The sequence below is a fragment of the Trachurus trachurus genome, assembly GCF_905171665.1.
Source record: "Trachurus trachurus genome assembly, chromosome: 12".
NCBI lineage: Eukaryota > Metazoa > Chordata > Actinopteri > Carangiformes > Carangidae > Trachurus > Trachurus trachurus.
Genome location: NC_139908.1, coordinates 18,112,182 through 18,216,078, shown reverse-complemented (window position 1 = coordinate 18,216,078; position 103,897 = coordinate 18,112,182). Strand labels below are relative to the sequence as shown.

Sequence of the window (103,897 nt, the reverse complement as noted above, 5' to 3'; positions counted from 1 at the left end):
GGGGCAAAAAGGGGGCAAGGGGGGTGGGGGTGCAGGCAAGGTTGTTGAAAGTTTAAATGGAGAAAAATTACAAGCTGGAGTGTGAGACAGAGGGCAGGAGAGCCACTTCTCTTGGTGATGATAGGTAAGAATTGGAAAATGTGGGGAAAGGGTGAGAGCGGATATGGAGCAACTGCAAATGAGAGTGTGTCAGAGAAATTGATGAAAACCTACAAGGAGAGGATGACAGAAAGATGTAAATGGGCTTCCACGAGGACACTGTGGGCCACTAACATGTGTAATTTGTGTCAGTGTTGTGTATTGTTCTTTAACCAACAGTTAATTCATCTGAACAGACAATTTTACAAGGTTTCTTTTAAAGCTGGTGGACACATAAATATTGAGTGACAGCATTTTCTTTTTAAATGGGGTCTGTATGTTTCTGCTATAATAATAAGACTTATTCCAGTCTCTCCCTTCCCCCTAATTGACCACAGATACACTGACCTACTTAGGATTTCTCTCCCAATTGCAGCGTTAACTTTTCCTCATTTTGATGAGTTGGTTTCGTAGTGGATCCCCAGGAGGAATCACCTGTGATTTCAGTGGCTGTTTCATAACTGCAGTCCCTTATTGTGACCCTCAGTCACGTAACTCCTTTAATTATGCTGTGTTCAAGAGTTAATGAGGGTAAATCAAATCAAAGATATTTTTCTTTCTGTTTGGTTGGATGATTTGATGCATTTCTGACGACCGCAGTATCCGTCATTATCACATTAGATTAATTGCTGTCCTTGGGAGGAATGTTTCCCTACTGTCAGTGGCAGATGATAAATGTGTACACAAATCGGCATTACATCTGCAGCAAAAACACTGTAATGTGTATTCATAACAAAAAAAATTCAGCCAACCTTTTTCAAACAAACACTTGCACTAAAATTATGCAATATATATATGAGGCAGTTCGTCTGTGTAATAATTAGCCTAGATGTTTTTTAATACATTCTGTATCTGAACCTACCAGATGAGGGCAGTAGAGGACTGCACAATAGGCCAGTTCCTTGGTTGACTGTTTTCAGACACCTGATATGAAAACATAAAGGGAAACAAATAATCTTAAGTCATTTTGTCATCTTGCCATTCATGTTATCTCACTCTCTGGATATTAGTTTTGCTAGAAAATGAAGCAACAACAACAACATTCACCAAGCAAACAAACATAATCATCAATGTCAGTGTAATGGGATACCTGGAAACACTGCCAGAAGTTATTAAAACATCTTTTGAGAAGTTGAGTTGCTGAAATAATAGCATTATTATTATTGCCAAATGTCAGTTATATAAAGTAGTACGTTTTTCTTTTCTTTTAGGAATTCAATTTTCTCAGACCAGTACAATTTCCTTGAAGCCTCCCACACTGCCCACCATCAGTCTCACTGGCAATCTGATATCAAAGAGCTACTGCTGCTACAATTTAACACACAAGTTCAATGACTTACAAGTTATTGTACCTTACTGGTGCAAGTCCAACAGTAGCCTACTGCTTCATGCTATATTAGAGTTCACTATGGTAGTTTTCCCAAGAATTGAAAAAGGCTTCACTCACAGTGCTGTGCAGGTCTGCTGACAACACGTCACGGCTGCTGTGCATGTGCTCTATAAAAAAATAAAATAAAATAATAATAATAATAATAATTCAGTGTTTACACTGAGTGAGTGTTTCCAATGTGTCAGAGAGTTTGACTATACAGGACAGTTGGTGTATTTTGCTGTAAGCGGCCCACCAGCCACTGTCACAGGTGTCCACTCTGCAGGGGTTTGCTCTGGTTTTGAATATTTTAGCCGCTCTGTGGGTCCTACAGAATGATTGATTGGTTCCTCCTGGCCCACATTAAGTCTCTGCTGGTGACGGCTGGTGCAAGGGCCTTCAGGTGTTCACATTGGCTGGATGAGAGTGTCCTAATACGCCCTAATAGACCTGCACACTGCATACAGACTACATCTAAAGTTGTCTGTTAAATTACAATTTAAATGGAATTTGGTAATGCACACTATATTAAACATCGACAATATCCGTATCTGCAATGAGACTGACACACACACACACACCTAGACTCACACATTGGTACCTCAACTAATCACGTCCATGCAAGGGCAGCCTGACCTGTTTTATCAGGACACACTGTGTGTAATGAATTTTAACAATGGTCAAGTATGCTAATGATAATTCAAGGACAACTAGGCCTGTGAAGGACATGACCCCAGTCACAGATAGAAAGTTTACATTTTATAATAATGTGTTCAATAATGTCCTAAATGTCTACAGGTTTACAGTTTATAGAATGAAAGGCGTTTCTGTGTGTGTGCTATGTGGGGACATTTATCTGTTTACATACATTGTGGGGACTCACGCGGCCTCTGGGGACGAAAGGACTATAATGTTTCATAGTGCTTTGACATCTAGCATCTACTTTTTTTTTTTTAATTTACTGCCCACACTACATTTCTATATTCCATATATCTTTGTTAGTCCCCATTATATAGCATTTTGAGCTCTCTACCATGTATACTATGTTTACTATGAAAAAAACTTTACATCCGTGACTGTGGGCTGAAGCGAGCTGTCTTCTGCAAGGTCAGCCATCACTTAGCTAACACCACGTGATGTGGCATTGTGCCCTGCTCATCTCTCCAGCTGAACATCAGGACACATATACTATCTCCTTGGTGGAAAAAGGTGCACAGCTGAATGGTAGCCAACCTTTTCATGAAGTTAGAGAAAATCTTGCCATGCACCTGAACCACCTTTTTAGACCACCTTGGACTGGCAAGAAACTGCAAGACACAGTGAATACAAACACAAAGTGGAACATGCTTTGTGAGGCTATTCTCATCATAAATGAATATATCAGTTAAAAAAAATAGAATGAATAAAGCTGGATATATGACAAATAAAACTGCTGTCAGTTATTATTATCTCAAAAATAGCACCTGGTGTACGCAAACTTACACAACCACAGAGCTATTTACATGTAAAGCACACCCTGTTTGCTTTGAATGCATTAATGAGTCACGTTCGTCCAGTTTCCTGTTGGATAATAAATGAGAACAGTGAGCTTTTGAAACTTGTGTCGTTGTTTTAGCTGGGCTGGACTGAGGACCTTCGGGGGCATTTGACAGTCATCACCTGATAAAGTGTGTCAGTTTGTTCACCAGAGAAAGGCCAGACTGACGGTCCGCAGAGATCAGGAGCGTCTCATCTCTCATCACTTACCTTAGATGTTGCCGGTTCATTTTGCATGTGTGTCATAACAACATCGGCTAGAGTATTCACTCAGCTCTCCTCTTCATCGTTACTGTGGCTGAATAATGATGACACCACGGACGTTGGGTGCAAGTCAAAAACAAAACTTTAAAACCTCATAATGACCTGTGCTTTCTGACAGTGTTACTTGCAGATTTTGAGGCATTTCTTGCTATCTGTGCTTTGACTTCCCTCGTGTCATTTCTATTTTTTGCTGCACCAGTCCACACGTTTCATCAAGTTGAAGTCTCTCATGTCTTGTACTGTCACTGGACTTTGGGGCTCGAAGTCGATACCTCCGCTCAAACCTTTGGGCTGCATAGAAACGAGCCGGCGCACCCTTCCTTCCTGCCATATCCCCTTGTGTGGGCAAGAGTTGAATATGACCTTTTTTGTGGAATGTGACGGCAGAGAGCTGCCAGAGACCTGTCGGAGAAGTCTGCCAGCTCTCCCACCATGAGAGCTTCAAGCAGCTCCGTCTGCTGCGGACCGACCCCCTCCCCCTCCAACAAAGGACCGGACTCTTGACAGCATCGCTTTTCCACAGTGCAGCGTAGGCCCACTGTGTGCGTGGACACTCACAATTACATACACAAAGTGTTTAACAGAGCACTCCACAGGTCAGTTCTCCTGCACTGGCTCTCTGCTTCGTATTTCATCATACCGTGGGGGCTTCCACGTTTGTGAGCTTGACATCTGTCAGCCAGAGTGGGGCCTCACAAGTTAGACAGAGAGTGTCAAAACTTTTCCTCAGTCTGCACTGGGTTCCTATATGATTTTTAAAAAAAATCTACCTGTTAGTAGCCTATCTTTTCTACAGATGTCAGCCATAGCAGTCCAAATGTCTTCACATCCATCTGTCGGTGCACCTATCTGTCTTTCAATTCTTTCTCTGTTTTTTTCTCTCTGTATACTCCCCTCCTCTATCATCATCTGAGCTGTATCGGTGGTTCTGCAGTTTCTTTCTTCGTGAAGCTCTTATGAAAACCACCAGAATAAAAGCAAGACATTTCATTTCTAATTCAGTGTTTGCATGTGTTAATTTGTCAGAAAGTGCGATGAAGCTGTTGGCCTTGAAACATGAAAGAATCACTGTTCAGAGGCCTCAGGAGGCACACAAGTCTTAACTTTCATGCAAACCCGGCAGGCTGGAGACAGTTGTGAGACATCAGCACCGATCAATGTATTAATTAAATACAGCAAGAGAAGAACTACTGATATACCGCTGATAAAAATGAAAGGACTTTCGAAAAAGCCTTTCCACAACCCTCATTACACTTTCCTCATCGAATAACATCAGCGTAAACACTGTTAAAGTTTTAATTATGGAATTAGCTTATTTAAAACATAAGCTGAAGTAAGATCAGTGGTCGAACTGCTGAAAAGTGACCCGTCTTGCTGCGTTTGCCCCCGGGAGCAGGTGCTCTCCCGGTGGCCGCCGAGTCACACCAGTTAATTAACACCACTCAAGTGTGTCAAGAGGAGGGAAGAAAAATTGCTGCTCTTAGTGGTGTCACACCCCGACCTGCACGGCGTGACAAAGGAGGAGCTGCTGAAGGAATAACAATGAATTCACATTAAACTTATGTGGAATTAAAAAAAAGCATTATGAAAATCATAACAGATGTACAACCTATTACAACAAAACACAATGGAAGTTGTGTATGTGCGTGAAATCTTGGAATAGAATGAACCCGCAGAATAGGAACCGCACTCGTAAATAGAATAATAAACAAGTGTGATCTGCCTCAAAAGTGTGAGTGTGTGAGTGGTGACATGGTTTGCATTCCTGATGAACAGCGGTGACCGTTACAAGAGAAAACATGCTTTAAGAACATCAGAGAGTTGGAGAACATCTCCCAGTTGGTGTCTGCAAGCTGTCATGTTACCTTCATCCGTCTTCAAGCCCGGGCTCCTTTTCAGTGACACTAAATAATTACACACTCACAGCTGCAAGACGGAGCATTCAATAATCTGTTCTGAGGTGAGTTCACGTGACCACACTGGGCCGACAAAGTGGTTCAGATTCTTTTATTTTTTTACAAAAATATTTTACATTAGAAAACACAGCTTGAAATATACACAGTCCTCTTGGTTTTGCAGGAACCATGGAACATCTCGACTCAAATATATCTGTGTGTCTATACTTAAACTGTAGGTAAATATATCAGCAAGAATAAATCCGGTTGCTATCTCGTGAGGTCGGCGAAGGACATCACCAATAGGAGCTTGGATCGATGAAGAAAAGGCTCAGTGAACTATAATCTGATCAAAGCAATATGGAATCACAATCTATCCATATTTAATACAAAAAATACAACAAAAACCAATACTGTCTCTGATAAAGACAGGGAATGCCTCTGTACCGGGGAGGGTGAAAGTGATGCAATTTGTGGAGATACATGAGCAGCAGCTCCTCGAGAAGCGTGGGGAACACAGGTAAGAGGTTTAAGCGAGGATAATGACGTTAAGCGACGTTAAGAAGGTCTGGGGTCTTAACTTTCTGTCTAACAGGAAATCATTCATTTGTCTAACTTCCCACATCCCAGCATGCCCTTTTCTCCACGTAGCTGTACTTAATGCTATTCAACTGTCTACCTGTATGAAACCATGGGCGGCATTCATCGACCTGTCAGCATCCCAGCATGCCATTCATGTGTCATCCCCATGGGGCCGTTTGTCTGTAAGACTAACTACCTATCTACACTAAATCCCAGGGTGCTTTTCACCTGTCTGCCTTGATACATGGCCGGGTGTCATTCACCTGTCTAACGATAGTATCTGTATTTCCCAGTGTCATCCTTCGCCCTGGTTTCAGTCTTTCAGGCTGCTCCACCTGTCAGACTGAGTTTAAATCCTGTCTCTGTCTCTGGGATTGGTGGAACCAAACCCCAACCATGACCATAACCTTAATACTCACTGAAACCAACTGATTTCATTGGTGGAGAATGCTGGGATGCAGTAAGCAGGTTAGTAGAAAGTTCTGCTTGCCAGGCACTATTTAAAGCAATAGTTTGACATGTTGGGGAAAATGCTTATTTAATGTTCCTGCTGGAAGTTATAAGAATATAGGAGCTTAGCTTAGCTTACCATAAATCCTGGAAACAGGGGGAGGCAGTTAGCACATGTCATTTTACACTTTTGTTTTTGTGTCGGCTAAGGAAACAAGATAAAATGTGATCATTAGCTTAAGAGGTGATGGTGTATGGAGTGAGCTCCTATATATCCAAACAAAGCCAGACTACAGCAACAGCTGTTTGTAGTCTTTATGCTAAGATAAGCTAACCAGTGATACTAATTGTATTCATCATCTCATCTGCGCAAAGTCTTTCCCCAAAATGTGAAACTATTCCTTTAAGGTAAAAAAACATACCTTTTCTGTTTCTTTAAATCAATGTCTATCTGCTTACATCCCACAATGCCATTCATTATTGCTGTAAACTTGAACATGAGCAAAAGTAATCATAACTGCTGTGCAGGATACTGTGGTATATGATGTCAACATATTTCTGATCGGTCCCACCCGTTCCTTTTCATTTAAGACGCTAAAGGATAGAAGTGGTGATTCTCTGTAACTCAACTTGTAAAGTACGGTACTAGCACTGTCAGTGGATTGATGGCTACTAGGGATACCCTAGTGTCATAACATGATATAACTGTATGCACTACCCATACTGCAAGGCGCTTTATATGACCAGTGACCACCAAATGGCATGTGAAATAAATAACAGCAAAATAATAGCAAAAAACATACCAATTGATATTTATATGAACCAAATGTTTAAGTCTGTGTTTAGCATCCACTGGCCCTCCACTAGTGAGTCTCTCTCTTGCATCCAAGCTTGAGAACTTTGTCCCATGCTTTGGCATCATAGCAGTTCAGAGTGGAGGGCCAGCGAGAGCGTCCAGAGTGGTGGCAGCAGCCAGAGGGGAGATGGGGAAAGGCGGACGCCCAAAGGCGAGGCGGTGTCAGAGGTGCAGGAACACACCTCGTATCCGTTCTCTGCGTGGTCCGGGTGATGGTGCACGTTGACTCTCGTCTCCGTGCTTTTGGGCTCTGTGTCCGGAGAGTCCGACTGCATCTCGGTGCACAGCAGCCAGTCCTTAGCGATGAGGCGGGGGAATCCCGGCTCCACCTCCATGTCGCTGCCGGGCACTCGCCAATACTCTTTCCCCTTGAAGAAATAGGACGAGCCTTTGGAGGGAGGGCAGGAAGAGAGAGAGGGTGGTAATTAGGGCGTGTTAAGAGATAGCGACAGAACAACAGGGATCAGAAAACGATTTAATGTAAAACTCCAACTTTCACTCTGTTGTCTTTGCCCTGAAGGCAGACAAAAGCACAACAATGATGCATATTAAGTATTAAAGTACAGCAAATAGAGCTACATGAGCAGGCTTATCCACAGGGACACGTGTATAACTAACATTAAGGATGCTCTTTTGCTCCTTCTTCTAACTTATTCATGCTCTCCTTGCAGCACTGTTCTTATCAAGTCAGTCATTTCCTCTCATCACTTTTCTTATCCATCTCTTAAACCTGCAGGTTTTTTTGTCTGTGGCTTCTGTCTCTCCTCTGACACACTGTTCAACACCAGTTGTCACCTCATCGCCTGCACCTCTCTTTCTCTTTCCATCTCCATCTCACTGTTTTCTCTTCATCCTATAGGCTTAAGGCAACAGCCTGAAAGCACAAAAAGGCTTTGATGTTGCTCCAGTTCCCTGGTCCAAAGGTGCGCATATATGTGAATATGCGTGTTGTCTTGTTTATATGCATTTATTGTGACTTTTAACAAAAATGGGGATTTTTGTTTGTCCTGTACCCCTCTTTGTGGATTTGTCTTGCTCCCACTCACGTGTACACACACACACACACACACACACACACACATCAAAGAGCTTGGAGCAGAACCTGTGAAGCTGGCGAAAGCTCAGACACAACAGACCTCTAAACACCCAACAGGGGGAAAAGAGCCTCCGTGCATACAGCTGGAAGTTGCCGCAGGGGAGAGAGGTGATGTTGCTTGCTCCTGTTGAGAGTGGGCCCCAAACAAGGACCTCCTGCTAATTAGTTGTTTTTGTGCCATTTTTCAACATCTACAAGTGTTTTTTTTTTTTTTTTTTTTTAAATCAAAGCTTAATCTGGAAAACTGGAGGGAGCATTCCTTAAAGGGGATTTGCTTGGTACAGGCAGCCAAAACAATGCAAGCTAAAGTAAACATGAATAATCCCTATGGGAAGAACGTCCTTAGCATTTGACCTATTGTAATAGCTAAGGAACAGCAGGCAACCTTTCTATAGCGCCTGGGGGCCGACTGCAGATCAGAGGCTCTTATCTAGTCAAAGGAAATGGCAGGACCGTGCTGATACGAAGTTTTAAGTGTCATTTTCTTCAGCAAAATCAGCACAATAAATGATTATATCTGAGGAAATGTTCAGCCATAAAATTTAATTAACACATCAACTCTTAAACTTGAGACCCTTATTTATACAGTATTTACAATGTATTGCACATTTTCTTTTTGATGTTCATTATTGTATTCAAAATTTGTGGAAACGTTGAAGTTGACCTTGAATTATTTTGTGTCAACTATGACAGCTCATTACAGAATAGTAACACAACTAATCATACTATTACCTGGAAATAACAAAGCAAAATTGGATGAATTGCAACAAGAAAATGATGTTTACAAACCACATCACTGACCTTTCAGACCTCAAAGGGTCAAGAGTCAACGCACTGACTATGAGAAGGTTTACTATAACACTGTCGGCTGTTTAATTAACTCTTTATGTCCCCTTCCTCGTTAATTAGAATGGGGAGCAAGCTGATGTTCACGTGCACTTGACGCTTGGATTATCATCAAAACATGCAACAGTAGGTCACAATCGAGCATGACAACTCGCGTTAGCTTTGAGCACCAGAGCTATTGATTTGTTGACTGTCAGAGATACAACATTTGGTCTGTGTGCGAGTCTCATTTATAAAGTGGAACTAATGCTGGTGTTCTGCTGTGACTGAGAGGATTACACTGGATTTATAAAGACCATATGCAAAAAAAGAGAGGATTTAGATGTTTAATTATCCACTTTTAAAGTTATAACCTGTACCTTTTTCACATTAAAAGTCTTAACATGACAAGACATGTTATATATTTTGTTAAGCTGTGTACTTTATCTCTGTTTTTTTTACCCGAAGCTTTCAAGCCTAGATAAATCCATAATTTTAATCAGGCTAACAGTCTGTGTCATTTCCTGTCAATAGCTTCGCCTCTGTTTTTCAGCGTTGTCTGCCAGAGGCGGTGAAAACTGACTTTTTATCCAGTTTCAAGCCACATTTATGATCATATTTTTTTTCACTCTCGGTCGATGTTACATGACTATTTTAACTGGATGAATGATATTAGTCATAGTTGTCTGGAGTTCAATTCAGCAGAGATAAAAGACGGAGAGCAAAATGTCCACCTCGATTCCCAGCCTCTCAGAGACGTCCCTGCATCTGACAAATAGTTGGTCAAACAGCTGTTTGTCACTTTTTACTGGTTAAAATAATGCGATTATTCAACTCGAAGTAAAAACAAAACCTCTGAACAACTGACTAGTAAAAGCTGAAGACCATGGTGGTGAAGAAACTCCCAAAGTATTTCACAAGGTCACCAAACACCACCTACATAGTGTTACTGTTTCGGTTGAAAGACCCTCCTCTTGTCATAGATGTTACACCTTGTGTGTTCAACAGACTATTGTACAGACAAGAACGGAGTAAACATAAAAACTTTGGCCTGTTTGAACAAGGTAGTTCACCAAAATCAATTTAACCTGATAAGATGATTTTTCTTCTTGTTCAGAGCATTGAAAAATAAAATATGTCCTTGCTGTGGAAATGTCCTTCATTACTTTTAATATCATTTTCAGAGACCATGATAATAGCTGCCTTCTTAATTTATTTTATATTTTGGGGCTAATTAAGTCTTCTACTATTGTCCTCCACATCCTTCTATACAGCACAGTAATTAAATGAAGTTCTAAAACAGACTCTCAGTTTCAACCTATTTAGTCAAAGAGTCGAAATCTCAGTGAGTTCATTAATTAACTTTTCGAGTTCTAACAGTTAGAGAAAAATCAAATCAAATTGACTGCAGACAAAAATTTACATATTATGCATACGGTCACAATAAACTTAGAGGACAAAAGATCTCAACCCCCTGTGTTCATACAGTTTAGTTCTAAGTGGCACCATGCAATGAATTTTTCTTATCATTGCGATTTATTTTCTGGAACACCCTAATAATGAGTGCTCATAATGGCTAATGTCATGCTAATGCCACACATAATTACACAAGGCCAGCTGTGAGCTCACACGCACTCACACATACATTTTCACACATTTTCATATATGAGTGTGGGTTTTATAGAAGGTACTAGACATTTTATAGAAGCTAAAAGAGCAGAATATTTTACAAGCAAGCACAGATGCACAGTCTGTCATAAAGATTACTGACATGGCGGATTCAGGCGTGACGTGCCCCCGTAATGATCACATTACCTCACCTGCACCTATAAAGCTATAAAGCCACATTCAGAGAACGAAGAGGAGGGAAAACGGTGAGGGAGGTTGGGTTTAAAGTGAGGTGAAGGAGAGAGAAAGGAGGAAAGGGAAAATACACACAAACACACACAACTATAGGAATAGTCTAGTGTAAGATAAATATGCATTACATTGGTTTATCAATTGCTCATTAAAACGGTGGTGTGTAGATATCCCCCTGGGTATTTCTTAAATGAACTGTCCAATTTATATTGACTAAACTATTTCACTCAGTTGGACACCGTGGTAAATATCTGACAGCATCGTTTGCACAAGGAGGAAATTAAAAAAGCAATATGCTAAATGTCAGGTTACCGATTTTTTCACGATGAAACAAAAGGTGTGTTCAGTACTTCAGCTCCTGTGAATGTCGTTAATTAGAAATATTTAACAAAGACAGGTGAAACATTTGTCAAAGCTCTCGTTTGGCTGTCGTCTGTTTTACAATGTACAGAAGGAAATCTATTCAGATCTGTTACAGTTGTAGCAACTTGTAGCGCGTCCAATAAATGGATCTTTCGTTTGCTGGAGTAGACATGCGCTTGCGGCATGCAGAACCACTTGATTACCGATTAAAGATTATAACTGACTGATTTATGTTTAAAGAAGGTCACTAGTGACTTCTTCAAGTTACTGACAATTGCTGTTTAGTGGTCGACCATATGTCACGAAAAGTACGAGCCAATTTGAGGTCGTTAGCAGAGAACAAGACTTGTGTCGTCCATCTGGCACTGACACTTCTTTCCCTGATGTGTTTCAGAAATGACACAGACTCTAATTATATTTCGGAAGCTGTTTAATTATATAGGAACAGAAGGTAGTGCCCATGCGAGCCACAGTGACACGCCACAAATGCCTAGTTTGCGAAGCTGAAATATCTGGAATGGAAGGTCATGACTGACTCGAGCTGGCCTCATTTCTAACGCATCCGCCATTCTTTGATCGACACTGTCATTTGTGCATGTGGAAGCTCCGCGCCACAAATGCAAAAAACTCTTGGCGGCTGATGGCTGCGAGGAAAGTTACTGATGCTGAGGCAGATAGAGTGAATGCGTATGCCAGAGTGCAATCTGTCAAAGGGGGTGAGAATTGGCATTTTCTTTTATGCTCTGGTACCGTTCAGGTCTTTCATGGAAGACAACTGGAAGCTGACCGACAGGAAGCTGACCGACTGTTCAAATGACAAAACTTCGCCTCCGTCTTGGAGCGAGGCTGTATCAGAAGATGGATCTGTGGAACCGGATCAGGATCGACTGGCGAGACATTGATTGGGCTGTAGTTAATGCAAGGAGGAACATTCCAGCGCTTCAGCGATTTTGTCCTGCCATCGTAGTGTTTCTTTTTTTTAAAATGCTGTGCTCATGGTCGATCTGACCGACTCTGCTGAGCTCTCTTCGCTGTGGCAACATAGAGTAATAAGGGGAGGTCGTGTGAGGATTTATAACACCCAACATGGCTCTCTGCTGTGTTTGCAGTGTAAAGGTCAGGCCTGTTGTTGGCAAGCTGTGATGCCAGTCTTACGACCTCTCCCTGGTAGACTGGCTCAGTGACTGTAATCCAAAAAGTTTGTTGTCTGGAAACTTGAACAGCTTGTATCCAAAAGGTCCCTAAAGGCAAACACACTGCAGTTCCATTTGTTTCCCATAAACACATCTCACTTTCCATGGGTCACTGATTATTAATTATTGTATATGGGCTATGTGTACATTTGATTTGGAGAGAGCCTGTAAATGCGTTTTTGCCCGGATGCAGTGTGTTAGAGTGTTCATTTGCATGATAAAATACTTCAGTGATGCTGTTATTTGATAAACGAAACGGCTTGTTTATGAATGTGTTTCCATATAAAAGTTGTTGTCTCCATCTCTGACTTAATATAACCTCAGTGATGCAATTTTTCCAGAATTTTCACAGTTCCCGTCAGAACCACATAAGACTTTATGAATCTGTCCTCAGATATTTTTTATTACTTTCCCAATGATGAGGAGATTTCTGTTCACGGCTCTGATTCAATTTTGGTTTAATTTAACACTCATGTTGCTCTGTAAGATGCAGAGAACATGAAGTAAAACAAAAGGTTAGATAAAAAAAACTAGGTAACTCTTTATTTGACGCATATCTCTATAATGCATTATAACCATACTTGCCATGAGTTAACAGTTATAGCACTGTATAACTGTAAACACTCATAAATGTTAATAATGCTTTAAAACAATAATCATAACACACTAATCATTTTATCATGAATTATAAGGTCAGGTATTATAACATGTTATAATGGTTAGTAACTTGCTGACAATGCCCACATAGATAATGCATTATTGTATAGTTATAATGTGTTATAATTGTCTTATAAACATGTATAACTCTCATTATAAACAGTCATAAATTATCATAAGGAATATTAGCATTTTATAATGGCTTATTATAAGATCAAGTATTATATAAGAGTTATAATGCTCTATAATGTGTTATGCTTATTGTTATAAAGCCTTACAATAATTTATGAGTGTTTATAATGATAGTTATACACGTTTATAAGCCACACACATTATAACTATATTTATAAGGCATTATCGATGTGGGCATTGTCAGCAAGTTACTAACAATTATAACGTATTATATAATACCTGACCTTATAAGTCATGATAAAATGCTTTATAATGTGTTATGATTATTTATGAACATTTATGAGTGTTTATAACTACAGTTATAACATGGTCTGGGTGAATCCTCGATTCTGATTGGCTGTGGGGTGTCCATTAAAAAGTGATAATGGACACCCATAAAGATGTTCCGGTAAAATTGCCTGATTACGTTCTAAATATTACTGCGCTGGCTCAAACGCTTGTTGGTAACCACGGCAACGGACACTCGGACCAAAACAACTTTTTTTCAGCGCATCACGGCACTGGAGTCTGTAAACACACAAGCGGTAAGAAGTGCACTGGACCTCTGAAAAACTTTGTGTCACGTAACATTTAAGCCATCACCTCACCTCCCTTCACTGATCAACTACCAGGCTGTGGCAGAGTCACTGGCTGTAACGTTACGCTGCGGTCACAGCGGGTCCCTCTTTTTTTTTTCTTTTATCGCCGACGAGTGTTATTAAATAGTCCGCTCGGCTCAGCCGCTTAAAGACGTATGATTTTAACGGTAAAAACAACATTAAATTATAAGTAATTGATTTAATATGTATTTATCTCGTAGGTGACCATGGTATAAGCGGGATAATGCCCTTCGAGGTGTCCGATTATCAGAGATTAATGGACTTCGCGGAAGGACGGTTCACGCCTCCGCGTCGCGTCAGACGGTTCACGCCTCCGCGTCGTCCATTCATTTCTGATAATGGACACCTCGTCGGGCATTATCCCTTACTTATACAGTGCTATAACTGCATTATATAACTCATTATAAGTATGGTTATAATGCATTATAGAGATAGGCGTCAAATAAAGTGTTACCAAAAACGAAAATAAATAAGGTTGAAGGATTCATTTCTGAGGCTACTTACCGTCAGACCACCTCATGGCGTCGTCCAGCTGTGGCGGCAGCCCCTTCCAGAGCGTGCTGTCTTTAGGGTAGCCCAGGTCCATACGCCTCACATGGTCATCATAGCGCCAGTAGTGGTTGTCCTTGAAGAAGTAGGTTTTGTCATTGTGGAGCCAAACAAAAGCTGCGTCTATGCCTTCTGAGGGTAGGCCAAAGTCACTGATTGGACGAGGGTAACCTTCCTCCACGTTATTGTCTTTAAACACCCAGTACTTTAGACCTGAGAGATAAACACATATCCAGGGAAAACTAATAAATAACCTTCAAATAAACCACACAATTACAAAAACAGTGAAGCTTTACACCAAATAGAGACATTACCTTTAAAAAAGACTATTTTGTGGTCCCCTGGTCTCTCATACACAGCATCAACACTATCCAGATTGGGTGGTAGACCCCTCCAAAACCGATGGATCTGAGCTGGACGAAGAGACACCAGGTGCTTCTCTCGAGTCAGTCTCCAGAAGTACTTCCCTGTGACAGACAGGAGCATGTTAGAGCTTTCGACTTGGTCACAATACGCGTGATGTATCCTACCACTCCCCCATGTTGACCAGGCTCCAGAAAAAAATATACATTTAAATGTTTATTTTCTGTGGATGTGTGCTCAGGAGGAGAGAGGGAAATTTATTTACCAAGAAGGAGAATCTCAGCCGATACGCTGATCATGTAAGGATATGTTATTAAATTATTTTCAATATAACCTTATTAAATATGATGGTTCTCTAACTTTCATAAACACACTGCCCAGACTCGCCAATGAGCCGCGAAGATCAATTTCAAGCTGAGCAGAAAATATGTCCAAACGCTAAAGGAACGTTTTATTTAGGCTGCAGAATATGCGGTGGTGTGTGAGCCTGAAGAGCCACACTTGAGTTGGCTTTCTATCGATGGTTGGAGCCACGGCTCTGTCTTGTGCCCGGGCCCCTGTCCCTTACTCTTTTTCACTTTATCTCCTCTCCATTCACCACCACCCTTTTCCCCCTTCCGTCTCAATGTCACTCTTGATCTATCTGTCCGTCTGTCTCTCGTGTTCACTCCTTCCCTTTTAGGCCTGAATACCTTTGAAAAAGAAGGCCTCCCCTCGTATTTGGGCCACGGCATCAAAGTGACTAGTGCATCTGTCTGGGGCATCTCGCGCCAGCCTGAGAGAGGAAATTAGGAGGAAGGAGAGAAAAGTAAGAGATTAGAATGGAGAAAGAGGAAGGAAAAGAGGCATTGCATTCAAGTTCATATCCTGAACATTGAGTGCCTGAGGTTGAATACATAGTGCACACTATTTTTATTTTTCATAAAAACAATAAAACAACATTGCTTATTATAAGGGTAGATCATGGAAAAACAGCAAACCTGGTTAAAGCCATTTCCACACAAATAAAAGTAAAACAAGTATGTGATAATTGCACTCTCCTGCATTGACAAAGTACTCAGACCTTTTCACTTTTTTCTCATTTGGTTATTGCAGCTTCATGCAAAAGACTTTTAAATTTACTTCAAAAATCAATAATGACAAAGTAAAAACAGAATTTTAGAAATACTTGGCAAATTTATTAACACACATTTATAACACAGAAATATGACATTGACAACAGACATTTGAAATTTGGACATTTGGATTGGAAAGACACACAGCAGTCTATAGTAAGGTCTCACAGCTGACAGTGCATATCAAGAACAAAGACCAACCCATAAAGGAACCAACCTCAGAGCTCTGAGACGAGATTGTCCTGGGGGACCGGTCTGTGGAAGGCTACAGAAAGAAACTCTGCTGCATTGAAGGTTCCCGAGAGCACAGCGGCCTCCATAAGTTCTTAACTGAAAAAATGTTGAACCACTAGGACTGCTCCTGACCCCCCGGGCCAAAGGAGGTAATCTGTTGCAATGGCCACTCGTGATGGAAGAAACTTCCAGAAGAACAACTTCTCACTGCAGAACTCTACTGATCTGGGATGTATGGAAGGGTGGCCAGATGGAAACATCTGTTCAGAGAAGGTTTCCAAAAAAAGTCCTTAAGGACTCTCACACAGGGAGAAACAAGATTCTCTGGTCTGATGAAACCAAGGTCAAACTGTCTCTGACTTTCAATCCTAAATATCATGTCTGGTGGAATCCAGGCATGATCACTCGTCACCTGCCCACTAAGAACCTGACAGTTGAGCATAATGGTGGACTCTGAGCTCACATCCAAGACAACACAGGAGTGGCTTAGACAGAGACATCTCGGAAAGTCCCAACAGAGCCCTGACCTGAGCCCAATCAAACATCTCTGAAGAATCCTGTAATTGGTAGTAAATGTTTCTAAAATTCTGGGTTACTGAATGTAGAGTGATGAGGAACAAAATGCATTTATGTATTTCAAGCAGGAGGCTGCGACAAAGCACAATGTGAACAAAGCAAAGGGGTTCCAGTATTTCCTGAATGCTTTGTATTGAAATAGTCCGATTGTGTGTTTACATGTGCATGTGTTTCCTTCAATTAAACAGGCTAAACAGTAGGTGAAATGCTGTCAAGCTGACACACTGAGGTCCCCCCAGTGCATTTATCCCCAGGCGCTAATAAGTGATTTAAAGCACTGACGTGGTCGGCCTGCCAATGATGAAGCCATTAGCACCACAGGGCTGCCACTGTGAGTGGGAGGCTGCCAGCCCTTGTATTATCAACAAAGATCTCCATTCAGAGCTCTATTAACATGACACCGCTGCCTAGTGATCAGCATTTGTGACCCTTGTCAAGCGCAATCCAGCTTTTCCACGCATCATGTCCTGACGGAGGTGGTAAAAAATGAGTAATGAGGGCACTAAAAAGCCAAAACTACTGCGGGTAAGTGGGTTTTACACGCCTCCTTAGTTTTGGGACTGCTGCACAGTTGGGAATGTTAGTGCGGGTGAATGCACAGAGGTCGGTAAGCAATAGGCGTTGTAGTCGGCGTAGTTTAAGCTGTTTGAACAGAACAATTTGATCACACCTGTGCAAGCTGCCCTCTGTTGGGAGTACAGTTGACTAACGTTTAGAATAACAAGTCTTCGCTTTTTTAATGTATAAGATTAGCTCTGTGGTAAATTAACAAAGAATACAAAGGATGCTTTACTGTTTATAAAACAGAAACAACAATATGAGAATGTTCAGACCCTCACAGGCCATAGCCCCAGCAATATAAAGACACAAATAACACATTTTCTTAGTACTCCTATTGTGAAAAATGATGTGAAATTGCAGCAAAAAGAGTCCTGAATACAAGTCATTACTAACAATTCCCTTATGGTTCATGTTGCGAGGCATGTAGAAAGGCTCTGTTGGACAGTTCAATTCTTGGGACCAGAGTGAGAAATCTTTGAAGCTATTGAACATTATGTGTCAATATTCAAGGTTCTTAGAGTCCTTAGTAGGTCCAAGATGGCGACATGCAGCAGTTCAGCGACTTCCAGCTCTCTGACATGGTGCTTTTTCTTCGAGAGGCACCTATTGAAGATCATTTGAAGTTTTGTTGCTTTATACAATGACAATGGAGTCTATTCTATTCTTTTTATATCTATTATGTCTTCAAAAAAGGCCACCTTCATGTGAAATTATCAATGGGACCATATTTGAATGGTCCATGGAGGATGAACCCGTGCTGTCTCTTCCTCTCTGCAGCCATAATATCCACCTATTCATAGCCACTCGTCCTGTTCGTGCTCTAAAGCCTATTTTTGATCATTTCGACTCTTACATTTTCTCTCCTCTAATGACCACCTGCGGCTCAATGATAAATTAATGCCTAGATGGTCATGAAATTTTTAGTCGTAGTGACCAGGGGATAAAACCTAGTTATTGTGGTGATCCGTCTGCTTTCAGCACCAGGACACTGACATGACACTGAGCACACTCATGCTCCTGAGGCAAAGAGCTTTTGAATTTGGCAATTTCATCACCCCCATGTGTGTTTGTGTGTGTGTGTGTGTGTGTGTGTGTGTGTAAACCTCATAAAACCAATCTTATATTATATTTTTTTGTGCTCCTAACGCTTTGACTGCAAAATGGCTGACTGACTGGTACTTTTATAAAAGAAACTGTTGATGCCATGAGGGTATGGGGAGATATGGAGATTATGGTGTAAAAATGAAAATATGGTAATGAAAATTTTAAAACCTGATAGCTGAATAATGTCAATTTTAAAACCAGTTCAGATGAACACACTGGAATATGACGGTTGTGTGCATCAGTTTGACTGGCAGGGCCGTGGGGGTTCGCCAAAAACAAAAAAGGTTCAGAAGATCAGATAGAGGGTGTTAGAAAGCAGTGAACCATGAGTGTGTATGCTTGAGGAAACCACAACAGAAGAGAAAGAAATAAAAAAAAAAACTACAGGATACAGAAAAATGGATTAAGAGGCTGAATGTGTTTATGTGTACTATCAGAATATTTGTACATCTTTGACTTACAAGAGAGTGGACCTGTTTTCAGGAAGGTCCAGCAGGACGGGAGGTTCAGCCGTCTGGGAGGGGTTGACTGGTCGATTGGTGTGGGACACAGAGTCTCTGACACCTATGGAGATATGTGATTAAGGATGAAATGAACATACAAAAGACAAGACAATTATATGTATAAAAGTTCCAAAAACACAGTGCCTGATTCTAGTTTCTCAAATGTGAACTTGTTACCTTTCAAGGAGCTGGCGAACTTTGCTGGGGAGGGGAATGCCTGGACTACATGAGTTGGCAGAATGGATGGAGCTCAGTCACACCCTCTTTGGCGACATATATCCTAATATCCATTTATTTTACTGTACCACAGTACAGCCATTCTGTTTCTGTGTCTATGTCTATGTTTAATTCAGTTCAGCTCCTCCTTAGCCGTCCTGTCCTTCAGCGTTTTTTCCTGCATTTCATTCCTGCGTCTGTGATCATTAGTCTCTCCCCTGCACACTGCTTCTCTCTATAGCAGGCAATGGTGTGATAAGGTCATATGCCATAAAGAGGTCCAATTAACTCCACCCGTGTTTTCATTAATCAATAAACTTGCTCTACAGAGCTCATCAATTCTCTTTCTCTCACTGTCCCCCACACACACACACACACACACAGAGTGGAGGATGGATGTTACTTCATACCGTAGAGCTGCCAGACGCGGACCTTGTCTTCATAGGGTAGGTCGTATTTCAGAGGGTCTCCCACTGGACCCTGGTAGTACGGCCTCATGATGGACTCCATAGCTGAGGTGTGGACCAGGCCGATGGCGTGACCGAACTCATGGACTGCAACTGCAAACAGGTCCATGCCGTGGGAATCTGAAAGACAGAGATAGCTCATCATCAAGCTTTTTAAAAGACCAGTTTGTAGCATTAACTGGCATTTAATGGTTGTGAAGCTGCAGAGTGCGACCAACTGAATATCTCCCCACCCTTTCCAGCATCTAGGAGAACCTACGTATGTTGGCCTTCAGGTACTGAGAAGATGTGAAATGTAAAAGGCCAGTGTGTGGTATAGCAGGCTGCTTACATACAGTATATCATTATATTCCATTTCTGCCAATAACCCCCCTTAAATCCTGGTCCTGGTCCTTTAACACCATGCTTTTATATACCACATTTTGTTTGAGGAGACAGATGCAAACTGAAACCATATCAAAGGAACAAAGAAATAGTGCATTTTTGTTGGGGATTTATCACATTATTGTTACATTAAAGTTGAAGAATTCTTTAGTAATACTTACTAGTAATACTTTGTCTATATCAAATACTGGCCACTGTATTAACCAATGTCTTTGAAAAAAAAATTACATTTAAAAATAAATGAAGAATTCCTTGGACTTGGAAATGGAATAAAACAAGAAAAACACACACCCTACATTTTGAGTAATATATACAGTCAGGTAGAGAGGGAGAGAGCAGTCAGGTAGGTTTTAGAAGGAGACACGCAATACTGCATCATTCTCTTGTCCAGCATTGTCAGAAATGTTTTCATTCAAAATCACAAACACATCTCCTCTGAAACTGCTTTGAGAGATTTTCTCTACACAATTTTCATGGCCAAAAGAGTAAACATTAACAGTTTTAGTGTAATATGCAGAAAAAAAGATATAGTTATCATGAATATACTGTAGAGGCGTAGTGTAACTTCACCTTGACAGAGATCGCCTCGCTACTTGTGACTTGTGTAGGACCCAAATGCCCCATGTTTTAATACTGATCTCTTTTATGAGTAAACTCTCTATGTTGTACGTTAACAGGGATGTCAGCTGACAGCTCTGGTGTCTGTGACTGCTGTTAGGTGTGAGGTGTAGTGAGAAATCTCTGCTAATACTGCTGTGTCCCATGGCTGCCAATCACAGCCTGAGTGCGGAAAGACACCTAAAGAGTCTACTCACTATTAAAGCACATTCCCCTTGATGTTCAACTAAAAAGAGAAGGCAAAGCCTCCCAAAACTCCTTGTCTGGCTCTGCTAAGCAAGACAAAACCGACGGCTTGGAGATTTAGATTTGCAAAAATGTGAGTGGTAGCGTGTCGGGGCCAAGCTAGCTTAGAGTTCCTTGGTGGCTGGGCTCAAGCCTGCGTTCAGTTAACCTTATGTTGGGAACATATCGGTGCTGGGCTCTGTATAAAGACAAAGGACAATTGGAGAGACATGCACTTGTGCTTACAACACCTGGGGTATTCAGAGGCAAAGTGCCAGCTCTAATCTCCAGGAGCACAAGGTGCCAAGAGGAAGAGTGGATCAAAGGAAGGATCAAGGGGGAGAGAGAAAGAATTCGGAGCAAGGTAGTAGCACTATCTTCATATTTACAGTCCAACTGAGGTGGACAGAGACAATCTCAAGGCCTGGAGACAAAGTCAGTGCTGATAGATTTGGGTAGATAAATGAGATTGATTGAGTGAGACACCCATGGCAGGAAAGTGAGTGGGAGAGAGAGAGGGAGGGACCTAAAAAAAATGCTTTAGTGTTAGCAGACAGGAGCAAGATGATGTTAGGGATTCATATACAACTAACAGACCTGTTTCCAGGATGTCAGAAGCTTTTGTATAAAAAAAATTGAATTACTTCAAAACACAGTAAATACAAAGCATTAAATTAAATGGTACCTCTAACTTGAATATAGCGTCATGTATCCTGGATGCTACAAACATAGCCTGTAGCAATTGGTTGAAAGTTTAATAAGGAGGGTGTAACACAAGGTAGATGGAAAGAAGCAGGAGCACAACTAGCCGAGGGCTATTCTTTTCATTTGATGTGAATATCTGTAACCTTGTGACCTTGTATTACCTACTGCTGTAATGACCATGGTACCATATTTTTGTCAGAATTTTTCAGGTTCATATTTTTTTTTAAACTATTGAAAAAACAGGTAAAACCATGTTCCATGTTAAAAGTGCTGGGATGAGGCAACATGATGATAGAACAGCCCTACCTCTCCCTGTTTATATCACAGGTCTGGAAATATGTCGGATTACACTGTTCAAAAGCCGGAACAAAGCTTAATATAAGTAAAGCTGCTCGCAAAGTCGCAGCCATTAAAGTGAAATGTTATGTATTTTGTAGTGACATGAGATGGTAGGTTAAACTGACAATGTTTTGGAAATCGTTTAATCTGAGAAAAATTGATTTGAAGACTTTACCATAGAGCAAATGGCCAAGGATAAACATTAAAGGGGCTTAATTTTTATGGAAGAACTGTTCAAGCAGCAGAACCTATGTATTGATTGAGCTTTTTTCTTGTGAGGCTGAAATTATTTAATGAACTCCTTAAAAATCAATTCTGGTGATATCTGCACCCACGACTGACCTACATATTTTGTGCCTGCTCTTTTTTTCCCCCTTTCTTTTAAAGCGTGAGGATGCCATCACCCATATACACTAGACTAGAAAGTACAGTTATGCTTTAATTTTATTCCATGCTCCTCCACAGCTCACACCCTTTGAAAAATTTAAATGATGCAGCAAGAGTGGCAGAAAGTTTTCCTAGCCGGTAAGTTTTTGCAATGTTTTTTTCTCTTTTTTTTGGTCGATTGGTGTCTTATTGTTTTGTCTGACAATGGAGAATATACTGGACGTGAGGGAGGACCTTCTTGCTTTGAAGCATTTGGAGATAAACATCCCATACTACTGACTGTTAGAAATGTGTTGTATGCAAAAGTCAAAGAGGCTTACAGTGCTCGTCCAACAGAACTTGGTAGATCAGATCATTTTTAGGCCACCTGCACTCCCTGTGTACTGAGGCAGGCTGCAACCACCCACTCATCCAGAAACACAAATGCAGTCATACAAACTGCCTCCATCGTAACAAATCTAAGACTAAAGACGGATGGTCATTGACTTTTGGACTTTCTGGGTCCACTCTTCAGCCAGTGATTATTTGAGCGAAGGACACTGAGGTGGTGCAGTTTTATAAATACCTCGGTGGTATTTTACCTGGACAATAAACTGGAATGGGCCCTAGAAAATGGATACCATTTACCAGAAGGGGCAGACCTGGCTCTTTTTCCTCAGGAGGCTCAGTTACTTTAATGTCTGCTAGGAAATACTGCTCATGTTTATCACTCAGTGGAGGCCAGTGTCCTTTTCTACGCAGCAGCATGTCCGGCATGAACACGAGGAGAATGGACAAGCTGATGAAAAAAGGCTGGGGCTGTGCTTGGCAGCAGTCTGGACTCGCTCAGGACTGTTGTTGAGAGACGCACGCAATATAAAATGCAGCCATCTTGGATGATCCCAGCCACCGTGTCCTCAACATTCTGGCAGGTCAGAGAAGCGGCTACAGCAGCTGCTCTCATCTCACTGCTCATCAGGACTGAGAGGTCCTTTTTCCCCACTGCCATCATCGCTTCCATTTTCTCTATAGCCAACCAGCCAAAGGAAGAATATTGAACCAATACTGTACGTCAATAGCTTGACAGCTGAATTACACATACAGTATAATCCCAACCATCCATCATTAATTTTCCTGAGGAGAAATTGACTTTTTTCACCAAGAAAATATGTGGGAAAAATGTGTCCAGAGAAAGCCAACTGAAACCTCTGAAATATTTATCACAGTTCACTGAACTCCATGAAGGCTCCAAGTAGTGAAACTCAACCTGAAATCAGACTGCTGACATTATGGGCTTAACATCCCTTAAATCTGTAAAGAATGGTCAAATGGCCAAAATGTGATTTAGGCAGGATATTTTTTTAGTTTAAAAATGAACTTGCTCTGAGGGGCTCTCTGTTGGACAAATTATGTAATGGCGACAAAATTGAGTCAATTTTGTTGCCAGTGTTGTCATCACATTTGGAGTCTCTGTGTTGCAATTTCTTGTTACTTATCCTCAGACATGCAGGCAGAAAATTGCCAGATTATATCCTTGCTGCCAGTGTGTTCGTCAGGCTCTGTTAAATTAAATGGAACTTTCCCCTTTAACCTGTTTTGTATGTGTTTGGAGACAACTCCCCTGTCTGTGATTTTGGCTTAGTGGATACAAAGACCTATTATGTCGTGTTGGAAATTAATTGAAAAGAATGGAAGTCTGGACCAGCTCCTTTTGTGAATATTTAGTTTGTTAAATCAGGCAAGCTGGCAGCTCTAGAAATATTGTCCTTCAAGCAACTGAGCAAGCTGAATGGCTGCTTCACAAATCAGGAGGTGTGGGACATTCACATCTATGGTAGAAAAATGTAATTATTATATTTTCAGTTGGCAACAATAAGAAACAATGAACATACAGACTCATCTGGCTCTAAACTATCAAAGGGCAAAGACGAATGAAAAAAATGCAGCCTGTTGTTTTCCCACAAACACCACACTCTGGAAACATGCCTGTAAGGTACAGCATGTTGTGATGTACAGAAATGCTGTAGCCAACACACAACGAAGACAGAATAATGATTTTTTTTTGTGTGGAATAAAACATGTTTCTATGAATTTTCAGTTTTCAGGATGATTGTTCTTCATGGATCAGTGTTGTAAAAGTTACCAGTATACACAAGAATCGTTTTCAATCTTCTTTTAAAGCTGCTATAATCAATATTCTGCTATTACCAATGGATCATATGGCTACTTTGATATGGAAGAGGTGATTCATAGTGATGAACCCACAGTGAATTTTCACCTGAGCTTCAGCTACGCCAACAGCTTGACGTCTCTCAGCATCATTTTCAGCCTCAGTGAGCCATTTTCAGTGAGAGGCTCTAAAAATTCATTGTGCACTACTACAGTACCTGTCCAACACCACACAGCACCCAGACAAACCTGGTGAGCAGAGGGGAATTTCAATTCTTTTGTAAATTTTTGCTATTGCTTCATGTTCAGCATTACAGCATTAACAGCCATTTACCATTGTTTGCAAGACCCTCAGCGGACACAATGTTACAGTGATTCGGTATCAGAAAGTGATAGAGATGATTTGACCAGGCGGTTAGCATGGTAACCAGTGCAAGAAAAGTGATGATGGAAATAGAAGCAAAACAAGAGGGATGGTTTCCCTAATGGAGGCTGTAATTGAAGCGCAAAGAGCTCAAAGTTGATGCTTAACTTGCAATGTTTCCTGCAGACTGGCAAGTAAACAACTGCTTTTAAAAGAGCCACTTTAACCAGAAAAAAAACAGACAGAGTTGGTAGAGACGTGGATCAGCTTTAATGTGTTAAGCTAGTTCTGTGTTTAGAGCTTATTTCTGAGCTGACGAAAAGTAATCTTTGCAAGTTCAAGAAACAGGAAAAGAAAAACTTAGGCTGTTATGAAAGTGTGAAAGACTACACAAATTGCAGCTTGAAGAAAGTCACATATTTCTTTTACAACTATATTTTTAGTTAGAAATGACTGAAATGTCAAATTTGAAATATTTAAATACCATGATGTTTAATTAATAGTGCCACAGTTAATTGCTATTTTTCTTTTCAGAAGAAGTTGAAAGGCCAGCACTCACAAAATGTCCTTTACGTAGCTTTAATGGAACAGGTGGCGAGGTACAAACGTTACGTTAGTCTTCTTCAGTGTATCATCAGAAAAACAGAACATTTAAAATTCTGCCTCATTGGCCTAAAGGTAAGGCCCAAATTGCTAAAGGCTTTAGACTGGACAAAACAAAAGTTTGTGAGGGCATTATGCAAAACTTGCAAGGAGAAGATCAATACCTTGTTTTCAGTATGTAGAGATATTGTTGTCTCTACCATAATATCTGTATCTAAAATCACATAAAAAACCTAATTTTGTGATAAAAGAATGGTACAAAAATCAAAGGTAGCAGTAAACAACATAGGGCTGTTTTTATTGCCATTGATTGGCCTGAGAAACAGGCTCCGGTGCCTTTGCAGACTGCAGATGAGGAAGATGAAAGATGAGAAAGTTTGATGTGTTTTATTTGGTGTACATTTCACCCCTCATCGAGGTGAGGGGAAGAAGTAGCCTTGAAAGCAGAAACTTCTAACAAGGCAAGATGATTGACAGAGAGCGTCCTTTCATTCTCTCTCAAAGTGCCTTGTTTTTAAACCACGGTGGCTTCATCAGACTGTCACCACTGTTCAGTTTCTTTTATTTCTCACTTTAAATCAACATTTCTCCATGTAGCAATTATGTTGTTTGAAGAGAGAAATACGTTGGCATCCTCAAAGTAAGAAAACACCCCTGACCCTTCTCTCTCTCTCTCTCTCTCTCGGTGCCACTGCGGCATCGCGCCATCGTGCCAGGCCACCGCTGCGGCCTGCTGGGACATCTAATTGGAGCAGATTGAGCTGCTGTAACATATGGTCCACGCAGCTTTAACAGCGCAAGAGCAAAGAATGGAAATGAATGCAGGTCGTGGTTGTATCACAGAGTCACCAGCTGGTACAGTCAGCGTCACACACACCCCTACAGGCTTTAAGATCCAGCTGTAGAAGGAGGACCTCACGGTGAGCGGGGTCTGTGTTTATCATATGTTTCTGTTTGTTTCCAGCTACAATCTGCTTGAGAGTTGTATAAATCCTCATCTAACGCTTGGCAAGATACCAAACGTCTTAATATGCCTGACGTTACCTTTTTTGTAAAGGTCTGGTATTACTATACTGTAGCAATGTGTTAAATTCCTCCATTACTCAATATAAAAATTGAGCATGAGCAGCCAAATATGTGTATTGAAGGTTAAAATATTTATGCAGAATTATATCATATTATGCTGGTGGGTTATTTTTTTAATGACTCATCAATGTGTTAGCATGTGTTTGATGTTGTAGCTGTTTGAGGTGAAGCTCATTGAACCATTTCATGGTTTAATCTGAACCATACGATGTAATTTAAATGATGTTTTATGTAAACACTAGGAGCACCCAGTAAGTACAGCTGAGATAGACAGCAGTATGTGTCTCTAAAATGAAGTGGGGTGAAAAGTAAAAAGCAGTACATAATTGAAAATAATCAAGTTGAACACAGGTACTTTAAAATTGCACTTGAGTAAAGTACTTGACTAAATGATTTTCCAACGCTATTTACTATAAAGAGCAGCTATTTCTGCACAAAAACAGTGGCTTCGCAACGCTGCGAATCAAATCACGATGTCATTGTGTCCAAATCTCTCTTTTATCGATTGTCATTAGAGCAGCTGTGAGTTGACATCACAGATTACAGTTGCTGCTTCGAGGTCTTGTCGAGACATTTTCCTTTCATTGCCATAAATTAAAGGAAACATTTTGCTTTAATCACTCAAAAACATTGTCCTCATCTCTTTGATTCTCCCCCCATTCTGTCACTATTAAGAAGATTACAAGACTGAACACCTTTTGGCATGATTTAACAATCAGGTGAAATCAACACAAGTCAGCACTACAACCCCATGTCTTTTGTTCATTTCTAAAGAGACAAGACTTCATGTGTATCAGTGGCACATTAGAGTGGATTACTTGTTTATGGCAGTTGAAGCAAATGAAAGGATGCCTTCTTTGCCTCCTAATAAGCTTGTGATAACAATTACCACTGCTTTAGTCACTACGCTGAGTCCTGTATCTGAAACCATGTTATATTGATAGTTCTAACGCATAAAATATTAATTACAGAATCTGGAACATGAACAAAGGGTAGAAGCACAGCTTGGCTTCAAAATACAGTCAGCTTTCTCATTTTGGATATAGAAACCTCGCCGAGCATGGCAATTCAAAACAGCGTTTGGGCTCTTTTTCATTTTCTAGATGCTGACTGTTTAAATCTCCTCAGCTTATACTGCCCTGAGAGTCTCCAAGAAATGTTTTGGTGACAAGTTTCCCAGAATATCACCTCACATCCCCGCTCCCCCTCATCACCCTACCTCCCTGTCTTTATCTAATTAATGCACAACCACGAGCATCCGCGCAGCACTTGACATTTACAACAGAAGTGGCTCACCTGGTGATCTGAAGGTCCACGCCTCGTCATCATCAAAGTGCGTATCCCCGGCTGTGAACCTCTCTCCGGGGAAAAACGCGTGTGCCACCGTGCCCCCCGGCCCGTCAAAGGGATATCCATCATCGTGGTCGGCCTTAGTGAAGTCGATTTGAATGTCCGCGTCGCTGCCGGCCACCTCGTGGAAGTTAAGCGGTGCGATGTCGCTCCAGACCTTCAAGGCGTAGTACATCAGGGCTCGAACCGTGTCCCTGCCCAGTAAGGCCGAATCCTTCGGAAAGGTCCTCACTCTGAGAGATGGAGAGGAGAGGAAAGAAGTGAGGTTTATTAGGTTGTAGATTTCATTCTCAGTTGTATCAGACAGCAGTTTGCATAAATCCCCCTCAAAATCTTTTCACATGTAGTTTTTATGTGTATCCTGAGGATAGAAATTCAAAAAAAGAAACTTCCTCTGTACTTAAAAATTGCCTGAATTTAACTCGCAAAATACAGTGTTATACATAAAAACATCTGAAATCCACACACTTCATCTCCAAACTGCTACTACCCAGCAACATTTTGATTACTTTGAGGCTCTGGGGTCCTTTGTAAGGCTGTACAGAGTTAAAAATAACCTGTTTTTTTGCTACGAGTAGAGGTGACTCTCTCCATCAGGTATTTCATCCAGCTTTTGACGTAGCTGATAACAACAAATTGCCTGAAAAACTGACTCTGGCTCACTGATGGAGCCTTTGGCTAGAAAAAAAAAATAGTTCCCTTCTGAGAAGACCTCTCTCCTTTGAAAGACAAAGGGACGAGTGTAACACGTTTGTCAGAGCCAAGGAGACGCAGTAATATCACCCAGGAAGATTCAAAGATATTCTCCCACCCTGAAATACGGCAGTGACAGCTTTTTTTTACACCCTGCTTCACTCATTTATTTATCAGGGACAACATACATTAATTAACATTTTGATAAGATTTAGCCAGAAGGCCAATTCTCATCTGCAGTCCCTGAACAGGTTATATATTTCATCTCACTTTGGATTTTTCCTCAAAAACTCTGATCTAGATAAGACAAAATGAGAAAATGTACATTCACAGCAGATTATTATTCATAATACACTATGGGATGTAGCAGCTGGTCCTCGATGAACCCAAAAGGACACCAGTCACTCCCCTGTTTACTGACCTGCACTCTTTACCCAGGGCTGCCTGACTCCAATTCTAGTTACTAATGCTGCCTTCAGAGTCACAGTCAGAGTACGTCTACTTAAACTCAATCATACAAACATATGCTCCCTCTCAGCCACTTCCTCCAAGGAAGGTTGTCTGACATTGCCATCCATGCACACTCTCGGTCTCAGTCCAGCTATTAGAGCAGGGGCGTCCCTCTCTGTCTTTAAGGATAAGGACTCATCTCCTCAGAGAGCTGCACCTCCTCCTCTCACACCCCTGACACCTTAGCATATACCTAAGAAGCACTTACTATGCTGCTCTTTAGCTGATCTCTATGCACTTTGTGTTACTGAACAGATTTAGTAGTTGGTGCACTGCTTACATCAAGGTCCACAACTGCACTGGAGCTTCGGCGCTGCCCCTCACTTGTAAGTGGTTTAAGATAAAAGTGCCTACTAAATGAGTAATTGTAAATGGGAACACAGATTAGAAAAATGACTCGTAAAATAAATAACTCATTCATTTGTGTCAGAGCCAAGGAAGAAACTCAAAGATCCCTCAGGTCTTTCAATAGCTTCAACAGAAACACTCATTTGTTGGCATCCATTCATAGGAGATGAGAGTTTATAAGTACTTAAGTTTTTCCACATAATGATACTTTCAGTTAAGATGAACATGTACCCTTAATTACATCCCATTATTTATTTCCCATCTTGGATAGATATAACTCAGAGGATCAAAACTTTACATTGCAAACATTGGAGAACATTATACACATAAAGCAGGACTATATAGATGTGAGGTCACTGGTGTAACTGCAATACTGTATGCTGAAAACAAATGTAACTTTAAGCAAACGCAAATACAGGGCATTTAAATCTCTTTAAATATGTATTGGTCACTTCAGGCTGATACCTGCTGTTGATCTAATATCAATATATATGGGATACTTCCTGGTGAATTGGACAAGTGTATTATGTTTATTAATGTATAAATTGTTTAAGATGATCTCCCACTCAACCAAGTAAAACAATACAATAATCAATAGAATGTAGCATGCGATCAGAGAAGGACTTTGATGCAATGATCAGGGGACCAGTCTGTTTTTATAGGAGTCCATTTACTTGTGATACTGCAAGTATTTATTGGAAAGTAGAAGTATAGTTTGAAGAGATTTAAAGATTAAAAGGTTTTAGCCACCACCACAATACAAGGAACAAGAAAGTGAGTTATTTCATGTCCAAACAAAGTGGGTCATTTCATTCTGATACATCGTAGTTAATACTGTATGTGTCACTGACAACCTTTGCCATCCTGAATACGTGCCGGTTTATTTCTACTACCAACAAAGATATCAAAGTGTTTGACTGATAACTTGAGTCCCAGCGACTTTTGCTACCAGCTACATTTCAGACCTTTTCATCCCCACATGAGTAGAAGTTGTTTTAAAGACTCGGCCTGTAGCTCAGGGTGACCTGACCTTCACTGTCAAAGTCAAACATCTGAGCACCTGCCAGAGGAGCTCAGACCAGCCGGCTCTTTAATCTTTGAAATCACTTCTCAGGGTTGCCACTTGTACTGGTAAGTACGTTGTCTCGTACCGCTGTTTCAGTATTGCTTTATTTTTTTTAATCATATGTTTCCATTTATCTTATTTGTTTTGAATTTGTTATGCAGTGCAGTTTTAATTAAGCTCCACATGATGAATATACAGATAGATAGATGACTCATATCACTCTGCTTCTTTCTCTCACTCAACCTCTTCTTTTTTCTTTATTATTCTTCTTTCCTCCCTCTTATATGTTTTCCTTTCAATCATTTTATTTACCCCTGCCGCCTTTTTAGTAATTCCCTTCTTAATTTCCTTGTTTCATCATGTGAGGCGTAAGATGTGTGTACATCATTTGATTTATTTTCATTCATTGGCCTGAGAACGATGAGCATTGCCTTCTAATATAATAAATATAATGCACCGGTGTTGTACTGCCGGGGCAAAAGAACCACCACAATGTTGACATTTTTTAAAGTATATTTTTGGGGCTTTTTGCCTTTAATCAATAGTGCAGTAGTAGAGAGAGACAGGAAATAGGGAGGCAGAGAGATGGGGAATGACATGCAGCAAAGGGCCGCCCGAGTTGGGGTTCAATACGGCGAGGACTGTAGCCTCTGCACATGGGCGCCTGCTCTACCAACGGAGCTAAATGACGCCCCACTAAGTTGACCTTTTGACCCATAACCTGGTCCCAACAGTGACAATACATCACTCGTGGATCCCTTACTGCTCTAATGCAAACAGAGTTTGAAACCTGACAGGACCTGAAGGTTGCATGTGGTCAAAGTTCGTCCCTTTTTGCACAAAGAGCTCCTCCTCAGAGATGATGGGTCCCTCCACAACCAAATATACCAATCTTTTTGAATTTCATTCATAACCTGCTCTTACTGTTTTGTTTTATAGGCCGTACTCCAAAGAGCCACCAATGAGCTCTCACTTTTATTCCTACTACTGCTGCACAAATTAAATCTAATCCTGTGAAGACCTTTTCAACAAAACTATCACTCCTGCTCACATCACTTCTTCACAGTAAAATCCTATCCAGATTATCTCAGCAGCTTTCCTTACATCCACAGTTTTAGCCTACATTCACTGATATTCTTGCTCCTCACTGCACTCGACACTCAAGCAGTCTTTCCTCTGTTGTCACAATGTCTTTAACACAGGCAGCGATGCGGACGACTTGATTAGCGCAGCTAATTAATGGATTAATTAGCAAATATGTCTATGTCAACATGTTGTCACAAAACACATGGACAGCATTAGCAAACGTTATCTTAAAGCAATGAGGAGGCAGCAGTTTGAGAATGGGATTTTCCTCATTAATATGCAAATTTATGCCACAATACATAATCAGATCACCTATTCCGAGGGGAGACCGGTGGTGTAGAGAAAGTGTGACTTTTTTCAAGTGTTAATTTGCTAACAAAGATGTGCTTATACGGAGTCCACTTACTCATACTGCCTGAACGCATGACCCTCAGTGCTAACCACAGTTAGCCAAGGTCACTGCAAATAGATCAACCTCCACAGACAATTCACCTGCTTATTAGTCCTAATTCAGACAGACGAGGGTGGCCGATTGTGTATATCTGGCCATTTGCGCGTGAGTGTGAGGATGTTACTGAGAGAAAGATGGAGCGGTAGAGTGCATGGTTTTGTCAGTGTGTAAGTGTGTGCATCCAAATGAGTGTTTCAGTTTGTGAGAGTGTGTGTGTGTGTGTAATTGTAGGTAAGTCCACCAAGGTCACAGCATTCCTGCCTGGCATTTCATATGAACTGAGCAGTCCCAGGGAACTGCTGGTATTTACACAAGGAGAGAATAAGTGCTTGGAAAATGAAGCAGGTGTCATTTCTCTGTGGCGCTTCCTATAAATTTCATTAACTTTACATACGGTGGCAGGGGTCTTGTCAGTTTGTCAATCTAATGCCTTGATATAACAACCTTATTGATTATATTTTAATCAAGAAGCCACTGTGGTCAGATCTTATGTTAATTAAACTGCTCGTCCTCATCAATCAAGGCCATTGTAGTGTCTTGTCTTGTTTTGATGATCTATTTCATTTTATACACTATACAGTATGCTGGGCATTGGTTCAATATTGCATCTAATAAAAACCAGAGTAGACCAGTTCATAAGCCATATCATGTTGTTTTCTTCTCATGATTTATCTTTAACCTGTAATAATGTGAACTTGTGAAAGATACAGCACAATAACATGTCTAAAACAAACCCCAGCGTCGCATTTCTATGTATCCCAGAGGTGAGCAGAGAAAATATATTTAACTTTTATAAACCTGCAAGTTGTGTTTTTCCTCACAGAACTGTGGGGAGACAAACTGCAAATACAATACTGACACTGTTGGAACACTGGTGCCCTGTTGGTTTCAAATCTAATTTACAAAAATGTGATAAATTCTCATGTCAATAGATGTATTTAATTGTTACACACAGTACAGCTGAACTCCTCGTACCTGTTTTCATATTTGTGGAACTTAGACTGAAAATCTTCAAGATGTTTTTCTGTTATTGTTTATGGTCAATGCTATTTAGAAGCTCATTCATGTCAGCTGCTGTGCGGTCAGCATACAGAGAGGAAAAGTTAAATCTCTTCTACAGAAAGTCAATAAGGTTTGTCCTAAAAGTCCCTCGATCTTTGGAAAGGTGCTTTTTTGAAATCGAACACTAATGAGTTAGGGAAAGTTGATTAATCTAGTGACGAAGGTGCTTATTTGGCATTACTGCTCGTTCTGGTTCATATCATTTTGAAAGAGTAACGACCAATGGGGTAAATCCAACACATGGCCGGCCAACCAATTGTGTAACCTTATCATTCAGCTGGCTGACCATAAGTCTAACTTAATCATTCAGTCATTCAGTGATTCAGTCAGCGACATTTACATTTCTAGGCCTGGCCCTGCGGCAGTCCAGCCAAAAAAAGGGTTGTGCACAGTAAGTAATTTGAAGTAATGCGGGTCACAAACCATAGATAAGGAACTGACAGCAGTCAAGTTCCAGTAGTGGCGCAAGGAGAGCTTGCATTTACAAACTGATCAGCAGTCTTAAATAAAAACTGATGTTGATGGGCAGAGATAAATTCGGGAGAGGTATTTTTCTTTACCATATTACTGCAGTGGAGTCGTAACTCTTTCATAACCTCATAATGCACTCGGAGACCTGATTGCTTCCACTCTGCAATCCTCCACTGACTCACAGCTATGAGAATTCTAAGCCTTTATCCAAGGCTGCTTTCTTTGTGCAGGCATTGACCTTACTTTCAGAGGAGACTATGAACACAGCATTAAAACAGTCAGTCAATTCATTGGCACGCTAATGTTCAGACCAATGTGGGCTATGATAATTAAGAAATATACAGAACCTTCAGACACTTTATTCATTGGAAATACAAGGACACATACTGGACCGTGTTAAAGCTCTAAATCACGTATTTATGGTTGATTGCATAGTGAGAACTCTCACACCTTGGTAAAATAATCATTAAATTCTACTAAAAGATTTCAGAGGTGATAAATTAAAACAAAAGATGAACATTTTGGGACGAACATCAAAGGTAGTAAATTAATGACATTGTGTTTCTACAGGTGCTCACAAGGCCACCATCTTTGTCATTGTTCCTGGGTTTGCCAAAACAGTCATAGTGTGGAGGCGCCGGCGGACACAGTTAAACAAGGTAACGAACATCAACTTCTAAGTTGGCAAATAAAGTAGCCTACAACCATTTAAAATAAAAGTTTTACAAGTGAAAGATCTCACATTGAAAAGGTAGCTGGGCTGGCAGCCATAAATTATGAGAAGCAGTGGTACAAATTAGGAAGTGAAGTTGCATTTGTTAAATCTAGTGGTGCTTGTTGAGGATGGAATAAAATTAGCACTAAAGTTGGTGGACTGAGGAGAAAGAAAAAGAAGAGGAGGTTTCAAAGGGGTATGATTCGGATGTAAAGAGTTTGTCACATGAGTGAGACAACACCATGTGCTGTATGTTAGCAGAAGTCAGTTTTCCAACACCTGACAAGCCAACTGCAGCCAAGTATGAAGGCTATGTGTTTGTTAAATCAACCAACACCAAAATCTGAATGGGACCTGAGATTTTTTTTTTTTTTTTAAAAGAGAGACTTTTCTGCAAACCTTTAGGAATGAAATCTGATTTGTTGGGCTCCCATGTGGAGTATCACTCTTCTTACAGTGGACAGGTGTGACGACTGAAAACCTTGGAGCTTTTTAGGAAGCCAGAGGCTGTGACAACGGGGAGACAGTGGTGAGTGCAAGAAATACACTGGACTGTGGAATCACCAACTACGGGTGTTGAAGAGGGGAGGAGTGAGGAGTGCTTTTTTTTTTTTGCACAATTTGAGAGTTTCATGTCTCCATTAGTCATATTTAAAGGAGACATACAGTATTATGCCCCTTTTCCACAAATTAAAATAGTTCCCAGGTGTCTTGAAGACATGTCTGTGATCAAACATCACAGCACTAATTTCATCCACTCAAAATAGCCCTGGTTTCAGTGCCTGTCCCTTTAAATGCAAATTAACCACTGCTTGCCCCGTCCCACCCCATTTACCGGTACCGGTAGGGGTGGTGTTATGCAAATTTGAAAACTAATTACATAATTGTCAGACAACTGAGGGAACAGCTCGTAAAACCACATGAATTCCAACCTAGGAAGCCTGCACATTACAGATTTTTTTGTGAATTCTCACATTTTGGGGGCCGGAAGGCAAGTCAAACACCCAAATATATGTTAAAGAGCCTTCAAAAAGTGATATTTCCATATGTCCCCTTAAGGTATGCAATTCAAACTGTTCTATTAGCAGGTTGGTGGGGAAGCACCTAAAGTAAGAGCATACAAATAATTTGTTGTTGTGGGCAGCAACACAGTCGTGGTCATACTTGCATGTTTTTCTCGGCTCAGCTAAATGATCAAAGTCAATGTTTATTTTCTAGAAATTTCATGACTGTGACTGATGAGCAGTTAGAGAGTGATAAGCACAAGGAGCCAGAAGAGTTTGGAGGAGAAAAAAAAGTGCAGATGTAAGTGTTTTTGGCTGCAGCTTAAAGCAGGAGTCATCAACGGTTCAGCGGCTGAGGGGCTGTTTAGCAGCAACACAGCTCCTGAGTGTGCATCATTGACTCACAAATAAATATCTGAGAACAGAGTGTACTGTCAGACGTTTCCACATCAATCAAATATAATACCTACATAAAGAAGTGCTTACATCAAAGAACACCCTGACACTACTGAGCAGGCAATCCTGGACAGACTCTCTATCTCTCTCCGTGATGCTTAACTGACAAACAGAGGATGGAGGAAGCAAAAATAGCGTGGGGTAAGAAAGAGAGGGAAGAGAAAGGGGCATTGTTACAGGCTGATGGGAGTTATAAATGTAGGCGGCGGAGACAGTAAGCACAAAAAGAGATGAAATATGCAATGTCACAGTGGTCCTTGTGCTTCTACTCTTATTTCTACCTTGATTCATTTTTTTTCTCTCGACTATCAAAAACAGACAAAAACAATTCTTAGTAATATAATTAAAAGTTAAAGGGACAATGAGGAGTTTTGGAAAGGGGAATGTTTTCACACTACATTTCCCATGAGCCTCCACACGCACGGTGAAATTCTTGGACTGGCGCAAGACGGACGAAAGCGAATACATTTGCAAAGATTGTTTTCATTGATCAAGAATGGAAGTCGGAGGTTCGAAGACGATCAGATACCGTCGTAGTTCCGACCATAAATGGCGATTCGGCTGCGTTATTACCATGACCCGCCGGGCAGCGTCCACGAAACCAAAATGCTGGGCGAGCTGACCACTAAATAATAACAACAATATAACGATAAAGATAAGACAAAACAATATATTTATTGAAAATAGACCCATTAACAAGGGTAGATTAATGTAGCCCAATAATGAAGATTCATCCACATTAATATGAGACTCTTTTATAATAAAAAAAAACTCCTCAGGGTAAGAGTAAAAAAATAATAATCTCTGTCAGATACAATTTTTCCCTAATTCAGTTGATTTAGTTGTCAATTTTTCTCTGTTCTCTTCCATCTGGGCTAATCAGAGTGTAGTTAATGACTTTTAATTTAAAAGTAACAAATTACTTGGCCTCTTCTGAAGCAGGTAATGCCCGTCTCTGAGAAATTGGATTTGTTAAAGGTTTTGGTCTCTTAATTTTCCCCTGTCTACAAACCACTATGTTTTGAGAAAAGAGAATCTGTTAATTGTACATAAACACCACATGGAGGCGGCTCAAATCTGTTTGCCTTTAAATCAATAAGAGGAGGGCAACGTTTGGCAATGCATTTTATGTGTGTAATGCATTATTTGGGCAAATTAATGTCTGTCCACCGTAGCCAGGACTACACCCACAAGGAAATTCATGATGCTGAGGTACCAGTTCATGAGGGGGCAGGAATAATGTTAGATAAAGCCCTGTATAATACACAGTAAACTCTTTAATTAGGCTGCATTACTACTGCGCTGCAACAAAGGGACATGAATTTCCCGGGAGTCCGGATAATGACGGAAAAATAACTATTGCAAGTTAATGTAATGAACCTTCCAGTTATCATGCAAATCAAACGGCTGAAGGGAGTTCGGATGCTTTTCGCAGTTGTGGAGAAGCTGTGAGCTTAAGTTTTGCATCTTGTCTTACAGATGTAAAACTTCCTTTTATGAAAATCTCTGTGAAATCCAAGCTTTGCAAGGTCTCTAACCAGTCGAAGTTATACATTTATAATGAGGAGGGGAAATTAGTTTTACTATTACAGACTCCATTATGCAATATGATCTCACAATAATCCTGGTTGCTGTAAACAGTCCAATTACAACACCTAGTCTATGTATACAGAGGTAAGTTCTACCGTTAGTAGGTAACATAAGCACCTTTGAGTTCCTGTAAGCTTTACCCGTTGCAGATGAATATAAATATTCTTTGAGTGGCATCGGCAATACAGGGACCTTGGAGCTGAATAAAGGTGCACAAGACAATATAGCAAAAGGTATAGATATAGTTGCTGTATAAGTGATGATTTTCTACCTCAGAAATCAGTGAAGCACTAACAAAGATACAAGCAAGGAGTAAGCCAGTAACCATGCATTTGCAAATATCACACCCAAACTCTCATGAGGCAGAAGGTTTGTATACTTCTCTTCTTGAATGTTAACAGTCATTTCTGTGTTGTTATATTGATAAACCACACCAGATGGAAACCTCGCAAAATACGACTGAATGAAATCAACAAATAACCCACAAGTATTCAAAAATAATAAAAAAGACGCAACAGATTTACCATCTGTCGGCTCAAGGCAGAAAAACTCTACACAGGGTTCGTAAATCTCAATTTCCACTGAATCTTGGCTGCTTTGCGCCGTTACACAAAAGTGAGAGCCGGCTGGAAGAAAGGTGGCTCGACTGGGCTGAATAGACAGGCTGCCTTGTTTCACAAAACTGAGTGGGGGCCCGGGCTGAATGCAGCATAAGGCAGTAATGATTGGCAGCGGTAGGCTGGCAATAGTAGGATGGGAGGCAGGGAGAGAGGAAGAGAGAGCGCGAGTGATGAGAAAAAGCAAAATTTTCCAGTCATAAAACAGCAGGTCCTCACAGCAGAGCGCATGCTGGTGCCCCGAAGCAGATGTTGACTCTGTACAACAGTTTCTGTGCAGTGTGATGTTGGATTGCTGCCATCTTGTACTCCAGGTCAGCTGACACCATATAAGAGCCTCCGTGCAATCACACCCTGCCCCCCCCCTCCTCCTCCCACCTGCACCACCCCAAAAAAGCTCTGTATCTCTCACTGGAAGCCTCCAAGTCGGTGGAGATGTGAGGGTTATTGGAACAAGGCAATGCCACAGGGACACAAGTCCCCGGGTAATTTGTTATCACAAAGCCATAACCACCCTGACCCCGGTGACAAGTGATTCATCCCTCTGAACTCCTCTCTCTTGCAGTTGGAGTTGTTACTTCTGCGGCTGCGAACCAGCGCAGAGCAGAAAACTCTCTCTAATCCCTTTGCTGAAGGAGCTTACTCTTTCCTGTTAATCCTGACTGGATGAACCAGCCCAGCAGTCTCTGGATATTAAGTTTATATTGGACGATTCTGCACCTCCTGATTTACGTTTGATGATAACGTTCAATGCTAATAGAGGAAGTAATGTGGCATTTTTGTTGCCAAGGCCCAAAGCTGTGGAGGCCAGGTTGGTTTTCATGACTTTTGGCCCTTTTCCACTGGCGCGACTCGGCTCGACTCTACTCCTTTGTTTTGATTTTCCACTAGGGATAGTACCTGCTACCTGGTACTTTTTTTGGTAATGCCCCAGCTGAGGTTCCAAGTGAGCCGGGCCGAAGCTAAAACATGACGTCGAACAACTGTGTCGGCATAGGAAGGGTCACTTTGACTTGTTACTGTAGCCACAAAATTCCCCAAACAATAAGCAAGCGATCAAACAAGTATAAGAAATACTTATTTTCTATAACCAACTTTCCAACTTTGAGTGTTGCAGTTGCCAGGTATAAAATATTGTAGAAATAAGTAAATAAACAACACTGCCAGTGTACAAGATCCTGCAGCAATGCTAGCCATGCTTCTGTGAGGCTGTAACTCAGGCACAGTAAAGCCGAGGGTGATGGGTAAACCATTTGTTTAGTTGGCATTTGGTTACATGACATGAACATGACCACTGGACACAAATTTCATGGCGATTCATTCAATGGTTAAAACTGCAAATTTCAGCATCAAGCCGCCCAGAAAAATCTGATGGCAGCAGACGTCAGTAGATGTAAAAAAAAATGTTTTGTACCAAACTGAATGGCAATGCATCTAATAGTTTACAGGGAATTTGAGTCAAGATGGACCAACTGACAGCAACGCTAAAGCCATGCTACAGATGGCTTTAGTGTATTCTCAGTTTAATGATATAATTTGTTCTCCTTCGTCACAGGTTTGCGACAAAGAGCTCTTCATTACGAGTGAATAACGATGACACATCTAGTGACTACAGCAGTACTTTTACAGCGTGTTTGTCATTGAACTGTGCTTTTCTTCCTGGACCTGGATTCTCAGTCTGAGCTCCACTTCATTCTCTGTTCTGCTTTTACAGTAACTACTGCAGCCCCCTCACTCCCTGTTGCTCCGGCAGCGTTCATCAGCGGAGAGTTCCTGCTTATCGACCTGTTTTTCTTCAATTCTCCAGTGCCCTGATGTCCTGCTTTCCCTTGGCTTCTTGCTTCATTTTGCCTTCCTTCTGTCCTAGCTTAGATCTATTAACCTCCTCGGTTCATCACTCTTGATGCTCCGGCCTATCTGGCCTGTCTGCCCCACTCTCCTGGCTGTTATGAAACAATGTAAGACTTTCCTCAGGTCCGTAAAAACTTGTTGAACCAAATAAAATAAAAAATGTACTAATGCAGATTCAGTAAGATGACTCACTGTGGAGAAGCTCTCAATTACAAGCTGTCAAACCCACCTCATCTCATTTAGCTTTTTATCTTCTTCCACAGCTTTATGACATAAGTGTCTGAAAATTAGGGCTGGAAATCAGAGTGACTCACAATAAGCTGTCCATGATAATGATACAGAGATTCTGCAATACTAAATACGTTGTAAGTCAATCATATACAATGCATTAAATTATCTGTGTTAGTGAAGAAGAAAAATACTGACAAAACAAGTAAGAGCAGGACTTTGACGACTGAGATGAAGTAATGTACAAGAAAGTGCATAGAGTCTAAGGTTAGTCCTCATTTAACACACACACACACACACACACACACATACTCTGACTGCGCCTTGTGTTCAATTGTTCCAATGTAAAACAGCAATAAACTGTCAAGAGGCTAAACTGGCAGGAGGTGGAACAGTTCTGTAGTTAAAGTATTCAAAATAAATTGAAAGAAAAATACAAATTTCTCTCTCATCTCAGAATCCAAACTTGGAGTCAGCAGTCCCTGTCTCAGTTACCTGCCAGCTACAATTCACATGATGGAATAAAACGCCTGGTGCGTAGGTGTTTGTGTGTGTATCTCTGTGTACTTTCAGTCTCATTAGCAGAAACACTGCTGACCGGTCCACTCCTCGTCATGAAGCCAGGGTGTGTTTATGCCCGAGTGTGTGTCGGTATGTGTGTGTGAGAGAGAGTGGAAGACCTGCTCCCTCCGTCTGAAGAAATAGTGCCTGGCTGCTGACAGAGTGCTGAGTAGTTAAAGTGTATGCGTGTGTGTGTGTGTGTGTGTGTGTGTGTAGGTGTGTGTGTGTGTGTGTGTGTGTGTGTGTGTGTGTGTGTGTGTGTGTGTGTGTGTGTGTGTGTGTGTGTGTCTCAGCGTGCAGGACAGCGCCTCCGGTCTGACAATGTGTGTGTGTGTGTGGGTGTTGATGTTGCACAGTCTTTATTGATTTTAATTGTGCCATGAGCGTTGTAAAAGTCAAAGTCGGACCAGAATTTCAGCTTGAAAGATGACAGTATGCCTGTGATTTCTGTTCTCCTGCTGCTAGCACATTCCCATTCTAAGTTTATTCTTTCTCCTTCACAAGTTTTCCCTCATTTATTAGATGAGCACCACCATTAGCAGTCATGAAGTAGTGACCCTGGTGAATCAAATTAGGGGAATTGTCGATGGCATCTGCATGTTTTATTAAAAATATCAATATTTTGTTAAAGAAAATGAGGATGTGATTTTTTTTAAATTAGCAAGGACAACTAAACTGGTCAAGTGGATAAAGGGGATGACCTTCCTTCTATCTCCATGTGGAAATCTCTGATCTCAGAGGTCGTGTCTCTGGACAAACTTGGACACTTTTTTCTGCGGAAATGGAGGAAGCCAATGAATCTTTTGGGAAGTGACTATAATCTGGATTTAAAAAGATAATATTATATTTAAGGGTGACCCCGAATAGTCGCTGATTTGTTGATTCGATTCAAAGTCTGATTCGACCGCCAACCCCACCATCGACTTGTTGCAATATGTGGTTATGAAGAAAACATTGCACCATTCTGACTACTGTATCTGGGGTGCTCACTGCTGCTCTTACATAGATTTTCTTTGTTTTCTTATAATTCATGACAAATAGGCTAGCAGATTTTGATACAAACATTAACAGTGCTTAATCTGTCCTAAAGTCCTGGTACGGGAAGGAACCTCATTTCATGTTGTTTCCCTTGAATGGTGGGAAAACTGAATTGAGGATGAAAGTTTTATTTACAAGAGAAAACTGAGTGACGTGTTCTCTGTCTATCGATCCTGCAGCACACAAACACACATATACACACAAAAAAACAGCGCTGTCCATGGTGCTGTGACACTGACCCCCTGAACCAGCTGTACAGGCACTGATGCGCATATCATGCCCACACAATGGTGGGACTTATACAAGTCTTGTTGATTCACAACACAAACTCTATACTCAAATTGCTACACCGTCCTCAAAAAGCAATGAGTGAGATCAGGAAAAGGATGGATGAAGAATGTCCTGTTATTGTGATCTTATGCCAACTGAAGAATTAAATCTGTTTATTTGGTTATTTTAGCTCTTTTCTCCAGAGCGAAAAGACGCGAATGAGATCATAAATCAATGAGGGAAAAAACAACATGATTTGACGATTAGTTGATTAAAGGCTATGATCTGACTATGAAAATTCTTAATTGGGGAGACACCTATTTATATTATTATCTTGACTGGGAACAAAGCAAATGGCTCTAATTCATATAATATATGTTGTCACTGCATCATTAATATCACAACCCTCTTCACTATCTGAATCAGTCTTGTAGCATTCTTGCAGTATTGCTGTTGTTTATTCGGTAGTGTTTTCACATTTGTTCATTGTAAACTGAATAAAAAGAATTTACAAATAACTATCTAAATGAATAACATGAATACATAAATAAATAAATACATAACAATTTTTATTTGAAGTTGTAACTTATTCCCAGAGGAAGTATCACAATAATTAAAAAAGGTCATTTTGTCTTTGTAAACCAAACACCTTCACCACACAGGCTTGTCAGCCTGTATGTCTACAGCATCAGCATCCTTTTCACTCCGAGTTGAAACCAATTGAAAACCAGACTCTCTTGACTTCCTCACTTTCTCAACGTCACGTCTTCGAGCATGGCCAGGATTTTCAGAGTCTACCTGTCTGTTGCGGTGCATTCCTGCTGTCAGGTAAACACTGCAGCTTGTGGCAAAGCAACAGCCCGTTAAACTGGGGTACTGTGCTGCTGCTGACCTGTCAGATGTAAACACCCCGCTCCTCATGAACTCAAGCTATTTACCCACTCACGCTTGTGAGAAAAAGATAAAAGATCTAAATCAGAAATATGGCAGTATATTCCTGCTGTGTAGGACAAGAGAGACACAGACCAACTTCTTGTTTACATTCTGCAACTACAAGTCCTCGGGTATCTGGCAGCTTTACATTTTCATACTTTAATTTAAAATGTGCAGCCCAAAACTGCATGTGTCTGAACAATAAGCACAGGGTGATGGAACAAACTATGAAAGAGCAACTAAACAACTGTCAAGATGTGCACAGGCAGTTCTGGTGGAAAATGCTCATCTTAGTTGAGTGTGCTGCTATCGTGCTACAATTTGGCTAATTAGCCATAAACACAAAATACAGCTGAGGCAGCCGCACACAACAGTGCAACTGAAAGTGTCAGCAAGGCAGTGGCTGTACAATACAGTAATCTTTCAGATTGGTAATATCATAATTGGTCATTAAGCACCTACGTACAATACAACTTGGGCAGCTCACCGAGGAAATGTGGGGTTCAGTACCTTGCCCAACTTACTTACTTACTGCCCTTTATGCCGGTTGGCATGTAGGGCAGCAACAAAGGATTTCCACTCCTGGCCAGCGTCTTTATGGAACCCCAGGTGTGATGCAGGGCATTCAGCTCTCCCGACAGTCCTACGCCAGGTGTTCTTGGGTCGGCCTCTTTTTCGTTTACAGTCTGGTGTCCAGTGAAGAGCATTCCAGGGGATGTTATCCTGTTCTTTACGTGTGACATGCCCAATCCATTTCCAGGGCCTTCTCATAAAGATGGCGGCCATATCTTCTTGTTTACACAGGTTAAGGAGGTGTTGGTTTGATATTGTTTTGGGACAGAATATTCTCTGGATTTACCGTAGGCTTTTGGTGTGAAAGGCTGACGATTTGTGGAGATCAGGTTCTGTTGTTCTCAGCTCTGGTACATTTTTCTCCATAGACCTTGCCCAAAGACACTTAGAAATCAGAGGCGGTGGCTGGTCTTTCAGAGGGGAAGCTCATTTTCGTTCTCATCCATCATTGTCCATGTATTTATGAAAATCTGCAGTTGGACCAAACTCGACAATCCTCGGGTCCTGGTGTATGTTTCAAAAAGCTGCTAATCAAAGGGAATTCAGCTTTTAGACCGGTGATATCAAACTGATTTTAGTTCAGGGACAGTGCAATTTGATCTCAAGTGGGCCGGACTAGTAAAATAATAGCATAATAACGTCTAATATCGATTCCCTTTGTTTTAGTGAAAGGAAGAAAAAAAGTACATAATTAAGATGTTTACAGTTAATGAACTAACCTTTTTACAAAATATTAAGAGCAACATGAAATTTCTTGTGCAATTTCAACAATATTTTTGCTTTTCTGTCCTCTACTTGGCAAATCCATGCCATAGGCCGGATTGGACACTCTGACAGGTGGTTTTTGGCCCACAGGCCACATGTTTGACAACCCTGCTTTAGACAGATCCTTCACTGCAGTGAAGAAAAACGATTTATGCTGCCCCACTGAAGTCCATGGCCGCTGAGCTTCAACAGGTTTAATGCATTGAGACGCTCCAGGAATGTATAAAAGAAACGTTGCCCGCAATGAGTAGCTGACTCTGAACAAACTCGTCTTAGAATTGAACATGTTCTAAAACATTTTTAGTCAATGAAATGTACACAAGCAGAGTTTCCCTTGCAGTCTTGAAGCCTGGTGGTCTCAGGGATCGAACCATCAACCTCCTCAATTTACAGAAATCCCCACTCTACCTCCCCAGCCACATCAAAAGTTGCAATGGCTTGTGTCTGCCTGAGAACCACTGACACTTTAAACCCCATCGTTCATCGGCTGGGACAGAGGCAACACAAAGAGAAATACAGGCGAGAAAGCGGAGGGGTACTATATCAATGTATAGATTGTTGTCTTTTGCTGTCTAGGTGTTAACAACTCGCACAAATTACAGACAACAACACACCAGCTTTGGATCATCTTCTTGATGAATCACCCCCGGTACTGTGTGTGTGTGGATCAGCACAGGCCAACCATATGTTTCACTGCCTCCTCCTCTGCTGTGTAGCTCTAAGCTGTATCCCTGACAGATGGTTTGCCTGCACTTAACATGACCATATTATTCTATCATGTTCTGTTTAAACTGCAGAATGGCTCTGTAATAAAGCCTTTGCTCGTTGGGAGGCACACAGATGTCTGAGTAGGACTGAGTGGACCAAGTGATGCAAAAACCTCTTTATTCCACTCGGTGCTCTGTCTGGAAGAGTTTTAATAAATATACATTTTATACACAACAACAGGAATTTGTTTCGCTGTGTATTGGCTGAGAGCAGGGGAGCGCTCGCTGTCTCTCTGCATGCCGCTGGTCTCTCTAACCAGCGTGTCACTTTAGCACAATGCTTTCCCACTGAGCCACAATTGATTCAGAAACCAAAGGTATTCAGTCTTGAGGAAGAATCACCTAACATAATCTAACAAGGGATGCACAGAGGGAGAAAAAGTCATGTAAAAATACAGTATAATAGTTATATCTTCTAGTACCCTATAGGTGCACCGGTGTGATGCACCGATCCGAACTGGTGCACCATAGTGCATATTTGTACAGTTTCATAATTCATAGTTATCCTGAGTTGTTTTGCACCCTCCAGCCTTGATGTTCAAAGGGCCATCTGGACACATTTTTATGCACTACAGGAGCCTTTAAAAATATAGAATAGTAATATATGTAGAAAGTTGATTACAATCAGGGTACATGCTTTGTGTAGACTTTAAAGTTCCAATTTGCAAATGCGGTAAAGATGATTATTACTATTTCATATGCCCCTGGATCGCTTCATCTGTAATCACATGTCATAATTTATTCATGATTAGACTTTGTAACACAGATGATGAGTTGATTTGTTCTCGGAGCGAATCCAATACGTATTGTGAATAATAATCTGTCCATATGAAACAGATGGGACTGCTGTGAATGTAAACAAATCAGGGCTGTCAATCGAGTAAAATATTTCATCCCGATTAATCGCATGATTTCCAGAGTTAGCTTGCGATTAACCGCTAATTAATGGCCCATTATTAATCTGTTCTAAATGTACCATAGGAGGGATATTTTCTAAGTGTTTAATACTCTGACCAACATGAGAGGGGACAATTACAGTATGTTTGCTTTATGCAAATGCATGTTTATTGCAACAATCCAAAACAAGGACTAATACTGTCCAGAATATTCTCCAGATTAATTTCTGACATGGATTTGTTGTACAGTTGTCCATTTGTCTCCGTTGCAAACTGTTCAGCGTGGTCTGCTTTTGGCGATGGGGAGGAGGGCTCTCTGCATCAGCTGTGTGCTTGGCCAGCATGAAGTATTAGACCTGACAGTGGTAACTGGGTGTTTTCACACATACTGGTTGTGGACCAAAGCTGCGCACCAGATGCAAAAATGACACATTGCTTCATGTTTCAGCTCGTACAGTTTGCGTTCACACACGTTTGTTTTCATTCTGGTCCAAAAGCTGCACCACTGGCAGAGTGTCATGTTTCCATGATGAATGACCAGAAAAAGACGAGTGATACGCATGATGAATTAATCGGTGGAACGTCATGTTTCATGCGTTAACGCAAGACTCTAATCACGCGATAAGAAAATTATTGCACGTTAATCTATTCACATTTTAGTAGTGTGCATCACTGTCACTTAAACAGGAACTAAGTTAAAACAGAGTTGAACAGATTTCCAGCACCATATCCTCTCAGTGGCTTCACTGCTCCATCTGTCTGTTGTCAGTTTCAGTCAGTACAGCGGAGGACTCAGCACCGTGTGGAGAGGAGTGAGACAGGAGAGACGTCAACTCCCTGCGTTATGTGTAATAAAAGTAAAAAATGCGGTTTGAAAAAGTAGTGGAAACGTAATGTCCAGTCATCCTGACAGTGTAGGGGGTGGGGCGCACTGCTGTCACACTGCTGCTACGGCGAACTATGGAGTAGAGATCAGGGGCTGAGTTAGTAATTGATCTATTTATTTTTTATTTTTTACCTAATTATTATTCTTTTTAAAATAATGGTTAAAAACACCACACACAATGTTTAACAACTGTATTCTAAACTTCCACTTTCTCGAAGATAAATCGAGTTCAAATAAAATGCAGCATATAAAAACGTCTTGAGCTGACGCATCTTGATTGACGGCGGCAATCACGTGCATTCACGATCATGGGGTTACTAGAAATTTGTGATGACAAAATGGGGTCACGACGAGCCAAAAAAGGTGTGAGCAAGTTATGAATTTCACTTTGTTATTTTAGTGCGTATGTATCCCTGGCCAAATTACGCCGTGGGGGCAAGTGTGAAATTCGTTAAGGTAACAAATTATTTGAATGTCTTCGGCAAAATTCAAATCTAGCATACAGTACTACAGGATTGCAGTGAGATTTGAAACTGAACTTGTAGTTCAAAAGACAAGTTTCTTTCTTGCTATCTGCACGTTGGTGCAGTGTCACTTCCATGGATGTATTATTGTGTGTGCATTAATCGCGCGTCCAAAAAATTTGTAGTACACAAAAAAGAAAAGGCGGAACAGTTGCTGTTGCTGTGAGGAAATAAAGCTTTAAAACCTCTTAAAAAATAAACAAATACAAAAAGTATTTTACAGGTCTTGCCTTATTTTCGATTACCTAAAATAACTATTTTTGAAGTGCCTCAAAACAGCACTTGAGAGCAGTACTTGAGTAAATTTACCTACTTTCCAACATTAGTCATGGCTAACATGCACAGCACATAACAGTGACTAATAGCTCATAGTGTGGTTGCCAACTCGCCTTTCACTGCCCAAAACACACCAATGTGATGGGGATAAAAACTCACTCTGAGTCCATTGACTCAATGGTCTCTTCGACATGAAGCACCCTTCAGCATTCAGCATTACTACAGATGTAAATGGTGAATGATTTTCATTCATTGCGGTTCACTGCTCTTCACAATGTCAAACACAACTCTGTATATATTGCTCATTTTCCTCTCCTGCGGTGTTACTACAGTTTATCGTAGTCTAGCACTTGATTGTTCCCTACCTCCATGACAGATGCCTCTTATTCCATTTGTTCTGAGGGTTCAAGCCTCGTTTCCTGCGGCCAATCGTCACCTCCGCCTCAGACACATCTGGCAGAGAGCATCTGGGTGTTTTCATTAAACCCAGTGTGGCTTGGTCTAAAGAAGAGAGGAGAGGAAAAGAGGTTACTGTGATGCTAAATGATTCAATTCGATTCAACATTTCATACAACTAATATTAACATCATGAGAGAGTATTTGACTGTATTTAAGACAGCTGTAAAACACAAGTACCACATAAGACAGAAGTTTAATATCTGTGTATGTTCGATATAAAATAAACGTGGAAAACGTCTGAAGCACCACCATGGTTCAACATGAGTTTGAAAATGGCTGCTGCGGTGGCTGTAACTCACATTATATTGTCCTCATATGCATATATATGTGCATGTTCTGTGGCTCATGAGAGGCCATTCGGATCATAAATCATAAATGCTCCCTGAGATACCCTCTTACATGCACAATCACACTCTAACACACATCACTGTTCAGGCTATAAATTATACGTGCTTACACACACACCACTGCATTGTTTTAAAAATCAATCACACACAGTATCATGGTTCCTATCCTCTATGGTCCTGTATGTGTTCGAGCAGTGGTAAGGAATGATGCCGTTTGTAGATGTGCGAGTGAGGCCGGCGATACCTAAGCGCGAGAAACGATTTCTACAGTGTATGAGGGGGAAAAGAAACAGTAGAGGGTACTGTAAACTAATCAATACACTGTTATTTTATATTACACACACCACTATTATCAGTCACATAGTATGCAGTGCTGTCGTTTCACTCTGTTACAACAAGTATGATTTATGTTCCTAATGTGCATCTAGGTAGACATGTTTGCAATCTATTGCTATCCAATAAAAAAGAAGTGAGATACATAGGACCTTAATGATATTCAGTGTTGGGTCAGAGTGAAATTAATTCAACTCGGTGCTACTACTTTCTAAAGCCAGACTTTGTGCTGACTGGACTGCATAATGTTGTAGAGTATAGCTTATTCAGTATAGTACACTCCCACACACAGTGATTCCAAAGCCAACGCTTCCATGACAAAACACAGTTATGTACCAAAGACTCCGGTCTCTTTGAGCCCTCCAAACTTCTGCATGGCTTTGATGGCCTTGGTCAGGGCCTCCTTGGTCTGGAGCTGGCCAGTCACTGGGTCGGGGGGCGGGAGGTAGCCGAACCTGCTCAGCCAGTCCTGGAGAGGAAACAGTAGACACAGAGTTCAAGAGTCACACCACCAGGCATTTCAGTGACTCCAAGCATCCCAAAAGCTGCTGAGAAGGTCTGACACCTGCTCATGTTTACTGTCTGTGGATTCTGTGTGTGTGTGCGTGAGAGAGAGATTTTGCCGTGTGACATTTTACAGCAGCACTTAAATGGAACACAGCCATAATTAATGTTATTAGTAGCATCTGTGCTTTTCCTGTTGTGACAAGGTAAAACACATCTGTTATAAAAAGGTCTATTATGCAGCCCTTAAAGTAAAGCAGCTATGGATTGAAGCAATTGGCCACTGTATTACTTAAACATGTGCTTTTGCTACTGGAATACGCCAAAACGCATTAAAGGAAAATGTCTATTCATCTGTTTAATCCCATTACTGTGTTTAGAGTTGGCTTGGTTGTGTTTACCTTTTCAGCTTGCACACTGGTCAGCGTGCAATCGATGAAATAAAGAAGACAAGATATTTTGGGGGAAATTAGCATAAAGCCATTATAAGTCTTTTTTGTGGTTGCTTATGTGGAGGATCATATTTATCATATCAAGTGACAACTGTTAGTTTCCCGAAAGATTCATTTTCATCTGCAGTCAGTTATCATCTGGTGGAATTACAGCCAAATCCGCTCCCTTTCTTCTGATAATTGATTCTGACTGTGTCTCTTTGTAGTGCTCCTTCTCTCTTGCCGTTTCTTTTCATTCTTTCTTTTTTTTTGCTGTCTCTTGGTTTCTCTGTCCTCCATCTATCTCGGTTCCACCTCTCAAGGATCCGATAGCCAGTGTGTTTTTTTAATAGGTTTTTGATTTGCGCTCATTGGAGATGACTGACGCTGATCGATAGCGAGGCGACCATTCTCTATTGACAACCCTGAGAAAATTCCATTAACTAAATAATTGACTTTAGTCCGTACAAAGATGTATGTGGGCTGTAATCTGCCCCCTCATCCTTGGCTTTGCTTAACAAACATGGAAAGTTAACAGAATACAGATGACCCCAAGTATCAAGAGGACAGGCATGATGGGAAAGAAAAGTGATCCGGACAGACATTTGACTCAAAATGTCAGTTTGAAAAACAACTTAGACAATAAGATGGGTAATTATTTAAGTTTCTTTTCTAATGAATTAAAACTGTGTGATCTACATGTACAAAAAAAACACTTTTGTTTTTGCTCTCTTTTATTTGAAGCCGCACAAAAAAAGGCAGAAAGGTTCTTTTTGCATCAGAAAACACAATAAATGGAAAGGATTAAACTCACGGGCTATCCAAAAATAAATACAGGTTGACAAAGAACATAAATGACAAGCCTTTACCAAACCTGGTAGGTAATCGGTGTGTACATCTTTATGAGTGTAAACATGTGCATGTCCCAAAAGCTGTGTTTTAATTTCAGTGTGTGTACACAGTAAAGTGGGGCACACTGTAAAGCACAGAGTGGGAACACTGAATTATATCTCTGATGGCCACAAGATAATAACTCCCTGTGTTTATGCGCACTATCTTATATTTTAATGTCTCAATAAATGTCAGAGAGATGAGCCACTTTTACTTACTAATAAACCTGAAGTAAGTGTCTATGTGATGATGTGCTTTTAGTGTCTGTGCCCATGCCAGGTGGGCGAAATCTGGCTCGGATATAAAAAAGTTGGACGAGGGCAGGTTTATGATTGAGCCGCTCTGTAAATACATCACCAAAGATCAGGCGGTGAAAAGGTTAGAAAGCTGAAGAAGAAGAAGAAGAAAGAAAAGGCAGTGGTTGTTAGAAAACTGGAAAGATAAAGACAGAAAAGAAACAAAATTCTGCACAGCATCAGTGTGAGAGAGAGATGATGCGTCTGAATGTGGTCCGGGTCAAAAGCGCAGGGATTCTGGGTCACATTGTGCTGAGCTGGAGGTTCTACAGTAGCTAAGCACTGGAAGGTTCAAAAGCACCCGGCTGACTTTTCAGTGACTGAATAATGTGTCAGCACACCCAGCACTGTGGAAAATTAAACAATACGAATCAATATGGCTCAATACAGTATCATTATTTTTTGTCTCTGTACATTTCTGCCAGTCAGATTTTCTCCATTCACAAGGCAGTCACAGAAAAACACTGCTGCAGTCTGTATAGATTCAGCTTTTTGCTCAAAAACCAGCTAGTGAATACCTGAACATGGGCCTTTTAATAAAATGATGCGATTGCCTTTCCTTTTGTTGCTTTAAATCCAACAAAGGCAGCACTTTGGATTGATGCTCTCTTAGTGATTCCAGCACCGGCTCGTGTGCAGAAATTGCGCAGTTTGTAGTCAAAGTGTCTGTTAATGCATTAACCACAGACTGTAAATAAAGATGCACATTGCATCTGTGGCTTTAGCTATCAGGTTTCTGAAGAAGGGCTTTGAAGTTCAAAGCGGGCTGTTCCACCGTTGTCATCTCAGCGTTACCTGACCGTCGACCTGCCAGATGATACAAAAATGGGGAAGGAGTTGGGGGACAGGTGGAGCCGAGACTTTTGTGCATACGTACATGTACTGGCTTTTCCATGCAATTCCATGCGCTTTAAACAAGGCATTAGAAATGCATTAGAGCATTTACAGACATAGTGAGTAAGAATCCAATCAGTTAACAGTAAGTTCATCAATCAATTAGAAACAAGGTGATACAAAGCCAGTACAGTACCAATAATTACTACATTACAATAATTATTAGGTTTTCAAATAACATTGTGAAAGCTTACTGCAGGCAGGTTTGGTATTGATATATTTGTCACCAATGTAGACAGTGGTACTGGTAGCCAATCTAGATTTGGGATGAAAGTTAACTTTGAAACCGATAACCAATAACTTTCTGCTTCCAAAGGCCGATACCGATAATCGATAACCAATAACCAATAACCAATAACCAATAACCAATAACCAATAACCAATAACATACCTGGAGATAAGAACGACTAGTGAGCAAAATCTTTTTTTCCAGTGAAGGTTGCTTTTGGTTATAAAATAATCTACATTACCCATACTTGTTTATGTGTCAATTTTCAATAAATATATAGTTTTATCTTGGTAGTTATTTTGATATTATTATTTAGTAGTCGACTTGCCCAGCATTTCCTCGGAAAGACAGAGTGCTGCAACCGACAACGCGCAAGCGCCTACAGAGACTAGCAGTCTCTCTCACACTCCGTGGCGGGCTTACCAAGACTCGGTTCTCCTCTGCCCGACTCTCCTCTCTCCTCACCCACACTTGAGCATCCATCCTGGGCTATAAAGTCAGCCTGCTCCGGTACCCTGCTGTCCTGCTAGAGGCTGTTCTTAAGGATTTTAAATATATTTCCAAAGTAAGAAAAAAGTCAGTCTGGAGCCCTGACGCGCAAGCCAGATAAGCATCTTTACGACAAGAGCTCATGGGAAATGCAGTCTTCATTCCGGCAAAACATGTAAGTTCCTCGAAGGGGCTTTAACATACACTGTATATATTATGCAACAATAATCAGCAGCATAACTCCTGCGAGTTTCTTTGTTCAGAGATCAAGTGTTCGACACTGTGAGACTCTGCTGGTGCTCTGGTGCCTCGCAACAAATAACTCAGTGGTAATAAAACAGGTTCACCAAATGCCACATTTGTTTACATTAGACTCCAAAAGAAACAGAAGAAAAGAGAAAGGTGGTGTGAAGAGAGGGCAAAGACGTCACTCGAACGCAGGCGGCAGAAGCTGTACATGATGAAAGGACTGAAGTTGCCCTTAGAAGTTCATTCTCTCTAAATCTGTGATTAACTGCAGCACGAGGGGGCTGACGCAGATGGCTGAGGCTCCAGTCTTCTTTAATCATCCATTATTAAGACACACAGACACACAAAAACAGCAGCACAAAATGATGCCTAGCACTCCAGCAGCATTCTAATAGTCTTGTATCTCAAATGAGAAACATATTCAGATAAACAAACACGGCTGTGCCAGCTGCCACTCTGGTGAGATCCTTGTGTTAACAGTGAAACATCTCTCTCCGTTAGCAGGCCGTTGTGTTTCAGGGCTTCTGCTGTGGTCGGCATAAAACTGCACATTCTTTACATTTCTGGTTAAAGAGCTGTGGAGCCGGAAAAGAACTGAACCGACAAACAACTCGCTCGAAAACTTTAATGCACTTAGTCAAAAGGCTATATGAGGTACTCATCAGCGAGTACAAGAAACCACATCTTCTATTTCTTGTTTGCTAAATCAAGCAGAAGAAAAGATTGTTAGGGAACACGTTGTTTAAGACGGAAACATGATTCACGATTTGTTTGATATGGTTTCCTGTATTTATCAGCCTCACCGTCTTCCAGCTGCCCCTCACAGCGGAGGTGCACGTTCTCATTACTTCAACAAAAGTGTCTCTTTGCATACACCATGGGTATCGTCACGGATCAGCTGTTGCTAATAAATGAATGTATGTTGGTCTAAATTCCCTCTGTGTTTTTTTCTAACTCCTCCTCTCGTCTTTGGAAAACCTCTCCTGATTAATTTAACAGTTGAATAACAGCCACGCTATCAGCGCTGTCTTGCTGTAATGTGTTGTGTAGTGGAAGCTTCAAAAATGACGACCGTGGCGTGTCTCATTCATCACCGAACATTTACTGCTCAATATAACAGATTTACAAGGAAGAGCACTGCAACAAAAAAAGGAACTGAACAAGCCCAAGCACCTAGGGACTTCAAAACAAAATACTAGTGGAGGACTCATGTTCTTCAAAATAAAAGCATTTATTTTTCCATTATTTTTAACCATAGCTTCAAAAGAATAATTCACAACCTACTGAAGATTTGTCCACAAAACATAAAAGATCATTATATTTATGTACAACAAGAATCCAATTTTCTACTCTGTTGTTGGTTAGTTAGACAAGTTTAAAGGTACATTGTGTAGGAATTACTCCCATCTAGCGTTGTGGTTGTATATCACAAGCAACTCAGTCGTATTTTTCATGCTGCATTCACGTGAAATCGGTTAGATGGCAGAAGGACAACAGCCGCTGCACGTAACGGCATAAACAAGCCTCTATGTAAACAAGTGGTCCGTCAGCACGAGGCAAAACAATACACGTGACAATATGTTGTCATGGCGATGTTGTATTGTTTACCTGACCCACGTTTTACCGGCTTTCTCTGGACTTCTGTGACTAAAATGACATCTGGTTTGTTACCGATGGCCGTCTGCCCGACTGCAGGTGAATGCAGCATCAGTGTAACGCTCCATTCCTCCTCACTGCGTTACCACCTAACTTTTCACAGACGCCACCTCGACCTGAGCCGACAGCTCCGGTGTTGCCGGTGAGTTTCCGTGGTTTCCTACCGTCACGCTGCCACTGAACGTAAAAACATGGTGACACGACATGGCAGCCACCACCGAGCTTGCCCGCTCGATGTAGATATGAATGATATGAACGGCTCATTCAAACTTCAGTTTATTGATGGAGGTGATTAATTAATGAGGTGGTGATTAATGAAAAACATACTTGAGAACGAAATAATAGATTTTCGTGAATAGATAATAGGGTTGTGAACGATAAACCGATGCGACCGGATATTCGGTTTAACAAGTGAGAGATTCGGCTGTATCGGTAGCAGCCTCCTGAATCGATACAAATTAGCAATGAATTCCTAGATGAATCGGTTGTAGAGTCATGAACCGGTTATCGCTATGGGCTAGAGTGCTTTGCCGTTAGCGGTGTCTTTAATAGCTCATAAATCAATCAACGGGCCATGTATAAACAATTTTTTTTCTGCGAATATCTTTGTTACAACACGATTCGCTAACTGGAGTAGTTTCATGTTGTGTCCAATAACGGAGGGGACGGGGGGTTTAACAGATGACGTCCTGACGTTAGCTTTGCTGCTGCTGTTAGCACACTCCCCATCCAGGAGCTGCTCCTGTCTCTGCTGCCTGCTACAGGTAGACAACCTGGTCCGACCTGCGGGTGTTGAACACCGGACCCGACGTGGAAGCATAGACTAGGCTTTTAATTAGCGATAACTCTAAACCTGGCTGAAAAAAAGCAGCCGTCTTCGACGTATATGTTTTGATATGAGCGTTAGCTGCTGTTAGCCACTGCCTGTAGCTCAGCTAGTTAGCTTCATCGATAAACAAACGTAATACGTAGCGGTCTTGTTGCTAAGGTAACTCCGCTGCCAGCCCCAGCTCTGACCCAGCAAGGAGTTGGTGCTGAAACAAGAACTGGTGCTGAGCAGGCACTGTCTCCGAACCAGCACCGGAACCAGCTCGGTGGAAAAGGGCTAATTACAAAAACGTTCTCACAGATATTGGTCCATGTCAAAGAATAAATACATTGACATGTGATTTTGTTTTTATTCTCTTTTTCTTCTTTCTTTTTTTTTGCCAGTGCTTTAAAGCAACAATGCTTGGGGATATTTGAAAAGAAAATATTGTAGTACTACTGTAAGATAGGCTAGTCACTTTCATAGAATTCTTTGTTTTATAAAATATCTAGCCTACAACAAATATTAACCGTAGAATCGAATCGTCCTACACTGTATCGAATCGGATCGAATCGGTCTGTAATAAAAGGATATCGTTTTTGAATCGAATCGTAATCTGTGTATCTAGATTCATATCGAATCGTTTATCACAGAGAGATGTGCAACCCTAATAGATAACAGTAGAAGCTACACAATGTCCCTTTAAATAGTAACTAGGCTACACTGCATTTCATCAACAGCTCACTGCCCCAGTACATTACCTTTAAACTTAATATAACTGAACATAATCTTCATCTAGTGCGAACATTCAGTACTAATGCCTGAACCGGGGCGACCTTTATTTAACGAGGCAAGAAAGTACCAAGAGCGTGGAGGTCGTGACACAAAACGGCAAACACTGAATGTTAAAGACTTCATTTTAATAATCTCAAGTTTTTGTAGAATTACTCAAAGTCGATGTCCTGTTTGGGACCGGGACCATTTATTAGGAAGTGGTCGGTCATTGTGTCATGTGTTTGTGGACGCAAACAACAACAAGGTCGTCGCTCCGCTTCTTCTGCGAGAACCCCTAAACTCCATCATCAGTCTAACCATCGCTGCTGCCTGCTGTTCAGAAAGGTGACTGTCAGCATGGAGTGTTGCTGAGTGTGTGAAGGCAAACTAAAGTCAGAAAGTATGAATACCCCCCCCCAGAAATACACTTCTCAAGAATATTAAAACACATGAAACAAAAAGGCTTAGGGTGAGTGGGGTGATTAGTGACAGGGAAGATGGAGACAGATATTGAGGTAGATCGAGGGGGTCTTCTGATGAGAAGGTTTTCTTGAGTCTTAAGATCTACTCATCCTCTGGGGAGCCTTCTGTTGTACAGCCTTGTAAACATCAAACCAAACCACTGGCTATGATTTCACACACACCACAAGAAAGAGGGGGGCAGTGAGTCATGCATGAGCTGCATGAAAAACATAGGCTGGGGAGGAAAAAAAAACAAAAACATGGGGAAGAAGAAGAAACAGATGCCCTTGCACAAACACAAGCGGCATCCCATGCTTCCTACTGGCCTCATTCCAGCTGACCTGCCTACAAATGGATGGTTCTTCAGTGCAAGGTAGGACAACAGGTCAGTGTGAGACGCCTATCTGCAGCCCCCTCGTGCAGTTTAATACCATCTGTGAGTGTTTAGTCCATAAAAGTGGACTGTTTTAGAGTCTATGGCCAGACTTTTATACGTTCCTGTGGGCACTTTGCAACTTTTTTTCCATTGTAAAAGTATGTTTCCTATTTAACTGACAACTGACAACGGGATTCAAGCTGACCGCTGCTGTTTTCTATAAAGGATAAAACTGCCAACTTCTTAACAGCCACTTTCCAGGACAACAACTGGAGAGTACTTGTACTGAAAATAATGTTTTCAGGTTTTATTCCAAAAATGTAGACATAAACATAAACTATAAAAAGATCAATGTGGAATTTATTAAGGAGAATTAAATGAAAATGAAATCAATTTTGACTTTTGAGAAGGCCTTTCTATAGTTTTAGGTTTTTCTCATATTTCTAGAGACTGACAACCACAAGAAAGTCATTTGTACCAATTAGAGAGCTGAATGATAAAGTGATGGTGGGGGTATTGATCAGTAAAGTTGCAGCTTTAACACTGACGGTACCTACATTACACCCGTTGCTTCAAGGAGAGAAAAGAGTCTAACTGTAAGTAACGCATGACTGAGGGTGTGCTGCTTTGCACTGACATTTCAGCTCCACATGTGCCCTGCCTGCCCATTTTTGGATTAACCACAACCACGAGTCAGGCACTAGATAGCGACAGCGGTGTAGCCCACTCAGATCTTCAAAACCACTCAGAAATCACTGGGTGACATCACATAGAGGCTATGTCCATCTTATAAATACAGCTTATGGGGGACACCAATCATTTTAACAGCGTTGTTTCAATCAAGTGATGGACTGATTCCATGACACGATGACCTAGCATCTATATTGCTAGGATCCTCCATAACCTATCTGTTGGTCCACCACTACTGGTCCATATCTACCTAGTTAATGAGGACTGCCACGAGTTAGGTTTGATGTAAACTGTAAGCTGGGGTATGAAAGATAATGGGGCGTGAGTTTGTGTTTGTGAGTTAAATGTATTCATTCATTTAACTGCCATGAAATGCCATGAATGTGCATTGGTTTTCCCTTCAGATTTATCTGCAATAACTTTACCGATTTCTCCATATTCAGCCATGGTCAGTTCAAAATGATTAATTGTGCAGTGCGTCATTTCACAAATTTCAGCTGCACTGCCATGATATTCTGCTGTTTTTGGCTAATTAACAAATGTTAATATGTTAAATGTTGTGTCTGCTTAGCATCAGTATGCTAGCATTGTCATTATTTGCATTTGGTTGAAAACTGCATGCCGCTGTGCCTAATTACAGCCTCACAGAGATGTTCAGGCTGTAGACTCTAAGTCTAATTAACACCTGTGTGAGACTGCTAATTTGGCACAACAGATGTATGCAGTCCTACCTTTGCAGTATGAACTTCACACAGATTTAAATACAGATGTGGAGAAGTGGGGGATGGGAAGTGGAAAATGAACACAATACTTGATATTTTTGTTGGGTTTTTGTTAAATGTTACGGATGAAAAAAGCTCAAAAATAACACCGTCTAAGTCAATAAAATGGCTGGGAATTAGAAAAAAAAATCATTCAGATTATCAGTATGCATGTAGGTGGGTGGATCACTCCAAAGACCAATCATTTATATTAGTTTGGATAGAATGTTTTGCACAGAGCACATACAACATTGCACTTCTCGACATATAATTTGCATCAGCCGACACTCAGTGGAAAAGCAACTGCCCATAAAAGGCTGTTTGATTAACTTAACCCTTTACAAAGGAAGAGAGAAAAGAAGAAACCTCATTAAGATGTCAACATGAAGTGTGAAAAGTCACACATTAAGACCAGTGGGTTTTAGGGGAGAAAGATTAGGCAGTGTTGTTTGTAGCTCCATAATTGGCAAATGTTGTGTTAGTATATGTGTGTAATTTAATCATCTTGTTATTTACTTATGTCATTATTTCTTCTTTCAAGCCATTTTTAAATGTCACTGTTTTTTTTGTTGTTTTCCGGACATTGGTTTTTGTCTTATGTCTCTCGAGACTTACACCTCTACCTCCACCTCCACACTGACCCAGTGGATATTTTAACATGACATCAAGGAACATGAAAATGTGAGATAACCGAACATGATTTGAATCGGTCTCCTACGAAACAGAGACAGAGGACAAAGAGAAAAGGACAGAGTGGAAAGCGGGGAAGGTTGACGAGTAAAGAGCAGACAGGAACTTAAAGAGGATTTTGTCAGCTGCTCCTCCTTATCGCTTACCGGTCAAAGAGCCAGATGGACAAAAGGGGCGAGTAGATCTTAGGAACAAAGAGAGTGGGTGAGTGTCAGACAGACGGAGGTGGTAGGGATGGATGTGATGTGGTTCGATGTAAAGATAGCAGACCAAAAGAGGAGAGGAAACAGTGTACATCTTGAAGTGGATTGAGGGATTACCTGCACAGTTGGAGCATTTGTGAAAATTGGTTGGATTTAGACCACATCAAACACAAGAAATCAAAACTCTACCGACATTTATCGTACAATGTGTTTGGAATGTGTTTTTCTGACATTTAGCTGCCTTTTGTGGGATTTGTGTCGGCCTCTTAATGAGCCGCTCTGATCCTCTGCAGTTTTAATTTACAAAACGATGCAGTATAGAAGAACTTCAGCAACAGCACGGTAAAGATAAAAGAGAGAGGAACACATAAATGCATCAATGTATTAAACAGAAATGTTCTGAAATTCAACTTCTTCAAAAAGAAACATCTTTTAATTCTAACATAAGAGAGATGTTTTTTTCCCCAGGTGTCACCATGCATTATCTGTTCCTTAATGTCTCCTCTTACAGTTCACTAACTTCTCTTATACAGTAGCTCTTTCCACATTTCCTATTTGCATGCATCATTATATTTGGCAGTTTATGTGCTACTGCCTGCAACACATCAAGCCACTAAGTTCTCAGATTAGCAAAGCAGTTATGCAATGATACACAGAATGCAAAGGGATTAGTAAAAGCAGTGAAAGCAAACAGCTAGAGTGAAAAATGTTGTAAAGTGTACACTGATGATGATGACGATGACGATGATGATGATGATGTTGATGGTGACGATGATAGTGATTATGTAATATCATAATATTTCCCATCCCTGGGAATTCTGCCTCTAAAAGATGCACTGCTTTTCAACCATAAATCACCATCTTGCAGTTGTACACTCTTGTACACTCTACAGCAGGGAGCTACGTATATACTGAGCACTAGACTGCAACACTGGAGACACCATACTGTAGATATACCTGAGCACACAGCTACACAAATGCAAAGGCGCTGACAGTTAAAGTCATGGCCATACACCATGTAATTGCTTGTTTGTAATTCTCTGAGCAAATGTGTTGTTAAGAGGATAGCTAACTGCATCCTTAGTATGGGCACAGTGTCATCCACAAAAACAGCAGGTGGCCGTATACAGATACACAGCGTACTGGCCAAGGATTGGTCCAACAGAAACAAACACATTTTGTCATGTCTCTCATATCAATGTACTGTATATCCAGAACTGTACAAATGTTTTATGTGCTTTTATTATTTCCATTCGTATCCATCACCCAGGTGGATCAGGGAAACATCTGATACGTCTCATATTCATACTGCAGCCCGAAGCTGACCCTAAACATATAGTCAGAGTCCATTACCTTCAAAGACAGAGAAAACAAGGAACCCTATACTGTAGATGGTAAGGGAAACAATATGAACCTGTTTCAGTCTTGGAAAACATAAAGAGACATAAGAGATGCTGAAACAGCTTAAATGACTTTAGAACAACTGTGCCATGTAATCCAAGAAGTTTGGGACCAACTACCTGCAAAGTGGCTTGAACAACTGTGCATAAGTGCACTATGAAGAATCAGTGACGTTTTAAAAGGCTTGTCACGGCAAATGTTGATTTAATATAGGTTTTAGGCAGGGATGGGACAGCAACCCTATGTAACATTTATTGCACATGTGTCCGTGACTGACTGGGTGATCATGATTCTACCAGTGGTAAGCAAAATGCTATGTTACTGAGTATTCCTACTAATTGGTCTTTCAAAATGCACTAGCACAGAGACTATTAGAGGGGCATTTTCAGTCTGTAGCATCTATTCTCACTAAATAAGATGGTTCAGCAAATGGAGGCTTAATCTTGCCCTGATATGCCCACTACTCCTTTTATTTAAACAGTTGTTAATAGGTCTGTGACCTCTAGTTCTATCCCTGTCTGTTTTCTAATCCTATCTCCTAAAAAAAAATCCAACTTGGATCCCACCACTCTGGAGAACTACAGACCTGACTCTAAACTTTCTTTATAGATCTGAGACAGCTCCTTTTTACGTTGCAGTGGCCTTTTATTGGCTGAAAATGCAGAAGATTATTCCATCTTAGTTTTCTTAGACTTTAGCAGTACTTTCGACAGAGTGGATAGCCCCATCTGTCAATTGCTGACTCAGACTCCCCCACTACCCTTACAGAAAAAATACATGTACTTCACATGTGTATAACATGTGAAAGATTTTGCATATGGGAATCATGTAATTTGCACATGGGAAACATGTGGTTTTGGCTCAATTTTATGTGAATCACATGTGATGTGATCACCACATTGTGTTACCATGTAGAGCACATGTGTAAAACATGTTACCACGTGTGGAAAATGGGTTCACATGGGAATTCACATGTGCTTCACATAAAATTGGGCCAAAACCACGTTTCCCATGTGCAAATAGCATGATTCCCATGGGCAAAATTTTTCACATGTGAATCACATGAAGTTCATGTGGTTTTTCTGTAAAGGTAACTCACCCAATGGTTTTCCCCAAGGTACAATCCTGGGTCTGATGTAATTTTCCATTTAAATGGTCCTTCTCAGTGACTTCATCCGTATATTCAATAAAAAATGTCAATAGGCTGATGACAAATCATTGTACCTACCAATCAGAGGGACTAGTACATCCTAGCAACCCTTCACAACTGTTTCACTGAAATAAAATACTGGATATCAGACAATGTCTTACATGTGAATCAAACAAAATCTGAGGTTGTCATAGTTGGTCAACCCTGAAAAAGCCCTTCATGAAGCCCTTCTCCGCAATTTTTGGTGTACTGTAATCTTTGATCAAGATTTCTGCTTTACACCTCTGGTGAAAAAAGTTGTTTGGTCATGTTTCAACCAGTTGAGATATAGCCAAGGTCAAGTCAGCCACGGATCTTGAAACTTATAGCATACGGTATATGCTTTTATTTTCTCCCACATTGACTACTGCAGCCCTCCATACACTCAGTCAAAAATCAATCCAGCACATACAGAATGCTACAGCTCCTCTCCTAACCCAGGCAAAAAGTTAACATTCCTCTACTACACTGCACTTGCTGTCCATTTATTTTAGGGCTGGTTGTAAAATTATTTCCATTGCTTTTTAAGGCAAAGCTTGGGCAAGGCCCTGCCCTATATTTCTGAGCCTTTATCTGCCTCTTAGCCAAGAAGCAGTGTGATGTGGCTCTGCTTGCCACATTAAGGTCTAGGCTGAAAACCAAAGGTGTCCTTGCTTTCAGGACCCCTCAACTTTGCAACAACCTACTAGAACAGATCAGACTTCCAGAATCAGTTCCCCATTTTATCTCATTTCTAAAGACATATTTTTAAAATAAATATTTTTTGTGTGATGCATGATTTAATTTGTGTTTTACTTCAATTTGTTCACGTATAAAGGACTTTATATTTGTATTTAATTTATTTTTTATTTAAAAAAAAAAATGCTATACAAATTAACAATTGTGATTAGAATTACTGTGTGCGCAAATCATCTCAATTTTACTTTCCTTTTAGTTCAGTCTGATGAAGAGCTATGAGCTCGAAACGTTACTACTGATGTGCTAATAAATCTGCACATAAGGGAGCTGATGTGTGCGGTCTCCTTTTTTTGCTTTTCACTTTCCTTTTAGTTCACATGCCCGGTTGCATTAAGGTTATTACTTTAATAATACAACATAATTGCTTATATACATAGGCTGTGCTGTGACATTGTCCAGGCAATTTTCAGAGAAACTGGATACATGCGATGTCTTGTGCCTACTTAGAAACATAACTGGAGTTCATGTTGTCATTATCTATGATCTCACCCTTTTAAACGTCCTAGAAAATGCTGCGCAACAAGTCACCCGGGTGTGTAATACAATTCTGAAGTCTTTTGACACAGCTCCAAAGTACTCCCCAGTAAACAACAAATCCAGTTTGTATTTTATCCACACTTATGAAAGGAGTTGAAAATCAATCCATGCAGTATTTGCACTTTTGTCCTGCCATAATTTAATAGTTCACACATATACGAGCTCACGTTCTCTCTGCTTCTCAGCCACTCTCACACAGTCACAAATTGTCAGTGGGTATTAAAGTGGGTATTAAATCATCTGAGGTTTTGTTTGTTCTATTTCATGCCACATTATCCGTGGAATAAATATTAGTTTGCTCTAAAATGTAGAGCCTTGGTCACTCGTATTATATAGTAAAGACTACTACAGCAGTTAAACAGCTACAGAAGATATTTCTTGTTCTGATTTACGTCTTCATACATTTCATCAGTCCTTTTTTTTCCTTTTTCTATCTTGTTTTTTCTCTGTTTACATTTCCGCTTCCCTCCACGGACACTACATCCTTTCTCCTCAACAGGCTGGGCACTGCTTCATGTTTATCATCATGTGGTGATGAAAAATAAGAATGTCGCTCCCCACAGAGATGAAAGTATAGATAGAGAATAGACACTGAGACAGGAAGACAGAGGCATGAATATAGTGCGGCCTATAAAAAGAGGATTCTGTATTTAACTCAACTACATTCCCTCATCCTCCTGTTACACATTAAAGTCATTTGTACATCATACAACACTTCCTCTCTTCCCAATTCCCCAAAAGGTCGAAGGTCACCTCAGCCTCTATATAAAGCTCAGTCTGTTTGGTCGCCCCTGCTTGTGAGCTCCTGTTTGAAAAAAAAAACCTTCCTCTGTTTTGCCCTCATGTGCAGCTGCTGAGTCCCTTCAACCTCGGCCTTATTGACAAGGGATGAGACACCGGGAGATGTTTAACCCCACGACCTTGCTGTCTCTCAAAGTTCGCTGAACTAGCAGTGGCCACTTCAGTGTTTACATTGTTCTTTAATGCCTCTGGGACGAGGGCAGGCCCTGTCTATCCTGTCTGCTACAAGGTTACGGAGCAGTAAAGTGCGAATACACAGCAGGGAGAAGAAAGGTTTACATCAAGTAGCACTTGACGGAAAACATATGCCATCACGTTTCAGTGGAAGTTTTCATCCTCTACATGGTTCTTTCATAGTAAAATGCATAAGATCTAAGGCTATAAAGTTCAGTTGAGTTCTCTAGTCTTGAGTTGCAATGAAAGACTTTCACTATAGGGTAAGAGTAACTTTTATGCACAACTCTCAAGTGATTACACAATAAATCACATGTCTGCACAGGGCAAGAGCCACTTAGACACAAATAAATCTGTACATTTTTCACACACTTTTAATGCAGCCATGTCATTCTGGAGTGTTTTTTTTTATATGAACTTGCTGCAATCTCCAATATAAATTCAAGATGCCTTGTGGAGCTTTCTGGTAAACAAGCTGCTTACAGACAACCATAAGGTCTTAGAAACTTGTTAAAGACATATTCCTCGCTCTAAAACATTTGTACAAGTAGTTCATGTTTTAAATATTCTAAATCCCATACTGTTTGCATAAATCCAGTACATCTGTTGGGGTGTTTCTTTCATTAACTCTAACACTGGAACAGTGAGAAAGTAATGACAGGATGTGAATGTGACTGTGCATGTGAAGCCACCCACATGAAATTCTGAGCAGGGTAAGTATCCTGCATTCAGATACTTCATATACTAAATAAAATTATGCAGATGTAGGAAGATAAATTGTCTAACAAAAATATATACACTGTTCCAAATTTTATATAGCAGTAAAACCTTTTGGGGTAAAGCTGCCAAATAAGTTTAGCTGTTGATTGTCTACTGCCAAACAAGTGATACTGCAACATACATCTTAACATCCAGTGTTTCAGATGGTTTGTTCTTGACGACTGTTTTAATTGCAGTCACCCTAAGACATGCCACTGAAGCAGAGGGCTCACCTCTGTCAGTGTAACCACAGCCAATTAGGACACAAATAACCTAAAAGATTCTCTGTAGCTCGAGTCAATTTAATCCTGTTTTGCAAGTCAAATAGATATGATCTATATTCTTAACACTTTTATTTTTATCAATTGTTTTTGTAAAATTCCTCATAGCCTTTTGATAAATGCCAAAACAGATCTAGATAACATACTGTACGTGATACGGTATTATTCTAAAAGCAAATGTCCTCCGTCTCACACAAAAGGGATTGACTTTAGTCTTCGAAAAACATCCACCAAAAAAGTCAATGGAAAACAAATGTTGCCCCTTCTGTGTCACATCAATCAACACAAAATCTCTGCTCTCAGCCAAGCCGATTTCTCTAAACCATTTCTCGCCATAACTCCCCGCGAGTGGATGCAATAGCTGCGGCGATGCGATCATTCTCTCAAGCAGTTGGAGCAGCTTTCCATTTTATATCACCAGCTTATTCGGGGAAATCGTTTACTTAAAGTATTACACTGGGATGATTTAACAGGCAGGCATTGAAAGCTTGTGTGTTTGACTAAGGAGCTCATAGAAACCAAAACCAATGGCAGACTTTGAAAGCAAACACTGTTTCCTGAAGAAATGAAGGATTTGGACTCACCTGCGCAAACAGAGGAGGCTAGAGAAAAAGAAAGAGCGGGAGAGAGAAATTGCCGGTGACATACAAGGATGGCGGCACAGCCTGAGAAACATGCTTGATCACAAGACATTACTCGGAGGCAGAAGACAGTGAGAGTTACACTGAGCTTGGACGTTATCTGTTTTCTGTGATGCATTTCCCCGCACCTGTTGTCTGACTTCTCACAAACAAATTGGACTTCCTTCTTTTTAACTAGACGGCCAGACTTCTCAGACAAAGAGATGAACCAGACTTCCTGCCAAATCGGGATCCAGACCACATGTGCGATTTAAAGGGATAGTTCACCCAAAATTCAAATTTCACTCATTATCTATTCACCCTCATGTTGACTAAGGGCTGGGAGAAGTTTCAGAGGGGCTCCTTGCAGCACTGCATGTCCATATGACGGTTGCGAACAGGGCTCACTTTTCTTTGTCCAAAAAGACACACCAAAAAACATCCAAATAACTCCATAGTGCTCGTCTGTGATGTCCCTCTTGTATTGAAGCCCCAACATGAGAAATTGTTCCAAAAATAATGAAATAAATCTATATTTTAAGCTTGTTTGTAGCGGAAGCTCCCAGTGTTGCTCTGCCGGAATCTTGCGCGATTTGCGGAGCCGTGAACTGGGTGACACAGGAAGAGCAGTGAACTGAGACACTGGGAGCTTCCACTACAAACAAGCTTAAAACATAGACTTATTTAATTTTTTTGGAAGAATTTCTCATGTTGGGGCTTCAATACAAGAGGGACATTACAGACAAGCACTATGGAGGTTTTTGGATGTTTTATGGTGTGTCTTTTTGGACAAAGACCAAAGTGAGCCCCGTTCGCTACCGTCATATGGACATGCAGTGCTGCGCGGACCCCCCTGTAACTCAGAGAAGGCATGGAGGACTCTGAAACTTCTCCCAGCCCTTAGTCGACATGAGGGTGAGTAGATAATGAGTGAAATTTGAATTTTGGGTGAACTATCCCTTTAACACCCAGCCGATGACTGGGCTGATCTATGACAAGGATGAGGATCCTCACAGGCCGAGGTGAAGGACCCCTCTCTCTGTCTGTGGTGTAAATATGAGCTCCTTCTCAGTGCCATCAAAACTAAAGAGATCATCGCTGACTGCAAATAGAAACTCACCCAATTCCCATCAATGTGCAGTAGAAATTACCACTTATAGACTGACTTCACCTTGTCTGAATGTGCCGACTGCCTGAGAGGAAAAAAGGCTCAATAAACAATTTTGTGCTTTGATGTGACAGGCTTCTGAGTGAAATGGAATGTGCGATGTTGCATTTTGAGAGGGATTTGATCAACTGTTCAGAGACTGGCTCAACAAAGAGTTAGCGATTTATAAATGTAGATGACTTTTCACTTTAACCTGTTAAAATCTGGAGGGAGAAATTTAGAAATCTAACACGCACTCCTTTGCCGACCGATTCAGACATCAAACCCAGACTGCAACACACACCAGCAACCTAAGAACTAACAAAGTGCAGTTTTGATGGGGCAGGTTGGCTGATCACCCCCAAAGCACTTTTAGTTGCATACATTTATGTACATACTCCTGAGTGCTTAATAAGTCATAATTTTCTAGAGTCATAAATACTCATACATTTTTTCCACTGCAGCAAAAGGATAAACAGCAACATTATCACCGTCATCTCAAGGTTTTGGGCCATAGATCTTATTTTATCCACTGGCAGTTAAGACCTGGTAATAGTAGAGTGCAGATCTATTTTTATCTACTATATGTTCTGTATTTTTAACCACTACTTAATGTATAGTGTTACTCCCTGAAATTAGGTTGCAAATGGGTTGGCTGTGATTCAAGGTCCAACAGACTTATGTACATTGCCAGTGGACCGAGCTGTTCTGCATGCGTCTTGTGCAAAAATAAAGTGTCTTGGGTCACTTGCATGTTGTCCTTGAGAATAGCCGAAACACAAGTTTTTCTCTGGGTTGATACGCGCCGCTATAATTACAATGCAGATGATAATAAATTGTTTGAACTTGAACCTCAACTCCCTCCTCTCCATTTCTCTTTACTCTCACTTCTCTGCTCAGAATGCAGGACATTTTATTTCACGGCCAAGTGCGGGAATAGTAAAGGTCGACAATTCACAAAAGCCCTTATGTCTTTAAGTGGACAGGAGTGGAGGTAAAGGCTCTGTTTTTATTAATTACAATGCTTCACTTTTGGCTCTATAATCATCACTAGAGTCATTAATTTCCTCTTTCTGGATTGTCCTATTACAAAGCTCTGATTGTGCTTTAAGAATACCTTCGATCTCAATTCCAAGAAAACCAATAAATGTCTAATGTAACGGAACACGGCTCCCTGAAGGCTCCCGGATGCCTCGTGTGCTGCTGGTTAGAGAGTGTGACACAGTGTTGAGTGAGAAACTGAAAGACAAGCACGCTACACCAACAGCATATGCTGACCCCGAGGTCGTGCTTAATCCGAGATGTTCCTACAGTATCTGCCCCTATTTGAGTGTGTGTGTGTGTGTGGGGGAGAGAGTGACATTCACACCAGAGAGAATGATGTCACAGGGGGTAAGAGGGACACGTTAAATGGAAACTTGGGGAGAGGCGCATCATTCCTGTCTTCATCTCATGGTGTTTGGGCTTGAGAGGATTGAGACCCGGCACAAAGAGAATCAGTGAGGATGCTTGGAGGGACCGCGCTGCAGAAACTCTTCACGTCTTTGAACTGCTGGACGAAACATTATTAGGCCGCTCGCATTGATGTTAATGCTCCTGCTATTATTCACCACTTATTTTCTTTTGAAGAACTCAAATGTGAAGCTCAGGCAATCAATATCACTGCATTAGCACTGGAATCAAATGCCATTTTTGCCCTATAAAAACAAATAAACACAACATGCAAGCAACTAGCTGCTAATCACAGCTTGCTGCGGTACCTATAGTGCGATGAGGTGGGGGTGGGGGGTTGTTGTTGGGAGCCAGAGAGAGGAATATTGAGAAGAAGGCACAAATATCTGATTTACATTCATCATGTTGCCAGAACCAAGACTCCAAATGAATGTTAATGTCGGCCTTTGTCTGCTTGATGTGTACGTGGGCAATTGTTTGCTGACACTTTCACCACAACTTTATGAATTGATGATATAGTGGCTGCGTGTTGTGATTGCTGTGGAGTTCCTCTGTCTCACGGGGGCCGAAAGAAAATCAATTACTCTGAGTTTAGCTACTATTTACATTCAGCCTCCCTCTTTATTTTAATCTTTTTTCATTTCCTTTTTTTATATTTCCTTAACTGTACTATCCTCACCCATATGTGAGATGAATGTCCTCCGACTGGTCCCCCTTCCCACGTCCAAAACACTCAAACTAAGTGAACAGCGAGAGGGCTGAGAAAAGGTGAGAAGGTGAAAGTGAGCAACAGAAGATTTCAACCCGACCTTCCACCGACTGTCATCGACAATATACATAAGGTTAAGAAAGATAGAGAAGATAGCGCGCTCTCTGCCTTGGGCGGGACTCAATGGGAATATTAGCGATGCTGTTTTATCTGCTTCAGAGAGAGGGCTCCAGGAGAATACAACACACTCCAGAACTGAACTGCCAATTTTTCAAAAGGTGCGAGAAAACAGGGGGGAAAGAGTGAGACGAAGAGAAGGCCCCGAATGCATATATATATATTTTTTTTTTAAATCTAGCAAGTTCCTGAAAGATCACAGACGCAACTGCCTTCCCAGTAACCCAAGCCATGCTCTTCCCTCCTTCACCCTGGCCAATATCAAAAGTTTCCAAGTCTGGAAGAAAATATGACATGCAGTTAAACGTGACCTTTAACTTTAACAAAATATAAACTGTATCAAGTATCACACGTTTCTACCTACAGTACTATAAACTCTCAACTCCATAAAAAAAGTCAGGTGTCTCTGATGTGTGTCCCATAAGGAAAACATGAAAAGGAATGATTTAATGTTTAAAAATGGGTTTCAAACAAACGGCTGCTATAATTCATTTAGTCAGTTATGAGCTGAAAAATTCAAAGTTGAGCTATCTACCTAGCGTTAGGATAAAAGAAATTCCTCCGTCAGTTCAGTAGATGTGTATTTGACAGTCTTGTGATTGCGGTATGATGGCATTATATTGAATCTGGTTGCTTTCAAGTTCTTTAAAATGTTTTGAGTAGTTTGGGTAAAAATGTTTTAATTTTTCACTCAGGGTCATACCTTCATTCTTTAACCACAAAAATGTTACATTACTGAAATGGTGCAGCATATTTTTCATCCCTGCTCTGACCTTCCTTAACCCTGTCCTGACATATTTCTTCCTTTACTGTGTGGCGGAAGTTACATTCACTCCACTGTTGAGCTACACTGCAAACATTGATTCAATAAATAATAGATTTTTTTGCATGTACAACGCACTTCATGCCATATGAAGGCCGAATCATCACTGCGCAGGTCGCACAACACAATGTACCAGTAATGATAGTACGTGTGGGAGCAGCACTCTGACGTCCATCATGCTGAGATTAAAGGGAAGAAAAAACACCATGGAATATGAATTCATACGTTGTTTCTGTGACTCCAGGGATGTGTATCCATGGTTTGGTGGATTCAGCTGTTGCCGGGCGAGAGCGTGTTTATACTACTGTATGTCATTTGTTAATTTTTCTTTACAGATGCTGGCAGTGTCAACGAGACACTATTTGACAGATTCCATGACTGAACGTTTTAATAAGGGATTTGTTGGCTATGGAGCTTAAAGATTCTGGCTCTTTAACTACTTATAAACAATTTAAAAATAGAACCAATCAGGAGCGTTGCTAGCCATTAAGCTCTACTGGCGCACAACTCAGAACCATAGGCACTGATTTATGTTTTTGTAATGGGTGCGGAGGGCAGAACCTGTATAGGCACACACACATATACACCCACTACACACAAAAACAGCACTGTCCATGTTACAGTGATGCTCTACTACAGAACTGACTATACAAGCACTGATGCGCATATCATGCCCACACAGGACTCGAGGCTCCTAACAGCAATAAAAAATGTGAGCTTACTTTAAAAAAAAAAAATGCCCACAAACCATCCATAGAACCCTCGGCCTCCTTATACTTAGCGTTTCTACATCCTTTACTGTAGCAGTGTCCTTTTGTTTTCTTTTTTACTGCTTTCCTCCTTATTTGTGCCTAAAACTCACTGGTTGCATTGCATGATTGTGAAACCTGATGTCTGACGGTCTGTTAAACGCTCTTTTCTCCCTCTTTTCTTTTTACTCGGATTAAAATGCCATCCAAAATAGGTGATCATGACTAACACACAGACGGAGCACAAATAAAAATTGATATAACTTGCAGTTTATTTGCGGATTTTGATTGACAGAGGAGGTCCCGGAGCAAATCAAACAGGTAACGGTCAAATTAAACCCTGCCTCCAGTGGGTGCTCAACCTTTTCAGTATGACTATGCTATATGACATTGATACTGGGGCACAGCTAATTTAAAAGCGGTCTGGTGACGCCCACGGAACTGGTCATCAGAACCCATTCCTGGCAGATAGATTATACACTTCTAAAATCTACAGGAAATTACATAATGCACAATGTTTGTTCAAGCTTATACAACATTTTGCACCTGTAGCATTCACAGAAAGATAAAAGTAACTATTTGGTGTTGCAGACTCTGTCAGTCCACGTCATCCAGCTGAAGGTGCGTCTTGCTGAAACATACAGCAAATTGTCAGTCACTGACATCTGAAATGGTGAAGTGAAGTGAGTGCTACCTTGGAGACACATTAAACTCTACATAAAAATTGAAGCGAGCAACAGAAAGTGCTAAAGCCTGTCTAGACATTATCTATCTTTTTTTTGCATCTTTTCCATCACTCCTCTGCTCAGAAATAGCAAGTCCCCCCCTTCATGTTTCACAGCCACATTTTAGGGAGGTGGTGTGACTGATGTGCCAGATTAAAATAGAATAAGAAACATTTGTCAAAGAGAGTTTTGATTGCTGACGGCAGTGGAATGGTTCATCCACCCATCTGAAAACTTGTAGTATTTTAACATCAAGTTTTTCTAAACATGTTTAGAAAGCTGCACTACTGTATTTCTTTCTTTTGAGTTCAGAAGCCTTCCATTCCTTCATGTATGTCTCAAGAACAACAACCCGATGTACAAAAGGTTTTTTTTGTTGTTAAAATCCTTTGGCACCATTACACAATTCAGATTCACCAATTTAAATTCCCTACTTTTTGTTTCAAGTCACCAAAGAACGCTGCACAAGAAATTAGTTTGAACTCTCAGTTTTGTCACTAGATAATAGTGATACAATAGTGCATTCAACTTGAATGAAATTCATACAGCACTTAGGATGCCATGACTTTGACTCTTTAGATGTAGATACGCCCCTTCACAAAGAAAATACCTCTTCCTGGGCTGAAAGCATCACAGTGATAAACTCGATATGCAGAATTGTGGTATTGTACAGTATGAATCATTTTAGAAAAGACAGGATAAAAGAGAAATGACCCAGTCTTTGAGCTATAGACTGGGGGCAAATCGCTTATAGCTTTGATCAACAATCACAAATAGAAATGTTGAAATAACCTGCAATGTCAAGCATTCATTTAGAAAAACTCAACATAAGTTCAAGTTTAGATATTTCTGACTAGACATATGCTTTATGATGGAGGTATATTCTGCATCCATGCAGAGCTCAGTCGTCTTCTATTTAAGATTCCCAAACACTGAGATATTTGGATTCAGTTTTGTGTGTTCAAGCAACATTCATCAACATTATCTTTTCATTTCTGCCAAAGTAAGACAACAATATTTAATGGTTCTCATGACTACCCTAGTTGTGCCAATGACAGTAGCCTATGTAAACAATCTGCTATAATATGAAACACAATTCATCTAATGGCTACTTAAACAACAAGGCTTATCTACTTTCAAAGCGAGTATGAGAGTACAAATCTCATTTTAAAGAAAGGGCACGTAAAGGACAAGACACGCGGGAAAGTGAAATTCTGCTTTGAGGCTTCTTTCTTAGGAGTTCACACACTCTAATGCAACCTCTTCACATCATCCATGTCTCATCTATTTCTAATGAGCTGCCCCTCTCTTGGCTTCCAAACATATATGTACAATTTTAAATCGATTCATCACTTAGTTTCTTTGTGCAATTTCCAGCTGATGCAGCTTTAACCACGTGAGGGTTTCAATTCCACGGTTTGTGCTTATCTGGAGCTTTTTAATTTTTGTGGATCCAAACTGTAGATGATGTGATCACTATCTCTAAAGGTTTTATTTTTTTTATGTTTTACTGAGGAGCCATCCTATTGCAGGAGTAGAGGTCTGGTTTTTGTCTATTTCTGTCAAATTCAGTGTCCAAATTTGTTGCTGTTGACATGATACTAACATCTGCAGCTATTATTTGGGCTTACTGGGCTGTTTACTGAAGCTAATTGCTAAGTGCTCAGCATAGAAATTCTGATGAAGTGCAGAGTTTTTCTCACATGAGGGAGCCTGCACATGGTTCAGGGTTTTATTCTCTTCATTTTTTTCTTTCTTTTATGTAAATGCATGAACAATTGTGTTGTTCTGTGCTTGTTCTTATGAGTTAAAATCTGCATATAAGCAAAATAAGTTACCAAATACATAAAACATTATTTCCGATGTAGGCGTACAACTACACTATCGACCTATTACTTTTCTAATTTACATAGACAAACACTGATAATGTGTTTGCTGGAGCACCAAAAAAGAGTAGGTTGGGACAATACTTTCAACAAGTGTGCTCACACCTGAAGCAAACATTACACCGGGGTGGGTGTGCAGACAAAAAGTAAGCAAAACACTCACAGTGCTCTCACAGTCTGTATCTAAAAAATCTAAGCATCAAAGATGATACATACTGTAGGAGCTCTTATATACCTTTACCAGTGGACTCCAGAGAACAAATAATCACTAAGAATGCAGTGGGGATGGGCACTACCTGTGCCTTACAGGGTAATGGAAAACAGAAACAGAATGTAATAATCATTATGTTGCATGTGGATGTCTTTCTAGGGTTGTTTGGAAAAATCTTGGTTTAGAAGCATCATTGTCAGCATGTCTGTGCCAGTAGGCTACTATAGTTTAATGGTTGTCGTTGGTTTGAAAGTCCTAAGTTTAGAATTCGGTTTCTGTTAGGATGAGACATTCACATGAAGGTTAGAATTAAAGTTGGGGTATGGAGCTTGGGAGTTCAACAAGTGTGACAACCAGAACAGCTGCTATACCATTGAGGGGGGAAAAAACAATACCAATGTGTGTCCATGCTAGTGTACATCATACAATTAAGTCATATGACACTAAATATCATCAATGATTTTGATTTTGAAACGATGGGCTCATTTTGAAAGAGTTTTATAACCGGATAATGATCCAAATTAGAAATTCATAAACATCTTTTTCAGGTCCTCATCATCCATTCTGCTGTAAGAATTGTAATTAATAGAATTTAATCTTGACATGACAGTTTCTATGACTTCATTTCATCTTAATTGGCTTGCTGAGCTGAGAGACCAAACCGGATAAGGAGCCGTTGATGTGGTGGATATTGCCGGCTGAGAGAGAACAGTATCATTTTCCTGACGGAGCCCTCAGAAACAGATGGTTTCCTGGGCGAGAAGGGTCAGACGAGCGCTTTCTTGCTTATTTCTTGGCTCGGCTGTCATGCAGATCCTCAGCTGGGAGCAGTTGGTTGCCATTTAGCCTCTTTTCCTTGCGAGCAACAAGTGCATGCTGTCCACGTCCTTGGTGCAAGTGCAGGTTGTAATGGAGCACACAGTGATGAGGCACACAAGACCATTAACAGAGGTGATGAACTCGTTTTTCCCTTTCTCATAAGAGACACTTGGACTTGTGTCTCTCCAGAAAGAAGAGGTCTATTGCAGTTACAGCTGTGCCGCTGACAGATTGAAGATGAAGTGAACAGTTTCCTCAGCTCAGGTGTTTTGAGTGTAAGTGTTTTTGTTTTGTTCTGGAGAGCAACACCTTGCCAAGTGAGCCTCCTACAATTTGTAGAGTCAGATCAACTAAGAATGTAGTTGAAATACCGAGCTATGGGTAGCGTGCAAGGACAAGTAAGGGTAAACAGCCCTGTGGTGCAGCAGAGCTGGCTGCAGCTTGATGTGGCATTGTGGAGAAGATGCCCCAAAGACCACAAGAAGTCTTGAATGCGCCTGGCTTAGTCATATAATGTCCTTGAGGACAGCGGCGAAAATCGGGGCCATGCAAACTGGCACTTTCAAAAGCTCTCACTGAATGAGTAAGAAGCGCATGGCACCGAGTTAAAACAAACACACGGCGAAACAATGAATAAGCAGGAAAAACCAAAGCACTGGATGCCAAGGTTGGCACCAGAAACACTGTGACTCACTGTTTCAATGTTCCTCCTCCTCATCCCCAAGAAACTATTTAGTCAGATGACAATGGTGGAGATTTTTCAAATAAAGATGTCATATCTATGCAATGTTATGACTGTAAATAATTATTCAAAATATCAAACACAATCTTTTCTATTTTCATCTTTTTTTTTGTACTCTGGCAACTATCGTGCTTTTCCAGGAACCTATTTTGTTCCTGCAAATTGCTCATTTTCTAAGCCCAACAGCCAAAGATATAAAATTTACACCGATATAAAACAGAGGGAAGCAGTAAATCCACTCATTTGAGGAGGTGGAACCAGCAAATGTTTGGTATTTTTCCTTGATGAATGACCCACACAATGAAATTGCACCACGCTAGTTTACATGCAGTGGGTTTAGGGGGGTAACGACAGCCAAGGAGTGACATGTAATGATATTCATCTGTTGGATTTAAAGCCACAGTGCTGCAAGCAGATGGCACACACCCCAGCTTGCTGAAACACTCAATCACCTCATTAGACAAGTACTTCCACCTAATGTGCTTATAATGGAAACACATGGCTGATTTGTGGTAAGGATATGTTCTGCTGGATGTGCATGCTTTAACACCCAGTTCCCACTCGCAGTCGAATGCCAATGTTTAATTACATATATCTAGCTCTCTGATATAATTCAAATATAATTCAATTTACTGGACCCACGTGAAGCATCGAAGTGTGCGCGCGTGTGAGAAAGCGAGCGAGAGTGTGACAGCGAGGATTAAAATGCGGCTGGTAAGTGAATCATTTAATCCCTGGCTTAGAGACAGCTGGTTCTGCAGAGAGCTGAGACACAACTCCTGTCTGTTGAGGAGCAAAAAAAAAGAGGTAGAGAGAGAAAGACATAGCGAAAGAGAAGGAGGGAGAGATTTAAAATAGGTAGCTCTCACCCCTTAGATCTTCAACTCTAAGTGACCTACACATGCTTGGTTAATGGAGGCTGCCATTTGTTCATTCCTGTTAAATACGGAGTAGCGAAAGACAGGAGGATGGAGAGAGTGATGGACAGCTGGTAATAGAGGGAAATTGATGTGAAAGGCGGCAGCGGTGAAGGTAACTGATTAAGACACCGACGTTTACGAAACGCATGTAATGACTGAAGCTGTGCGCACAGGGCAGAGTGACCTGGTGGTCAGACGGAGTGCTGTGTCCAGAGGTTTCACACTCCGCTTTCATGTGGTAATCAGAGAGGGTGGCAGCCCATAAACTGTATACTGTCAGTATCACTAGACCGCACTTACACATACTCACACACGTGGTTGCACAAACTGAAAGTGGCCGGGCGGTGTGCGATTCCCCGCTCTCGGGAAAGCAATTCGGGGTCGAGCATCTTTCTCAAGAGCGACTCGACCTGCAGTGCCACCTGAGCCACACACCGTCGACCGGCCAGCCAGCTGCAGGAGATTATATCCACCTTCCTCTGGTTTTCTGACGCCAACAGAGGGGGGGTGAATCATCTTGAGGTGCGCCACCACAGCTCAGGCTGCTCAGGTTCAGGTTGTTTTTTTTTAGCATGGAGACATCCCACACTGTGACAGCAATCAATAAAGATTAAATGTGTGAAGCCAAACTAGTAAACGACACTACACTTAACACGGACATGTTTGCACATTTTATAATTGTGGTTTGGGTTTAAACACAGGGAGAAGAATGTCCTGCAGCAAAGGGATGCCCAGCCGGGAATCAAGCTGTGGGCATTGTGGTTATGTGGTGGACCCTAACCATTAGGCCACACACCACTACTTCATTAAAATCACAGCAGCGGTTGTGGATAAAAGAAGCCCACTTTGAAGCAATCAGTAGGGAATGGAAATCAAACAGCATTTTTGTTGACCCTGTCTCCCTATGTGGACTCTATGTTGCTCTATAATAAAGTCATCTGATTGCCTTCCTTTCTCCACTTTACCATAAGCAAATGTCATATTGAAAAACTGAAACTGACTGACTTTATCAGTTTCTTCGGAAGAAAGGGATGCAACAAAGAGAAAAGGCCAGGCTGCACCACTGTCAACATCACCTTTCCACCTCATAGAACACCATGCATTACATTAAATGTGTTGATTTTGGTGTAAAATGCGTAATGTATGGCATAAACAACAACTTTATAACCCTGCCATAAAGTCCTTCCTACTTCAGGCCAAGAGTTGTAACATGTTTCTATTGCTTTACTTTAAGTGTTTTGGATTTTATTGCGGCTGCCTCTGAAAAGGATGCTGCAGCATGTCCCTCTTTGCCCTCCTTAACGTCATTACATCTGTTTGTTTTGATGGCAGAGCGAGGTAAACAGCGCTTTTAGCGAATATGTATTCCTGTGAGGTTATTTAAGTGCAGGAAACATAGTGAATTCAATATGTTTGAAGATAACTTGCAAAAGAAAACACTTTGTGCATTGTAATGCAACATCAAGTCGAAACTGTCCAAAAGTAAAGACAAAAAAAAAAAAAAGATCAATCGACTATTACAACTAAGGTGTCAGTCTTTCCGCAGCTGTCACTGTTTTCAATGCATGAGGAACATTGGACAAAATTATCAACCAGCTCGTATATTTTATGTTAGCTTGAGAGGGGAGTCAGTAAGTGCACACAGTCAGAAATAAGTCAGCCTAGGTTTAAAGATAAACAAACTGATGGCTTTTGGAGCCAATTAGGACATGCCCCTTTAGCTGGAGTTTATTTTAACAGGCAGAAGATTCAGTGGCTCCACTCAGGGAAATAGCCCCCAAACCTTCTTTGAAGTTCCCCCTCTCTGTGGGCGGTAATGTGGCATGGCACCGAGCCAAGGCCCACAAACACAAGGATTGAATAACGCTTGCCTAGTGTCCCTGCTGTGGCATTCATCCCATATGCCACAATAAAGTAACAACATGCAAAGTCACACACACACACACATCGGAGCAATTTAAACACAAGAACACGCACATGTGCTTGATCGCGGGGCAGGTGTGCTAAGCTGAACCGTCACCTTTGTCAGCCTCTGTTGGGAATAACGTCTGATATTTACATTTGCGTTCAGGGGAATTTGGGAGAATTCCCGTTCTAGCATCCCCAAAGTTTATGTGCCTCATGTGACAAATCCAGTAAATTAAGACAAATGTGCGCTCTGTGGATGTAGTTTTAATAACTTTTGGATTTATTGGCTCATATTGCATTCATGTGTGTTTATGGCAGATGGCATCTCTGTCAGCTCCAAGTTCAAACAAGCTGTAGGAATATACTATGAGGTTTATTTATGGATCTTGTGTCATTTATAGGCCCGAGGGGGTTTAGCTGTGCGGTCTAACATGCTGAGGACCGACAGCAACTGGTCTGAAAAACACAGATGCACACTCTTCCAGATTGGATTTTGGCAGCCCATGATTTGTTACTGGATTATTACAATGCAAATATCCAATGATCAGCCTCAAAGCTTGTCTGGTAAATAGTAGAATTTGTAGGCCACAACGCTCTACGATACTCGTGTAGTGAATTTGTCCTGTGAATTGAACAGGCAGCTGAACCAGGTTTAAATCTGGCTTGCTTTTTGTTTGTTTTGTTTTTTTTTCACTGATGTTGTCACTTTGTATGTGTGCTGTCTGTCTATATGATCCCTCATACGTGCTTCTGTCTGGCAACAAAAGCAAACACCTCCTTACCTGTCAAAAAAACTTCTCATCCCTGCAAGGCTTCAAACTATTGCTACTCCATTTTCACACACAAGCAGTTTCACCTTCCACACCCCCCCTTCACACACACACACACACACACACACACACACACAAAAAGGGGGAAAAAAGGGTCATCAAACAAAGAACAACAAAGAAGTCGGGATTTTATTTAGAAACCCCCATAGCTCCCAGCTGTGAAAAGTACAGCACGCACCACTCGGTGATGAGCAGTTATTGTGACACTGAAGGATTATCTGAGAAAAAAGGAGTAAAACCAGAAGGGAAAAGGAGGTGGGATGTTGGTGCATGTGTGTGTCTGTGAGCGCGTCTGTGTGTGTGTGTGTGTGTGTGTAATGCACCTGCAGCAGCACAAGCTGTCTATATATGTGCTGTTTCATTAAGAGAAGAGAAGCTGGGAGGATCTGTACTGGACCTTACAGCAATAAAACTGCTGCACAGAAATGACAGACCCGCTGTGGATCAGCTGATTCCTCCACAGCCCCAGACAGTGAAAACCTGCGGTGGTGGAGTTCATAGCGCAACAAAGTCCAACTTCAAGGCTGAAACATGGAGAGTTGAATTGGACAAAATGAGGTGCAGGGGGAGTTTCGCTTTGGTTTGAAATCTGACACGACTGTACCTTAGAAATGAGGTCAGAGTTGAAGCGGCAGCATTACTTTGGGCCTGGGAATGAGATGAGATGCTGGGAAACAGCCGCAGCCCCTCAAGCTTGTCCATGTGTGCACACTGCAGCACACACATGAACCAATTCATTTCATGGCCTCTCTGTTCCTCTTGTGTGTCTTCATCCCTAATGCATGGTGTTCTCCATGCTGGATGTCAGGGGGGATGGTGCTGTGTGTGTGTGTTTTCAAGTCATCTCCTGTGGATAGAGCTGTGATCATGCTATGTGGTAATAAGATGCTTTATGGGCAGAGAGCGGTCCAGCTGCAGCACTAACCGTGAAACTGTAAACCAGTAGCCAGAGAGAGATCCAAGTGGAGCTCACATTACACTCGTGACAGCCTGGTGGTCAAAGAAAAAAAATGATCTGAGTTAACTACTGTTTTTTTTTACCATGTCATTGTCTACAGTGTTATACTGACACTAAAATTGTGTAGTTAAAATAACATGTTGTACATTTTTGTACATGCACACAGGACACCAGTAGGTGGAGCACAATCCAGGGGCCGTGTTTATCAAGCTTCGTAGAATTAATACTAAAATCACAGCTAAGAGTTGACTTATGAGTAAAAAAGTTCTTCACTGAAAGCTGCACTTAAAAGTTAGTTATCAAGCGTCTAATTCACACTTTCAGCGAAGTGTAGGAGTGAATCTTAAGCGTCGGTCTCAGGTGAGTTACTACAGTACTATGTGCCATAAAAGGAATTTTAGATGGCGTCACTTCCAAGTCCATAGGAATGACCAATCGCTGAATGGAATCCTTATCTAATAGTTAAATGGCCAATTGGAGAGTATATTCAACTGTATTTTGACAAATATCTACAAAATATATACACTGAATCAAAAATAAATGCTCCTAATCTTCCCAATACATTAATTCAGCGTTACATTGTTGGTGAGATGACGTCCCTTATTAAATCTGTGACAAGTTGCCCGCTCTGTCCAAACAATATCGTTTGATCATGCTCGTCATCAAACAAAGCCAGTACGTCATTCCGCTCCCAGTAGGTTCGCGCACGTCGCTCTTGCTTCAGCGCCATCCCCTACTGGCAACTCCTAACCACTTAGGACACCTCTGGAGGTTTCTTTAATATCTGGGGGAGTAGGAGTGATTCTTAGACTTGAGAAAGTTGATAAATAGCTTTAATTCTTAAGTTTGAGAGTATAGGACTAAATCCCACAAATTCTAAGCACTTAAGACTAAAATGTCACTCTAAGAGGTTTCATAAATACAGCCCCAGATCTGAATCCAGATGTCATCCAATCTGGATCCATCATGGGTGACACATAAATTACTGACAATTATGAAATTCGAAGGAATGTGGACAGGTGACGCTACTTAGCCAATCGCTGTGACTGGCCAGATACATGCATACACAATGAGGGACAACGTCAAAGAAATAGGTGGGGAGCTGTTCATCTGTCAAACCGACACACAGGTACAGCCTTTAACGGTTAACAATCAGGGGATGGCCAAGTAGTATTTACACAATTCATTACGCATATTGTATATTGACACTTTAACAATCAATGGGGATGTCCCTGCTGATTACTTCAACTTGTGCGAAAGCCCAACAATCCAGAAATACCAAATTAACTTAAGCAAAAATAAAATAAACCAACTAATCAACAAACTTACAAATCAACAACTATGCATGGGAATGTACACACATGTTCTGCATTGAAACACCAAGATAACATCAAATCAGGAATTCCTTGCCTAGCCAAATCTGCTCGACAAAAGAAAAGAGGATAAACAAAAGTAAAGAGTCAGATGTTTCACACAGAGAGCCCGATAAAGGAGAGAGTTAAGCCCCACAGTCCTGGAATGTAACGAATATGTTTTTTTTTTTTATCACACTGCCACAATCTGATAAAACTATGTGATAGGAGTGGGGGGAAACTCTAAGAAGCATAAGTGAGTTTGCGGAGCGACAGTGTTTCTGTTTACCTCAGCAATACTTCAAACAATAGAGCGGCTTTAAGCATACGGTTATAAAGACTATCTGGTTGCTTCTGCACTGTGATACAAGTTGCACCTTCATTCGAATTTCACATGCATTACAAATGCATTAAAAAGCTTAATCCACTTCACTCCTCTCCGATAAGGACAAGTGTTGCGAGGACACCCAGAAACACAGAGCACAACTTATCTGTGAAATGATTGGTCGATTAAGGGACTAGTTGTTTGAGTGAAAATTAAAATCAACTTTTTGATTGATTATTACTAGTTTAAAATAAAGAAAACGTCCAACATCTATGGTTCAGCCTGTTTGAGATTATCTTTATTGCTTCAATATAACATTATTTATTTATTTCATGACCTTGGCCAGAATAAATACATCTGACCATTAATTCATATTTGTTTTGGACATAATTTATCATTTAATTGTATGAGAAATGACTCAGGCACACAAATCTCCTGTGCACTGTGTCTAACTTATGCTTACATCTGTTGGGTCTCATCCGTACTGAAGACACTTGGCCCTGCTGAGGCTGAACACAGAGTTTAACAGGCCACTGTGTGTACTATCTACTCTGAGTCAAGCCTCAATCCCGTGCCTGCATTAATGACTGTGAGTGTCGAAGGAACTGTGGGTTACAAACAGAATGTCAAGATCAGAGGATTTGTTCTCGCTCCTACGAGTGTAAAAGAATGTCAGGATCTGAAAAAAATTAAATCAATATGCTCTCATGGCCGGTGTTAACTGCTCAGATATCTTTTGAGTTCATGTGAAGATACAGGGAGCTCAGATCTCATCTAAATGTATGGGGCTAAGATCCAACAACAAAAAGGATGTTCAAGTTTTCATTTTCATACAAAGCAAAGATAACTGGCAGGTTGTGGTTCCATCAGAAAGTCAGCATATTCCCCCAACAGTGTGAATATTCAACAAGACAAAAAGAGAGAGAGTGAGAAAGAGATAGAGAGAGATGTGTGCTGCTTTGACATTTGCTGAAGGCTTTGCAGCACCAGCTCCAGCTCCAGGTGGAAATTTATAATGTGAATGTTTGTTGTATTGCTGAAAATATTTGATCTTCCTATGACCCAGTTTACATACTGTACAGCTTTTATGCAGCTCTTTCCCCCCCTACAATTTGTTAAATAAAAAATAAAAATAAAAAGACAGCTCAGGCTCAGCCAGGGAAGAGACAGGAACAGACGGGTACATATACTCAGTCACAAACTCATCAAACACGAGCTGTTTGACAAGTCCACTGTGTGATACTAAATAAATTGTCTCCAACAATATAAACTGACAACAAAAATAAATAACAGTGTTCATTTATTTAGAAAGTTTGTAAGCTGAATCAGAACATCCTCATAATGTGATGTTTGTGTCAGTATGGATAATAAAGAATAAAGTCTTTGGAAGAGCCACAGAACTCTTATCAGGATCAGTTAATTGAACTTAGTTAAACTAAATAGGATCAAGCCGCAGAATGGCTGTGACTTATTAATATAACAATTCATCACAATCATTTAAGAACTTTGTTAGACTCTCTCCTCCTCCCTCAAAAACCTGATTTCATCATGGTGTATTAAATCAATCTGACGGACTGAAGTTTTTTTTTTTTTCTCTGAATCAACGCACTGATCCACCAAAAGCATAATCACAACAATAATCTATATTTTTTCAACTGAGAGGGCTGTTACTATGACCTTAGTATCCTAAGGTCCAAATTATACTCCACCTTAAAGCAGATATCAGCTTCACGGCCGTTTCGGCTAATGCTGCGTTCAAGGCAGGCTTTTGAAACCGTAAGTTACAGCTTCAAGTCACAACTACGACTTGGTAGCGTTCCAGGTAACCCGTAGCTCGTGTTTTTACCATCCTGTTGTCTGTGAAAGTTCCCTATAACGGCCACTCGTAACTTCCGACCCGTGAACTCGTACCAGATCGAACTGGTATGACTTCACAGGAAGGAAAAACACAAAGTACGAGTTTCTTTGAACGCACCATGAGTTAGCAGCCCCCGCCCTTGTCAGGCATCAATTGGTCCTCGTGCTACGTCACCACATTCACGCGCATCCCTTGGCTGCACACACAGCCCTTCATGCCGTTCTCTCTCCTCATTGGATAACACTTGTATCCCACAAGGAAAATTTTCTCCTCGGGTTACAGCAGAGCAGAGTGACGGAGAGACTCGTGTTTAGGCTGAAATACTTCATGTAAGTGATTGCTGACGGAAAATAGGACTATTTAGGACTTATATTAACAAAAACATTCCACTGATATCTGCTTTAAAGTATCAGGCAGAGTGCATTCTCAGGTCTTGGGCAATACTTCTAACACCCAAACAGATCCTTGCTGATGGAAAAAAAAAAGGTTTTACTGATGCAAGAATTAGAGTTAGAATTGTAAAACATGGGGAAAAAAAAAAAAAAAAAATCACTCCGAGTCTGTTGCAATTGAATTTTCATTGAAAATCATTGATAATCATCAGGTAGGTTTCTGCAGACATGAAGACCTTGATTGAGAGTAAAAGCACTAGGCTTAGTCTTCTGAGATCACTACTTATACTAATGTAATCATCAAATTATCAGCGATTGATCAAGGTCAAACAGAATTCTATTTTCATGCAATAAGTGTATGCTGGCTGCCTGCCATGGCCATGAAGATGAACTCTGATGTAATTTCTGCTTTACTCCAGTACAGTTTACAGGGCTGATCACTAAACTGCTTGATCTTTTATGGGAGTAGTGTAATTAGTTTAATTGTCATTTAGGGAGAGACACACTGAGAAATAACTCTTTTTGTTTGTCTCCCATGGGCTGGAGAGAGAAGAAAACACTGCAGATACCTAATTAGCCAATGAATAATTGCCGAGCTAATAGGGACCTCAAGATACAATCTTGAACGTTACAGTCACTCTCCAAATTAATGTGGCTGTGTATTATTCTGTGGGACAAAAATGATTGTGCTCTCTGTAGCACTGCCTGATTTTTTTATGCCTTAATGCTTATTGCATCCAAGCTTTTTATTATAATTCTATAAGCACACTACTCGCAGACACTGGCCAAACACTCAGTATGGCCAAACACTCAAACACTGCAGTTTGTCTCTCCGCCTGTCTCGCTCTCTCCGTCTTCATTTCTACTCGGGCATTCAGACAAATGCACCCTCATTTTTAGAGCATACAGTACTGAAAGCTAATTCCACAGCACATATCAAACGCTCCTACAGTTCGTCTTCTTCTGCTCCCCGCTTGTTTTTGCACAAACTGTCCTTCAGGTTGATATGAAACGAGCTAAAAAGCCAGCAGTGCCCATCATCCATGCGCCAATGTCAGCAATGAAAATCAGTATGTGTCTCGCTCCTTTATCCTTGTGTGCATACAAACACATTGCATGTACTGTATTACAATCCTGCCGGTTTGAAAAGATGAACTTCAGAGGAGTTTTGTTGTTGCTTTGGGATTTCCTTCAGTTCAACTGGAGGGCCTCCTGATTATTTTAACTTGAACATGCAAGCAGCACAACTCCAGAAACCACCATAATTACAAGATCTGGTCAGTCCTTTGAGGAGCATTGGCAAACCAAATCTTGATCTGGTATGACTAGAGGGGGACGGGATGCCTCAGTTAAAATAGGATGACCACATGGAGTCAATTTGGGGGGGGGTTTCTACATGGGGAGCCCGAGAAAGAGCCAGCATGCTTTTTAACCCATATTTACAGTAAGTCATGAAACCACAAAGAGCCGATGGGAGCTGGAGGATCAGATGGAAAACTGTTTGGTCTTATAAGCTCGCTTATGTTTGGGCCAAAACTCTCTATAAGATAAACAAGACTAAGACAGAAAAAGCTGAATTCACAAACCCATTATTTTTGTCAGATTTATAAAGCCATACATATGCATGATTCTCAAAATCTCAAACCATTGTGAAACTTGCACAGACCTGATTTCCACTCCCACAGTTTGCCATAGATGGATGTATACATGCCTCCGAGCAGTGGTTTGCATATGAAATACCTCTATCTGTTCCTCTAGTCTCTCAATGAAATATGTTTTCAAAGAATTGCATTGGCTAAGGTTTCAATCAGCACCAGAGCTGCAATCTTATACAGTATACGGCTGTAGCGGTACACCCACAAAAATCCCTAATTCATGATGGCGCAATGACCAGCACAAGCTGCACTTTGACAGTTTATTTTCCTGACCTTGAAACTCACTTTGTCCATCCGTGCCAAGCACAGCACATGCAACAGGAGTGAATGGAGAGGTGCATACTGTACAGGTGGGAGGGCAGTGCAGAACAAGTCACAGGAAATGATGAAAAATCTGTCTTGGACATTGGACTGAAAACAGATATCTCACAGGCTCACACACACTTTTGCTGCAGTCAATCCACTGCAAGGTTTTGATTTTGTCTACACAGTCAAACTAAATACTTGCACCAATCGTGCTGTTATAATGGAACAATAAATCAAATGTGAATGAAAAGTCCTTCCCTTAGTATCTTTAGTAGACTGCAGCTTTGTACTGTTTGAGACTCCTCTCCTTCTCTACATCTACTCCCTGCAGCCACTGAATTGAGTAGCACAGGTGTGTTGATAAATCCGCTGCCTCTGATTTGAGAAGTGTCATACCAGCGTACAGTGCAGTGTAGTATGCGCAAAGCCTGCACGATATCAGCATAATGAACGATGTACAATGACACTGTTTATTAATTTATTAATGAAATTTGCTGCGGTATTGCGGGTAACTTAAATATCCAACTTAAATAACAGGTGGAGCAACTTCGCTTTTATAGTTTACTGAATTGAGAAACACACATTTGAGGATCGCTGACTTGTATCATCAGAACAGACATACCCTGCGATTTTCAGCCTCCTCTTAATATTTAATACTCTACTCTGCCAAATTTATTTCAAATTAAGTTGCCAGCCCCACTCCCCCAATCGAACCATGACCTGTATTAGGTCTGAGATCGAGATACAAATCAAATCGTGATTTTATCATTACAGGCTTACTAGCAGTGTAACTTATCGTGCACGTTGATGAAAATGAGATAATTGGTCAGCCCTAGTATGCAGAACCATTTACATCGGTTAGATCTTGCGCATAGCACACCAGGCTACAACAGAATAACGTCTCGCATCTCTTGTAGCTTGGACTCGCCGGCCATTTATGTGTGTGATGTGACACACAGGAGCATTGAGTAAAACAGCAGCTGATGCAAACAGATAATCTATTTTGTTTTATCTACATGCACTGCTGCACCTACATGAGCTAAAAAACTGGTGTGCCTGGAGGTGCCCACACCATCAGCCTGCCAAACACGTTTCACTTTTGTGCAGGTTGTCGTGCTTGAAATACAGTCCACAGTGCCATTATTTCAATTATTCATCAATTTTGTGGTGGTAATAATGTGTCTCAGTCGACATCATAATATGTCAGGAAGGTGATGATTTTGTCTCTCACAGCTGAATCAAAATAGAGTTTAGTGTTCTACAATAGAGGATAAAAGGAGAAGCACCTGAACACAGGGAGATGATGAAATAGTGTAAAACACAACTCTTCAAAGAATAAGCTTAGCCTGAACACATGGTCTTAACTCTCAGTATGTATTCTGCCTTTTTATACCTATTAATGTGTGTGAAATAATGTCAGCAAGGTTTTTCTGTGTAAGCAACCTGACTTCTAGTTTTCTTGCAAGTGCTAATGTTTCCTAAGAACTCAAACTGCTTCAAGATCACACTGACAATATGTGGCCAAGGTTTTGTAAGGTTTACTTCATTGCTATATTCTCTTCTACTCAACATGAGAGTCATCTTCAGTCAATCAAGTGTGGGACACATGCTGTCAAACTTCATCTCGAAACCAATGCATTGTCATCGCCTGAAAAAGTCGCGCCGAACTCTTTGCAGCTGCCACGTTATCAGTCCCGCACCGCCATGCTACAGTGGCGCCCAATGAGGTGTCAGGCCTCTGGAGAATTTTGTTGGATTGGTTTCTGAGGAAATCATAAACTCCTCAGTTCTTCTCAAAAACTTGCAAGTCTCAGGAGAACTTTTAGGTATAACAAGGCTGAAGTGACAGATTGGATAAAAGCTGAGTGAATGACTGGCTCCCCTCTCCTCTTCACTTTCTGTCAATCCATGTAGAGATGTACAATCTCTCCAACATTCAAGTCCTCTCACATATGACATTGTTCCTGAAATAATCTTGCTGCCCTGAATACGAGTCCCACGATGCATTTCTACAGACAGAGGGTCACACTGCTTGATGGAAGTGGGGCAGCGGTGCTAAAAGTATCCTAATGATCCCGGCTGAGAGTGCAATAAGAGATTTACATGAAAACCAGCATCACAGTGTTTTTTTCTGGTGTGACTTAACATTCCTGCATGTCGCCTAACTATTTCTAACAATCAGTCCTCTTTATTTACAGTAGCATTATGTCTTCTCCCGACCTACTGTATAGCCATTTCACTGCCACAAACCCTACGTTGTACTTTCTCTTGACTGTCACTGTTGCAGTTTTCTCTTTGAGCCCCCCTCTATCCCTCGCCCGCAGGGTCTAATCAGAAGAAGCATGATGTGTGGTAGAAAGAAAGCCTCCTACGAGAAGTGCAGGAAAGGAAATGGAGGAAGAGAGGCTCAAGGGACTGAATATAATGCCAGTGAAACGCACACAAATTGCAGGGAAACACTGTGCTACCGTGCGTGTGCGTGGTGGTAATGATGACGGCCAGAGTGGTTGTATGAGAACCGGGGCTTGGACATTAAATTACTTCACAATTACATTTTTCAGATCAAACACTGAATTATGGTTTATTAAAATTACTAAAATTAACATTCCCCAACTTGTAATCCACACTAAAAGCTCCTAAACCATTGTTGAGATGATTAATGGCACTTGAATAAAATGAGTTGGGATTCAAACCAAAGCACGAGTGGATGTTATTGCAGGGGCGTGTTTGAAAATGGGATTTTGTTTTAGCGCTGAATGCTCTTTGAGTCATTGTTATGGTTCTCTTAAGAACACAAGCTGCACTTAAATTATTGACCTAATTACTGAACATATTATGGATATTCATGAGCCCCATCTACAACCATGAAAAATAAATAACTCAAAGGGGATTGAAATATTGCATCTGAATTTATCGGAAAAGGAAACACTGGCTCTGGTCGTAATAAAACAAATGAAACAGTTCCGCTCCTGACTGCTGGGTGTAAGTTTCCGCCGTGTCTTTACGTTTGTTTTTTCGCTCTTTGATGCAATTTCAAGACCTGATAAGAAGTCATCATTTCTGATATCTAAAGGGAGGGGGAGTTGCCAGTGACTGGTGAAGGCATGGGAGCAGCCGAAGGGGAGCGCCTACCGCTGCAGTGAAATTGGTGCCAGATGGTGTTCACATTGAAGAAATTAAATGGCAAAATGAAAGTGAGGAAGGGGCTGGTGGGGTATAGTCGTCCTCCCAGGCGCACACGACTCGCACAGCCGCAATGTTTTAGGATCATTACTCAAATGTGTAATGGTTGTGTTTCTTTAATGAACAAAGCTCCACAGGTGGCTGAGTATACAGTAATTTAGGTAATTTATCACATGCTAATCTGGTCAGCTCCCTCTTGCTTATCAAAAGGGAAGCCCTGATTAGTCAGGTGAGCAGCTCCTTTGGGAAACTCAGCAGTTCTGTTTCAGTGGAGAGAGCATGCTCACAAGAAACATAATATGATGAGGAGAAAACACGGGGCCTATTAGATTTTAGTCGTTATGACTCAGTTCCCCCAAGTGCTGAAATTGCACTATGCAGTAGTATATCAAGCCAGAGAGCAGCAAAGCTATGAATACTTGTGATCTGTGCTCCAGTGCATGCGGTTCACTTCAGTTGTGGTTGTTACATGAAGACGCATGCCGTATATACGATTCACAATCTCTACTAAATGCCAAGTGATGGAGAGTTGCAGCTATGAAGTGTAATGGTTCTCAGTTGGAGCAATGATAGAGATCAGAAGATTGTTTTGTGATTGTGCGCGTTTATGTGTGTGTGTGTTTTCTACTTTTTTGTGTGTGTGTGTGTTTTCTACTTTTTTTTGTGTGTGTGTTTCAAGTTGAGTGGATAGCAGTTGAGATCAGACTCGCGCTGGCAAACATCCACCCACACACGCGCGCGCACACGAATACATATAGCCATGGTGGAGAGAAAACAATCATTTGATCCTATCTGTACTTTACAGCCTTTCCAGTGGCACAGAATGATGCTCTCAGTGTGTCCTCTGGCTCCCTGGGGACATGAAATCAGTCATTGGCCAACTAATCATCATTGGGGCTGTCTGCACTGACACTCTCTGTCTGTCTGTGTGTCATGACTCGTGATGCACTTGGATTTCACTGTCTCGATAAATTGTCTTTGCTATCAGTGATCAAACATAAGAATCTCTGTTGTTACAATGAATAAAGCCGAAGAAGAAACATTTTTGTCTCTATTATTTGTGAACAGCGGGTGCCTACATTTAATTTCCCCCCTTTATTAGGTACATTCTCTTCCAAAGAGACACTGCAGTGAGGACTATTCTGATCATGGTTTCCCCATTAACATATTCTGTCCATCTTATACAATAAGCGATCAGATATTTCAGTGGAAGATTCATGAATATGAACTGAACTTTTGCTATCTGGCCCCCCCTCCTCCTTGATCTCAAAAGTGACAGAGTCGCACGCGGCCTCTGAAGAGCAGGCAGGAGGAGCAGGAGGACACCCGTTCCCTGAAGCTTTAGGAGCTTCAACAAAGAGATCTCTTTTCTCTGCCTCCTCTTGAGGAAAGACGAAAGAGTCTGTATTTCTTGGGAGCCCCCAAAAAAAAGAAAAAGTGGAAAAGTGAGACCTGTCCTGGAGCTGCAGGCACAGCACAAAGATCATTCCTCATGCTTCCTCGTAAGAACTGGTCAAGCTGGGTGACTGGTACAAAATGATAAACTTGAAAGGCACTTTCATGTCTTTGTGGTTTCTAGGCACAGGAAGGTCCAACATTTTGCCTTCACAGCAAGTTACTTTTCAGATGCTCCATTTTTCTAAGTGTGGGCACACTGAGAGAAACAGGGGATTCTACCATCGTGTAAACAACGTCATCGAAGATGTGGCCCATGAAGCATCCTCCCAGATCATTTTTAGGCGTACAAAGCCACGTTTTGGTGAAGGGCTGATGTGAGGAACCGTCTGAACACACCAGAGGGACGGCAGAGAAGTGGAACAAACAACGATAATGTTTTTTTCAGGTTTTGAAGTGTCAATGTTTGTATCCGACGTTTCCTCCCAACAGTAAAAAACCATCACTGAATTTGCTCCACTTGGAAACTCCAAATATGTTTCAGCCATGACATGTACAGACTGCCAGTATTTGAAGATTTAAAGGGATAGTTCAACATTTTGGCAAATTGGCCCATTGCCATAATCCCTATAGTCTTAGAAGTAGGTTCATTACTTTTAATTGTCGGTGCACACTATTTTTAGAACGGCGGAGCAGAGCCGCGAGCTGCTCAGAGCTACGCTACGGAGGCTAATGGGATTTCTTGGTTTCCCTCATCAAACTCACAATCCAACAACTCCAAAACGCTCTTGTGGACAAGTTATGACCTGCACATTCACAGTTGTCTCTGCTCCGCCGTTCTAAAAATAGCTTGCACTGACAATTAAAGGTAAAGAACCTAGAACCTAAAACTACTACTACTCCTATAAGGATTATGGCAATGGGACAATTTGCCAAAATGTTGAACTATCCCTTTAAGATTCTGGTTCAGATATAGGCAACAGATATCAAACCATACATTTTCATTTGTAGATCCACCAATATTTTTCTTTGTACTGGTGTAAAATGTGTCACATCCAACACAAAGACGCTTTTGGCAGATTATTATGAATAAAATATTAACACTATAAAGTCAAAGAAATGTTCATAAATGTACCAGCAACTGTGAAAATGTTGTGGTTTTACATAGATTCTTAAGAAAAAATACTACTTATGCTATAAAAACTGTGTTACCTGGACCAACTCATCTATTAGTCGCAATTCCATGGAACAATGTGGACATTTTTGGTTGTGCATTCATCACTGGGTCTGGCAGTGTTGCTTTGGATTTACTGGCCACACAAAGTGGGGCGAGGCACTACAACAAGAGTAATGGCCCTCAGACTACAAGCTTCACAGAGGCTGCAGGACAACTTTGGACTGTATGTATCATACAGCTCTATCCGAAAATATAGGAAAGCATCCACCTTGAGTATTATTTCCTCTGCCATGATAAGTAGAAGAAAATTGCTGCTCTTACTGTACAACAGTTTTTCATGCAGCGATACTGCAGTGTTTGTTGTGTCAGAGTTCCCCCAAATAAAAAAGTTTGTGGTTAAGTTACTGGAGGAAACTATCTATAATAGTTTTAAAAAATACAGTATCAGGATAAGTCAACTGAAATGCATTCATGTGCTTTCATAACTTTGAAATCTACTGAAAATCTACAACTAAGGTAGAGTGATAATACCCTGTAACAACCATTGGCAGAGACTGACATCATCTAACTACAGACAAACCATTCAATGTTTGGCTTTTGTTTAATGCTCAATACGATTTAATGATCCTCAACCTTACTGATTCGCTTCTCTATTGTGTTGAATGTCGTCCATTTGAAATGCAAAGTGAAAAGAGAAGCAACACCACTGATACGACACAATAGACGGCAACTACTCCCTCGGGTTGAAAATGATGAGCTGAATTCCAGTTATTTTCTTCCAAAATGGTTCGATGAAGCTGGGAAACATAGGGTTAGTGCTCAGAGGTAGCGCTAGGTATATATGAAATTAAAATACAACAAAACAAGAAATTAAAGTCCAAGGATGGGAGAGCTAATTCTGTTAATGTGACGGCATTTCTTTTAAAGCTTTGTTTGAAACTGAAAACCACACACTGCGGAAGAAGTGTGTACTGGTCCTGATGAAAACCCTGTCAGATGCAGCCCAACTGACCTTTTGGAAAACCAGAAAAAATTGATTCAGAGCTAAGATGCAACAGACCATGTCCTGATGTCAGGCTTGTTGGCATCCACCTCAGCATCGAGTCTGGGTATTTCACACTGATAAAAAAAACAAACAAATGATTTAGGCATGGTGGGTTTGTTGTGTACGCTGTTCTGTTTAAAGACTGTCTTTTTAGGTTGTGCCACCTCTGAACAGATTGAAAGCCTACATCAATTTGATGTGTTTAAGTTCAAACTCTCCCCCACACACGGTCTTAGTTTGATTACAAATTATGGCTTACGCAAGCTGACAATCAATGTGTTTTGTGCGCAATACGTGTCAGAACATGGCGAGACAAAAGGAAAAAAGACAGACACATCTGTTCAAGGTGAAAGGTAAACCTGAAGCAAAACGAATAAATAAAGAAATAGAAAGTGATCCATTTTAGTGCTCTTGTTCTAGTCTTCAACAGAAATGTAATCCCCCCCGTGCAGATTTCAGAAAGAGTTTGAGCGCAGTGTGAAGACAGAAGCGGAGAGACAGAAGTTGGGATGAGCAGGAAAACAACAAACGGATGTTGCCCTGAGGAGTGAGTCTGGACAAAAAAAAACGCAGCTCTAATGGGCTTGAGATTCTGAAGATGATAATTAGCTTTTAAAAGCCAAGAAGAAATTAAACATCTCTAATATTTACAGCCAACATTCACAATGTATTATTGTGAAATACAAGCCATATACACGTCAGCTCATTTACAGCTCTTGGTTTTTTTGCGCCTGGCTCCTTTAACCTCAGTCTGGACTACATAATATATGTGTGATGATGATGATGATGACGATGTATTGCCACTGACCACTTTACAGTCTGCCTGGCTCTCAAAAGGCTTGCTTCATTACTCATGCAAAACATAAACTAAAAAATGGAAAACATTATATAAAATTCAGTGTTAATGAGACGGTTTGGGAGTGTTTTGTTACATCGCCAAAAAAGGGTTTTTCTCCCCCATTAGCAGTCACATGACAAATTGATTCATTTATGCTTTGGATGGTGAAGTTGCTTGTTTTTAATGAATGCATTTAGTTGGATTTGCTGCTCAAACATAAACTACATGATCCTCTAGCCTATTTAAAAGACATCCATCGTCTTAACTTGGTCTTTGAAAAGCTTAAATGACAAAATATCCTATAAAGCCTCATGGATTTAGTCTGTCCCAGTGAGCCCCAGTTGCCTTATTAGCACAGGATATATACTATGTCAGCACACTGAGGAGGAGGTCGATGGTGATGTCAATGGAAATCCCCTCACATGCATTTATTTATTGGAGGCTATTTTACTCTTATTAATTATTTCGTTTTGAAAGAAATTAAATTATCTTTACACATGGATAAGCTCCTTTTTTTCTGTCATGCATAGTGCTGTGGCACTCTGCTTCATTCACTGGACTGCAGAGCGGTGTTAACATTCAGAGCAAGTATTAGACGTAGACTGCACTTGCTCTTTTCCTGGACGTTCAAGAGTAGCCCAAGTAGGACAGGAGAGGAGACCTGGCAACCCTACTGCCCCCCCGGTATGTTTGGGTGTGACGGGGGGGGGGGGGACACACATACACACACACGCCACCTCAGGTTCACTGGTGTAAGCAGGTGGGGAAAAAAACTTCCAAGCCCCCCTCCCTTTTTCCCCCCGTAAGCAGGTAGACAAGGGTAGAAAACTTACCACCCCCATGTCCAGCTGCTCGGTCGTCAGGGAAGGAGCCGCTCCAGTCACTGGTAAAAACCACAATATCGGCACCAGCAGCAGCAGCATCTCCGGAGAAATATTCCTCATCCACTTGTGAAGAACCAGAGAAACCATGATGCCCTATGACAGGCTGCTCCTGCAGGGCTCAGACACCGACCCCGACAGCTGCATCCACGGGATAAATCACACGCCGACGCTCCGGTAAAATTTGCCCGAGTAGTAGTCTACCTCACTGTTGAGCGCAAACACATAAAACACATTAAAACTGACGCAGGTAAAAACACTTAAGACCATGAGGGCAGTTTCTCCCCCCCCCCCACCCCCGCAAAACTACACTGACAACTTACAGGTAAGTGCTCATGGTCACAGATAAACTGTGTATGTTCTGGTCTTATATCAAGTCTATCTGAGGCTAAATCCCCTGGAGCGAGAGGCTCGAGCTCCTCTGTCGGTGCTTGTGTCTCGAGCTCTGACTGACTGGAAGCAGCTGTGTGCGGTTGTGTCGCGAGCAGCAAAGATCAGCTTCAAGCCCGCCACAATCGCCTGTTCCACTTCCGGACACAATTCCCAAAATAAAAGTCTCTCGGCTGGACTTTAAACTATCTGTAATTAATGATTCAGTCGCAATAAAACTTAACCAGTCGGAAATTTAGGTGCCTACCTATTATTGTAATATCACGGATTAAGCCTCCAATCATAGCACTGTAATTTATTATTGGTTAACATTTTGACTGCTATAATGGAATTATGCAGTTTTAAGAGTTCAGAGTTTAGGCTACAACATTAGACCAAAGCCACTTGAGAATATTTTATATTTCATTATACTACTGTTTTGTTTTGTTTTGTTTTTTATTGCTTTGTATGTTATTTATTGTTTTCTCTTCTTTTTCCTCATTGGTGATTGCTGCTGCAGTGCTGAAAGTTTCCCAGTCATGAAACCGATAAAAGAATATCTTATCTTGTGTATATTATACTAGTAAATATATTTTACATCACCTCAGATTGTGATTATCTGTACCAACCTGAGGCCACCTTTGGCATTACTGTAATTACTGTAGTCAATTTAAATTAAATTCAACCATTTGAATTGTCAACTGAATTAAACACCATGAGCTGTAGATCAACTTAACGGCTAGACTATATTCATGGTTGTGCATTTTGCATTGATTCGGAAATTTTACTGGGTTTACCTATAGACGTTTCATTACCATATGAATTTTTATAAGATAACACTATCCTTAATTTTATCCAAACCCACAATGTGAAGATGTGTAAGACTAACTCATTTGATCTATAAGACCATACCCGGTTGCCTTTTATGTAAAGATTTCTATACTATAAAATAAAAGATTTCAGTGCTGTCACAGAAAATGTACCCTAAAAATCCCACTCTGCTCCTCTGTGAATCTGAGATCCTGCTTTTATTTTGAAATTAGATTCTCAAACTTCCAGTATGTTGCCACTTGAGTTTTTCTCTGACTTTATTTAAACAGCTGTGAGAGAATTTGAATTAGGCTTGAGGCGCCTTTTATTTGATCTCTTTGGCCTTTAATCGTGATTCATGCAAAATAGAAATCAGTTAATCAGGGTAATTAAAGAATGGCCATGTTGTTACAGTAGTAATATGATCTAATATGATTTTGGAAAATGCACTGGATGACACATCAATGCTAAATAACTGCTTCTTCTGCTGACTAATAATATTGCTTTCATAAGCTGTTTACTCTCACCCAAACAGTTTTGCTAAGTAATTTCGGTGGAGTTTTGTTTCCTCGATATGACTCACTGACAGACATGATTGCCATGCCTAAGGTTAAACAAACATCCTAAAATCCTCATTTAAATTAAATGAAGTCAAAGGAAGCCTTGGGACGTTAACAACAAGCAATTACATTTTATTTTCTTGGTTTGAAAAATAGTGCATCATGTTATGACAAGCAAGACTCTTGAACTGGAAGAAACAAGTTCAAGCCCTCAATACAGCAATTATCCACCCTCATGAAATGTTCTCCACCTGAACTGAATCCTTATTAGATATAGTGGCGCTGACCTAAAGATGACCCTGCACCGGTGCACTCAGATGTCTCAGTGGAGGCTATACACGTAAAAAGAACATTTTCCAGTGAAAATTCCAAACGGTGTCAAAAAATTATCGCTAACGCTGTTGAGTCAACGTTAACTGCCTCCACAACATCAAGGTGAATTATTATTTTAAATCTTGGATCACAACACATGCAACTCGGTGTCCACCCACCTGCAGGCGCCCACATGCAAGCATCTTAACTATTCTGTGCCTGCTTTGATAGACAGCCTCCTTAACCTTACTGCACTGTCACTAATGATTCACAGCTCTCCATTATAATACCACAGCCTCATGGCTAGACTGCAAAGAAATGCATAATGAGTGCATGGGCAGGAGCACCCACATATACAAATTAAGCTTATCCAGTTGATCTGCCGAAACTATTACATTTCCATATCAAATAGTTTTCTGTGTAATATTTAACAGATATGTCATTATTTCCCCTGCCAGGTTAGACAGGTTTTGTGACTGTTAGTGACATTAAAGTCCCAGGGGTCCCATAATGTGCTGGGGAAACACTTGAAATGAATTGACATCCAATTAAATGCAAATATTGGCAGGAGTTTGCTTCTGTAGGTGGAGAAAGTGCACAGTTCTCTTTGTACCCCTCATTTCGCTCCTATACAAAAGAAGAAAAAAAAACACCAGAGAAAAGCACAAAATTTGCTGAACTGCTGAGATAATCTGCATGAAAACATTACAGTGAGGAGAACAATGCATCAAACCGCCCCGTCAGCCCACTCTTTGCTTACGCTGCAGAGGGATTAATTCAATTATTGGTATAAATTATGTTGGTAATTATCAGAATTCGCCAGATAATCCAGAAAGAGTTTATGATCAATCAGTCGATCAATCAGCCCATTCCACAAAAAGGGTATACGCGCATGCATTCTTCATTTACTGGGCCCATTACTTATTCTTATCCATTACAGCAGTCATTCATCACTGGTCCAGAGAAGAAAGACAAGAAAAATATGTCCTTTGCTCAGCAGCATTAAGTTCTGCTGTCTCAACTGACAAAACCTGCATAAAGGAGCTTCAGTCATTCAGTTTTATATTAACAGGCGGTTAAAACATCCATTTACTCATCTCAGTCTGTGGTGCACATTTTACCTGGAGTGTTTCCACATCTTCAGACGATTTCCCCGAGAAATTTAACTCATTTACTTCGGTCAGATCGTATAATTATACAGGAAAGCTCGTTGCCCAGAGTGGACGTGGACTGAATTGAGTTTGTTGGATGCTACTGTAATACAATCAGATCAAATGTTTATTAATAAAGCATGTGATGGTTGATCTCTTGCTTTCTGTACCATCAAACCATATTACACCGTGTGATTGCTTTTGTCTTGTTTAGTTGGATGTGTGCGATTATTGAAACAGTGTTTGCTTGTAATGGTTAATACCATAATTCCCAGCTAATGTATTTTGCATTCACACTGTCTGCTCTACTCAATGTACTATCCCATTAGTCAAGTTAACATTGTGATGTTAAAAACCAACATATCATTCATTAATCTCTTTATCTTATCTATGCTGTGTGCGTGTGCGTTAAATTTTTAGTTGTGATGTGCATCTCACAAACATTGATAAAAATTCAGACTCATCTCTTTTCTTATGTTGGTGAGGATTAATTGAAATAACCTTCAAAGAAAAAAACCCAGCAGAGTATCCAATATCATGATGTTTTGCCTCACCTTGTTGTGTGTGTAAACAGCTGTAGCTGAATGAAAATGCCCAAGACTAGCTAACAGCTTTAATGATTTGTTCATTGTTTAAATGATGGAAAGACACTAAAATACATTGTGTGCAAAGCTTCTTATTGTCTCGAATCCTCCCCCCTAGCTGCTGCTTGTGGTGCAAACAATAAAGGAGCATCACAAAAGACTCAATAAGCAAACAATTAAGAGATTGCAAAAAGAAAACTGGAATGAAAATGAATCAGGTTAAATGTTTATAAAGGATGTTTATGCAGTGTCATGTTCAACCAGCACAAGGAGACACTGCAGTAATAAGTACTTACTGTACTGTAAAGCAACATCAGCTCCCTAAACCCATCAACAGATAACTGTTTTAGGTGAAACCTATTTGAATGTACCAGAAATTATACTCTGGGCCTCTATGGAACCAGGAACTTTACTCCTGTGCCAGATTTGTATCCAGAGGGAGGTGTTTCAAAGGAGATTAAATATGAAAACTGATTTGGTTTGAAGATTGGCTGTAAGATGTGCAAACTGTTCTAAAAGATTAGGGGCTTTAATTGCAAATGTGGTATCACTCTTTTGGGAAATGAAAGGAGACAATATTGGCAGATTTTTAAATGTTATGACTAATGGCAGCAGTATCCATCCATTGCAGATAAAGAGGACAAAAGAGAAAGGTAGTCATTTGTTAGTGATTGACTCTGTGACAGCAATTTATACAGAGGCACTGATGGGCGGGGCACTCATATCAACTTTGTGTCAAAATATACATGTTCATGACAGTGTAATTTCTCTTAGCTCATAAATATTTAACTACAATAATTTAAATTATTATTATTTAAACTAGCTATCATTCAAGTAGGTTGTGTAATTTGGCCTGACTTCCTGGTTTTTCTCACACACCTTACAGTACAGTAAAGTATGGTACACCACAATGCACATGCACTTAGATGTGTGGCAGTACTTCTTGAAAGGCTTTCCCCACACTTATCTCCAGAAACCAATGCATACTATCTTATACAACTTTTCTTTTTCAAAAGCAGTGTGTATTTTATGTCACAATACTGAGCACATTCCACAGCTTTATTTACCTCTTTATTGTTGTATAACAGCGAGTGAAAGAATACATGTTTTCATAGAAAAGGTCCTCTCGAGTTGTTCAAAAATGCCATTTTTCTCCTCTACAAAACAAGCACAGGGCATTAGGAAACAAAAAAAAGACACACAGTATTCCTCCCAGGATGCATTGGGCAGGATGAAGAAAAACACCCTGAGGTTGTTGGTCCATCATGCGTCAAAGAGAAACTCAGTTTTGATAAATGCAAATCCAACATCTGTCACCCTGGAGAAGTTTGAATGAGGAGAACTTTGCCATACGGCAAATACATTTATGTAAAAATGGATGGACTTTTTTACTTTCAACTTAATGTGCTCCTCAATCAATGAGAGGAATAGATAAGTGATAAATGTTACATGGTGAAAAGGCCAGACAGTAAGTCAGATCCGTTGGTCAAGGATTGATGTTGTATGCGCTGATAATCTCTTATGTATAATTTCCAGTTGTCAGTACTTGTTGTCCGTACAATAAATATATAAAAAAAACACTCCTTTACAGAAAAGCTGAAATTATGCAAGGCTACAGAAGCGCCACTTCACAGTGTGGAGAACTGTACTCCTCTTAAAGTAAGGGCCTCATTTTAAAAGCCCCTCTAGAGCTGCATTCCACCGCAAAATTGCTTTGCGTGTGTTATTGTGATGAGTGTGTGTGCATCTGTGTGCCTTCGAACAAGATTTGAGTTACACTACTGTACCTCTTATAGTCGCTGTACGTCCATTAACATAATGATAAAGCATTATTCTTTCTACTAGCACTTGGAGCCTTTATCTATATCCTTGTCCCCTGGAAATACCAGGGTATCTATTCAAGTCATACAAGGACAGCCATTTTTAAAATCTCCTCCTCTGGGATCAATAAAGTCTGTGTAATATTTTATAAGGGACAAACCCCTTGGATTTATTCATCATGCTAAAACAAAGGCATTTTGATTAATACCTGCGGAAGAATTCGATTTTTTTTACCCTAGATATTCCTTTACAAAATGAAATTCATGGTGATTGTGTATCAGAAAAGTTAGAGATTTGCAGATTAAAGCATTTTGTTTTTCTGAGAGAAAGGTTATGAAGATCAGATTGATACAACTCCCATATCTGTTCGTTAAATATGAAGCTGGAGGCAACAGATAGGTTGAGACTAGTGGGGAAACATCTCACCTGGATCTGTCCAAAGATAACAACATCTAAAGCTGATGTATCTCTTATACTATCCCACAAAAATTAAGTCTGCTCTGATGTTGCTGAGCAAACAGCACAAGTTCTAACCAAGAAATAATCGTATTCATAATGACCCATAAACCTGTAACTTTTGTGTCTTTTCAGAAATCAACCAAAAACAGATCTAGTGTGTTAACTGGCTTCCAGTCTTTTTTAGCTAAGCAGAAAACAGCTGAAGCTGCACATGCTAATTTGAATAACTGTGACATCAGCTATAAACCCTTTTCATGCTGTTATTATCACATCAATAGGCATCAAAATCTACCTGAAGTTCTGTTTCTGTGAAGGCTGTTGTATAGAATGGACTACGGTGACATGAAAACCCCACACAGGACTGAACCCACTCTTCTGAAATCTTTTCAAACGGTCAGCCAGAGATGCTGCTGCTCTCCTCCCACTGACTGGCAATCCAAAAAAAGAAGTTTTTTTTTATTTTTTATTTTTTTAAAGCTAAAGTGAGAAAGTCAGTAAAGTTGGCATCACTGTCCTCTGGTCCCGGCTTCATATTTAATTTATGAGAACGATATTAATCTAACTTCTGGCAGGAAAGCAAATGAGCAACCATTCCCTTAAATACTCCCATAAAAAACCCATTCATACTGACAGAGAAGTTACATTTCCAAGACCTTCAACAGATGATACATCACAAATAAACATTCTCCATGAGCATAACGTAAAGCCAGATGGAAGAAATATGTGTTCAACGCTTACACCTAGAGAAACAGGTTTCCCTCCCTGTCCTCTAAAGATTGTATCTGTTACTGTCAGTGTTACGGCAGCTGAAGCAGCCCCCACACTTGCTCCCACCTTGTTACAGTGACTGCTCTAATAGAAAACGTGCTCTGTGTTAAGAACTTGTTCGTCTCATCGGTAGGACCTCAGCATGAGCCATCAGTGAGAGTCATCAATGATTTAGATCAACAGCGCTCTCCTCGCTCCTTAACAGGATCCGCAGGTGTGCTGGCACTATCATTCATCACTGAAACATTATCAATTCTCCTCCAGTTTTCCTACAGTAGCGCTACAAGCGCCGGCCCTTCCTTCACTCCATTCTCTCTCTCTCTCTCTTTCTCCCTGCCATTCCTAACAATGTGCAGCATCTTTTTGTCAATGGGATTCACCGGCTGTTTAATTGTTATGCTGAGCAGTGTAATTAATGATCTGTAATGGAAATGATTTTCTTTTCTTCTGTTTAATTGGGGACAGTAGATACATAAAAAGTCGGAGAACATGAGAATGTTCAGCTACTCTAAAAGCTTTGTTCAGACCATTGATAATTCAAAGGCCAATTCATGTGTAAATGTGACTACAAGGCTCCACATGGGCCTACTGTACGGCCCGGAAATACATGTGTAAATTTGTGACAGCGTGGACTGTATAGCAAATGCACTGACTGTGCCAGCTCAAAATGGACATGAGGATGGTTTCAACCAGTTTCTCAACATTATGTTCCTCTGAATGCACACACTACAATAGACTGTGAAGCCACATACCCACCATTTGTGACAATGACTTCACAACTGTGATTTCCCCAGACAGGAGATCTCACACAAACTCACGTAATCAAACGTAAAACAAATATGCAGCGAAAGACAAAAAAGGAGGAAAAACTGTATGGGTGAAATCCTGGCTAAGAAGACAGGCTTGTACACTTACAATGCAAATGCAGCAACTGGTTGATGACACTTCCTGGTCCACTGTTTAGTATAGCCAGCCCAAGACTGTGCACAATGTTTTCTTTTTCTTACCTTCTCTTGTCCTTCTCTTCTACGTCTTGTGGTGCTTTATCGCCTCCGCCTGGAATGAAGTCAAACAGAAGAAAGTCAAACAGACCTCAGCTATGACTCAAACTATGTGACCAGCAAAAGGTCTGTTGACACAGAAAGTGTTTTACGCATTAACACGGAATTTTGTTTAATTCATTCAACCAGAAATCGCATCCGTGATGTTTTATTGTTGTGCGGAAATGGTGTCTTTTGTCAGAATTTGTCAGTTGTTTTTTCTGTACACAGTCTTAAAAAAAACACACTTCATTTCATCTGCATTGGTCACCATTTTCCTGTCACTTTCTTCCTTTAATGTAGCTAGATAGCTGCTCTGGAAGATGTAGTCTCTGTTTTCAATACCACATTGGCTGACTGTGTTGTCAGCTGGCAGTAAACAGCTGTCAGTGGGCACAACACTCAATCTATTTGAATCACTGAACAAATCTAAGATGTGGGCGGAAATTCAGAGGTCTGGTTCCATGCTCAGGAATGGGAAAGGTGTGACAGTATCTCCACAATGACCCAAACCTCTGAATAGACCTGGCAAGTAGCCTACAATATTTTTTGAAGCGGTAATGGAATTTGAGAAATACATTTCTTAAGGTACTAAAATCTGATTTCCTGTTTCCATTTCAAAGCAGCATAAAATGTAAAGCTAAGATACACAGACCACCAGCTCTGAGCCAGGTAGATAGTCGGCCAGCTCCTGCAGCAAGGATAAGTGGGATGTGGTGGTTCAGCCTGACTTCCTGTGCAGTGACAGTCCATTAGGTTTAGTGTCTGGAATTTCAGATTGTTACCCTCTCATCCTTTGCTGAGAAGCTGCTACAGCCCAGGGAGGTGACCTGTGCCAGTGTGACCTGTTAAATATTGGGATTTCGCTGAGCTGCTGAGGATATGGTTAAACGTTTTTTGCCTTGTGAGCCTAAAGAGCTCCATTACAGGCTTCCGACTGTTTTAAAATGGAACCTCGCTTATTCAGTGCAACTCTAGCTCTCTAAGCACAGGTGGACCCCTCTGTTCCCTGTTGTTCTGTGAGCTGAGAGAGACTTACATTTGGTCAGAGGGGCTAATCCCCAGCGGCTGAGCATGCACATGCAAATGTTCACTACGCAGAGATGGAAGAGATGAGTGGCCAAGCCTTAAGAGGCTTGTACTGTAAACGTGATCATGGAACTAATGTTACAGTGTGTGCTTATATTATTTTGCTTTCATGACATGCATATTGATCACAGAATGCATTTCCATTTGTTGTTAGTGGCAATGGTATGATTACACGCTTGATTAAATGTGTGGCTATAGCCCAGTGGTAGCACAGCGTAATGAAATCTGACATCATGGCTGAAAGATCCTGCATTCACACTCTGCCATAGTGAAAAAAATCCCTAAAGTTTCATATCAACCATCTCTGTCCTCCTTGTTTCCTTGAGTTTGAATGATTACCATCAGGAATGGGATATTTTAATGAGAGAGGTCAAGAGGTTGGAGATCTACAAGTTGTATATATGCATCTTTCATTTTTGCCCCTATCCATGAGGCTGTAGTGTATATAATATCCAGCTGCTTGTACCTAACAGCTCTATGAAGGAGATTTCAGCCTCCAGAAATAAGAAAGTAAATAATCTGAGCTGTATCCACCAGCAAAGCAAACTGACAACTTTGTTTATTCAGGAGATTGCCCTTTGGTTGGCCATTACAAGGATCTGCAATGACTTGTAGTGCAAAACTTTCCGTATCTACTTTTATATATTTGTTGTTGTCCTTTGTTTTTGCAAACCTCACTGTTTTACTCCACAGAGAGTCTTCTGTTTTTCTCATCTTCTTCAATCCCCTTTCCTAATTCTCAAAAATGCAATATTCGGTGGTATAGCTTCATATATTACAGCCGAGAAACACTATGTTATGTAATGTTATATTATGTTAGTATTAATTGGCAGCATAGGGCTTTACAGCATTGGCTTACTTCATTGTGTATTTGTTTAGGTGCTGGGTGGTCTATTAAGCTTCATTTATCCAGTGCTATTAAGTGTCAACACAGGGAGGGCTGGTTAGCATTACTTGCTTTCCCTCAGTTCGACATCACTGTGTCTCTGACAAATAAACAGCTGCACCATAGGGGCTGCA

The 103,897-nt window shown here is 40.8% G+C and overlaps 1 protein-coding gene across 1 annotated transcript; it reads right to left on the bottom strand.

Annotated features, from left to right (window-relative positions):
- Positions 1-7,152: 7,152 nt before the first annotated feature.
- On the bottom strand, positions 7,153-94,004 carry mmp17a (matrix metallopeptidase 17a; the record flags this gene model as incomplete). Its single annotated transcript, XM_083983040.1, has 10 exons — positions 7,153-7,478; positions 14,380-14,637; positions 14,739-14,891; positions 15,480-15,562; positions 18,839-18,941; positions 19,507-19,683; positions 27,719-28,005; positions 47,775-47,910; positions 48,885-49,017; positions 93,867-94,004. The coding sequence occupies 10 exons, from the start codon at positions 94,002-94,004 to the stop codon at positions 7,153-7,155; spliced, it is 1,794 nt and encodes a 597-aa protein (XP_083839166.1).
- Positions 94,005-103,897: the final 9,893 nt, after the last annotated feature.